Raw genomic sequence first — 117,288 nt, 5'->3', positions numbered from 1 at the left:
CGCTCGCTCTCTCTGCCTCTCTCCTTCGCTCCTCTCTGGTTAAGACCCCAGCAGATACAGGCAGCATTTAGGCATCATGTGCTAATAAAATCCAGGGAATACTTAATAATTCAAGACATGTCAACATTATTTCATCGTCAAATAAAGAGCGAGCTCCAGAGAAAAGAGGCAGTGTGAAGGGCCCGGGCGCCTCCGGGGCAGGGAGCCGCGCTGCGCCCTCTCTCCCCAGCCCCGGCTCCCAAGTGCTGCCGGAGCCACTTGTTTGAATGGCTCGGGAGCTGCCGGAGCCGTGCCGTGCCGTGCCGTGCCGAACGGAACCGAGCCGCGCCGTGCGATGCCGCGCCGTTCCGTGCGATGCCCCGCCGTTCCGTGCGATGCCCAGCCGCGCCGCTCCGCGCCCTGCCGTGGCGATGCCGAGCCGTGCCGTGGCGATGCCGAGCCGTGCCGTGGCGAGCCGTGCCGTGCCGAGGCGGGCGGGGCACGGAGCCTGCCCCCCACCGCCACCGCCACCGCCGCCGCCGCCGCCGCCGCCGCCGCGCTCGCCGCCTCGCCCCGCCGTGCCCCGCCGGCCCGTACGCCCCGGGGCAGAGCGCGGCTCGGAGCGGAGCGGAGCGGCGCGGCTCGGCTCGGCTTGGCTCGGCGGGGGCGGGCAGCCTGCGGGCAGCTCGCCCGGCGGCCCCCTCCTGCTCGCCCGCCTGCGGACTCCTCCTGCCTCGCCGGCTCCCTGGCCGTTAACCGCCTCCCTGCCACGGCCCGCCGCGCCCGACACCCGTCGGTCCCGGTCCTGGTCCCGGACCCACCGAGACTCGACCGGCAAACTGCCGCCGGAGTGGTGCTGAAGACGGGGCGCCGGGGGCGTCCCCCCGCACACCCGCACACCCTCCGTGCTCCTCGGTGCACCGGAGCCAGGAGGGCGGCAGCACCGCCACCCGCCCCCCGTCTCCCCCTCCCCGCTCTTCCCCTGCACCCGAGGGGTGCTCCCCCATCTTCATTTCTGCCCCCCACCCCACTTTGTGCTGCAGGCGAGGCTCGGCGTTTCCCCACGGCAGTGCACAAGAAGTGGGGGTCACGGCGGGCTGTGTCGGAAAGGCTGAGCCGGGGTGACCCTCACCCTCTCCCGCCCTGCTGAGCCCCTGCCCCTCCTCGGGTCTGGCTCTGCTCCCTCCACGGCACGCTCGCGTCCGCCCCCGTGTACAGCCCCACGCAGGACCCAGCTCCCGTGGCAGCCGCTGCCCCACATGCAGCGGGGGAAGCAGGGTGCCCTCCCGCCCCATCCCACCCACAGCAGCAGGGTCCTGCTCATCGCTCAACGGGGTCAGAGCTGTATTGCGGTTATGGGTTCACCCCGTGGCACCAACCACAGAGCCACACGGCGCCTGCATCTGCCCGCTCCTTCTGCCAGCAAGCCATGGTCTCTCCCAGCCTCCTGCCTCAGTTTCCCCAGCTGGTGATGGAGGGTTAGCTCTGCTGGAAGGGCTGAGCTGGACCCCTCACCCACAAGCCAAGCAGCCTTCTGTGACCCTGCCTAGCGGCACAGCGGTGGGGGAAATATCAGCTCCCCGCCTCCAGAACAAGCCCAGCACCTGGTACACCCCCCACCCCCTCCTGCAAGAGACGTGGCTCTGCTGGGGAGGTGCGTGCCTGGCTGGGAAGCCGGGGTCCCCGGAGGACAAGTGATGAGACAGCCGCCCATGAGCTCGACAAGCGGCCTCGCCTCCCCCCCGGGGACTGCACCGCAGGTCAGCGTGACCTTCACTGTGCTGCCGATGCCAACGGCAAAGCTTTCCCCAGTCGTCCGGCAAGCGCGCACACACATCTTCAATCTTCCCATCGATCTGTGCATGGCACACATGTTCCTGCCTCTGTGCGGGTCAATACAGCATGATGGGCTGCCTCCGGCAGGGAGCACGCACAGCCCCCGCCGCCCGCTTCACCCTGCCCGGGGGATGCGCTGCACACGTGCCTGTCCCGCATCCCCAGCTCCGAGCGGCACGGCGAGGAGCGGGCTGGACAGGTGGCCCGAACACTGCTGCCACCACGGGTGGCCCCAGCCACACAGCCACAATCCCCAAGCTGCTTCCGCAGGGCTGCTTGGCCCTGCAGGGGATGCTCGGCCCTGCAAAGACTGTGGCCAGCAAGGGCCTGATCCTGTGGCCAGGAGGTTCTGCGGTGCAAGGCAATGGCTGGCACTGGGTCTTTGGTCTGCAGTGCCCGGTGCAGAGTCCCTGCCTGCGTCTTTCAGGGCGACAGTGGAGAGGGTCATGAGGACACCTGCCAAGCAGGTCCACCCCGTAAGCGCAGATCCTGAGGTACAGGGCAAACCAAGCCATGTGAGTGTGAAACCAGCAGGAGCCCAGTGACCTCTGTGTGCTGGACAGTCGTGGCACAGGAGCAGGACTGTCTCTCAGCTCCTTGCAACGGCCCTGGTGCCCACACTGTGGGGACCACAGACCCCTGCTCTCTCTGGGCATCTTCTGCTCCATTAGCAGCTGCCACCTGGGCTGGGGACACCTCTCATCACCCTCCCCACTGTGTGGCACTCTCCTGTGTGGCCGGAAACATGTGTCCTCTCCTCCCTCCTCTCCTGCCTCTCCTCCCCTGCTGTGCCCTGGTCCTGCGTGGCCACCCAGCGAGGGCGGGTGGGTGCTGGGGGCTCATCCCCTTGCAGGGTGACCCCAAGGAACAGGGCTGAAGTGCAGCCAGGCCAGGTTGGGATCAAGCTGTACCCAAATGAGTGGCAGCCAAGCCACAAGCCCCATCCCCAGCTGGGGCTGCAGGTCCCCTGCAAGCCACGGAGTGGGGAGAGCTGTGGCTTCATGGCCACCAGTACCCAGGGAGAGGGCACTCCGGGAGACACACTGGGCTGGAGGGGCAGGGAGTGGGGAAGCAGCACGGCTGGAGGGGAGGCAGCAGGGCAGAGGGACTGCTTTCTCCTGGGACCAGACAAGGCAGCGTACATGGCACCAGTTGGGAATGGCCACTCGGCAGCGTGTCTGAAGCCCACGGTTCTGTACTGGAGCCTCCCAACTGCGGCTGAGCACCGCACGCTCATGGGGGGCACGAGGCCACGATGAGTGACTCCATGGCATGCAGAGGGGCTCGTCCATCCCTCTGCCTGGCCACGGGCAGCTGCACTGTCCGCCCGCTGGCGGTCCCACATCCAGCCCTTGGGTTTGATGCTAACAGCCGGGAGAAGCCTGTTGCCCCGGGACTCCAGAGTGCCAAATTCACTAGCCACCGTGCAAGCAAGCCAACAGGATGGGAGACCCGGAAGATTGGGAATTGGGGGTCCCCCCTGCTCGCCCCTGCAGCCCCCAGCCCGGGGGGGGATGCTGAGCAGCGGGGGCTTGGCACAGGGCCCACGCGCTACGCTCAGATGATGGAGGGGGGGACGAGCGGGGGGGGGGACGGGGACGGGGGAGGCTGCTGCGGGCGCCGGGGAAGACAGGACTGGAATTCGAAATGATGTTGACAAATTGGAGAAATGGCCTGAAAACAATCAGATACAATTCAAAAGGACAAGCGCCAAGAGCTGGGCCGGGGCGGGAAGCAAATCTGCCCCAGCGAGCGGAGGATGAGCTGCCGGAGGGCAGAGCAGAGCCCCGTCCCGGCAGCGGGCAGCAGGGTCGGCTTGTCTGAGTTTAACACCAACACCCAGGACAGTCCCGGGTGGATAAAAAAAGCGTGCAGAGGGTAGGACACCCCCAGGCAGGACGCACCGTGCAGGTGCGGTTATCTGTGCGTGCAGAAGCTGCATCTCCAGATGCCCGGCAGCCAGGCAGCTGCTTGGAAAAGCATCCGGGAGCTAGGAAAAAAACAGGAGGAGCCTCATTCATTTGGGATATGGGATCTGCCGGTTTAATACGGGATGTCTGGCTGCCCTGCAACTGCACGGAGCTCAGTGGAAAGGAGGACGTTGCTCAGGGCTGCGTGAGAAGGAGCATCATTCGCAAGGCTTGTGAAGCACTTGCTGGCGGCGAGGCCGCAGTGGGAGCCCTGTGCCTGGTCCGGGACCACATGTCAAGAAAAATCCAAACTAATTGGAAAGAGTAGAGAGGATGGCAATAAGAGAGAGCAGACTGGCTGGAGGCACTGGGGGTTTGGGTGAGAGCAGAGGAGGCTACAAGGCTGCATCCGTAGACAAAATAACCGCTGTGAGCACAGAAGGAGGGGGCATTCCAGAGCATCGGGGCCCTGACACACTGTAGAAGGCAGCAGAGGTTCGGTGGAGTCTCCACGTGGGAGAAGCTGGCTCACAGTCTGGAGGGGTGCTTAGTGGGATTGATCATGCCATGGTGCCCTCCAGCACCCTCGTGACGATTCATCCCCCCCTCTCCCCCCCCCCCCAAGACACAGACCCTGTCCGTTTCTATTCTTGGGCCGATCTGGATGAGGGTTTGGTTGTGATTTCCCCAACTTGCCACCAAGCTGATGGACTGCCTCTTTGCTGTACCAGCACCCCACCTCCCACCATGCGCCGGCACTGTGCCACTGCGGTGATCCCACCCTCCCGGCCATCCTGCGGGGCTGCAGCTCCTCAGCACGGGCACAGGGGATCAGCCCCAGGGAGTGAAGGGTGCTATGGCCGGGGCAGCCCAGGTGGGTGGGGGACACAGGTGATGGGATGCTTACAGCCCTGAATGGGCAGCTGGCACCTGCCCGAGGGGAGACCCCCAGCAGGCAGCCCCCACCTGATCCCCCACTGGTCCGAGCTGGCCGGGATGTGGATCCTGCTTTGCTGGGCGCTTCTGCCACCAGCCCAAACCCGCAAGCCGGCTGCAGCATCTTCCTCGCCAGCTCCACGTGCTCTGGAGCCGGCGCTGGCTGCAGCCCCGCGCCCAGAGGGAAGTGGATCTGGGGCGATCATTAATTTTGATCTAATTGAAGGAAACGTGACTGTGGAGCCCAGCTGGCCGAAGCGCTCGGCTCTGCCTCGCTCGGGTCGGATCCTCCGAGACCTTTGCAAACACATCGGCTTAAACAAGTGCAGCCTCCTCTTCTGGCCTCCCCAGCGCGCTGCTGGCGCCCGGCCGGCATGTCGGGCTCCACGGCAAGGGCGGTGAACGCCTCGGCTGTGGGGAGATGTGGGATGACAAGATGTCCACTCCAATTATGGGAGAGCAGGGCTGGGGAAGGTGTGATGAGCGTGTCGGGCATCACCGCCCGCTGCGGAGCCAGCCATGGGGCGGCCACGGGAGCGATAATGCTGTTTGCACCCCACTCACTGAAACCTCCGCACCGTCCTCCTGTGCCTGTGGGGAGCAGTGGCACTGGGAACGGTGGGAGGGAGCCATACGCACCAGGGCAGGGAGCGGAGACATTCCTACGAACACTGTTACCAGCTGCACTGGGATGGGGAAGAAGGTAGCTCCGGTGCCTCAGACCAGCCTCGATGGTGGCACTGGACCCCTGGGCAGGCGGTGGCTGGGCTGGACTGGGCTCCCCCTGCATGCAGGGAGCTGCTCCCCGGTTTAGCCCACGGTGGCAGGTGACACATCTGCCAGAGCCGGCAGATGCATCAACGATGCAGCACCCCATTAACGCACTGACCCCATTTACGTAAACTACCCCCATTAAACACAATACCTTATTAAATGCTTTACCCCAACTAAGTGCAATACCTTAATTAACGCAACACCCCAATTAAGGACAACACTCCCATTCAATTTATTCCTTCATTAAGCGCAAAACCTCAATTAGAAAGTCTCTTTTGTAAGCTGTGCGCACGAGCTCGCACAAGGTGCCCTGGACACCTTTTGCTGTTGCCAGAAAAACATCGCTGGGTTTATACGGCTTTTGGGGTCCTGCCTCCAGGAATTTAAGGGGTGGGTTTCAGTAGGATCTGGGTGTAGGAGTATCTACTACGGCTGAGATGTCGTCCTGTGTCAGTGCCAGATTGGATCCCATGGACTCTCAATGGGATAACGGGTCAAATCCCAGCCAGGTTCACAGGAGAAAAGGGTTCTGTGCTGGGTCCAGGTTGATTCCATGGAATATAATCCCGGGATGTCGCTGAGACCTTGCTGGTTGTCCTCCTTATTTCCTCCACCCAGAGATGGTCAGCCGTGCCCCCATCCTAGCCAGCCCCTGCCCCTGTGCCCGGGGAGAGGCAGCTGCTCTGGGCCGCCCACTCGTGCACAGCAGTCCCTGCTCCTGGTCCTGCTACATCTGAGACACCCCATGTGCCACAGACCTGCACCACCCCGGCTCTGCCAGGCTGAAGGCAAGAGAAGCAACAGCGACCGGCTTTCCCTATCCGTGTTCTGCTCTGACCCCATCAATACAAACCACCCCCAAACTGAGCCAGCCACTTGGTCGCTCCACACAAACATCCCCACTGAAAGAAAACACATCTAAAAGCCTCCCAAACCCACGCAGAAGAGCAAAGCCAAGCCCCCTTCCCGGCAGGATGGAGGCACGTTTCGGCAGAGAGGATGTTCAGCATCCCCAGGAGGTTGCTCAGCCCAGCACCCTTCTCCAGGGCTCCAGGTCCAGCAGTGCTCGCTGGCCCGTGACCTGCAGGAGGTCAGGCTCTGCTAATGCTGCTCTCCAGTCCTGAGCGGGAGGAGCGGAGGAAATGGCCTCACCGCCCTCAGTGCATCCCCCACAGCTGGAAAGGCCGTTGCAGACGTGACCGGAGAGCGGCTGCGTGGCAGCGGGAGCTCCAGCTCTGAGCACGGGGCACTGGGGATGAGCACGGTCCCTCCTGCCCTCGTCGCTTTTAGGAAGGGGAAGGCATCCTGGGAGCCATTGCTGTGGTGTGCAGAGACAATCATTTGGTTTTATGGCCTTTTATTGCTGCATCTGGTTGATCCTTCCTGGTCTCTGCCATCTTGAGGAGGGCAGCCGGGCAGGCTGGCACGTGGCCGCGCCGTGCCGGGCAGCGCAGCGGCAGGGCACGTGCCTTGGGGTGCCACTGGGCTCGCACCACTAGCGAAAGCACCAGCACGGCGGGGAAACTGGGCTCAGCACCCTGCTGGGACGGTCCCCTGCTCTATCCCCACACAGCCCGCAGTGTGAGCCCCCCCCCGCCCCCCTCCACCACTTGTCACCTGCCTGGTGGTTTATAAAACTTTAAAGCTAATGGTGTAATAAACTCCAATAATGATATTGCAGCTGCACCGGGGCACCCTGGGATGAATACATTACAGGAGCTGCAGCAGTTTGGCAGGGAGGGCAGCGTCGGGGCTGGGACATGCTCCTGGGCCCTGCTGTGAGCAGGGCACCCCCCTGCTTCCCTCCCTCCCCAGTGACAACCGAGCAAAGGCTACTGGAGGGTGGGCAGCCCACCTTGGCCACTGTTCTCCCTGGTTGTAAGCCAGGCCAGGAGACCTCCAGGGGAAAAGGAGTTGGGGGAAGCATGGGTCCCTAAGGCAGCCTACCAGTAATTTCTGACTCATGGGGATGCTCGGATGGATGAACTGGGCTGAGCCTGGGGGACCACCCTGCTTCCAGCAGTGGGAGGCCCCCACGGCACTGGGCTCCTTGCTGGGGTGAGCTCTGGCCACCGAGCACCAGCCCAGTGTCCCTGTCCTGCCTCGACAGTGCCAGCCCCGGCGCACACCCGTCAGGGCTGGCGTGCCGGTGTGCACAGCTGCACGTGTGGGTAGGGGTGCTGCTGAACACAGCTGTACGGGCACAGCTGGGAGGGCATCTCATAGCCAAGGGGACATGCCCAGAGCTGTGTCACACCGGAGAGGCAGGGTGTAGCCTTGCTGTGACACACAGGGAGGATGAGAGCCTCATCCCACCCCAAACAGCCCTGATCCCACACCAGGGAGCAGGTGTCTCCTGTGCTGGCATGGGAGCAGAAGGGTGATGAAGGATGCCACAGGGCTGCCACTCTCTCAAAGAGGCAGGGAGCCCCTCACCAGGCTCTCTAGGCACCTCTGAATAGATGCAGCCCGCAAATAGCCCCAGTGCAGGGCACGGGTAATGCCGGCAACCCAGCAAAACCCGCACGGGGCAGTGGGGCTGGTACCCACCCACCACAGCTCCTCCATCCCAGCCCTGGCCCTGATGGATACAAGGAGCCGGAGGGAGCGTGCCCAGCCAGCGCAGCGTGCGGATCCGCTCTCCATGCTCTGAGAGACGTGGTTCAGCTGCTTCCTCACACTCGGCTGTGCCTGCAAGCCCTGTCCTGTCCCGTCCTCTGCGGCCACCGGCACCCGGTGCCCGGGCAGTGCCCTGCGGCTCTTCCTGGCCCTGGACCGCTCCTCCTGCCCCATCTGCAGCGCTTGGCCCAGGCAGCTCCTGCCTCCCGCTTGTCTTTCCTAAAAACAACAGAGCCATAAACCGCCAGCAGAGCTGCCTCAGCGCAGCAATAGGGCTGAGGTTTTAAATGCACCCAAGTCAGGAGATTGGAAGTTATGGGTCCCTGAGCAGCCGTAGCTCAGCCGCATGGTGCCCATGATGGCCCAGTGCGTGCACAGCCTCCGCGCCGCGGGCAAGGGGCAGAGTTACCGTTACCATGGGAACCATCGCTCCCCTTTTCCTGACATCTGTGTGATTAAAACCTCGACCTTAATGCCACGGCCCCAACAACCGCCTGTGTGGCAGGGGCACCCTGCCTGCCCCCCCCCCCAGGCTGCCGGGCAAAGGGGCTGAGAGCCAAGACCTGGGCTGTCCCTGCCCCTCGGTGGCTGGTGGAGATGCCACGTCTCGACCGGGTCTGCAGGGAGGGAGTGAGAATTGAGAGGAGGCCACTGGGAAGTGCCGATGCCAGCTCCACATCCCAGCTCCCGGGGCTGGGATCCAGCCCCATGTTGGCTCCTGGAGTCAAAGCACGCCGTGGGCACGGTGCACAGCTGGCTGCTGAGCACACCGCATCCATCAGCCCCACCACGGGCCGCGAGCGCTGACGGCACGGCAGGTACCGCCTGCTGCGGAGCACGTGGCTAACAGCAAACACGCCGCGTGCGCTGTGCCAGGCGCTGCAGAGCCGGGTGCCCTCCTCGCCCCGTGTGCTGCAAACCCCGGGCGCGCTGCTGGCACCAAGTGCGGAGCACGCTGCAAACGCCAAACACCTCACCGGGCTTCATCCCTGAGCGTGCTGCGAATAGGGAAAGCATCCGACCGCCGAGCATCCTGGAAGCGTTGACCCCAAACACAACGCGTGCAGGCACCGAGCGCCAGCTCCTGGCAAACAGGTGGCTGACGCCGAGCACTGAGGGCAGCGACGGTGCCATGGGCGTCGAAAACTGCGCCGTGAACACGGGACGCACGTCAGGCTGTGAGCGCTGAGCGCGCTGCAGAGCGAGCCTCGGCAGGGAAACCACAGGCTGATGGCACTGCTAATGTGAGAGTCGGCACTAGCAGTGTGCACCGAGCACGCTGCAACTCTGAAGCGAGCCGGCACCTGGCACCGAGCACAGGCTAAACAGCAGAAGCACCACTAACGCTGTGCCACAAGCTCTGTAAATAGCAAAAGCGTCAGGAAGCCTGTACCGACCGCACCGTGGGCTGCGAGTGCAACGCACGCAGCAAGCGAGCAGCGCGTCCGGCACCGGGGGCTGGATGCAGGGCAAGCAGCAGGCACGCACGCCGCTGAGCCCACGGCGAGCACCGCACACGGCGCTGGCACCGAGCAGCGGCCGCAGTGCCAGAAGTCTGCTGCGAACACTGATCACACCACGGGGACCGAAACACTGAGCACGCCGCAGCGAGGAGGCCGGCGCCAGCACTGACTACGCCGCAAATGCCAAATCTGACAGGCACCGGGCACACCTTGACTATGAAAGGTTGCCTGCGGAGATCGCCGAGCACTAGGCAAACACGAAACCACAGCGGACACCAAATGCTGAAGGCGGTGCAAACACCAGCGGCGGCGGGTCCCACACCCCACGCGCACCGCGTGTGCCGAGCACTGCCGACACTGATGGCGAGCGCTGTGCAAATAACAACGATGCCACAGGTATTAAGTGCTGAGCACTCTGCAATTATCAAGCAAACCGTGGGCATCAAGAGCTGCGCGCACCACGACCGCAAACACACTGCAGGCACCAATTTGACAAATACACTCCTGATGACAAGCGCGTGGCTGGTGCTGAGCGCGCCGAAAAGAGCTGTGCGAGTGTGGGTACAGACTGCCGCTGGCTACTGTGTACACCAAACCCGGCATGGGCACTGGGGATGCTGCATACATCGGCTTGGGCATTGTGTGTATTGCAAATAACCAATACAGCATAGACGCTGAACGCCAAACCACGCTGAGCACGCTGCCGGGGGGATGAAGGCAGCCCTGCCTGCAGGCTGCCGGCTCCAGGGCTCCCCCACCCCAGGGTGCGTGGGGTCCCGCCTGTCTCTCGGGGAGCGACAGCCGTGCAGGAGGGCTGGTGGTGCGACGCGTGCCGGTGTGCTCAGGGCCTGTTATTTCATTTTCACTTGTCCCATCCCATTAGCACAGCTGTCTGCCACCAGAGAAGGGAAAATTGATGCTAAACGGGATATCAATTTATCATGGAGTGTGTCACCCGCCGCACGGCTCTGCCAGCCGAGCAGCAGAGACGCGCTGCACCAGCCAAGCAGCACCTGTAATTAACAGCTCGTCAGCCTCCCCCACGCACAGCAGCCTGGGCACCAGCCGGCGGGTGCGGCGCGGGGAATCCCAGCTGCAGTGCCACCCTCCGCCCCCAGCCGGGACCCCGGCATCATCCCTGCCAGGGGGGCCGCGTGTGCCCACCTCCCACCCCGCTGCCAGGGATGGAGGCAGCCGGCGGGTCGCAGGCGGGCGCGCTGGGGTTACCAGCCCACGGGATGCTTGGGGAGAGAGAGGTTTGTCCCCTGTCCCAGCACCACCTCAGCCGTGTCCCCCCCTCACTGCTGAGGTGTCCCGGCACGAGGCAGAGCCGTAACTCACGGGGTGACGGTGCCCGGTGAGTAACGAGCCGGCAGCCCAGCTCCCAGGCGTGAGTTACAGCCGCTGCCTGCGCTCAGTGAGACATCAATCCCAGTGGGCAGCCGGGATAGAAACGTAGCGTTCAGCGTGCCGGGAAGGGGCCGCAGGACGGGCCATCAATCCTGAGCAGCGGGGTGGGATGCCGGCACAGGTAGGGTGCGGGCATGGATGGAAGGCACCCGCAGGGGACACCTCTGCCCGTGTCCCCATGTCCAGCCCCAGTCCCCCTGGGTGCCCCCAGCCCCAGGGTGAGTGCAGGCTGTCATGCCTAGACCACGCTGCCCGGCTGTGGGGCCACAGCAGGAGGGACGTGTCAGGTGATGCTTCTCCCAACCCCGGGGATGCCAGTGGTCATTCTCTGGGAAAGGCAGGAGCAGGAAGGAGGGAAGGGGTCACCGGGACAGACTGGCACAGAGCCTGGATCAGGGTCCCAACCCGGTGCTGGCAAAATCTCCGAGGGGTTTTGCACAAGCAAGCTCTCCATCCCTGCTGCGGTCAGGCACTGCCACCCCCAGTCCCGCGGCCGCCGTGCCCGGGCTGTGCGGCATCGTCGCGGCAGGCAGCCGGCGGGAGGGAGCGGGACGAGCAGGGCGGCCAGCAGAGCCGAGACTGTTTGTTGCTTTGATGTTAAACACCCAGAGATGAAATGCGTGCCCCGGGGCTGGGTCCCTCGCAGCCAGCCGGCCGGCCAGCCTCTGGCTGCGGAGCCGTGCCAGCGCTGGGGCCGATAATTGGATGCATGTTTCTTCCAATGAGTTTGTATCATTTTTATGTAAATTTGACATTTTCCTGATGTTCTGTAATGTGCACAAAGCAAGTGCCGCTCCTGCCGTCGGCAAAGCCTATTTCCTTCCTGTCTGAAGTGCTGTGTTGATTTAAGGGCCTGCTAATACGCGCAGCCAGGCCCCCCTCCTCACCCCCCCCTCGTGCACACGCACGTGCCCACACGTGGCTCACCGCCTCCGATCTCTCTCCGTCAGCCAGGCGTGCCGCTCCCGGGTGCCCAACCCCTTGTCCGACCCAGGGATGTGGCCATCCTGCACCGGCACGGCATGGAGCTGCGCTGCCTGAGACAGCAGAGCACCTTCTTTCTCCATCTCGCATGCCACCGAATCCCCGCTGGCACCACTGGACACGTCTCGGCTGTTTGGCTCATCCTGGAGGAGGTGAAGAGGTGCCTCCGTGCCTGGCACGGGGCAGGGGGACCACTGGCAACCCCCTGCGGGGCTCTTTCATCTTCTGGAGGAAGGCAGGAGGAGATGACAACCCTGGAGGCAGCGGGACAGGAAAGCAGACGGCAACCAAGGGGCACCTTTCTGGCAGCGCGGAGAGATGCTGCTAATTAGCCGTGTGCCCAGGGCTGCAGGGGACGGTGCAGGGGGAGCTTTGAATTCTACCACTCCAAGAGCTGCCAGGATGGATGTGCCTAAGCATCCTGGACCACTCCTGGGCAGAGGGGTCTGTGTGTCCCGGGGGCAAAGGCAACCCGGCTCCCGTGTCCCCCAGCTTCTCGCGCCACACAATTTTCCCGGGCTCCGTCTGCGGCGCAGGCGAGTGGGTTTCAAAGGCAGCGCTGCTATTTAAAGCCCTTATTGTTCGCGTCCTTGACACCGGCAGCTACATCCTGCTGTCGTTCGATGCGAGCGCATCCTGGCCCGGCCAGCCAGAGGAAGGCAGCTAATGAAGAGCAAGTGCAAAGACGCCTCTTCTTTGTCCTGATCACAAAGCGGTTTCCCAAACAGTCCCCCTCCACCCTGCGCAGGGCGGCTATTTATAGCTCCCGCCTTCCCCAGGGCACGCTGGGAGTTTCCTCCAGACGGCGATGCCCTGGGATCCCTTCAATGGGATGCAGGGATAAAAGGTCTCCGGCCCCGCCACCTTGGGAGCTGCTCGCAAAGATGTCCCATCCCTGCGTGCTCCCCTTGCAGGGGCAGCTACGGGGGCAGCCGGGTCAGCCAGGGCCAGGGAGAGGGTGGGCTCCCCCCGGGGTCATCTCCTTACCCAACCCAGGCAGCCGGCAGCCCTGGGGGAGCGTCTCCATCTGGGCAGCATCGCTGCCTCTCTCCTCTTCCTCCCTGCAGGCGGGCACACATCTGCCACCGCCGCTCCCCTGACCTCCTCGGTCACAGGGCTGCTCAGCTGCGGGATGCAGCGGAGGGCTGGGTGCCCCAGCCCAGCCCCCTGCGCCCCGGGGCTACCTGCCTGCTGGCCCCCCGATGGCAGCGGGCATCCGCTGTGCCCCCGTGCCAGGCGCTGCTCTCTCCAGCGAGAGGCTTTGACAGGAAATTAAAGATTAATGTTCCCCGCGGCACCTGCGCCGGCGGCGCCCATGGTGCCGAGGACGTGCCCAGCATGGCAACCTGGGCTGGGGGGGGCTGGGGCAGGGGTTCCAGGGGCATGTGGGCAGGGAGCAGGGGGGGGGCTGCTTGGGAGGTAGGGGTGGGGATGAGGAGGGAAGGGACATGTGCCCTGGGCACCGAGCCACCGTCACTGCATCGGGCATCCAGAGCCAGGCAGGGAAATGCCACCCCACAGGCATGGCAGCACCGGGGCTGGAGGGGCTAGAGAGGTGGCTGCGGTGGGGAGCGGGTCTCGAAGCTCTACATGGAGCCCTCAGCCCCTTCCCTGCCGCCTTCAGCACGGGGGCCGGCATGGTTGGGGAGCCACCAGTCCCTGGAGGGGACACCCCGCGCCAGGCCAGGGGACGCCAGCGCCTGGCTAACTGGCCGCCTGGCACGGCGAGCAGAGGCGTGCAGCTGAGCAGGCAGCGTGATGGCAGGCGCGTTCCCTCCCTCCCTCCCGCCGGGAGGGGATTAAGCTCAGCCCGGCTGCGGCTGGCAGCGGCTATGCCCACATGGCTGTGCCGGCGGCTGCAGCTGCCGCCTCGGCTCCCGGCGCAGCTGGGTGCTCCCTGCCTGCTGCACCCCACCGCCCGCTCCCGTGTGTCCCCCTCCGCCCTGCTCCCAGGGCACAGGGCTGTGCCAGACCCTCCTGTGCCCTGCGCCATCTCCCGTGGGCACGTGTTGAGCCCCACGTGGGTGGTGGCACCCGTTTCCCCACTGGGCACACACCCGCTGTGACCACGGGTCTTTCCTCTGGCTCTCCGGGAGCACTGGGCACCTTGGTGTGCGGGGCTGTGGTTTTGTGAAATATGGCCCCTATAAATCCCGCCGGGTGCAAGCCGTAATTCTCAATATATTTTCAAATATAGTTCAATTATTTTTCCCATATATCATGGGGAAATTGCATTGGCGAGTGGCGGCGCTAAGCAGGGAGCGCGTGGCGGGGCGGCGTTAATAGGATTGTGCATGGTATTATGCATGAGGTCGTTCAGGACGCAGTGGGGAACCTCGCGTGCTCCAGAGAGACGGGAAGGAATAAATCAGGCTATTAGCCCAGCACCTTGCTCAGGTCTGCAGGGGATTAATCTCTGCAGCGTGTGGGGATCCCAGCCGGGCTGCCTCCCCGGGCTCCTCCCCGGAGCTCCGTCCTGCTCCTTGCCCACCTCTGCCCAAAGCATCGTGGAGCGGAGGCAGCACCGAATGTGCCAGGGTCACCAACATGGGTGTGACATGGCACAAAGGAGCGGGCATCCCGGGACTGCGCTCAGGACAGACCCTGTGCCTGGTGGTGAGGCTGATGGAGCACCCTGGGAAAGCCCTGAGTGCCTCAGGACCTTCTCTGGAAAAGCCTCATCCTTGGCTTGAGCTTGCAGAAGGGTTGAGGATGACTGTCCCCAGCCCCACAGCCCTTGTTCCCGCGGCTTTGTACCCAGTGCCACACTGTGGATGGACACGGCAGAGCTGGCTGTCACCCGCTGCCCCGGCTGCACGGGGAGCCCTCGCTGCATCTCGCCATGCGGCAGACGCTCGGCCAGCCGTACCTGGGGAGCAGCCGCAGCCTTCAGGACGGGCGCGTGTAATCAGCCGGGACAGTCACATTTCCTTCAGTTCTCCATGAATATTTATGCAATTTGCGCAGAGCCGCCGGAGCCGAGCTGCTCAGCCGGAGGGGAGATGGCAGCCTGGCCCCCCCAAGCTCCCCTCCCAAGTCCCGTGGGACCTCCCCAGGGCTGGTCCCGCTCGGCCGTGCCACGGCACACACCTCTGCACCGCAGCCAGCAGACAGCGTGACCGGGAGCAAGTGTCCTGGGAGCAGCGACCTTGGGGATGGACACACAGGAGGACAGAGTGTCCGAGGTGGGACTGGGCACTGCTGTGATGGGTTTGCAGTGGGGACATCTGCACCAGCTATTTATGGCACTAAAAGCAGGTCCCGGACGCTGGGTTCGTGGCTTGCTGGCTGGGCGGCAGCTAGAGGGTGCCTGTCCCCTGCCCGCTTGCCTGGGACAGCCCGTCAGCCCCCGCACCGCCTGGGCTGGTGCCAACAGAGATGGAGCCCAGCAGGCAAGCAGCGGGAGGACTTGGTTGCCTCTCTCTAGGATGTCTCTCTTTGGGGGCAACCAGAATTACTCCAGGACCCGCCACTGTGGGCTTGTGCCTGCAAGGGAGGGGGTAAGGGACATGACTGCTGTGGGCTGCAGACCCCTCCCCGGAGGTCTGCAGGATCCCCAGGGCTCCTTTGCAGAGGTTGGGCAGCCGTGCTGCCTCCATGGGCAGGAGCAGGCAGGATGCTCGCTCCCCTTGCCCAGGGCTTGACCCACTCAGGGCAACGAAGATGTTCCTGGCGCTTGGCAAGATGCTGCTCGCCCCTGGTTGGGTCCCTGGGGCGCTCCCCGGCCCCACAGTGGGTGTCCCACAGTGGGCAGGCGGTGAAGGATCCATTGGGTGAGGGCATGGGTGCTCCCTGGCAGCAATGGGGCTGGCGATGCCGGAGCAAGCAGTGAGTGCAGGTGAGGTTTACAGTATTGGGAAAAACAAATTATTAATCATGAGAGCAGCCCCAGCCGGGCTGTCAGGGCCGCATGGGCTCATGAATATTCAGCATCGGGCTGAGCACTAAATCTCATTTAAATGTCAGGGACCATTAGGCAGACAGGGAGGGGGCTGGGATGGCAGCTCCCCCGCTCTGTGCCAAGCCCAGCGCCAGCCGGACAGTCTGGGGCCAGGGTGCTGGCACCCCTCTGTCACAGCTGGGCAGAGACCACCCTGGTGCTCTGGGTGTCCCTAACCCAGTGCCTGGGTGCTGCTTGGGGGCAAGCTGAGACCCCCAGGCACCTCTGCCCACCCCGCACGTCTTCTGATTGCTGATGGGTGCTGAAAACCCACACTGAGCACCCTACAGACCCAGACATCCCCAGCCACGTGCCCTGCTCCCCCCAGGCAGGGGAACAAATCCTTCAGGATCATCTGCCCAGGCAGGCTCAGCCCGGCAGGACGCACATGCTCCTCCGGCTCCCGGCGTCCCGGCCAACCCTTCTTATTCCTCAAGGCACTCACAGGAACAGTCCCGCATCCTTCCCTGGGCGCAAGGCTGGTGGGTGCCAGAGGGGTGCCAGGACGGGTTCCCAGAAGGACCAAGGCCATGCTGGGGAGCTGTGGGCAGCACACCCAGGACCCTGCACGCTTGGCATCCTCCTTTGGAGCACACCACGGGGCCCATTCCCTGGCGGTGCCTGGGCACCAGCCCTTTCCATCCCAAGCGCCCTCTCCTCTTGAGCCTCTCGCCTACACCCAACTGTCCACCGTGCTCAGGGCGGTGGCTCCCGGTGGTGCCCACAGTGGTGGCAGCGGCAGCAGACAGTGTCAGACAGCCGGAGGGAGCTAGGCACGCCAGGGCACTGCCTCCCCGTGCTGGCACTCACACTCTCTCCAGCTCAGCAGGGGCCTGGCAATTACACGGATACGTTTAAGCTCTTAATCCGACTGAAGATTATTCCAAGGTCGGGGCGCGAGGCAGGTCCCCACACGCTGCCAGGCTGCGACGCGTCCCTGCTGCCATCTGCCGGGACAGGCCAGCTGAGGGGACGCTGGCACCCCGGCGCACAGCGGGTCTCCCCGTGCCTGGGCCACCAGCATCCTTCCACCCACGGCATGGCCATAGCCACAAGCCTGCTGGCATCTCCTGAAGGCTTGAGCCAGGCCTGGGGGACCCTGCCTGCAGCCTTTCCCAGGTGCCGGTGCCGACCCATGGAACCTTCCCTGGTTCTCCCACCTCCCAGCCCCATCAGTTCCCTGTGGTTGCCCCACACTTCTCCATGGGAAGCGTGATGCACAGCCTGAGCCATCCAGAGGGATGAGGAAGACTTTTGAAGAGGACACTCTCTCCAGCAGGGCATAGAGGACATCTTGGACTTGCCATGGATGTGGCCAGGGGTCCAGGGCAGCTGCATGCCCATCCAGGACAACATCGAAGCAGAGGAATGTCTTTGCCAGGGTCTGAGGGACCCTGGTGACCAAAGAGGTGGCTCACAAGCTCTAAAACTTTTATCATCACTGGCACTGGTGGGTGATGGTCTAAGAGCAGTGAGTGGCTCAAAGATGGGGGAAATCAACCTGTGGGCAGGTCTGAAGCCCACTGGAGAGCAGGTCCATTAACCACAGCAGCTCATCTCCTGGGCCATGCTGGTGTGTCCTCCAGGCACCTCCAGGCGAGCACGGGTGCTTTACGGGGCCATTGCCCCTGCTGAGTTGTGTGTGACTAAAAGGACGGAAGGTGCTCTCAAGAGATGGAAGAAGCGCTCGGGCTGGGGGGTGGCACCCGGGATTCCCCCTCCTGTCTTCTGCATCGCTCATTGGAAATCGTCACCCGCTCCCCGGCACAGCCGAGGTCCTGCCCTGCCCGCTGCTGACAGCCGACGGAGCCCTGCAGGACCTGGCATTTCCTCCCTGGGAAGATGTGTAAGTGCTGCAATCCATCACTGTCCTGTCTCCCGCAGCCGGTTATCCGGGCTGGGGGCCGGAGCTCTGCGGGGGGGCAGGGGGGGGATCTGATGTTACCAGCCAGAGGGAGCAGAGCTCCCCAAAGCTGCTCCCAGGGGATGGTGAGATGGTGGTGCACGCCGGACCACCTGCACCATCCCGCTGTCTGGGACCACGCTGCACCAATTGCTCCCAGGACCAGCGCCAGGTTCACCTCACCGGGCAGGGGCAGAGCCCCAGGGCAGCACCACGCCTGCTCTTCACCCCCAGAGTCCTACCGCATCCCCCAGTCCCCTCGGAAAGACACTTCTCCAGCCCGCCACTCGCTCCCTCCTGCTGTGGGATATGATGGGGCACCAGTGCTGGGTCTCCCGCTTTCCCCTCACCCAGCTCCCTGGCAGCGCCGCCATCCCGCACACCAGCACGCAGACACACCAGCCTCCGCACCCCATCCCACTACCCCGCCGTACCCCCCCGTCCCCTCACACCCCACCAAGCCCCTGCGGCACTGCCTGCACCCCCCCAAGCCCCTGCGTCTCCTCCCGCTACTGGTTGGGAAGGTAAAAAAAAAAAATTAAAAAAAAAAAATTAATGATTATTAGGAAGAGCTAAAGCGGAATTGCAAATGTTATTTCTCCAGTAGATGGATGATAGCGGGGTGGATGATAGATAGCTGGATGGATGGATCTCTCTCCCTCCAAGCTGTAACCCCCTTCCAATCGCTCCCTCCGGAGCGCTGCTGTCACCTTGTCTCTGCTCAGAAGGGCTTTTACTGGCTCACTGGGGGATGCACGAGAACAGGTTATTAATACATGGAGAGGGGGATGGAATCCATTTGACTCGAAAATAGCTGAGAAACTGAACTGCACTTTTAAAATCTGCTTTTAATCAGAAGGAAAAGAAGAGAAGTTTGAACAATTAAGGAGTAATGAAGAGCTTCAGAAAAAAAAAAAAAAAAGCCCTCTCTGAAGATTAGCTAAGATTTTTACAGCACTTGGAGAATTTAAAGAGCTATGCTGGTATCGAGCAAAACGATACAAATATTCCCTGTGAAAATCGCAGGCGGTGGGACCGACGGCGAGTGCCGGAGCCTGGATGTCCACAGGCAGGCACAGCGCCGGCTCGCTCTGCGCAAGTGATGCTGTGCTGCCTGCACGCCGGGGCAGGCAAAAGGCTGGCAGCAGCGGGGCTCACCCCTCAGCCCCTGCCCTCTTGGATCTGGGTTTTGGGAGGCTGGGGATGCCCATGGGGGCATGGGCAGGGACCGCTGATGGCACATCCCTGGAGGAGAGCGCACGGAAAAGCCTCCCTTAGGTGTTCCCATGGCATACCCATGGGAGAGGCAGCCCCGATGGCAGCATCCCCCGCCCCGAGCTGACCCCCGGCCCCCGCCACACGGGGAAGCCCGAAGGTCGGCCCCGGTCCATCCCCGGCGTGCCGGCGGTGCTCCCCACCGGTATACCTGCCAGGGGCCCGTCACCGGGAGGGGAGCGCGGGGGCTGCACAGCCGCGCACAGCAGCAGCTGGGTAATTTTCATGCTAAGTGAAAAGTAAAGTGCACAGACTCTTTATTAGAGCGAGCACGGTGCGGGGAACAATGAAGGCAGTGATGATCGTTAACTTTCTAATCGGAGGAGAAAAGTCCTCAATGCAATTTTTATGGTAATAACATCGACACTAAAGATAATTGCTCCCCGCGTCGCGCTTAGCGCCGGGAAACTGTTTGGGAAAAAAACATTAATTTGCAGGAACTGAGCCAAAGTTTCCTTAAGGCAGCTGTTCCCTATGCCACCCTGCCCCCAGCCCGGGCTGGCACTGCCCGCTGGCCGACCCCCCCCCCACCGCCGGCACATCTCATCCCTCCTGCCGGCCAGTCTGGGTTTGCACCGTACTGGTGCTGGCCGGTGGCACAGGGCTCTCCCAGCATCGATCCCTGGGGCTCAGCTCAGCAGGAGATACCGGAGGCGGTGGCAGCCCACCGCTGCGGTGGTGGAAGAGGGCCAGGAACATTTCGGGCGACGTGATGGAGCAGCCGTCGTGCTGCGGCAAAGGGGGACGGGCAGGGCTGCCCCGCGTGCCGGGACCGCCGCTGGCAGGGAGGGATGGGAGCTTGCACTCCCCGGGGAATAATAAGTGCAGGAGAAATTACAGCCAGGTGACATTTTAACGAGCCGGCGTCCTGCGTGGCATTAATATTCCAGGGGCTGCAATTCCCTGGCGGGCGTTTGAGAGATGAAAAAAAAAAAAAAAAATCCCAGCCCAGTAAAATCAAATAAATAAATCTCTGCCTAAGCGTGGCGTCTCCCCCGCCCCCGGCACGGAGCGGGCGGCACGCGGTGTGATTTCCCCTGTGATCCCCTGCCGCCGAGCAAGCAATCGGCTCGTCTTTGAGCGCGGCGGCAGGATGATTTATCCCGACTCCCGGCGCCCCGGCTGGGGCGAGAGCGCGGGGCCAGGGATGATGCATTGGGCAGGAGCAGAGGTGGCGGCGGGGGGAAGGCGGGAGAGCGGGGCGCGCGCGCAGGCCACCGCTCAATCCTAAATTAATTTTAATATTTGACAAATCAAATCTACTTAGGTGAGCCATGGGCCATGCGAGGGAGATTTATGAGGGTTTGGGGCTGTCGGCTGCGCGTGTAGCCCATGTTCGCCGCTGCCCGGCGGGGCTCCGGCACTCACGGCATCGCTAATTCCCCCCTCCCCGGGGGCAGGGATACAGCCGGCCTGTCCAAGAGGTGTGACAGCAGCAAGAAAAATGTCCTGGCCTCTAAGTCCTGGCTTATTAGGCTGGCAGGAGTGATGGGCCCTTTGCCTGCCCCAGATCTGAGCCCGCTGGCACATCACCGGGCATGGCTGGAGGTGGTACCCACTGCCCGGGGATGTCCCTGGGAATCCAGCTGAACTGGGGAACGGCAGCCGGTTCCAGCACACTGGGGACTGCTCTGGTCCCTGCGGGGCTGGAGCAGTTTCCCACGGGCTGGGGGCAATTATAAACCTGCGGGCTGAGGAGCTGGAGGTGGTGCGAGGGATGCGCAGAGCTGTTTCCCCCCCCGCCCCCCGTAGGGTCATTTCAGTCCCAGCTCCACCACCAGCCCGCAGATTCATGGGCCCCGGGAGGTGACAGGAAACCTGATGGGTTTTAAGACAGCAACATGCCCTGAATCTGCAAGGTGCCTGAGCAGGCGAGGCAGGGAAACCGAAATGTTTACAGGCTCAGGGGACGCGGCGACTGCGGAGCAGGGAAGGCAGGCTGAGCTGCCAGGGACGAGCCGGCCGTGCCGGGGGGAGACTGCTGGCATCCCTGATGTGCCATTGGAAATCCCTTCCTCGGCATCAGCATCTCTTCTGATAAAAAAAAAAAAAAATCCCAGCCCAGTAAAATCAAATAAATAAATCTCTGCCTAAGCATAGCGTCTCCCCCACCCCCCATTCATCAGAAGCTCTGTGGGAATGGCAGGTGGGATTCAGGGAAGCCCAGTGCCCCCCGTGACCCGCTCCTGTGGCAAAGCCCCGGCGTGGGGGGGCTCCCCTGGGCTGCAGAGGTCTCTCAAGGTGATGCTGGAGAAGGGTCTTCAACGCTTTCTGCCCTGGTGCCCCTCACTCCTGCCCATGGGTGAGGACCAGCCTGTACTTTTTCCTTCTTGCTGACTCCTTTATTTGGCAGAGCCAAGTTTGCTGTGCCTGAGTGCTCGGGCAGAGAGACCGGGGCTGCCCTCTGCCAGCCCTTCCCTGGATGGTGCTACTACAGGGACACGGCACAGAGCTCTGTGCTGGAGACAAACTGCGTATCTGGCTGCAACCTCAAGCTGGGGTATCTTGAGGGACCTACAGCACACCCCTGTCTCAAGGGACCTACAGCGCCCCATGGCTGCGGCAGGTCAGGCAGCCTTTCCAACTCCTCCAGCAGCCAAGAGGCAAGCAGTGTGTGAAGCTCGGGCCAGCCTAGAGACCCGGCTGGCTCTGCTGCCTGCCCTGCCTATGCCTCCCCCAGCTCCTGCTCTGCCAATGGCAGAGCCCTCTGTCTGCGCCAGACGTGCCGGAGAAGAGCCAAGAGCCACAGGAGGGATGTGAGATACGGCAGAGACATCCTGTCCACAGGGATCACACGCAAGCCTATGCCCAACAATTCTTACAGTATAAAACAGAGACCTCAAAGGTCTCAAAGGACTTTAAGAAATGTCTACAAGTTGCCTGGGCCAGCGGGGACCGGCTGTGAGAGATGATTGATGTAAGGAGAAGGCAGTTTCCAGCCCCTGCCTGCCCCTGTGCTTGGCCAGGCTCCTGGCTGGGTGCTGGGACCAGCCACTGCATCCCAGCATGTCCCTGCAGAGTGGGATGCAGCAGGACAGACTGTGGGCTATGCCTCTGGGGCTGTGAGCCCACGGCAGCATTTCATCCCAGACAGCTGCACACAGTTCCTGGTGGCTGTCTCCAGCCCGTCTCCAGCCCATCTCCAGCCCTACGGGTGACCCATCGCCAGCAGAGGCAAACCCCTCTGGCCCCGGTGACACACGGTCCATGGGAAGGTGGAGCGACTGGCTTGTGGGCACTGTGTTACGGCTGCAGCTCTCGGCAGAAGCGTATGCTCTCGTAAAATATCTACATTTGGATGCAGAGATTTCCAGGGATCCGAGAACGCTGTGCCGATAATTAAACATCTGCTATGCATTTGTCTGTCTTCCTGCCATGACGGCGCTCCAGCCCTCGCTCTCCCCTCCCTGTCACCCGGCGAGCACTCTGGACCAGAGTGGCATCCCCTGCCCACCGCTCTGCCCCAGCCCGGAGGCACAGCATCCTGAGCCGTGGGTGCCGGGAGAAAGAGGGCAACTCCGGGCACCCCTCGGAGCAAACAGCATCTTCACCGCCTGCACCCGCAGCCATCACGGGGCTGCGAAGCTGACAGTCTGCCCTGTGGCTCGCACCAGCCCAAGCAGTTTCACTGAGCCCCACCGTGCATTGCCTGGCAGTGCTTGACCACGCATGGTCCCCTGGGCTGAGCGAGTAGCTGCCACCGCCATCCTGCAACCAGGAGAGCATCAAAACAACCTCCAAATTGATCTCTGAGACTCTTCTGCAAGCCCCAGTCACGTCCTGCGAGGAGCAAGCGTCCGCTCTAGTTACTGTCTCCTAGGAGAGCACCGAGGGCTTCAGGCTGTCACAGGAGGAGCAGACCCAAACATGACATCTCCATGGAGCCGGGGGTACAGCAGGCAGGGCCACAGCGCCACCGAGCAGATGGCACTGGGGCCTGGATCAATGGGACCCGGCCAGGACCTGCGGGGGCTCTAACAACTCCCACAGGGCTGGGCTGGCGGTGGGATGAGCTGGGGACAGGGGTGGGTCCCTTCCCCAGCTGTGGTCCCCCCAGCCCCAGATGTGCCTGCACCCCTGCCCAAGCACCCAGCGGGGCTGAGCCGAGGCAGCCGCACGCTGCCCGCGGGGATGGCCCCGAGGGGATGCACCGTGCCCACGTTGCACTCCCTGCCTGGCCGCTGGCAGCGAGCTTGGTCACCTTCGGTGCCATGCCACTTGGGCACTGCCAGCGGCCGCGATGACACCTCTGCTCTGGGTCCCACCGCCTGGTGGGGTGCCAGCATCCCTGGGGACAGCACCCTGCCAGGGTGGGGGGACGGGAAGCTGGGGTGAGCGCAAGGATGGGGGAGGCTCCTGGCGTCCACTGCAGAGCCCTGGGTGCACGCCAGAACGCCCCGGCCACCCGTCCCCATTCACCAGGGCCACCTTTCGGGTCAGCAAGGCAGCCACATCCCTTGTCCCCTGCCTGCTCCCTGCCCTAGCCTCCCGGCCCCCACGCTGTTTGTCACACCTGTCACCATGGCAAGGGAGAGAGATTAGCCGTAGACCCTCCGCTCCAGCCCCAAGCCATTGATTCATATTCATGAGACTTCAAAGCATCTCGCCTAGCTCCCCTGCACCAAACCTAATCCTCTGCTGCAGCACCGTGCCAGCAGCCCTGGCTCGCAAGCACGGGGAAGGCAGCTGGCAGCCCCAGTGCCCTCCTGCCCTGGCCAGTGGTGGCCACGCACCCACTCACCCGCTGCTCCTGCTCCCCTCCGGCAAGCCCGGCCCAGGATCTTGGGGGGATGCTCTGTGCCGTGGGGGGTGCTGCCATAGGAACCAGGAAAAAGCAGGGGTTAGCAGCACGGAGGTGATGGTTTGTGTGTCCTCACCTGCACCCATCTGTCCCCATGCTCCTCCAGAGGAGAGAGCTGTGCCCGCAGCACCCTGCCCGCACTGCCAGCCCAGCAGCATCCCTGCATGGATCCCAGTGATACCGCCAACAGCCCTTTGTAGGGGCTAATTGGTGCCAGCACCCCACGCAACCCCCCCCCCCCCCTCCCGCGTCCCCGCCACAATCAGCAGCCAGCAGGCATCAGGCAGGGGCTATTCAGGGGCGGTCGGGCGTGCAAGAGCACGGCCTCTCCGGGCAGCCTGCCTGCTCCCGCCAGGGATGGATCCTGCAGCACCGACGCGACGGAGAAGTGGCGGGGAAGGTGCAGGAAGCCACGGCGTTTGGAGGTGCAGGCAGGACCAAAGCGAGTCCCTACCCTCAGCCTGCCCCTGCAGATCAGCGGGGCAGAGGATGGAAGGGAGAGGCACCCAGGGGCGCCCTCCCATCACCCCGCTACCGTGTGGGTGCAGGCAGGGCTGTGGACCCCCTGCAAGCGCTAGTGTTAGCCGGGCCACCTCCGCATCCAGCTCATCTGCTCCATGGCAGGACCACGCTGGGCTCAAACACAGCTGGCACCACACGGAGAGCTGACAGCACCGTGCCGGTGCTGGTGCTGGGAAGATGCTGGGTCGGCACAGGGGTCCGGGTGGCGGGCGGGTGGGCGGATGGGCAGCAGGTCCCCCATGGAGCCATCTCCTCCAGATGGCGAAGGCCATTAGAGCCGCTCTCGCGCGCACGGAGCCATAAAGTTTATGGGCCTCATCATTTAGCTGTAATGGAAATAGTTAAATCTGTCTCTGTTTAAGCAAACTCTGCCCTCGCGGGAGCGCTTGGCACAGGCAGGCGGGGGGGACTCTGGCGGGCGGCGGGCGCCTTTGCTTGCCACCCGCTGCCGGGAGAGCCGGGTCACGCAGCCCTGGTACACCCACCCGGCACCTGGGACGTCCCCGTCTTGCCAGGATGGGGACAGACATGTGGCACCAGCGTGGGGGCTCTCCCTGCACTGTTGTCCCCAGTGCCTCAGTTTCCCCTCGGTGCAGGGAAGGTGTGAGTCACATTTAGGGCGACCAGGCAGGATTTGGGACAATGCAAATTCCCCGCCAGCAGGAGCCAAGAGGCGATGTGCAGGCAGGCGGGCAGAGAGCGCAGGGGGCTGTGGGCAGGATGACACCTGCCTCCTTCAGGCAGGGCACCTCCAGCTGTGTAGGGCCTGGGATCACAGCCTGGAGCCCACTGGAGCCCGTTGCAGGGGGCAGAAGAGGACATGATGCCTTGAAAGCCACCGCTCATCCCTCACCACACACTCAGAGGAGCTGGGTATGCGGGCAGCAGGGGGAATGATCCCAGAACAGCCCAGGCTGTCTCCAGCTCCTGAAGCAGGATGGGAGCAGGGAGCAGGGGGAGAGCAGCACCCCGCTGTGCCTTGCAGCACCCCTCAGCCCTGGCCTGGTGGGCTGCCAGCTTGTTTATGGAGGGCCAGTTTGTCCCCATCGTCACATGGAGCAGATGGGGGTGCTGAACCCAAAGCAGTAGGATGGGCTGGTGGTGCCTGCCCCACACGCAGGATCTCAGCTCAGCACCCTGTGCAACCTCCCCATGGCCCCACATCTCACCCAGGATGAGGTGAGACCCTGGGGCTGCCCCCACCACTGGTGCGGGTCTCCCTACCCATGCCTAGACATGGTGGTGGTGGGAGGTGGGAGCTACCGCCTCCCCAGCATGCAAAGCATGATTAATTACAGAGTAAGTCATTAATATTCACAGCTAATTAAAGATCCTTATCATGAATAATGGAGCTCACTCTCCAAATTATGGGACAAGGATGGAGGGCGGGGGGAAAAAGACCTGTGGGGAGAAGGGGCTGCAGAAGGGCAAAGCTCTGGGGCACGGGCACGAGGGGGAGCGGAGGTACCGTCCATGCGGGGTGCCAGGGTCTGTCAGCGCCCTGGTCAGGGATGCAGTGATGGGCAGGAGCCGGGGCAGCGGGCAGCAGGGCAGGCATGGGATCCGGTCACGCTGGAGCAGGGGCCAGGCAGCCCCAGGGGCTCCCGGCACCCCTGCCCATGGGTCTCTAACCTGCCACCCCAGCATACGAGGGACCCCTTGGTGCTGGCCTGGCTTTGAACGTCTCCCCATGGAGCAGGGGGTGTCTTAACCCGGCTGGCACGCAGCCCCCGAGCCAAGCTAATCCCAGCATAGGGCTTGGATGGGGCTGCCCGGTCCCCGGGGAGCAGGTAGGAGGGGAGGGCACCGGCACTTTGCCTGAGCTCCTGTTATACAAATGAAAGGTTTTTAGTGGGAAAGACTCCGGGAGAGTAATACATCTCCCATATTGATCGCAGGCCAGGGACCAAGGCACGGCTTAAACAGTAATTGATTTCTAGCCGCCGAGATGTGTTGGGGAGCATTGATTTAACAGCACTGCAGACACACTGCTACTAATCTGATTAAAGTATTTAGCAGAAATGTTATTCTTTAAAAAAAAACAGAGAGAGGTGATGGTGCTGCCTGGGGCCGGGGGGCCGAGGTAGAGCGGTGGAGTGGGGGCAGCCTAGCACTCCACCCGGGGGCGCCTGGGGACGGCTGTGCCCCTGCACCCCAAAGAGGGTGCCGCTGCCCCAGGACACGTCTCCGGCCAGCTGTGCTCACAGCCGTTCCTGCCGGAGCTGCCAAGGACACGTGTGAGCCCGGCAGTACATGGCCGAGGCAGGGCCAAGGACACGTGCCGGGAGCGTGGGTGACACGTGGGCGCGTGGGTGACACGTGGGCGAGTGCCCAGCCAGCCGCCTTGCCAGGGTGGCCACCAGCTGCTCTGGGGACAGAGCACATTGCGGGAGGAGGTGGAGGCAGCCCACAGAGGTGATCCCAGCCGGAGGCACACTCGGCTGGCGCAGCGGGCACGTGGCCCACACCGGTGCCACCACAGCCAGGGAAGTGCAGGACCTGAGGTCTGGTGGCACCCGCAGCCCCAAGCCCCTGCTCCCCGCAGCCTCCCAAGGCAGGCAGGAGATGCTGAGCCAGGGGACCACGGGCACTGCTGGCACCCCGGCCATGCAGCGTCCCAGTGCGCACCCCTTCCCCACCTTGTGCCCTGCTGTGGTCGGTCAGGCTGTTGTGGGGAGGTCTCACATGTCATTCCCTCCTGTCCCTGTCTGCCCCAGCACCGACAGTGGGGACGGATGGTGCATTGGTGGGGATGGGACTCCCCCACACCATTCCCAGCCCCCCTCCCCCCTAGAGAAGCACCAGCTGAGCAGGTGGAGGGGTTCCTGCTGCTCCCCATCACCCACATCGGCCCAGTTAATTAACAGGCGATATCAAACAAATAAATTATTCCTGCTTACTATTGATTCTAATTTACCGGCCCCTGGAGAGCCCAGGCTCGTTTATCCCACCTGTCACCCCTGCTCAGCAGCTGCACTAACATCTGCCCCGCTACCTTCACCTCTCCCCCTCCTCCACCTTTGAGACAGATCTGGGCATGGCCATGAGGTCCACGCTGCCCCACGCTGCCCCATGCCGCCCCACACCGCCCCACACCGCTGCCCGTCATCCCCTGGGATGCAGCTGCAGCCCGGTCTGCCTCTTCTCCCAGGGATGGCAGATGCCCCAGTGCCGGCAGCACAGAGAGGGAGCATGGCTGCCCATCCCTGTGGCACCCCTTGCCTCCCTGGGGATAAGCTTCATCTAGGGATGCCCTGGCCCCCCCAGCCCTTTCTGCTCCCCAGCGCCACCAGAAAGGAGGGTACCAGTTTTCTCTGCCCAAGCCCAGCCCCAGCTCCCCATGGGCAGCCGGGCCCCCAGCCCAGGCCATGCCCAGCAGGACAGCAGCCGGATTTCCCTGCTGTCCCGGAGAGAGGCCACCACTGCCCACACACCGGCCTTTGATGTCTGCCTCATCTGCGGGAGGCTGATCAAAGCCTGAGCCCCTCCCAGCTCCCGCCCCTATGGATGCTGGATCAATAAATCAATCCCGGCTCAGCTGCTGACTGCACAGCCCTTTGCTCCTGAGCAGGTTTGGTTGGGAGATCCCGGGGAGCACCGGGTCCTGGCATCCACCCCTGCCTGCTTCGGGGACTCAGCCCATGGCTGGTGCCACACTGGGCTGATGATGTCACCCACACCAGCCCAGGCTCTTGGGCACAATGGCAGCAACCACTAGCCCTTGGCAGCCAGCGCTGTCTCCTGCTTTGGGTCTGGGCAGCGCCCAGTGATGGGTCCTGGTCCTCCCCTGGCCAGGGGACCGCTGCCCAGCATTGCCTGCTGGCAGGAGCCCCTGAGCTCGCGTGCAGCAGTGCAAGCGGCAGCACGTGTGCTCTCCTCTGGGCACAGGGACATTGGGTGGCTTAGCCGGGGGATGCTCCGGGCAGCAGCCTGCCAGCACAGAGCTGGCCGTGAGCTGGATGCGGCCAGAGCAGCCCTGGCCTCACCTTAACCCCAGCAAGCGACCAGCCACGCCGTACTGGGGCAGCTGGAGGCTGGCCGGGGCCATGGGATGGGGTTGCCTGCATAGCCTGCCTGCTGCTCCACATGCTGGTGCTTTCCAGAACTGGCTGAGCTGGAATTCCTCAGGTTGGACAGATGACATTGATCCCAGCCAGATGCCAGCGGCACGCTGTTTGCCATGTGCCCTTGGTCCGAGCCCGCCTGGAGGGTTTGGTGCTCAGATAAATGTCAGCCAGCATCTGGATTGGGAAGGGACACGCAGAGCACTGGAGTCACTCTTGGGGACATTTTCAAGCCCCCAGTGCTGTCTGTCCGTCCCCAAGCCCTTGGACGCTCCCCATGCAGCTCTTCCCTTGCAGAGTGCCGAGCATCCATACCCCCGCTGCTGTGCCGAGGGGTGGGTGAGGAAGAGCAGCCAATGCTGCCAAGCCACCAAGGTGACCAGGGCCAAGGGAGGGCTGGCAGGTGACTCACCCCCTCTGCATGATTCATCCCAGACAGCTGGCAGGAGCAGCCGGAGAGCCGGGCTGGGATGTCTCGCCTGGAGCCAGCCCATCACCCCGGCCACCAGCCCTTGCCTGAATCCACATGCCCACTCCCATGAAGTTGCTCCCCATGAAGGCAGCCCCAGCCATACCTGTGCCCCGGAGCCGCCAGCCTTCCCCACCACGGACCCACCACCCACCCTGTGGAGGCTGTGGGGTGCCCGGCGAGAGGTGGGAGGCTGCAGTTCCCGGCTGTGCTTGGCACGGTCCCATGGCGTCGCGCGGCCGGCCGGGCGGGCGCGTGTGGGAGGAGCAGCTGGCAGCGCCGCAGCCGGGAGATAAGCTCCCTTCTCATCCTCATTGCGGGTGACGGGAGCGAGATTTATGGCTCCGAGCTGCGATTTGTGCGCAGCTCCAGCGCATGGTATTGATCACTCCTGGTCGCTCCCGCTGCTGCTCCCTCACCTCCCAGCCCCTCCTGCCTGTTAACTCTTCCAGACCTGGGGACCCCCCGGGACTGGGCACCCCTCTGTGCCGCAGCAGCTGGGGCAACAAGGAGCACCCCAGGTCCAGGCTGGTTGGGATGCCAGGACCCATCTCTCAGAAAAGCAGGATTTTCCCCGGCCAGGGCTCAGAACAGAGGCAGTTTGGCTGGGCTGGCAGCGGGGAGCATCCCTTGGAAAGGAGAGGGGCCACGGGGGTGGGGGGGCACTGGAGGAGCCAAGGGGACAGGGGTGGCGGGCAGTGATAAGGGGACAGCACGGAGGGGATGGGGCACGGTGCCAGGGATTAATGCTGCATGTACAGGGATGGCAACAAAGGGATGGTGACCAGGGGACAGGGTGTGATGGCCACGGGCAGTGCCAAGGGTGCGTGGGCCGCACCGGGCAGCCCCGGGGCCAGCCGAGGGGTTGGCACTGAGGGGATGGGACAGGGGGCAGCCGAGGGGGGACGGGGACTGCAGGTGGCTCTGCAGCAGCAGCAGCAGGAAACGATGTGTGAAATGAAGAGTTCCTGCCCAGTGCCCAGAGGGAGCGTGCAGCATACTGAGCAGGGGGCTGGGGCCGAGGAGGGGGCTGCACAGCCAAGAGGGTCCCCATGTTGGGGTCCCCATGTTGGGGACCCTGACGGGGGGGGGGGGGGGGAGCGTTTCGCAGCGTGGGACTGTGCCTCTCCTGGAGGGGAGGCAGGAGGGGGGGTCTTGGCATGGGAGCGTGGGGTGGCTGCCGTGGGGCTGGGGGTTGTGGGGGGCACAGCCCTGCTAGACCAAGCCCTCCCTGTCCGTGCCCCCCCCACACACACACCCCGAGATGCCCTAGCCCCGTGTACCCGCATCCCCTCCCTGCTTGCTGGTTTCCCGCTGCTCCGCGGAGATAATTAAATCCGCTATTTCGGCAGGTTCCGCGTCCCCTGCCAGGCAGATCCGCAATCAGCGTCAAGAGGGCTGGGGGCTCCCTCACCTGCCTGCCCCCCCTCCATCCTCCCCACTGCCGTGTCACCTCTGCGCTGGGGGCACCTTGCCTGGCCCTGCCACCTCTGCCTGCCGCCGCTCCCTGCCCGCCGGTGTCACCTGACTGCCTGCACCCTTGGGGACAATCCTGGGTGCTTGCGGGACGGGTGGCACGCTCCTGTGTCGGGCATGTCTCACCTGCCAGCTCCAGGCTTGCAGCCCCATGCTGGCTCCTCTGGAGAGGTCACCCCCATCCCCAAAGCCAGTCTGGCTGGGGGTGGCACAGACCCCGAGCACGGGCAGGAACAGCTCCCCCATCCTCAGCTCCCCATCCATCCTCGCTTTCCAGGGAGACTTTAAATAATTCACGGAGGTGAGCTCCAGCACAGATGCTCCCGCAGGCAGCTGGGTGCGAGCAGCCAGGCAGCGGCTGGGTGGCAGAGATAGCAGCACCGTCCCCGTCGGCTGCCCAGGACCTGCTGGCACCTGCCAGCTGGGAAGAAAGGGCCTGGGCTCAGTGTTCATGGAGGAAAAGCACTGAGAGCATCATCCTGAGACAGCTCAGCAGAGGCAGGAGGTGAGCAGGGTGCCCGGGGAGCCCCCGCACCGTGCTGCCCCCCATGCCCAGCCCCGCGCCCTGCCCCCCAGCCCAGCCAGCTCTCGCCCCCACCCTCTCTTCTGCCCCCAGTTTCCCATGCCAGATCCCAGATTGATTCCTGAGAAAGCCTGTTGTTGAGTTGGCAGCTCTGGCTGTAAATTTGGATCAATAATTTAAGAGGGTAAAACTATTCATAGAACATTAAAATATCCGCTCTGGTCTGAGGAGTGAAGGTGGGAGTGAAGGTGAAGGTGCCTGGATGACCTGCACAGCCACCTCCTGGACCTGCCAAAAGCCCCGGTGCTACCGGTGCCGGCGCGGTGGGGAGACTGGCAAGCATTGCTGTAACTAATGGCTGTCCGTACCCAGAGAGGGGAGGGCAGCATCCATCAGGGTGTGGGGTTATTGATGGACTCCAAGGCTGCTATTACCCGCCAGCCCTGCTATTACACACACCATCACTCAGCGTGTGGCCGTGGCCACCACGCCGGCCCCTCGGCAGCGCCTTGGACTGCACCAGCCAGAAACCCCACTGGAAAGAGGTATAATTACACAAGACGGCGCCCAACGGGGGTGTTTTGGCCGCAGCCCCATTACCTGTGCTGCTGGCTACACATTGCACCGACACTGTTCAGTGCTGCCTGGGTCATCCTCCATGTCCCGTGTCCCCAGCCCCACAGCGAGCCAACAGCGGGCAAACCTCGTGGCTCATCCCCGCTCCATCCCGGCACCTTTTCCATTCATCCTCCGCAGCCAGTCCAGCCTGGCTGAGCCGCGGGCGGGAGGCAACCCCTGCCAGCCTGGGAGGGGGGAGCTTTCCTTCCCCACCCGCAGGTGATGCTCTCCGGAGCTGCTGCGCTGTGATGCCGAGAGCCCTGCTGCAGCCCCACTCATTTCGGGAGGATTAGTCCGTGATCCCCCGCTGCCCAGCCCCGGGGAGGGCGGCTCCAGGAGAGACAGGGAAGGTGAATTTCAGGGAGATTAACCCCGCTCCCCAGCGGGATGGGAAATGGAGGTACATCTGCTCATCCGAATGGAAGGAACAGCCGCCCCGTGGGGGAGCAGATAAAAATAGGCTGACATTTACCTGCCAGCCCTGAGCAGGGCGGGTGGAGGGCACCATGGCCAAGCCGTGCCCGCTGAGGGATGCAGGCATCTGCTCGAGTGCCAGGCACTCACCACCTGCTGTCCTGCTCAGGCTGTGGGGACAGCATGCGGCATGCAGCGGTGCATGCAGTGGAGCAGCTGTGTGCCTGCAGGGCAGTGCCCGGAGTCCCACCGAGGCAGGGGTGCGTGGCATTGATGCCAGGGTGATGGGACGGACAGTCATGTGCACCGGGACTGTGGCGTGCTCAGGGATGCCTGTACGTGGAGGTGAGCAGCAAGGTGGCTGGCAGCGAGGTGGGCAGCCATGGCATGGGCAGGGGGATGAGCTCAGGACAGGGCTGGTGCCTGAGCCTGGAGCCTGCCTGGGGACCCATTCCTCCCAGGGGGATGGTGGTGATGAGAACAGGCAGGGCTAGGATCCCTGGGAGAGGTGTCCTCATAGGTGTGTAAGAAAGGTAAAGGAAACCCCTCTTTGCCCACCTGGGTGCCCTTCCCTGCAGCCAGCAGAAAGAAGCATCTTCACCTGCCTGAAGCCCTGCAGCCCCGGCTGCTGGGAAGGGCTGGCGGCATGCTCCGACCTGCTCAGGAGCCAGAGGATGCCACAGTGGCTGCTCCCACCTCTCCATCTGCCCCCAGCAGCCCTTGTCCTCAAATGCACCATGGACCAGAGGTGAGCATCCTTCTACGATGGCATTAACATTTCCCTTCAGTGCTGGCAGCTCTTCCTTGGGATGACACTTGCCTCTTCACAGCCATCTCCGAACAGCACAGGCGAGCTGTCCCGCAGCCCCAGAGGTCAGGACGCCTCCTCCGGCATCGCTAGCTTGGCATCCCACCACTGAGCAGACGATGGCCTCGCTGCGTGCCCAGCGGCTCAGGGTGCCTGCCCAAGCCGAGGCACAGCAGCCTGGCCTGCAGCCAGTCACCCAGGTCCCCAGGGCTGAAGTAGTGCCGCTGGCACTCCTTTCCCTGTGGCACAGCAGCAGCCAGCCCTCACCTGGCCTGGGGCACCCAGCCTGGCCCCAGCGAGCCTGAGCCCAAGCCCTCGCCACCAAGAAGGCAGCGCAGGGCTGCGAGTGGGAAGGGTTAACAGCTGCGAGAGCAGAGCCTCCCCTTCCTCCCCCTGCTGCCGTGTTTTACAGGCCGGAGCTATTACCAGGAAATGTTCCCATCAGCACCATTGATCCCCTTGTTTACAGCCCTGTAATCCTCAGCTGTTGACTCAGGAGCAAAGAGGAGAGGAGGGAGGAGGTGGCCATCTCTTGGCTGTCACTTTTGCCCTGCCTGCAACCCCGAGCATCGCCTTTGCCCTGCCTGCATCCCTGCGCAATGCCCGCCTGGCCCCAGCGCACCGGGGTGACACGCACCCAAGCCCTGTAGCAGTTGGCTGGGCACTGGGGTCTCTGCAGCCGGTGGGGAGACGATGGAGGCTGGCATGATCCCAGCTGTGGCAGTGGCCACGGCCCTGCATGAGCTGGCCCGCGCAGGCGGCTGCGGGTCCCCCATCGCCGGCAGCGCTCTCCCGGCGCACGGCTGTGCCCCCCGCCAGCTGCCTGACACCTGGTCGCAGGGTCCCGCACCACAGCCCTGCTTTGTTCTCATTAGTGCGACGAACGGAGCCGTCACGCTAAATTAGGGACCCACCCAACTCACAGCTCTGCATCTGCCCACCAGCAGTGGCTGCCAGCCCGGAGAGCCCAGCACGGCAGCGGTGGGCACTCGCTGGGTGCCCCAGGGAGGCTACGGGCAGGGATAGGCAGCCAGCGGCACGGCGGGGATGGGGTGCCGGCTCCCGGCGTGGGGCACTGTCCTGGCACAGCCCTGCCTGTCCCTGCCCCTGTGCATCCGCTCTCCCCACCCCAGCGGGGCAAAGGTGGCTCCTGGGACCCCGGCGCCAGGGATGCAGCTCGCCCTCACCCTTGGACGAGCTGGGATCATGCAAACCTGCGCCGAGCATCTAAGGCAAGGGCGCTTGGATGGCATCCATCACCGGGACTTTCATGAGCTTTTGTAACTCTTCCGGCTCCGATAGCACTTGAGCTCGGCCACCTCCCTGTGCTGGTGCTCGCAGGCATATCCCCATGCTGGTTGGGTGGGCAGGATTGTGCCCCCCTCTCCTCCCTCACACCCCTGCCTGGATGCAGCCCATCCCCTGACCCCTGCTCTGCTCAGATGGGATATGCTTTGCTCCCTTCCAAAGCCCTGCAGGCAGCGATTCGCATTCCCTCTCTCCGCAACCCCTTGGGACCCTGGCTCTCCCCCAGAGCCCGCAGGAGGGGTGAGGAGCCAGGCTTCCCAGTCAGGCTGGAGGAAGGCTGCAGGTCGCAGCCTGCCTCTGCTGGAGCTGAGCCAGGCTGGGCGAGTGCCGGGGATGGATTCCCCTACCCATCCTTTCCCTGCACCTCTCAGCGTGGCTTCACGGCACAAGCCCTGCCGGAGCATCCCCAGCCCAGCACATCCCGGCTCTGCCCCGGCCCCGACAAACCCCACGTCAAAGCAGGCAGATTTACAGCCTGCAAAAACTGACCCCTGGCAGCTTTCCTTTTCCCCAATCCCTGGTCACGGCGGGGGGTGAGGACCCCCTGGTCCACACCCCAGCAGTGCCCCGTGCTGTGGGTGCTGGCACAGGGGCTGTGCCCAGCCCTCCCTGTCCGTCCCCCCCCACCTGCCACTGGGCACTCACCGTCTGGAAGTCACTGCCGTTGCACTCCTCATTGCCAAACGTGCAGCGGACAAGCATCTCGCCCAGGTCCAGCTGATGGCCCACGCGCCCATAAAACTCCTCCAGGTCGAAGGGACGGCTCTTCTCCTCCTCCTCCTCACTCAGGGCCAGCGTCCCCAGCAGACCCTCCAGCCTGCTCCCCTCCACGCTCTCCTGCACCAGTGGCCGGCCAGCCCCGTCCAGGAGCCCCAGCATCTCCCCTGCCCAGTACAGGTCGTGGCCAGAGAGCTGTGAGAAGCGGGCAGGGTTGAAGTTGCAGAGCGTGATGGCGGGGAAGGTCTTGTTGCGTGCCGCCTCCTCCTCCAGCTGGGTGCTGTGGGGGTACTGGAAGTACAAACCCACGCACTTGGCGTAGGCATGGATGAGGAAGGCCAGCGAGCCCAGGAAGGCCAGCAGCCACAGCAGGTTGCGGGTGGTGTAGCGCCGGTGCCGGAAGATGTGCTGGATGCCATGGAGACTGGAGCGGCTGGCAAACTCCTCCAGGCTCCACGGGCGCTGCTGAGGAGCCGGGGCATCATGCGCCGGGTGCCTGGAGGGACAGCCCCCCATGGCAAGGGCTACCGAGGGCTGGGGGGTACCCCAGGGATGTGGGGGAGTCCTCCGGGCTTCCTCTAGCCACATGCTGCCACCCGGCTCTGCCTCTCCCCGCCGAGCCCAGGGCACTGGAGGAGGCTCGAGAAGCGGATGGCTGGCGCGGTGATGGGCGGAAGGCGGCGTGCACCAGTGCTGGAGTGGGACCGGTGCGGTGTGGGGCTGCCCGCCCCTGGCTCCAAGCTGAGACCACAGCCGTACTTAGCGTTCGCCGCATCCTGCCGGAACTGGAGCCAGATGCTGAAACGTCCTGGAAAGCTCTGGGCACTCACCGCCTGTCCCCCGGGGGTGCGGGCAATTAGCTGGAGTCCTGCTTGCTTCCACCATCTCAGTGCACTTAGTGTGGGCTCCCCAGGGAGGGAGAGGTGGGTAAACTCCTCACATCCCCCTGCCAGGGAATGTAGGAGCCGCCTGGGCAGGGCTGCGCTGGCGCCAGGCTCAGGAGAGGTGTGTGGGCAGGCGTGAATTCGGGGGCACTGGTTCTTTGGCCACAGGGAAGTGGAGGGTCCCCAAGCTCTGCACCAGCCTTTCAGGAGCACAGCTCTGAGACATCGGGCTGGCCAAGTGTCACTCTTGTCACAGCTCCAGCACCCTTGGGCTCAAGCACCTCCTCCAGGCTCCCCAAAAGCTGCGAGGGCTCAGGCTCCCACGAGCACAAGGTGAGGATGGGGGGTGGCAGGGTACTCCGAGGGTAGTGACACAGACCCCAGGAGAGTGCTGGGTGCTGGTACCACCTGCATGTCACCGCAGGGATGCTGCCAGCTCTCCAATGTGGTGCTACCTCAAGGCTGGGAGCTCTGGCGTGGCACTGGGATCGGCATGGCTCAGCATCCCTCACCCTTGACGTGTGCAGGATGAGGCCAGCAACATAGCTGAGGAAAACAGTTGCTTGTGAGCACCGAGAAGCACCTGTGTGCCCAAAAGCTTATCTCCCGTTCTGAACCATCTCAGTTGGTCTAGTCAAAGATGTTGCCTTTCCCTACCAGGCTCGCCACGCACGCCTGGGCAGATCCCGCAGCGCTGTTTCTCTGGCAGTGGGAGCAGAGCAGAGATGCAGAGCAGAGCCGCATCCGTGGGGCTGTGGGAGGACAGGTTGGGATCAGGGAAGCTGGGAAGGGGGGCTACATTCCCCCACCCTGCTCCCCACACCGGGCGCAGGAACCTTCCAGGAGGGAAGATGGGGAAACCAGAGGCGAGGACGCCCGGGCACAGGGAGGAGGTGGTGCCCATGCCCAGCAGGGCTGGAGGGAAGCAAGAGGGCTGGGCTCTCTCCTACGGATGCTGGGACATGGCTGGGGATCCAGCGGGGCCCCAGAGTGGAGCAAAAGGCACTGCAAGGCCCCATGGTGGCTACAGCCACGGGCCAGCGACGCTGGCCCTGCCCAGCTGCGCTCCCCTGGCCTGTGCTCCCCAGCACAGCTCTAAATCCATTAGCTTTGCATAATTAGATTTTTCTCAATTACCAGATTATGATAATTAACAGCTCATTTGTAGGAGGCAGTGCCTAATCCTGGCATCGTGCTTGGCTCGGCGCCAGCCCGGCTCCGGAGGCTGCCGGCACTGGGACAGCAAGTGGCAGAGCAAACACCGGTGCCGGGGAGCCCTGCCAGGGGGACAGGGGGCCTCAGGGATGCTCCCGGGACCCCCAAAAATCTCTCCACCACTGGGGACCTGGACCTCTCCTGCACTGCCTGACCAACACCCCAGAGGGGTCGGTGCCCAAAAATCGGGGGGAGTGAGAGCCCATGGAGGGACACCATCCACCGGCGAGGGGACTTAGCAGGGCTTTAGAAGTGGCCCAGGCGCCCACGCAGATCAGGAGATGCAGAAAACATCCTGGGCCGTCTCCTCCTGCAAGCAGCCACCAAGGGAAACCACAGGAGAGGTTAGCATCGTGGGCTGGGCTGGCGCGGCTGCAGTCATTAAGGGGCTTGTTAATGAACTTTCCTAGTCAATAATGTTGCCGAGGAAGGACAGGAGAGCAGGGTAGCGGGAGGCAGCCGCCAGTAAGGTACCAATCTTCATCACAAGAAGGCAGGGCAGTCCAGGCAATTACTGCCCATCAACTGAGCTTCATCCCTACTAAAATAATAGAACAAATATTAAGAGAAAAATGCTTCTGAGGACCTCGAGGGCAGGAGAACGGGGAGCAATAAAGATGTGCTCGGAGCTCACACAGAATAAATCTGCCCAGTCCGACTTGATTGCCTTTTTTGGGTAAAATTGCTAAATGAATCGATGGAGAGGAGACAAGAGGTGTGATATATCAGGCTTTTATTAAAGCATTTGATATAGCATCTCAGGGAATTAGTTCCAGTTGGCGGGGACAGCCGTACCCTTCCTTGGCTGGGTGCAGCCGAGGAGGCGAGGGTGATGGGGCGGCCCCAGGGGCGCAAGGGGAGCATGGTGGCATCCTGTGACACCGGTGTATGCACCGCCAGCGGGGGCAGACCCTCTTCTCCCACCCCAAGTGAACATGCCGCAGCTCCCGCTCCGTGACCTAGCTCCTGGGGCAGCTGTGCTGGGACAAGCTGGATGTGCACCTGGACAAGCTGGATGCAGCTTCATGCCTGGTCCCCATAGGGCAGTGCCCATAGCCAGCCCGGTGCTCCCACTGCGCCCGTTCAGGGCCACCACTTCCGTGTGCCCAGGGCCACCCTGCAGCTTCAGGGCCCTTCTGCTCCTGCCACGGGCTCTGCCTGCAGAGCTCCGGTTGGGAAGCGGCATCGAGCGTGGGCAGCGGTCATGCCCAGCCAGGCACGACTGGCTTGGGATGTCGCAAGCTGTTCCTTTGCGTCTCCTTTGCACAGCATTTCTGATCTTCTGCCATGAGCGTCTCCAGGCGGGGGGATCTGGTCCCGCCTCTCTGCCCAGCATGGGCGGCAATTTCGGCTCATACAGGCAATAAATCAGCCTGCTTGCCCGGAGGTGGCTGCGCGGCCCCTGCTGCTTCACCTCCAATTTCCCAGTCTTAAATTACCCCGGGGCTGCCTGAGAGCCGCCTGGTCTTGTGCCGCTTGTCCGAACTTCCCCCCCAGCTCCGTTTCTGTCACCAGATTTTGCCAAAGCGTCCCTGTGCCCAGGAGCGGCATCTCCCAGCGCCGGCTCCCCACGGGCGGCACTGCCGGGGAGCGGAGCTGTGCCAGCCCCGGCTGCCGCGACGCCGCAGGGAGCCGGACGAGCCCCGGCGAGGCGGCTTCGCTCAACCGCAACGGCATTTGCTCCTCGGCCAGATCAGCACCGGGTCAGAGGTCCCAGGCCAAATTTCCACATGTTTTTTCTCAGCGGGGGAGCAGCCCAGAGCGTGGGTTTTGCTGGAAACCACCTGGAGAGTTTCTCCTTGAAAACAGTTTCTCCCCACGGGGTTCCTTTGATGCGCACACCGGGAGCACCACACGCAGCAGGTACAGACTCCCTGCTGGAGCCTCCTTTCCCCTCACCGAGGAGTCCCTTTTGCTGTCCCCTTCGGCCCCCACAGCCCCCTCTCCTCTCCCGGCGGTGCCAAGGAGCCAGGCGGGCTGGAGGTGCCGGAGGCGATGGCAGGCTCTCTCATGGCAACAGCCCTGCCATGGGGCAGCGAGCGAGGGACTCCTTCTGCCGCCAGCACCCACAAAGGGATGGGGTCCCCAGGAGCCGTGAGACGCCGGGGGAAAGCTGGTGGAGAAGGGGCTCACAAAAAGGCACATCTCGCCCCGGCGCCCGGCCAGCCCAGCCAGTAAGAAAGGCACTAAATATCCCTGAGACCGTTCAGACATCCCAAGTGGGCGTGATGAGCAAAGCACCAGTGGTTGGGGAGCTGAGCAGAGAGAAAAGGTCTGTGTTTTTGTGGCATCAGCAGATCCCCCCGCCCTCCACTTTTGGGGTGTCAGAGGAAGCTATTAAACGAGGCGTGTCCACAATGGTCCCAGCAGCAGCTTCTCCCGTTCCCCCGGTCTCCCCTCTCCCCACAGCCTGGCTCCTTCCCACAACAGCCTCTTTCCAGCTCGTTGCGCTGGTGCTAATCCCCTAATCTGTGCAAAGCAACAATTTCCTTCGGTGGCACAGCGGCTGGTTTGAGATCTGCATCCCTCCTCCCCCGAAAGCCAGCTCCCTTATCAGCAGCAGGTATCAGGTGAGCCAGGCACCATCTACTGTCGATAAACCCATGTTTTATTCTGCCCTCTCTCCATTTATCTCCGAGCCCGTAATTATCCCTCATCTTGCAACGTGTTGTGCTGCCTTGTGCGCTGAGGAGCGGAGAGGATGCGCGCTTTGCTGGGCAGCCCTGGACCACAGCTTCCCGCCCGGAGGGGTTCAAGGAGCCAGTGGGGCAATGTTGAGGGACAAATCCTGCCCACCACGCTGGCTGCGGATCTGTCGTCCCTCCTCTCTCCGCACCCGGGCCGCGTTCCCTTTAATCTCGCACAGCGGCGGAGATGGATTTTCTCCCTGTGAGCCAGATGTGTTGCACGGAGCATAAACACTCGCGACAGTTGTTGTGCTCCTTGGTGCGAAGGCATCAGATGTCTGCATTAAAACAAAGCTCTCCACTTAATTACTCAGGCTGATAATTCAGCGCGTGGAGGCGGCTCTGGCTGAGAGCAGAGGGCTGGATCACAGCTGGGACTGGAGAGCCTTGGAGTGCACATTAATCCCGGCTCTTGCAGCCCTGATTAACGGTGCTGGAATCCTGCCCGCCCTGCTCATTCCCAGGGGAAGGGTCCATCCCAGAACCCACTCCTTGTCCCACCGGAGCGGTCCCAGGCTGGTGCCTGAGGGGCTCTGCTGACCCCTCGCTGGGCCAAGGCGCCTCTTTCCTGGCATCTTTGGGGTGGCACCTTCTTCCTGGCATCTTTGGGGTGGGGTAGTGCAGGACGTGGGGACCATCGCTTGGAGGGTGCTGTGCTGCCCTGGAAACAACCATCCACTGCGTCTGGAGCCCAAGGGAGCTGCGCACAGGACAGGGAGGGCAGAGCCTCGGTGTCACCCCGTGCAAGGACCCGCTGCCAGATCATGGCTGGTGAGAACCGGAGCCAGCCCCGTGGCCAAGCTCAGAGCAGGACCAGGCAGACCACCGAAGGCTTTCTCCTTGGCACCCAAGCTGCCTGCTCCTGCTAACCTCCATTTCTCCTTCAGCGGACCAGTAAACACCTCCAGCAAATTTGCCTCGCTCCCCTCAGTCAGCACCAGAGCCCATGGCCCTGCCTGGGGGAGCCCCTCACTCAGCCATCAGGGCAGCATATGCCCTCTGACCGGGGGCGCCCACCCTGCTCTGCCAGTCTCTCCGGGGTGGGATGCTCCCTTGGACCCATCTCCTCTGCCCTCTCCCTCCAGCCTGGTCCCTCAGCCCAACTCCTACCCCCTTCCCTCTCCTTATCCCTCCCTGACCCCAGTGCCAGGGCATCCCTGCATCTGGGGCATCCCCTTCCCAGCAGAGCCCCCATCCCCGGGCACCCTGCGGGCTGGCGCTGCCGCAGATCTGCCTGTGGGGTCCTGTCTGTCCAGGGAGACTGATTTCCTCCAGTTCTGCTGCTGCCCTCTTATCTCTCCTCCCTGGGCTGCACACCTCACTCCATGGCCCAGGCAAGTGGGAGCGATAGACTCCATCCTGCCCGGGCTGAGCACCCAGGCTGGTGCTGGGCATGCAGGGCAGCCATGCCCCACACAGGCAGGCAGGCAGCTGTGGGCAGCAGCATCCCAGTGGGGCCCCAAGGGTTAAGTTGTCATGTATTCAGGGCCACGCGCCGGCCAGGAATTACACTTTTATCGGCACGCGGTGCTGCCGCCGCTTGAATTGGGACTGGGAACTCTATTTCCGAGCTCACCCAAATTATTCTCGAAGAGATAAAGCGCGGTGCAGAGCAGCGCCGGCGCTTCATTAACATTCCCTAGCCCATTCAGCTTTAAACGAAGATTGCCTGCCTCGGAAAATGATAAAATTGAACATGTGAAGCAGGGCATTATGTTCCATCAGCCGATATTATTTCCCACGCAGGGGCCGAGCGGAGACACAAACAGCTATTTATGCAGCGCCCGGCCAAGCTAGGGTGGCTTGGGAGGGGGGGGAGCAGGTAGAGGGGGGGGCAGGATGGGTGGCGAGTGCCCCTTACCTGTCCCTGGGCATGAGAAGGGCTGCCCGCCTGATGCCAGGGTGGCTCTGCTCTTCTGGGGGGTCCCAGGCTTGTGCCCAGGGTGTAGGATGGGTTCAGGAGCCGCAAACCTGCTCCGTGCATCGGGTGCAGGAAGGGGTTTAGGGGTGCGTGGGGTCCCCTGGGCAGCGCTGGCCCTGTCCTGCAAGGCTAGAGACATCACCATCTGCCACCCTGCCCCGAGGGATGTGCGTCCCCTGCCAGGGCTGAGCGAGCAGGGTGCTGGCTCTGTGTCCAGGATCGGGTCCCACATTCCAGGGCTGGGTGCCGGGCCAGCAGGCACTGGGGACCACCTGCAGCTGGGCAGTGTGTGCCTCCTCGGAGGTGAGCAGGCAGGGGAGGCTGAGCAGGCAGGGCAGGGCTGTGCAGGCAGGGGAGGCTGAGCAGGCAGGGAGAGCTGAGCAGGCAGGGGAGGGCTGAGCAGGCAGGGGAGGCTGAGCAGGCAGGGGAGGGCTGAGCAGGCAGGGAGGGCTGAGCAGGCAGGGGAGGCTGAGCAGGCAGGGGAGGCTGAGCAGGCAGGGGAGGGCTGAGCAGGCAGGGAGGGCTGAGCAGGCAGGCCCCCAGGGCTGCGATTGGATTTTGCTTGGCCGTGCTGAGCCTATCGATCCAGCAGTAATTAAAGTCACTCCAAAACCTGACTCATATTCAACCTTGGGAGGAAGGAGCTTCTCTGACAAACACCCTCTGCTCCCTGCTCGCCGGCACCGCATGGAGCTCAGCCCCGCTCGGGTGCTGCCAGCCTGTCCCAGCCCCCTGCCATGCTCTGTCCCCAAGAGGGGGACCCTGCCCGGGGGCTACCTGGGACCCAGGGCAGCAGCACCCCATCAGGCAGCGTCCCGGCTGGTGTCCCCAGCACCGCCACAGCTCCACAGTGACCCTGATGAGGTTCAGCCCTTGAGGTGGGATCTGTGCCACCTGGACCCTATAGCCCAGGGTAAAGAAAATAGCCCAGGCTATTTTCTCACCAAGCACCTCAGACACGTTCCTAGGATGTGGGGGTGCTCCCCCATGCCCCTCGCTTGTCACTGCCTTGGACCTGCGTGGTACCGGTGCAGCTGAACATGCAGCCACCTCCGAGAGGGGTGCTGGGGGGGACCCACTGCCATGTGCCCATGGGGTGAAAAAAAAACCCTTCTCTAGGTCAGGGGCAGGCGCGGGGGCTGCGAGTGTGTGTGTGTCTGTGTGTGCGCAGGGACTTGCGCGCCCAGCCCTGCCACCAGCCCCGCTGCTATTCCCGGTATTCGCAGCAGGTCGGGACAGGCACCGAGGTGGGGGAGCTGCCGTTCACTGCCCCGCCACCCCACCCCCCCCAAACACACCCGGAGCCCCCGCGGGAACGCAGGGCCACCAGGACCTGGGGACTGCGGGGCAGGGAGGGGATCCCGGGGGCTGCGCCGGGAACCCCCGGGCAGGGGACCCCCGGGAGGCAGAGCAACCCCGCAGCGGCGGGCAGCGGCTGGGCTTTGAGGCGGGGAGGTGGCTCCATCTGCAGGACACAGCCCCGGCTGGGAGTCCCGGTGTTGGGGGGACCCCCACCGCCCCAAGCAGACGACGGGTCCCCGCCGCCCCCGCCCGCCGCCAGCCGCTTAGCATGCGGGGCACAGCCGGTGAGGGGACAGCGGACAAGGACACTGGCTCCTCCGGCTCCCGGGAAGCGATGCCAGCAGCCAGCTCCCTCCCGCACCCCTGCATCCCCCAGCGTACCCCGCTCCCGGTGCTTCCCCCCGACGCCCCTACAGCCCCAGCGCACCCCGCACCCTCTGCGCCTGCACCCCTCGAGGGCTTTCATCTCGCACCCCCGGTGCCTGGCCACCCCACCCCCAAAGGTGACCCACACACCCCCCCAGCATCCCTCATGCTGCCCCGGGCTCTTGGCCCGCACCCCGGGGCACCCCACGCCCAAGGCTCCCGGGAGGGCTCCCCCGCGCCGGCAGCCGTCGGGGCGGTGGACCGGGCCCCGGGGGCGGTGGGAGGTGGAGGCGGAGCCGGGCCGGGCTCCACCCCGGACCCCGGCCCACATAGGCCGGCCGGGAGGGCCCCTCGCCCCTGGAGCCTGCGCCGTCCCGGGGGCGCACGGCGGACCCCGGCGGCCGGGGAAGAGCGCGCGGCCGGAGCTGCGGAGGAGGAAGAGGACGGGGGGGGTCCCGGGAAGGGGCGGTCGTGCTACCTCCCTGCGGGTGGTCCCGCCCCGTCCCGGGATGCTGCGGCAGTGCTGCGGGCAGCTCCTGGCCCGGCTGGAGCGGGCGCTGCAGCTGCTGGAGCTCAGCGGCAGCGTGGAGGAAGGTGGGTGCGAGCAGCCCCTCGGTCTGGAGCATCTCGGGACCACCGGCTCTGCTGCCAGCGGGGTCTGGGGGAGGTGGTGGCCGGCCCCTTTCCCCACCATCACCCCCCCATCCCGGCTGGCCACCTGCTTGTGTTGCCCACAGACTACATCCAGATCGCCCAGTGCTTCGAGGCGACACGCCAGAGATGCTGCCGCCTGGAGCAGGACGGGCAGCGGGCCCGCGAGCAACTGGCCCGTGTGGAGGCCGAGCGAGCAGCGCTGGAGGTGAAGCTCAAACATGCCCGCAACCAGGTGGAGGTGGAGATGAAGAAGCGGCACCGGGCAGAGGCTGAGCTGGAGAAACAGGTTTGGGGGGAGGGGGCTGGCAGCAGGGGTACCCCACGGGGCTGGCTGTAAGGGACCTCAGCCCGCTCACCGCTGCCCCATTTTGCTTGCAGGAGCGCAAACTTCAGCTGGTCTTTGAGTCCCTGATGCGGGAGCCGTGGGGCAGCGGGGAGCAGTGCTCTGTCCTCAGCGCCCTGGCTGGCCGGCGCTTAGGGGCGGCCCTGGTGTCAGGCAGGAGGTGAGCAGGGCTGGTGGTCCTTGCCTCAGCCCCTTGGCTAGCCCTGGGCTCGGCTGTGCCCCTCGCCCCCTCACCTCTGTGGGGCTCGAGGGGGCTGGCTGGGCACAGGGATGCTCAGGCTCTGCAGAGATGTCAGCTCAGGGCTCCCAGGAGGGAGTTGCTGGCCAGGGGGGCGAGTCGCCCCAACCGAGCTGACCCCCAGCTCACTCTGCAGGTCGTCTGCAGTGGACGAGTCGTGCCAGTCCCTTCTGTCCCACTCGGACATCAGCTACGACCGCACTGAGGATGATGTGGTAAGGAGCGACCTGCTGCGAGTCCCAAGGCTCACCCCGCTGTGGGGCAGCCCCTTTGCATGGCCGTAGTTAGGGGTGGGCTGCCCCGGGCTGCTGCCAGAGCATGGCTGCTGGGGGTGCCCCTGGCCCCATGCAGCCCTGCCAGCCCCCAGCTTCTTTTCTGCTTTTCAGGATGTTGATATGACAGTGGTGCGGACCCTGAAGCGCAAAGCCCAGGAGAGGCAGGTACGAGGGAAATACTGGGATGCAGTAGCCTGGGGGGGCTGGTGCTGAGGTGGGGTCTGTGTCCCTGTGTGGGTGAGCATCCCCCAGGTCTGCCCAGTTCTCCTGCACCGTGCCCCTGGGACTCTCTGCCCTCACAGGTCAGCAGCCCAGGCTGGGGTGCTGGCCCTGGGCTTTGCAGGATTGGGACACCCAGATGCTTCTCCATCCCAGCATGGGAGGCTGCAAGGAGCCTGGCAGGGGGGTTTAATTTATTGATGCTGGGCTGGGAGCGTCGTCTCTGAGCAAACCTCCTGCGATCAATAGAAACTCCATTACCCTCCACCGTGGCCCAGCCGGGCTCCTCAATAATTCATCCGCACGTGCGGGCATCCTAAACCCAGCTCCGCTCACACCTCTGCATTGCAGGCCTGGCCTGGCTTCCCCCAGCCCCAGGGCTGGCTCTGACCCAGCTGGGGGGCCTGGGTCCCCATGGTGCCTTGTGTGGGGCAGGCAATGCTGGGGGGCAGCGTGAGACCACGACCTTTCGTGGGGCTGAGACCATTTGGCTTGGGTGCTCTGGGGTGGGGGGTAGAGTCAGGGAAGGGGTCCCTGCTTACATTTCACCCCATCTGCTCTGTCCCCAGCGTGTGTCCCTGGCCCCTCAGATTGGCCCTGTGGTGGTGGCGAAGCGGCACCGGTCTTCTGTGGCACTCCACAACACCGTGAGTAGGGACACCAGTGTGCCCTGGGCAGTGACAGGGTGCATGGGCTGCCCTGGTGCCAGAAGGCAGCGCTGAAACCTTCAGTCCTGTGGGCCCGTGGGTGCTGTGGCATCTGGGTGTGCTCAGCTGTCCCCTCTGGGTGCCTGTGCCCTGCAGCCTGTATCCCCCTGGTCCCAGTGGGGACAGCATCCCTGGCTGTGCTGGACCAGTGCCCTGCAGCCTGTATCCCCCCATACCCATGGTGACAGCATCCCAGGCTGTGCAGGATCAGAGGGATGGGGAGTGGGCAGAGCAGAGCTCATGGGAAGATGTTAGAGATCTGTGGGGCTGCAGCCAAGCATGTTCTCACTGCCCTTTGTCTTGGCAGGTGAGTGTCCCCCCTGTGTCCTCTCCTGCCAAGGTCCCAGGCCCTGCCGGGAACCTCCTGCCTGCTGCTCTGGTGCCATGCCGCCGCTCTCGCCAGGGACATCGTGTCTCCACGCATGCAGGTCACTGGAGGGGCTGGGGAAGGGAGCTCATGGGTGGTGTGGGACCACCCTCAGGGTGCTGCCATCACGGGCGAGGGAGGGGATCTGCTGGGGGATGCTTGTCTCTACCATGAGGGTACTGGTGTTCTCTGGGCTTGCCAAATGCTACTGTCCCAGGGCAGTTGCAATGCTGCAGGGGCTTCCTGGGAGGTGGGAAGCATCCCAGCTGGGGTGGTTTGCCTTTTGAGGCCCCCCTCCACTGCCTTCTCCCTCTGCAGAGCTGACCACAGTGTGGGGCACCAAGGAGGATCCACGCTGCTGTGCTCCGGGGCAGGAGAGCCACACTGAGGGTGGCTCCACGGGGCAACCAGCGCCAGCCCCCTGCCCCTCGCCTCCACAGGGCCTCCCGCCGCTCCAGCACCAGTTCACCTCCAAAACGGTGCGTGCCCCAGCCTCTCTCCATCTTCTTGGCTGCTATGGAGAAGGGATGGAGGCCCAGGGAGTGGGGAGCAAAGTGCCACCCCACCCCATCCCAGCTCTGCCTGCACTGGGGGATGGATGGAGGTGGTGGGGGCTGGTTTTGGGGGGGGTGAAGGGGTGGTACTGGGTACCTGCAACAAGGGGAGCTCTCACTCTGCTCCCCCTCTCCAGGTGATCCGCCCTGAGCCGTGTGGCGTCTGCGGCTCCCGCATCCGCTTTGGGAAAGCTGCCTTCAAGTGCCGCCAGTGCCAGCTGCTGCTGCACCCCAAGTGCCGGGAGCAGTGCCCCAGCCCCTGCGTGCCCCGGCCTCGCCACCATGTCTGGCCTCGCGAGGTGAGGGGAGGGTCACAGAGGGGTGCTTGGGGGCAGCTCTGTGTCCCAGATAGTGGCTGCTGGGCTATCGGCCCCAAGATGCCGGGGCTTTGCCCGCCCTGGCTGCAGGGCTGGGTGGTGGGCACAGAGCAGGCTGGCTTTGTCCTCCCCAGGGCGTGCTGGCTGACTTTGCCCCCCCGACACCGCCCCTGGTACCCACGCTGGTGGTGCAGTGTGTGACTGAGGTGGAGAAGCGAGGCTTGAAGGAGGTAGGGTCCGGGGTGGTGGGGGTGGCGATGCCGTGGTCCCCGTGGGGCTGAGCCCCTCTCCCTGCGCCCCAGACAGGGCTGTACCGGGTGCCGGGCGCGGAGCAGCTGGTACGGGAGTGGAAGCGGAGGCTGCTGCGGGCTGGAGGTGTGCTGCCCGCCCTCGGCAGTGTGGCTGACATCCATGTGGTGTGTGGGGTGCTCAAGGACTTTCTGCGGGGGCTCAAGGAGCCACTGGTCACCTTCAGCCTCCACCCTGCCTTCCTGCGGGCTGCCGGTGAGCAGGGGTCCCAAGGTGGGGGGGAGGGGGGGGGAAGGGGCTGTTTCTCCCCTAACACTGCTCCCTGGTGCCACCACAGACATCCCTGATGATGCCACCTGTGGCACAGCCCTGCGCCATGTGGTGAGCAAGCTTCCCCCAGCCAACAGGGACACCCTGGCCTTCCTCATGCTGCACCTGCTCAGGTGAGAGGCTCATCCCAGCACGGATGGGTCTGTCCCCATGTCCCGGCTCTCTGACCCTTGCCCAAGCTCCATGCCCCACGCCCCACAGCAGGGAAACTGGGCTGAGGATGAGGGTCCCCTTGGTGGGGGCAGCCTGCTCACACCATCCCGTTGCCCCTTGCAGAGTGTCACAGAGCCCCGACTGCAAGATGGATGTCCTCAACCTGTCCCGTGTGTTTGGTCCCACGCTGGTGGGACACAGCACGGCCAACCCCACACCATTCACCATCATGGAGGACACACCACGGCAGTGCAAGGTGAAGGATCCCCCGAGGTGTGGGCTGTGCCCAGGGCACTGCCAGCAGCCCCATCTTCCATTCCTCTCTGCCCAGGTGGTGGCTCGGCTCCTCTCGCTGCCACCCGACTTCTGGAGAGGCTTCTTGGGGACAGAGCAGGAGAACCTGGTGCCAATGGCAGCCCCAGCAGCTGAATGCGGTGAGGCACAGGAGCCCCGGTCCCCTCTCTCTGCCCTTGCCCAGTGGCTGCTGAAAGGTCCTGGGTGCTTGTGGCTGAGCTGGGGTGCAATAGCCATCCCCCACTCTGTCCTGCAGAGCCGTTCTTCCGCCCCCTCATCTCCATGGAGCCCAAGCCAGGCCAGCTGAGCCCAGCTGGCGCCTGCTGCCTCCCCAGCACCCTGCGGAGCTGCGTGGGCACAGCCACTGAGCCCCCGTGAGTGCTGCTGGGGGTGGGTGGGTGGGTGGGGGGCCCAGGGGAGCTCGCTTTGCACCCCTGACTCATCTCTCCCCCACGCAGGCAGGGGCAGACCCCGAGGAAGGTGGGCCGGTTCTTTCCTTCTCTGGTGTAGCCTATGGCAGCGGCTCCCAGGGGACCCAGAGCTGGCACTGGAGGAGGAGCGAAGCCTGCAGGACCAGGCAGGTGGCTGGTGGTGCTGAGCTCCCAAGCCCTGCTCTGCTTCCCTGGGGGATTGGAGAGCAGGGCTGGATGTGCCCAGCTGCGGCGGCGGGGACGGCGCCCCACCACTGTACATAGGGCCTGGTTTGTATTAAACGCGTTTGCAGCAAAACAAAGCGTGGCTGTGGCTGCTGTCTGTCCCTCCCCGCTTGCTGCCAGGGTTTGGGTCTCACTGGAGTGGTGGAAGCCTGGCTGGGCAGCAGACAAGAGCTGTATTGGCAGCCAGGGTGAGCAGTGCTCCCCAAAACCCCTGCTTTTGCTGGGCAGGGAGGGCAGGCAGAGCCCTCTCCCACTCCAGCGATAGCCCTCCTCTCCCTGCTCTGGAGCCCAGGATGCGGGAGGGCCCCTCTTTCAGCCCAGATGTTGGCCTCAAGTAATCGGAGCTGCTGCAGCTCAGGGCAGGACAACCTTAAAGCGTTTCCAGACTTCCTGGCACCTCAGCGGAGGCCCCTTTAACTCCTTCCTTTCCTCCAGCCCCGGCGCAGGAGCTGCAAAGCCCAAGCAGGGCTGGGATGCACAGTCCTCTTCCCTCCAAGAGGGGGAGAAGCTGGATGAGGCTGTAATGGAGCAAAGGACCCAGGATAGGGCTTGTCCCTCAGATAACTCTGCACAAGGGACAGCTGCTACCAGGGGAGCTTGGGGAAAAGGGGCATTACACAACAGGGCTGATAACTGCCATGTCCAGCAGCTGAGAAAGCAGCCAGGCCAGATGTGGGACAAGAGAAAAAAATTCATGTACGATCCTGAAAGCAAGTACTTTGGCTCAGTTTCCCCCAGCGCAGGGGTGTTCACTAGCGGGCACGGAAATTAGCACATCCAAGGCAGAGGCAAAACTGAAGGAGTTTAATGTGCTTAAAGCCAGGGAACAGCTAATCCCCGCCCAGGACCACCGGAGAACTGGCACAGGAAGGCACAGAGCTGGGAGCAAGGATTTACTGCAAATCCATCGAGCTGGGGTGGTACTGGATGGATGGAGAATCCCTAAAGCAATGCCTCGCTGAAGGTGAGAGGCGTGATGGGGCTCTTGGGGGAGTGCAGGGCTTTAGCACAGAGCTCCAAAACCAGAGAAGACAGGGAGGTAAGCAGATAAAGGGTGGTGTTGGTTACCATAGGCAGACCGTGCCAGCACCAGCAGAGACCTGCCTCCGACAAAAACAGGTTTTTTTGAGACGGAGCATGGCGGTGGATCTCTGCCACCAGCACACATGTTAAGTTGATTGCTGTGGTGCCCCATGGACGTGGCTGGTGCAAGGGGAGACATGCAGTGAGCTCCGCCCCCCCCAGCTACACCCATGGTGGTGCGGAGGAGGCTGTTGGCCCACCGGGGTGGCAGGGGATCGCTGCTGCCATCACCCTGAGCCCTGCCTAGGCAGCCTGTGCATGTCTCGGCCTGACCAGAGCAGGCTCAGCAGGGCTGGCAGCTCTCCTGGCTCATACTGAGCCCTTGGGGGCAGAGGTGGAGCTGGGGAAAAGGGTGCTTTTGCAGCTCCCTCTGGGGCCAGCAGCCTCCCTGTCCAACCCAGACCTTTTGTGGCAGTGCCCTTAGGACAGCCCGGTGCCACTGTTTTCCCAGCAGTAGGCGGGAGTCCAGCTCGGGCTGTTGCAATCACACTGTTGAAATTGGGATCCTCGCAACCTGCTCCTGCAGGGTGGGTTGCGTAGACGGGAAAAGTATGTTCAAAGCTCCCCAGCTTCTGAGATGGGCCAAGACCTTCCAGGGAGTTGCAGACAGCAACTTTTGCAGAGCAGGGAGAGCTTGGTGAGGGGTGGTAAGACTGTGATGGTAGTGCCCTTTGTTGGAGAAACACTCAAAAGTTCAGGACCTGAGATGTTGCAGGCAGCGAGTGCTCCCTGCACAGCCTCAGCCCAGGGCTCCCTGCACAGGCACGCAGCCTTGTGCCAGGGCCATGTGCTGTCCCCAAAGCCTTCACCCTGCCTCAGGGCTGGTCCCTGGGCTGCAAGAGAAGCAGCACGCAAGGCTGATGCTCACCAGCTTTAATGTCTGTCTGCAGTAGGTATTAGGCGCTTGCAGGGCTCCTAGCCTGCACCGACCCTTCTGGGGGTGCCGAGAACCTCCCAGGAGGTGAAGCCCCAGCATGGGCTCTTGCTGTGGGGCACAGCAGGGAGAGGGGGGCTGGCAGTGCACCCCCCCCTCCAACCCAACAAGCAGCTGACTCACAGGATAATCTGGTTCTTGTAGCTGCGGCTCAGTTCCTTGTGAGGAAGGACAATGGAGTTGAGAATAACGACCTCAGCGGGGATGGTGACGCTGCACCCTACGGGGAGAATGTGAGTGGGTTAGCTGGAGGGGAGAGATTCTGTTCCACTGCACTGGGCTGGGGCAGCTGGGAGCGAGTGGGCCATACCCAGGATTGTGATGGATGGCGTGAGGCGCCCGTCCCGGAAGAGGGTCTCACTGTCGATCTTGGCATAGGGATCGTTGGGGTTGGGGTCACTGGGAGTTCCTTCAACCCGGGCCCAGCGCCCAATGGTGCTATCCCAGCCCACGATGGTATTGAGGACACAGGTGTGGTCCTGCAGTGAAGGAGAGCAGGATGAAGGGTGCTGCTGCCTCCCTGCAAGGGGCTGGGGTTGACACCCACACCCTCGGGCAAACCCTACTTACGTGAAGCGAGGCACCATGCAGGACGATGGACTCGCGCACACGCACACCAGCTCCCACTGTCACCCCCTCTCCAATGGAGACGTTGGGGCCCAGCTGTGAGGACACAGGGAGGCGGTGAGGTTGAGGACAATGACACCCCCGAGCATCGCCCTGCTGCAGGGCTCCCCAGACCTGCACTCACCACTGCAGTGCTGTCAATGGAGGCTGTTGGGTGGATATAAACATTCCCTGCAACACAAGGCAGTTGCATCATGGGAGGCAGCTCACAGGAGCACTGGCCTCTTGGATAAGGGGAGGTCATGCCCATGGGTCCCACTGCCTCCTCAGTTCTCCCCTGTCCCATGCAGGGCAGCCCCCAAGGCGGCAGGGGGTGTCAGAGGGGTACCTCGGATAATAGGGCCTCCAGGTTTGTTCTGGGCCAGCCTCTCCGGGTGGCTTTTGCTGTACTGGTTCAGGTAAAGGCGGCTGGCATAGATAGCAGAGCTGGGGGAGGAAAGGCAAATGATTGCTATTAACTTTCTCTGGCACTACAGGGGGTAGAGAAAGGTCTGAATTTAGCACCCAACCCCAGGGCCCTGCCTGGGCACTGTCCTCTCCCAGCTCCGGTACAGACTGCTCCATGACTTTGCTGCGCCCCAGCCCTTACCCAGCCGATTTGATCTGGCTCCAGAATCCATCAGTTTTGTAGACATAGAGTTTGCCGCTCCCAGCCAGCGCTGTGAAAACGTCCTGCTCTAGACGGATCACTTCTGCACGCTGCCAACCGTTGGAGCTCTCCTCTCTGCAATCAAGAAGCCCATTAGACACTCACCCCAGTCACAGCCTCAGCCAAGGACCCCAGCAGATACCCTCCCCAGATCTGGGAGCTCCAGTGATCCTGGACTCCTTCCTAGCCATGCATTTCTCCCCAAAGGCAGGGACAGCCCCAGCTGCCAGGCTAGGCCTGCCCAGTCCCCCTGAGCCCCAGAGCAGCCAGAGGGATGGGGCTCTGCCAGCTGAAACAAGCTCTCAGCCAGAAGGTGATGGTGCAAGAGCCCCACCCAGTCCAGGTAGGTGTATGAGTGACGGATCCTGCCCCTGCTCCACAGCCCTGCACAGCTGGGTTTTCACTTGGCAGAAGTGAAACCATAGCTGGGTGGTGACAGAGATGCCAGGTGACAGGCTGGCTGGTGTAGAAAGCTGGAAGGGTGACCGTAGCATTCCCAGGTGAAAGGCTCGCTCAGCCCCTTGGAGCTGGATGAGGATGGGGTGGGAGGAGGCCAGGAGAGGAGCAGAGGACAGAATAGCCTTGCAGAGCAGCCTGGAGCAGGGAGGAAAGCATGCGATAGTGCTAGGGGCGATCCAGCCCAGAAAGCAGCCAGTGCAGACACAGAGGGAGACTTACCCAAGGTAAGGACAGCTGGTGTGGGACCAGGAAACAAGTGAGTGATGGCAGAGGAGGAGAGAAGATAGAGAAAGAATGGAGGATGAGTGTACCGCTGCAGCCCTGGGAAGCAGTGGGGTGGGAGGGACACAGGGCAGAGAGAAGTACTCACAGCACTAGCTCCTGCTGGTTCCTCTGGAAGACCTCGCCAATGTGCTGGAAGATGGCAGGTGTGAACAGGTAGATGCCACAGTTGATGATCTCGCTGACAAATGTGCTGGGCTTCTCCACGTAGTGCTGGACCTGGAGGCGACGGAAGAGTCTTAAGTCCCGGGGTGCAGCCCCCATGCCTGGTGTCACACCCTCTGTGGCACACTGGGAACACACGCCCATGCGGTCAACACAGCACCCACTGCCCATGCTGTGCCCGGCTCTCAGAGGCCCTCCAGTACCTCCTGCGTGTCTGCGTTTGCCACAATACAGCCATAATTCAGCGCCTGTGTCCTGTTGGCCTGCAGAACAAGGATGTGTTAGCAACAGTGGAGCAGTGGGTATGCAGACACAGAGCACGTAAGACCCGGAGCTCACACCCAGGGACCCATCCACTTCAGGAGCCACTGGTTTCTAGACAAGCCCACAGCAGAGCATCACTGCTCCTTTGCTCCCCAGCACTGCCACTCACTGTGGTACCCAGAATGACAAAGCTGTGCGCGTCCCCGTGCTGCTGCCGGAACTCCAGCATCTCCTGCAAGGGGAACTCTGAGCACACGTCTGCATTGAGGACAAAGAAGGCCTCAGCACCACCGGACAGGATCTGGTCTCGGAAGTGATAGATGCCACCACCTGTGCCCAGTGCCGCATACTCCTGGAGATACCTGTGAGCCAAATAGGGAAAAGCAAGGGCTTAGGGGAGTGGGTGTCCGGTGGCACCACCTGGCAGCAGGGCAGGGAAGGGCTGGCAGGGGCTGGAAAGACATAATCCTGCCATGTAATGATGGGGCTCACATGGGTGTTGGCTGTGGGAAGGAGGCAGTGGTGGCTTGGAGCTGTGCTGGAGAGGCATTGTTGGAGTGGGAACGAGCCAGGACAGGGCCCAGGGCAAGGGAGATGTGGCAGAAATAACGTGGGGGGCCACCTGTCCCCATCTACCCAGGGACAGGACCCGTCTGCCCAATGCCTGGGTGCTGTCACCCCGGGGGGGGGGGGGGAGGCGGGGGGGAGCCGAGCGGGGCTGTGCCACCACCATGGGTACCCGGGGGGGAGGAAGGGGGGACGGGAGGGCTCCTGCCCACCTGATGGGGATCTTGAACTCCTGCTGTGCCGACACCAGGAAGCGGCTGAGGGCTTCGTGGGGCTGGTAGAAGCCCATCAGCAGGATCTCCTTCATGCCGGGCACCTGGGGAGAGAGGGAGGGGACAGAATGGAGTGGGCGGCCCCTTGCCCTGACCCCCCGGCCCCGGTTCCGCCCCCCCCCCGTCCGGCCCAGGCCATCCCCGTACCTTGGCGCAGGCCTCGATGTGGTGCTGCACCATGGGCACCCCGGCCACGGGGAAGAGCGGCTTGGGCACCTCGAAGGACAGCGGCCGGAACCGGGTCCCTGCGGAGCGGAGACGGGTGGAGGGGAATGGGGGGTTATCACCGGCGGGGCCCGGTGCAGGCAGGACGCCCCGCGGGCCCGGCGCACTTACCCTTCTGCGGGCCCCCGATGAGGATCACCGCCTTCAGCGGCATGGCGGCTCCGCTCCGCTCCGGCGGCCGCCGCCGCTGCTCCCGCCGCTTCCGCACACGTGGCTGCGACACGTCAGCGCGCCGGAGCGCCGCCGTCACCGCGCCGGGCGGCGGCTGCCGGGGGCGACCGACCGCCAGGGGGCGACGCAACAGGCGGGGAGGGGGTGCGCATGCGCGTGTGCGAGGGGCGGGCCGCGGGCGTGCGTGTAGAAGGGGCTGGCTTTGCACGTGGGCGTGCAAGGGCGCGGCGCAGCGTAGCGTGTGCAAAGGGTGGGCTGTGCACGTGAGTGTGCAAGGTCAGAGTGGTGCGTGTGCAAGGGCGTGGTGCTGTGTGTGCAAAGGGCTGGAGCTGCACGTGCAGGGGAGCAGTGGTGTGTGTGCAAGAGGCAGGCCTTGCACATGCGTGCGCACGGGAACAGCAATGCTTGTGCAAGGGGTGGGCTTTGCACAGGAGTGTGCAGTGGCGCAGCAGTGCACGTGCAAAGGGCTGGCTTTGCATGTGCAAGGCCAGAGTGGTGCGTGTGCAAGGGCAGAGTGGTGCGTGTGCAAGGGTGTGGCAGTGTATGTGCAAATGGCTGGCTGTGCACATGGAGGGGAGGAGCATTGTGTGTGCAAGAGGCTGGGTTTGCACGTGATTGTGCAAGGGCATAGCAGTGCATGTGCAGCAAGTAGGTTGTGCACATGCAAGGGTGTGGTGGTGCGTGTGTAAAGGGCTGGCTTTTCATGTGCAAGGGAGCAGCGGTGCATGTGCAAGGGGTGGGCTTTGCACATGTGTGTGCAATGGAGCAGCAGTGCGTGTGCAAGGGCCAGGCTGTGCATGTGCGAGGGTGTCGTGGTGTGTGTGCAACAGGCTGGCTTTGCACGTGTGCGTGCAAGGGAGCAGTGGTGCCTGTGCAGGTGCAAGGGCACAGTGGTGTGCGTGTGCCTGAACGTGTAAAGGGTCCGCCGAGCGATGGCCCCTGCGTGCAAAGGGGACGAGTGCGGCAGTGTCAGGGTGAGCGTGCGAGGGAGCCACAACTGCCACCCGTGTGCGTGTGCCCCGGTGCGGGCAGGCACGAGCGTGCCCCCCCATGTGTGCATGCACCAGGGTGCCCGCAGCAGCCCCCACCGGCCCGGCCTCATATGGCCACCGGGTATTTATAGCCGGGGGGGGGGGGGGGGGGGCGGACACCGCCACTGGCCACCCCTCACCTGTGGCGGCCGGGCCACCCCGCCGTGCCACCGGGCCACTGCCGTGCCACTGGCCCCTCCGGCACCCGGTATTTTGGCTCCACAACGCCAGAGCTTCACAACGTTCCTGGCTCCTTCCCCGAGTTTCTGACACCCTTCCCAGCCCGGACCCGCCTGGAAGCCTTCCCGGCTCCTGGTCCCTGGATTTCGGGTAGCATCCGGGCGGGGGGTGGGGGCTGCTCTGCCCCCCCCCCGTCCCCCCTCCAGTGAGGCACGGAGACGGGACGGGGCTGCTCAGGGTCTTTATTGCTGCTCTGGCACGTTGCTCGCTCCAAACCACGGGGACATTGGCAACTCCGGAGCCCGGCAGAGAGGAGGGGACAGGGATGGGGACAGGGACGGGGCTCCCAAAGTCAATAAATAAAGCCCTATCGCTACAGCAGCATTTGGAAGGTGGGTGCCCACCCGCTGCCCCTGTCCCCCCCACCCAGTGCACCCTGGCCACGCCGGACCATCCTGCCACCAGCCGGGGAGGGGACATGGGGCTCAGCGAGGCACCGGGGAGGGGGGATGTCGGGTGGGATGTGGCGTGGGAGGTTCGGGGGGGGGGGTCTAGGGACTTGTGGGCTGGCAGCGGGGCGCAGGGCGAGGACCGGAGCCGGGCAGGCAGAGCGTGAGCAGCGTGGGCCTGAGCAGGCGCAGGAGGTGTGCGTGGCACGTGGGTGCCCCCCTGCAAAAGGGGAGGTGGGGGGGGGTGCCGGCCAGCCCACCCCCCTCCCCCCCACCCAACCCCGACACAGACCCGGTAAAGGCACCGGCGTCGGTCCTGGGGCCACAAACCCGCTTGCCAGGACCGGGGCTGGGAGGAGTGGCAGGCGGGGGGCTGGCGGCCCCCCGCTCCCAGCCGTGAGGACCGGGGCTGTGCCTGCTGGCTGCGGGGGGGGGGGCGCGGGGGGGAGGGGGCTGCGAGCGGGACCCTCTCTGCAGGAACCCCCTGGAGCAGCCTCAGTCCTCGGGCGCCGGCGTGCAAACCTGGGGGGAGTGCAGGGACCCCCGCGCCGTGGCCGGGGGCAGCTGCAGGCTGCGGCATAAGGCACACGGCTGACGGGACCTGCATCGGCAGGGCTGGCCCCGGCGTGCTGGTGGCTCTCCTGCTCCCCCCTGGGCCCCCCCAGTCCCCATCCCGTCCTTCCCCTGACCCTCTGCCATATTCTCCGTTTCTCCCAGTAAGGCTTCCCTGCTGCCTGCCCGCTGCTGGACCCCATCGCCAGGCCAGCTGGGGCAGCACCTCTTCATTTCCTCGGCACCACCAAAACGATGCCGGCCGCCAGCATCCCCGGCAGTGGTGTGTGAGGTCCGTGGGCTCGTCCCAGCTCCTCCTCGGCCACCCAGTCCTGCGGCCCCTGGAATGTTCCTCTGGCTCCTCGGCCCCTTGTGGCCGTGGCCGAGGTGTTGGCTACTGCGGCCCCGGTGGCTGGCCGCCCTGGTAGGAGCGGAGTAAGACCTTGTGCTTGGTGACGGCCTCGCTGCGGCGCCGCTGGTGCTCCACCAGGAACTCCTTGAGACGGTTGGTGGTGAAGGTCAGGGTCTGGCGGCGCAGCTTCATCAGGTAGGCATCCTGGAGCCAGGCGTTGGCAAAGCAGTCCTTCACTGTGGGGCGGCTCCTGGGGCAGGGGCGGCACCGAGTCAGGGGCTGCGGGGTGTCTCCACCATCGCACCCCCCACCCAGCCACCGCCTCTGCCCTGCAAGATCCAGGAGATCCCAACCCTCTCCAGGAGCAGGGATGGACCCCAGGGTCCCACTGATGATGTCTTGAAGTTCCCTGTGGGGCAGGGAAGCTGTCTGCCTGGCCCAGTCATGGGCGCAGTCCAGGGCCACTTGTCCTTTCTGGCTGGGCTGGGGACTCACCAGGGGTGGACGGCAAGGACCTTTCGGATGAAGAGGGCAGCGCTCTGTGAGACGTTGGGGTACAGCTTGAAGGCATCAAAGCGTCCTGCCAGGATACGGTTCTCTGTCTCGATGGGGTCCAGTTCAAAGAACGGCGACCGTCCGCTGAGCCTGAAAGGGTGGAGAGGGTGGCATGGGCTGGGGGACACCAGTGGGAGGGCACCCAGGACCCCCTACCCACCCATAGCTGCCCAGGGTCTCAATCCCCACGTCCAGCTGGGAAGAGTCTGCAGGGCTACAGCATCCCCCAGCCTACAACCAGCCTGGTGTCCCCCATGGCACCAAAACCTGGGTGGAGCTGACTATACCTCAGGACACTTGTCCCCCACAGCCCCATCTCTTACATGATGTAGGTGAGGACGCCAACACCCCAGACATCTGCTGCGGAGCCCACTGGGTCACCCTTCACCACCTCCGGCGCTGCGTACAGGGGAGCAGAGCTGTCATATGCACTAGGGGGCCCAGCCCCAGCACCCCCAGCACCACCACCATCCCCAGTACCTCCAGCACCCACAGCATCCCCAGCACCCACAGAATTCACAGCACCAAAGCACCCCACCATTACACCCTCCTGCACTCCTCCTTGATGCCCCAACACCCTGACAGAGCCCAGTGCCTCCAGGAACAACCCAAATGCACCCAAACTCTCCCATTGAACCCAGAAACCCTACAGAAACCCTCAGAACCTCCACAGCACCCCAAAGACCCCTCAACTTCTCCAAGGACAGCTCACCTCCTCCCCAGTCCCAAGTCCCCCAGTGCACAGGCATACTTCAGGCACACACATGCCCCGTCCCCACCCCCATGCCACCGCACCCCTGGTGCCCCACTCACACATGAACTCCAGGGTGCCGACGCGCCGCCCCAGCTGCCTCAGCACGAGGGGGTTGTAGGTCTGGGCGCTGCCAAAATCGATGATCTTGAGGGCGTTCATGCCCGAGACGACGACATTGTCTGGTTTGATGTCGAGGTGCACAATGCGGCGGCCGTGCAGGTACTCGAGGCCCTGCAGGAGCTGCAGCACGTAGCTCACCACGTCGTCCTCCGAGTAGCGAAACCTGGGGGGCAAGTGGCATCAGCGGGTGGCCCCACACCGGCAGCAGTTGCCAGCAGCCCCATGCCCATCCGTACCTGTCCACGATGCTGTAGAGGATCTCCTTGCCGGCGCAGTTTTCGCAGATGAGCACCAGGTAGCGGGGAGTGATGTACGCCTCGTGCAGGGCCATGATGCGCTCGTGGTGCAGCGCCTTGAGGATCTCGTACTCCTGCAGCACGCTCTGCTTCCTCTCCGCCTCGTAAGGCACGATCTTGGCCATGAAATGCTTCCCTGTGGCGTTCTCCTTGCACAATCGGATCACCCCGAAGCGGCCCCTGCGGCACAGGGTGGCCATGTGGGCTGCTGGGGAGGGGGGGGACACCGCCAGTGGAACATCTTGTCCCACTGATACTCACCTTGCCTTCTCATCCAGGAAGGTGTAGGGCTTTTGGGGGACACCCTGCCGCAGTGCCGTGCTGTCCTTAGCCCCTGGGACCCCGGTCTCAGCCGGGGGCTCCTTGGAGGATGGGGTGGTGGTGGGGGGCTCCTGTGCAGGGGGTGATGTGGGAGGCATGGAGACGAAGGAGGTGACCATGTAGGGGGGCATCTTCCGCGTGGGTGCAGCGTTGGAGGTGGGGGACAGCGTGGGGGCTGAACCAGGGGTGGTCGACACTGGGGAGGTGGGGGGCAACTTGGAAGGAGATGGAGCCCGGGGCGGGGGAGATGTGTCTGTGGGGGGTGTGGGGGAGCCCTGAGTGGGGGTGTCTGTGTGGGGCGAGGTGACAGTCCGAGGAGGGGTGAATATCAGCTCTGGGGGCACGCAGACAGTGATGTCAGGTGGGAGCTCAGGGTCTGGCCGTGGCCCCTCCTCCTGGGGTGCAGGGGGCTGGAGGACCCTGGGGGGGGCACCCGCCTGTGCTGCCCCATCTGCTTTCTGCACCGCTGCCTTGTGCTTGCGGGGTGGCGTGGTGGGGGGGGCCCCCGCAGCCGGTGGCTCCAGCTGCCCCACAGGCGTCTGGGTTGACCGGCTGGAAGCCACCTTCTCGGGGACAGGGACAGGAATGGTGATGTCCTTGGCTGGGGCAGCTCGGGCATCTGCGGGGAGCAAAGGGAGGTGTGAGTCAGGCAGGGAGCAGGGTGTGAGCGGTGCCCCGTTCCCCAAAGCCCTGAGGGGAGCATCCCCCAGGACTCAAGGACTCCCAGAGCATCCCAGAGGCCACAGCCCTACACCCAGCCCCAGAGCTGCCCCACGTCCCAGAGGACAGGGCTGGCTCACCTGCCGCCTCGAGGTGCACCTTCCCCGAGGGGTTGCTGTAGGGCCCCTGCCCAGCTTTGTTGACACAGGCCACCCGAAACTTGGCGGTGCTCCCAGGGGGCAGCTCCGTCACGTTGAAGTAGCAGTCGGTGATGCCAGTGCTGACGATCTTCCACTCATGCTCCCCTGCCAGCGTGGGGCAAGGTGAGGCGGGGGCAGACCAGGGGCAGTCTCTTGGCCCCCACCCCGACATAGGACCCCAGGGGACAGCAAGGACATTGGGCACTTTTGTCCTGGCTTGGTGTCCCCCGGTGACCCCATCTTTCCGTCTGCGGCTCCCGGGGGGCGGGAGACAGCTCCACGTACCATCCAGCCTGCGCTCCAGCGTGTAGGTGCAGGGGGCTTTGCTCTCTGCGGGCTTCCACAGCACCAGCACTGTGTTCTTGTACTTCTGGGGGATCTCCGGGGTGCCCGGCCGCCCAGGGAGACCTGCAAGGGGACAGACAGGGTGGGCTGGGTGCCCGGCCAGTGGCAGGGCAGAGCTGCTGCCCGGCGAGGGCAGCACAACATGTGGGTTCAGAGGTGCTGGAAGCGCCCGTGCAAAACCAGCCTGTCCCCTCTCAAAAGTGCCAGTCTCTTGCAGGTGTGGGGAGTGGAGATCAAATGACCTGCTCTGATGGGTCCCCAGCCCTGGGGTGCATGCCTGGCACGTTCTCTTTCCCCATGGGGCAGCACCTCTGTCCCCCAAGGCGTGTGTCCCCCCCCCCCCCCATCCTTACGTGCCACAGCCAGCGTGCAGGAGCTGATGGCCGTGCCCAGAGCATTGGCGGCTGCACACTCGTACAGCCCCGCGTCCTTCCTGGAGACCTTGGCGATGGTGAGCATCTGCCGGCCGTCCTTGCAGGAGACGACATTCAGCGCATTGTCCGGCTGCAGGGACCTCTTGTCTGCGGGGAGGGGAGCAGAGGAGACGGATGTTACAGTGTCATCCCCCCGCCCCCCCCAGGCATTCACCCACCGAGGCAGCGCGGGCAGCCCCCCCACCTTTCATCCAGAGGATCCTGGGGGTCGGGCTGCCAGCGGGCAGGCAGCAGAGGGTCAGCGCCTCCCCCTCCAGCAGCACCTGGTCCTTCAGCTTGATGTGGAAAACGGGGGGGAAATCTGGAAAGCAGAAGGGGGGGGGGGGGGGGTGTCAGGCTGGAGCAGTAATGGGCACCCCAATCCCATCCCGGGGCTGCACCTACCCGACTCACTGGGTGTGTGCGGCCGGCCGGCAGTGGGTCCCTCCTCCCGCAGCAGGCTGGAGGGGATGCTGGGCTGCGAGGCCACCTTCTCCTTCTTGCCCCGCGAGAGCCCCCAGCGCTCCCAGCGGGACCGCTTCTGGCTCTCACCCCCACCTGCGGGCACACGGGGTGGCTGAGAGCATGGCCGAGCTGGGGGGGCCATGCCCACCGCACCCAGGGCGGCTGGACCATGGGGTGCCGGTGGGACCCCCCCTCGCTGCTCACCTTTGGCAGAAGAGGAGGAGCGGGTGCTGCCCTCCGAGCGCAGGGACTCGGAGGAGGGCGCGGGTGCCGGTGGGGGCCCCGGCTGCAGGCTCTCCCCCTCGGAACTGGCACGGCGGAGGTCCCCGGGCCCCTCGCCCTCCGGCCGCTCGTCCGACAGGCTGCGCAGCCGCGCAGAGACCCGCTCCACCGTGGCACTGATCTTCCTCCGCACGGCTACCACCGGCGACTCGCTCTCCCCACCACCCCCCAGCTCCGACTTGAGGCTCTCCGAGTCCCTCCGTTCCTTGGAGTGGCCCATGGCCAGGCTCCAGGACAAACGGCGCCCGCCGGATGGGGTCTCACCACCTCCGTCCTCCCCCCTGTTCTTCTTCCTCTCGGCAGGAGGGGTCCGCTTGAGGAGCACAGACATCCTCCGGAGGAAGCCCCTGTCCTTCTCCACCTCGTGCAGGTCCTGCACAGACTTGGACTTGGCCACCAGCCCAGTGGGACGGTCCCTGCGCAGCTCCAGGGGCACACCGGCTGGCGTGGGACGGTAAATGCCATCGTCGGTGGCCGGGGGGCCAGCCAGGTGCCGGTCCTCAGAGCGGGAGCGGGTGAGGAGCTTCAGCCCCCGGGTGAGTGATGACTCCCGGCCCCGCTTGAACTTGGCCTCGAAGACCTCCTCCGAGTCGATGTCCTGGATGAGCAGGGAGCTGGAGGAGCCGGTGGGCTTCACCTCCCTCTTTGATGCCGGTGCCGGTGCTGGTGCGGGGGGCTCGGCAGGGGTGGTCGGTGGGGGCCGGGGGGGCCCCTCGGAGGCTGGCTCCCCACCTTGCACGGCTCCCATGGCTTGCATGACCTTGGCGTAGGAAGATGTTTTGGGAGCTTGGGTGCCAGGGACTGGGGGCTGCAATGGGGTGGGCACACCGGTCCTGCCAGCCCCCTCCCCACTGGCTCCAGTGGCCTTGGTGGGCATCTTTTCCTCCTGTCCCACGGCTGTGGGCTTCTTCGCCATGGTGGTGGTGGCCGTACTAGCACCGGGCTGGACATGCTCCTCAGGGGTGCGCCTCCTCCCCAGGGCAGCTGTGGTGGTGGGGGCTCGGGGGACAGCGGTCTCCACCACGGGGGGTGTCGGGGGGCCGGGGGCATCCGGCGCCGCTGGGGGCCGAGCATCAGAGAGGGCTGAGAGTGAGGGGGACTCCTTGAGCCGCTGGGCCTCCAGGTGGGCCACCGGAATCTCCAGGGGTGCACCAGAGCGGCGGTGCCGGACGACAGGTTCGGCGTCCCCATGGCTGAAGGAGCTGCTCTTCTGCAGCCGGCGCTCGGTGGGGAGGAGGCGTGGCGAGGTGGCCTCGCTGGAGGCTGCCCGCACCAGCCGCGGCACCGCCGGCGCCGGCGGCTCCAACCGGGACGGCCGCGGGACCTTCTTGTCAGGGCCGACCCCCAGGGTCTCCAGGAGGGGACCCCGCAGGCCGCTGACCTTGCCATCCCCGGGGCCGCCCCGCAGCAGCCGCTGGCGCATCAGCTCCAGGCGCTGTGCATGGTCGTCCTCCCCCCAGACCCCCTTCCGCCGTGGCAGCTCCATGGAGGCCGCCTTGGCCAGGACCCGGCGGGGGTCCCGGCCTGCCTCGGCCCCGTCCTCGGTTGCCAGGGGCTGGTGGAGCAGCAGGGCACTGTCGGCCGAGCCGCCCCTCTTCAGCTCTCCCCGTCGGGCGCTCCCCGGGGACTCCAGGCTGGAGCCCTTCCTCATGGCTTTGCGGGAGTACTCCGGACGCTTCTGGGCTTCAGGGGCTTCTTCATCGGAGGAGCCTGGTGCCTCTGCCTCCGCGCATGGCCGCCGCAGCCCGGTGCCCCTCGGCCGCTTCCCCAGGGCCACCCCGGGCTTTCCCACGCCCTGGCTCTGCCACTCCATGGCTGAGACGTCCCCTGCTGCCACCCCCTCCAGCCGCGGCCCCTCAGATGGCCCAATGGCCTCATCGTCTGTGGGGATCTCATTGAGCGACATGCGGGAGCCAGAGAACTCCACCTGGTGTGGCATGGGGATGAAGGGCAGCTCATCCAGGTCGTCCGAGTCCGAGGAGGATGACAGCGCTGGTGACTCCTTGAGGTGCCGGGGCACAGCGATGGAGAGGTGGTTGGATGTGTCCTCCAGCAGCTCCGGGATCGGCCGCAGCACCATGTTGCACTTGTAGCTGATCTGTGAGCGCTGCAGCCGGCAGAGAGGGCTGGATCAGGCCCAGGTAAGTGGCATGGCATCATCCTGCCCAGGGCACATCACCCCGTCCTGCCCAGGACATGTCACACTGTCCTGCCCAGCACACATCACCCCATCCTGCCCAGCACACAGCTCTGCCTGTCCCCCTCCTGCCCCAGCTCCTGCCATCACCTGCCATTTCCGACGGGAGAGGAAGAGCTTTAGGTGGTCGGTGCTGATGACTTTCCCCTTGGCCAGCGTCTGCAGGACGAGGGGACAGCAGTGTCCCACGGAGCCTACAGCAGGCTCAGGGGAACGCCGCTGCCACCAGGCACTGGGTGCTTGTCCAGGCTCACCTTGAACCAGGGATGCTCCAGGGTCTGCTCCGCAGTGGGTCTCCTGCGAACCAACACCACCAGGTGAGAATGGCCCAGGCTGAGGGGCTTTGGCCAGCTCAGGGGAGGGCAGGAGGGTCTGGCTGTCCGTGCTGCACCCCGGCAGGGCTGCACAGCCAGCCTGCCCTCGGGCACCCCGGTGCATGGGGGTCCCCACCCTCCGTCAAGCACAAGGCTTTCACCGGAGGGGTGGGGACCGGGGACCCCGCAGGACTCACAGCCTGTCATTGACCAGCACTTTGATGACGAAGCCCTTGGCTTCCCGGGTGAGCCCCTGGAACATCCTCTCCTCGAAGGCCACGTTGTAGTTGCGGATGTTCATCAGCGTCGTCTTGTCGTTCTCCCCCACAAAGGGGGAGATCCCCGTCAGGCTGCCAAGAAGGGGGACACTGTCATCGGGCCGGGGGGACATGGGGAACAGCATGGCAAGTATAGGGGTCTGAGGATGGGACCCTGGATCCCAGCCCCAATGCCATGGGGAGGGCAGAGGTAGGAGCAGCCAGGGAGGAGGCTGAGCCCGCAAGGAGCAATGTGCATGGCCGCAGCCCCAACACTGCAACCGGCAAGGGGACAGGAAGGGGGTCCATGCCGTGGGGGCCCACCAGGGCACTTACCAGAGGTAGGCGATGACCCCCACGGGCCTGCGGAGAGGACAGCATGGTTACTGCACAGCACAAGTCCTCCAAGGTGCCCAGTCCCTGTCGGCATAGCGGGGAGCCCACCATCCACCCCAGGGCCACCCTTACCAGATGTCGGTGACACTGGAGACAGGGCTCTGGTTGACGATCTCGGGGCCCACAAACTCAGGGGTGCCATACTTGCAGTACTGTGGCTCCTCAGGCGTCAGCTCCTGTGCGTTGCCAAAGTCGCAGATCCGGACCTGCTCGCTGCTCGAATCCGCCATCAAGAGGTTTTCTGGCTACAGGACAACGTGGGGCAGAGGGGAGCTTGGCAGGAGGCAGGGGCTCCCCCCAGGGAAGGGATGTCCCCCGTCAGCAGGACCGAGCCCCCAGCAGCACAGCGGGAGCCCGTCCGTGCGGGCGCAGGGCGGGAGGGGATGGGAGAGCCCCGCACTCACTTTGATGTCCAGGTGCAGGACGCTGTGCTGGTGCAGGTAGCAGATCCCCTCCAGGACCTGCCGCATGTAGGATCGGACCTGTGAGAGAGCAGAGAGAGGGTGGGCGCCCTGAACGTGGGTCAGCCCCACACTGGCTTCGTGCAGAGGAGGGCGCAAGCTGCAGCCCCCTTTGTAGCCTGATGCAATGAGCGTTGCACGTCCCTGGGCTGGGACAGACCCCGGTGCTCCCAGGCTCCCTGCTTCCCCCATCACCTTGCCCTCCTGGGGTTCACCCACCTCAGACTCGCACACCGAGGGCTTCCTTGCCATCCTGTCCAGCAGCTCTTCCTCAGCACAGCTGGGCCCCGGTCAAGGAGCACAGAAATGCCATAGAATCATAGAATCATAGAATCAGTGAGGTTGGAAGGGACCTTTAAGATCATCAAGTCCAACCATTAACCTACCCTGATAAAAACACCACCACTCCTAAACCATGTCCCTAAGCACCTCATCTACCCTTTTCTTAAACACCTCCAGGGATGGTGAATCCACCACCTCTCTGGGCAGCTTATTCCAATGTTTAATAACCCTTTCAGTGAAAAAATGCTTCCTAATATCCAATCTAAACCTGCCCTGACATAACTTGAACCCATTTCCTCTTGTCCTATCACTTGTCGCCAGGGAGAAGAGGTCAGCTCCCATCTCTCTAAAACCTCCTTTCAGGTAGTTGTAGAGGGTGATAAGGTCTCCCCTCAGCCTCCTCTTCTCCAGGCTAAACAACCCCAGATCCCTCAGTCGTTCCATGTCCCACCATGCCCTACACCCTGGGCACCCAGCCCCTCTGCACCCACTCTGCCCCCCTCATCCCCTGCACCGCGCGTTCCCGGAGCACCGCCTGGAGGATACAGCTCCATGACCATGATGACAGCGTTCTTCTTCTCAAAGGCATCATGGAAGAAGACGATGCGCTCGTGGTCCAGCTGTGAGAGGATGTGCAGCTCCCGACGTGCCGACTGCTTGGCCTTGGTCCTCCCAGGGATGAACTTGGCGGCAAAATCCAGCCGGCTGCTCTTCTCCGTCACCCTCCGCAGGTAGGAGAAAGCCCCCCTGCAATGCAGCGATGGGAGCAAGGAGGGATAAGAAGGTGGGGGAGCAGGAGAGCGGGAGACCTCCCCTTCCCTGAGCAGCTGGGGCAGGCACCCGCTCCGCAGGGAGCAGCCCGCTCCCCTGGCAGCCGCCCGCTCCCCTGGCAGCCCTCCAGGACCATCCACGGAGAGACCTCAGGCCTGGCTTTGCTCCAGCTGCCCTGGCTCCCCACCCTGAGCCGGCACCAGGGCATCTAACGATGGCTGAGAGCAGCCCCACCAGCACATCAGTATCTGATATACCATGGAGCTTCAGTCCCAAGAGACAAAACCCCAGGGTGCAGCCTGGCTCCAGCACCTCCATCCCTGTGGTCCCCAGAGCACCCTGTTGCCCACCATGCTGGTGGCCCCATACCTCCCGATCTCCTCATGCACGTCGTAGTAGTCGGTCAGGCGTCGTGCCTTGTGCAGAGCCTCCTCCTCCATGGTGGCATCGGCAGCGGGCTGGGCTGGGGGAAGAAAAGGCGCTGGCGGGGGGCAAGTCGGGCACCCAGGCTCTGCCCCCCAGGGCTGGGGGGCCGGCCAGCCGTACCTGCCCGCACCACCAGCTCTGCCTTGCAGGAGACCTCCCCGGCCAGGTTCTTGGCCGTGCACGTGTAGACACCGCTGTCAGACTCAGTGGTGCCCAGCACCACCAGTGAGCACTCGTTGTCCTCATACACGAAGCTCAGGTGGCTGCTCTCCTCCAGCAGATCCCCGTCCTAGGGGTGGCAGGGGTATCAGAGGGGTCCCATCCCATCCCTGAGCAGTTTCCACCACCTTTCCCCGTGGATGGGGGCATGGGATGCATCCTGCATCACCAGGGGTGAACACAACCCCAAAGCCCCAATGCAGTGACCCAGGTGATGCAGCAGCAGGTGTGGGTCTGGAGGGCTGTGTGTCAGGAAGGGGGTGAGGGGGTCCCAGCCCACCTTGTACCACATGATGTCCGGCAGCGGTTTCCCCTCCACCACCACGGCAAAGCGTGGTGTCTCCCCTTCCTGGACATCGATGTCCTCCATGATGGACTCAAAGCGTGGTGCCTCTGCCAAGAGATGGGGCGAGGAGCACCATGGGGCAGTGCCACCCCCCTGCCATTGGCACGGGGTGTAAGGCTGTGGGGCACTGCGAGGAAGTGCCAGCCCATGGTATAGGGACATGGAGCAACATGGGGCAGTGGACATGGGAGTGGGACACTACTGGGCAGACCACCAATGACATGTGCCTGCAGCACAGTGGGACAGTCACCCATTGGTGTGGGGCACCATGGGGCAGTGTCACTCACGGCACACGGGGATAGGGCACTGTGGGGTTGCATCTCCCAGTTACATACGGGTATGGGGTACTGAAGGGCAGTGCCACCCATGACACCACCATGGGGCATTGTGGAGGCGTCCCCTATGGCTCTTGGCAATAGGGCACAGGGAGGGGGGAGCGTGTGCCACCCCATTATACACAGGTATGGGACACCCTGCAGCAGTGCCACCCATGGCACACGGCTGAGGGACACCATGGGGCATTGCCATCCCATGCACACAGTCATGAAGCACATGGGACACTTCTACCCAAGTCAGATATGGGTATAGGACACCGAGCAGTGGTATCAATGGATGGTTCCTGTGTTTTCAGGCCCATGAGGCATTGCCACCCTATAGAGAAGCATCCTCATGACATACAAGTATGGAGCACTGAGGAGCAGTGCCATGCTATGGGGCAGTGCCCCCATGGCACATGGGCTTGGGACACCGTATGGCGATGCTACACCCCCCCCCCCCCCTCGCCCCCGACAGAAGGGCACGACCTCCCGGTGTGGGGGCACCTACCTGCGAGGCGGAGGCGGAGGGTGCAGCGGGCAGTGCCGTGGCGGTTGCTCACCTCGCAGACCAGTGGCCCCGCGGCCCCCCGGCCCACGCACAGCAGTCGCAGGCAGTGCTGGTCATCGTCCGGCATCGTCACCTCGCACATCCCCTCCTGCTCTCCCAGCACCTGCCCGCCCCTGCGGGCACACCAGTTGCCACATCACAGCCCCACAGGCAGCCCCAGCCCAACTGCCCCATCGATAGCCCCCACCCCACAGCCCCATGGCTACCTTCTGAACCACAGACATCCCCAGCCCTGGTTCCCACCCTGCAGCCCCCACAAATGGCTCTCACCCCATTGCTAGCTTTGCCTCCTGAATGGCTCTCAATGCTTAGCACTCCACGAACAGCACACCCCTCCCAAAAAAGCCTCCCGCATGCAGCTTTGCACAGCCCTGGGCATCACCCTTGGGTGCACTCCCAGTCCAGCCCCAGGAAAGGACTCCCCACCCACCACAGTCTGCACGAGGAGCTGGTGCAGGAGCCCCTTTTGCAAGCCATGGGGTGATGCTGAGCATGGGGCAGGCAACAGGCACAGCGCCATGTCCTACCTCTTCCAGGTGACGGTGGCCTCCACGTGGTTGATGGTGATGGTGATAGAGGCTGGCTGGCCCTCCACCACGTACACCACATCTGGCTTGTCCAGGATGACTGGGGCCTCTTCCAGGTAAGGACCTGCCACACACATTGTCACCATCACCTCTGGACCCCACGTCGCCCAGCCCTGGACAGTTTACCACCCCACCGGCAACAGAGAGCGCTCCACCCCCACCACCCATCCCTTCCCCACTGCCCCTCTCACCCCGGTCCAGGAGCTGCACGGGTCCCACAGGAGGGGAGGGCTTGCTGTTGGTCTTGGGGGTGGCAGTGATGACACGGAAGAGGTACTGGGCACCCTTGGTCAGCCCGTGCACCGTATAGGTGGTGTCCCGCACGCCGGCCACCAGCACTAGCCACTGCGTCGTGCCCAGGACTTGCATTTGCACCACGTAGGTCACCGAGTTGGGGTCTGCAGGGGGAAAGGGTCGGTAGAGCCCCCAGCATCGGCCTGGCTCAGGCACCCCGTCATGGCGTTGCCCACCCTCTGCCCAGCCCCGGCCCCCTCACCTATGGCGGTGTCCAGCCACTTGGGCTTGTTCCAGGCCAGCGTGATGGCTCTTCCGGTCACTGAGGCCACAGTGGGGGGTCCATCTGGAGGGGTTGGCACCACATCTGCATGGGGAGGTCGGCAGGAGTGTAAGCATGGCCAATGCCACAGCTCCTTGGGCATCTGTCTTACACCCTGGGAGACGTGGGCTGGAGGGGATGGATGGGGCCGGCGACCCTCACTGGTTCCCCCAGCAGGGGCTCAGCCTGGCAGCCCCTGTGGGGCTGGTGGTCCCAGCAAGTCCCATGTGGGACCTGGGGGTCCAGGCATGGTTCCTGACCCCACAAGGTGAGGACTGCACAGCTGACCCCACTTTTATTTTGGATTAGGGACCTCCTGAGGTCCCCTCCAACCTGAACTTCCCTGTGATCCTATCACCCTAGGACCTTGCCACAGGACCACCAACCCCCAGGCCCGGGGCACAGCCTGGCAGGGTGGCAGTGAGTGGTCACACATCCCCTGCTGGTGCCCACCGCTGCTTACCGGTGACATAGAGGTGTGCGTAGCATGTGGCCTTCCCCACTTTGTTGGCGATGACACTTTTATAGACACCAGCATGTGCGTGGCTGACGGCTGTGAACACCAGGCGATGGACATCCTTATCTGAGGGGGAACCAGGGGACACGGGTAAGACCCCACCAGCCAAGCGGCACAGAGCTCCCCTCCCTCCTCACGGGACGTGAAGGTCTGGGGGGTGATGCCTCCTCCCAGGGTGTCCCCCCTTCCTCCACCCTGGGTGGAGGGACCCCAAGGGGGCAGGGAGGTTGGCAGGGAGCCCTACACTGCATCATCTTGCGGTCCTCGGTGCTGTCGATGCGGGACCCGTTGTGGAACCAGGTGATGGAGGGGTAGGGCAGCCCAGCCACCTGGCACTCCAGCACGGCTTCCTTCGATTCCACCACATCCAGGTTGTGCAGCGGCTTCAGGAAATCGGGCATGGTGAAGCATTCTGCCTCTGTTTCCGCCTGCTCTGGCTCCTCTGGAATGGATGGCATCTTCTCCAGCTTGGAGCTGCAAGAGCCCACACACATTCATGGCAGGAATACAGTGCCCCCAGCCCAGCCCCAACCCCAGGCTTTTCACAAGCCCATTGTCCCCCAAATCCCAGAGACGGACCAAGCAGAGGGGATGCAGATCCTAGAGACCCCCGACTCTTACATCTGGGAAGCAGCAGACGGTCGCGGCTCCTCCACGTAGAGCTCAGCAGAGCACTCCAAGTGGCCATGGGCATTCCTGGCGGTCACTGTGTACTGTCCCTCGTCCTCACTGCCCACGTGTATAATGACCAGTGAGTGCAGCCCCCCATCCTGCTGAATACGTATGTTCTCCCCCTCCTGCACCGGCTGGCCTGCATGGAGACACACACCAGCATCAGCGTCAGCATCAGCTTCATCACCCCTCCCAGCCCCAGCCAGGCACGAGCCCTTGGGTGCAGCCCCCGAGGGGACAGGGAGAGGTCTCCTTGTAGGGCTCAGGGCAAGCTCTCTGGGCTTGTGGGTTACCGAAATGGGTCCAGGTGACCGCCGGGGGAGGAGTCCCGCTGATCATGCAGTCGAAACGCGCCGTCCGCCCTTCCACCACATCCACGTCCTCCAGTTTGCGGGTGAAGAGCGGCTGCACGGAGGGCTGCACCGTCAGCCGGGCGCTGCAGGTCAGCTCGTCTGCAAGGAGAGCGGGTAGGGGTGAGCCCCGCACAGCACGCGGGGTGCAGAGCAGGAGGCAGCCTGCGAACCCCCCCTTTGCAGCCCCAGCAGCCAACGTGGTCATAGCTGAGGGTACCCCACACCTGATGGGGGCTGAGCCCGGGTGTGCTGGGTGCAGGGCTCTGTCCCTGCACGGGACAGGGGGGCAAGTGTGTGCAAGGTCCCCATGCCCAGGGCTGGGGCTCTGCTGGCAGCGGGGTACCTCGTTTGTCCCCCCCACAGCAGTACAGATGCCAGCAGAAAGGTGGGGCAGGAGGATGCCCTGTCGTCCCCATAGGACAGGGGGTCACAACTAGCCTAGACCCTTGGGGATGGGGCGGTGACACCAAAGCAGGCAGCGCCAGCAGATGCAGCACCCAGGGGCAGCATGGGGACAGGCACAGGCTGGATGCTCCAGATGAGGGGGTTTGCAGCAGGGACAGCTTTGAATCATGGTGTCCCACCCCAGGCAGGGCTTGACACCATCCATACACAGGCACAGCCTCACCTCCCTGCACCCAAAACTGCTGCTGCCCTTAAATCCCTGGGGGCATACAGCCTGCTCCGTGGAGGGATGCACGGGCACCAGCGGCAGGGTGCCGAGAAAGCTGCTGCCCCCTGCACCCACCACAGCCTGGGTTGCAGCCGAGGGGCTGGAGAACGGGAGAGGCACCCTTGCCCCTGTCCTGCTGTGGGGGACAGAGGCTGTGTGCAGCATGCACAGGCAAAGGGGGGTGTCAGATCTATGGGACAGAGTCTGGGTCTCGCTGCTCTTCCTCAGCTGCCACCAGTGGTGGCTTGGTGGGAGAGGGCGGGTGGCCATGACCCCCTGCCACCGCCCGGGCCAGCAGAGACAGGTTGTCACTGGAGCTGGGTGCCTGATCCAGAAGGACAGGGACAGTTGGGCTCCAGGGCTTTGATCAGCCGGTGCAGCCAGAGCACGAATACATCTCTCATTTCTGGGAGCTGCACGCATGGTGGTGGAGGAGGTGAGTGGGATGCGACAGGGCTGCAGGGCTCAGGGTGCTGGAGCCCAAGGACTGATGCACACCAGGTTTCTGAGCTGGGGAAAGCTCCCCAGCTCCTGGGACCAGAAACCACTCCCTGTCCTCCTGTCACCCACCTCCAGCACTCACAGCTACATCCTGGGGGGACCCGAGCCCCGAAGTCGGGGATGGGGAAGTTGTCCACCCCCAGCACCCACTTAGGTCCAAGCGAGGACCACCCCCCACCCCGGGGAGCTGCGTGACCGCCACTTACCTTTAGCTGTGCTGAGCTTGCAGGTGTAGATCCCGCTGTCGTCCTCGTGCACGGAGGTGAGCAGCAGCTTGCACTTGCGCCCGTCAAAATGCATCTTGCATTTGAGCAGGGCGGGCTGGAGCAGCCGGCCCCGGGATAGCCAGTCCACGTCCATGTCTGGCGGGCCAGCCACCAGGCACTCAAAGAGTGCCAGCTCCCCCGCCCCGACCACCACGTCCTGCAGGGGAACCACGATGGCCAGGGACTGGCACTCGGGGCGAGCTGCCCGGGAAGGGGGGAAAGAGAGAGAGAAAGAAAGAGAGACGCGTCTCAGCAACTGAAAAGCAACCATGAGAGATGGCGGGGATGGAGGGCAACGTGCGGGACAGGGTTGCGGGGGGCATGCGGGGAGGGGGCCCGGTGCAGCGGGCAGGGGATGCAGCGGGAAAGGGTGGGAGAGGGGAAGGGGGGAGGGGGGTTGGCGAGATGTGGAAAGCAGAGCTGAGCCAGGGAGGGGGGCCGGGGGTGAGGGGAGGTGCCCGTGCCAGGAACACACCACACAGCGCTTTACCAAACAGATTTTATTAGAGCTACAAAAAAAAGGGTCACGGCCTCGCAGCCCGCCCTCCCCCCCACCAAGCCCACTCCCCGGGAGAAGAGACCCGGAGCTGGGGGTGCTCTGGGTGGACCCCGAGCCCTGGGGCTGCGAGGGATGTCTCACGGTGGCCGGGCGGGCGCCTGGGTGGCCGCCACGAAGCCAAAGGGGCCGATGCTCTCCCTCCCTGCTGCGGCTGGGGCAGGGTGCTCCCCCACGGGGGTCCCCAGGGTCTCCTGTCCCCCACACTCCAAGGTGACCATTGCAGAGCTGCCACCGCGCCACAGTCCCTTCCCTACAGCCCCAGCCGGCACGGCAGTGACCGTGGGCTCAGTTCCCTGCTCCCCTTCCCTGGGCAGCGAGGAGAGGCAGGACACGCAGACAGGGACAAACGGACGGAGCAAGAGACAAGACAGCATCGTACAGCCGCCCTGGCCCGGCTGAGGGGGTGCCTGGTGCTCCCCCACCGTTCCCCCCACCCCGCCTCGGTTACGCCTCCCCCGGCCATCCGGCGAGCCCCTGCCCGCAGTCGAGGGCCCGCGCGTCCCCCGCGGTGCATCCAGGACGAGGCGGCGGATGGAGCAGAAGGTAATAACACAAGGTGAGGTCCACTGCCTAAGAGGTGTCCAACTAAGAGCCCCGCGGCCGCGGCTCTGAGAGATGCACCCCCTTATCGTACTCCCCCTGCGTACAGACAAAAACCGCAGTCAGCAAGCGGAAGGGTTAGTGCAGCAGCAACGGGGGGGCCGGCACGCACGCACACACGCACGCACACACCAGCACCGGCACGAGGGGTGCGAGCGCACGCCAAGGCATGGAGCCACCCACCGAGCCCCCCAAGAGGGGCCGGGGCTTGGGCTGTCATCCCCGGCAGCCCAGCTCCTGCCAGCCGTGGGGCATGGGGCTGGCTCCCGCTCCCACCCCCGGTGCCGCCGCGCTTTGCCAGAGGCTGGGAGCGGGGTCCCGGCAGGGTAGAAGCAGTGCAGCCAAGGCCGGGGTGGGATGGACGCAGCCTGGGGGGCTCAGGCAGCCGTCAGCAGGGAGGGCTTGGGGGGAGCAGGGCACACACAGCAAAGGGCAAGAGGAGGGAGGCAGCATCACTTGTCCCTGCAGGCTCCTTTCCTGGCCTCGGTGGACAACAGGCAGAGCCTGGCTATCAGTCCTGAGCCCACCTGCCCCCCCCCCCCCCCCAAATTTGCACACATATATTGGGGTCCTAGGAGGACCACAGCCAGGCTGGGGAGGGGATGCTAAGGGAATAGGACTGGACAGCCCAGTCCCATGCATATGGGCTATCGCTGGAAATGGGCAGGGGGAAACCTCTCCAAGCTGCTCTGTGCCTGGCATGGCAGCTTGCAGACTGCCTGCGGCAGGGAGGGAGCTGTCAGCTCAGCAGGGCAGGGGGCCGTGTCCCCTGCAGGGCCACCAAGGGCAAAAGCCTTCCCTGCGTAGCCAGGGGCAGCACCCAGCCTCAGCAGAGGGTACATGAGGGGACAGGGGTGACATCGGGTGAAACTGGGCTGCGGGGAGCAGCGGGCTCTGGGTCAGGCCAGCAGGGGTCCTGGCACAACTGGCTGGTGGGACCGAGGGCCATGGGGCCACACATCTGGATGGGGCAGCAAGGCAGCATGCCTGTTGCTGCAGGGCCAGCCTCTGCGGGCAGCCCCAGGCACGCAGCTCCACTTTCCTGCTCCCGGCTTGCGCCTGCCTGTGCTGTGGCAGAGAAGGGCAGGCTGGCTCATCCCCTTCTCCTGCAGCACTGCCAAGGAGGGGTCTGCAGCAGCCCCTTCCCCACACAGCTCATGCATGGCACTGGAGCCAGCTGGCCCCTCGGGGCCAGGGGGGATGCACTCGGGGATCTTTACCTCTGACCTCCAGCTTGGCCTCGCACTGCTTGGTGCCGTACTCATTGACAGCCTTGCAGGTGTAGAAGCCGGTGTCAGTGCGCTCCGCCGCCAGGATGTGCAGCGTGAAGAGCCCCCGCACCCCCTCCGCCTCCTCCGTGTGATGCCGGCGGCCGTACTTCACCGGCTGCCGGTTCCTCAGCCTGCTCGGGACACAGGCAGAGCAGCACCGTCACGCCTGGCCCTGCACGCCCATTCTGTCTGTCCCCAAAAGACCCCTCTCCTTCACCCCCAGTCCTGCTCAGGACCAGAGCTCCAAACTGGCTATCCCCAAATGGGGAAGCCACTGTGCCTGTCCCCTCCTTCCCTGTCCAGCTGTGACCCAACGAGCACTGGGACTCACCAATAAATGATGGGCTTGGGCTCCCCACGGACACGGACGCTCATGCTGACATCCTGCCCCTCCAGCACCGACTGGTCCGACAGGGACACCTGGGGAAGCAGGGGTAAGGGAGCAGTGAGCACCCACCTGCACCCAAGGCCATGCATCCCCACCACCGCACCCAGGGCCACATGTTCCCCATCACGATGGTAGCCCTGGAGCACCAGGGGAGCTGCTGGGGCACCTCGTACACCCTAAATCAGGAGGTATGAAGGCCTGACCTGGCACCTCCTGGCACCAGGGACCACAGGGCTGTGGTCACAGGCCACTGCTCCCCCTCTGCCAGGTCTCAGGGGGGTTGTCAGCTCACCTCAAAGGTGGGGGCAGCCTTGAAGGTGCTCTCTGGGGAGCCGTGGGCAGCCCCATGCTCAGCTCTAGGCTGCAGCTTCATGGCTGGTCGGTGCTGGGGGGTGCCAGACTCGGGGAACTCTTCCAGGGGGCTCAGGTACTCTTCATCCGAGGTGATGGGGCTGGCCTGGCCGAGGGGGGGTGCCAAGTTCCCATGCCGCTCCACGGCGGGGGCTAGCATAGGAGAGGCCGGATAAGGAGCTGGCAGCAGCCAGAGCCAGGCAAGGGGGGTCAGGGCACCCCTCCCCACCACCCTGCACCCCAGGATGGACACCCATCCCACCACACATCCCAGCTCAGCCGCAGCCAGCAGCGAAGGGGTGCGGGGCCGCGCAGGGCTGGGGGAGGGAGTGAGAACCACTCCACGGGATGATAAGGGGACGCGATATCCCGCAAGGCGACAGCAGGGCTCAAGTGGCTCTTACGCAGCAGCCCTCGCTCCCATCCTTAAGCCACCCGAATTCCCGGGATGGCTGCCCCTGCCCCGAGCCGGCGAGGGCTGAAGGTGACATTGGCAGCTGCGCTCTCCCAGCAGCCCGGCCGGCCGCCTGCCCGCTCCCCGGGAAGGGGGGGTGAAGGGGTGGGGAACGGGCTCGCCTGCGTGGGGAGCCCACCCGGGACCGGGATGGGACGGGGGATTTGGGTGCGGGATGCGTGCGTGGACCGGGGGGTGCGGGTGGTGCGGGGTGGGGAGCGGCGTGGGGTGCTGGAGCCCGGCCGCCACACTGGGGGCGCTGGCCCCCCTCCAGCCCGGCTGCCGGAGCGCCCTCACCCCCCCCTCCCCTCCTCCTCCTCCTCCTCCTCCTCCTCCTCCTCCTCTGCTTACCGGGGGGAGGCGGGCGGGCTGCCCGGTGCAGGGCGAGGGCTGTGCCCCCCCGCGCCCCCGCGATGCCCACGGGCAGCCCCGGGGCGGACAGCCGGGGTGGGAGGTGGGGGTGCCCGACCCCCGGCTGCCCCCCGCCCGCCCTCCCGCATCCCCCCCCGTCGCCCCCCACACTCACCGGGGGGGGAGAGGCCCCGGCAGCCCCCGCCCGGAGCCGAGCCGAGCCGAGCCGGGTCGCACCGCCGAGCCGCCACTGGCGCTGCCGGGGCCGGTACGGCGGTACCGGGCGCTCCTCCAGCCCGCGGCGCCGCCGGCCCGCTGAGCCCTCCCCGCCCCAGCACCGCCCGGCCCCCGGGGCTGGGCCAGCAACGCGGGGGAGGGCCCGCCGCCGGGCCGGGGGCTGCCGGGCCCCTTCCCAGCCCCCCGCCGCTGTGCCCCCCGGCTGGCTCTGCCTGGCCGCTGCTGCCCCCGGGTGTACCACGGAGCGGGTGGGTTTTTTGGGTGCTATCAGTCCCCAGGGCGGCTCTGAGCCTCTGCACGCTCCCCAGGGACGCTCTCGGGATGGGGAGTGCCGTGGGGCTGTGCCGGGCTGGGTACCCCCTGTGGCTAGTGGGGTGGAGGATGGGCTTGGTAGCCCCCTGGCTAGCGGGGTGGAGGGTGGGCTGGATAGCCCCTGGCTAGCAGCTTGGTGGGCAGGCTGGGTATCCCCCCAGCTTATGGGGCAGGGGTATCCCCATGGCTAGCAGGTCAGAGGGCAGGCTTATCCCCATGATTTGCAGGTTGGAGGGCAGGCAGGGATATCCCCATGGTTTGCGGGTTGGAGGCAGGGGTACCCCCACAATTTACAGGTTGGAGGGCAGGTAGGGGTATCCCCATGGTTTGCAGGCTGGAAGGAGGGGTACCCCCACTGTTTTCAGGTTGGAGGGCAGGCTTGGGGTATGCCCCACGGCTAGTGGGGTGTAGGGCAGGCATGGGGGAGGCCAGACACTGGGCTCCTTGCTGGGCACAGGGGGATGCTCACAGCCTGACCCCGCTCCCCCCGCATGGCAGGATCCCTCCGTGCTTGCCGGGAGCACGTCATCTGCTTTGGTTCAGACAGAGCCTTGTAGGGTAAGGAAGCCGGTTTCTTCCCAGTGACAGCAGCGGCCGAGCTGGCAGCCAGCCTGCTGCGGCGCCGGCCCTCCCACCGCCGGCCACGCTCCCGCCACCCGGCCGCCGGCACTCACCGGGCCGCACGCTGAGGATGGCACTGCAGCAGGTCGCCCCCACCTCGTTGGCCGCGGTGACAGTGTAGAGGCCGGCGTCGGCTACCCGGGCACTCCTGACCAGCAGGGTATGACGCTCGCCCTCCGCCTTGATGGGCCGCGTCGTGCTGCTCCGCAGCGGGACCCCATCCTTCCTCCAGGACACTGCCGGCAGAAGCGAGGGTCACTGCTGGACAGGAGAGCCCAAGCTCCCCCGGAGGTCTGTGCGGGGTCCCAGGGAGGCCAGGAGCTCCCCTGCCCTGGGGACCCCTTTGCCATGGGGTTCTCCACAGCCCCTGACTGAGAGCAGGGCTGGTCCCTGTCTGATTCCTGGCATCCTCCTGCCCTCCAGTGGAGGCTGGAGGAGAGAATCAAAGCCGCTTGGTTTCTGCCTGGCTCTGTGGGCTGGTACCAGCTCTGGCTGCCCACCTGCCCCTGCCCACGTCCTGGCTACAGCGTGCCCAGAGCCCATCAGCCCTTAGCCGGGCACAGGGGCTCTGCCCCCGGGAAACCACCCGGGCTGTGTCAACAGCAGCCCAGAGCATCCCCTGTCCCTGCCCACCCAGTGCTCTGCAGCCCTTCTCCCACTCTCCAAAAATCCCAGCCCAGCCCAGACAGCTTGCCTGCACCCTGTCCTCTGCACCCTGCCCTGGCAGGCGGTGGCCAAGCTCTTCACTCCTGCCTGGGGGGGAGGCAGGGCGAAAGGGGTGTTCCCGAGGTGGGCACATCACCTCTCTGAGACATCCAGCTCAGGGCTGCGTGTCCCACCACGCACAGTTGGGGTAGCCCCAAGAGATGGCTCAGCGGGCGGGACATGGACATGCAGCAAGCCCCTCCGCCACGCTCGCGTCCCCAGGGTCCCTAGCCCCACGGTTGCTCACCTTCTGGCTGGGGGTTGGCTGTGACAATGCACTTGAGCAGCACCTCTGCCCCGACGGCCACTGCCATGTCCTGGATGGGGATCTCAAAGATGGGGGCTTCCAGGGGGTCTTCACCCGCTGAGACATAGGAGTCATCGGAGGACTCTGGGCAGGGAGAGATGGGTCCCGTGGCTGTCAGTGGGGTGGAGCGAGCAGGTCCCGTGCCACACTAGGATGTATGCAGGCAGAGCAGGGGTCCCACAACCCTCTGCCCATCCCTGCCAGCATGTGTCCCATACCCTCGTGGGGGCATTAGCAGGTCCCCGGGCTGTGCAGTGGAGGAAAGGGCTACATCAGGGGCCACCATGGCACAGTGCCTGCAGCGGGATGAAGCAGGGGACCATGGGGCAGGGAGCATACAGCCTGCTGTACATCCCTGTACAGCACAAGCGATGAGGGGTGTGGAAGGAGGAGGGTTGTGCAGCCCACTGCAGCCCCCACTCCAAGCTCCCTCCGGCCCCCCACAGGGTGCTGGCTGCTTTACCCCGCCACATCAGCATCAGCCTCCCAGCTCCCCCCCTTGCTCCCATGGTTCCAGCACATGGGCAAAGGTCCTGGGGCTGCGCCAGGAGCCTTGGGCATGTGGGCCTGGCACTGATCCGAACAGAGCAGAGCCTGGAAGGAGCTCCCAGCCCGGGTGCAGTCTGGTCTCATCCCGGTGTGCTGGGATGGGCAGGGCACCTCTCCCCTGGCCAAGCCACCACAGCATCCCCTGGGGACATTTGGGCTGCACGCCCTGCCTGGAGCATCAAGCACGGTCCAGCCAGGACAAGCTGCATCAGATGCCCTGTGCCCTGGGGGGCCGGACCAGCCCGGGGCTGGGTGCCAGAGGTCAGCACCCTGCGTCCTTCCCGCGCCAGGCAGGAGGGACAGAGATGTTAGCAAACCTCATGACCTCAAGGCCCAGCACACTGGTACCCAGGCTGGTCTGCTTTATAGCACTGGTTGGTGCCAGCATCCCCGACCTGTGGAGCTGTGTCCCCCTGTGCCATCCCCGTGCTCTATAGCGCAGCTGGGGCTCCCCACACCTCCCAGTGGCAGGCTGGGGGTCCCCCATCCCACTCAGGGGCTGGCTGGGCCAGCTCTGTGCCTGCAGGAGGACAGAAAGCCACGTTCCTACCTAACTCCGGAGAGGTGGGCCTGGCTCGGCGCCCCTTCCCCTTGCTCCGCGTGCTCCTGCTTTCTTGAGCCGTCCGGCCACTCTCTTTCTTCTCCGACACTTTCGTCTGCCTTCTCTCCACCTCCCTGCCCGCACCATGCTGCCCTGCCCAGCTCCTCTCCAGGCGAGCCTCCTGCTCCATCCCCGGCTTCGCCCAGGGCAGGAACCGCACCTCCGCAGGAGCCTCCGGCCGACGGTACAGCCCGTGGGGTACGGCCAGCCGGGCAGCCAGGGCTTCGTTCACGGCCCCGGGGCCACGGGCTCCACCAGCGGGGCCCCCGTCTGGGCACGAGCTGCCTTCGGTGGGACCCGCTTGCGAAAGGGCCACCCGTCCCTGGGGGGTGGCTTGCGCTAACGGCCACTGCTCCTTCTTCTTCACTTCCCCAATGCCTTCTTGCTGCGGACCCTTCCTTGCACCTACATTCTCCACCTCGGTGGGCTGACCGGCCACCGTGCCACCCCGTGCCGGGGCTTTCCTCCCACGCTGCCCCCCCGGCTCCGGCTCCCCATCGGGTCCCACCAGTGCCACGCTGGAAAGTGCCAGGTGCTGGATGACGTGCGTGTTCTCCGCCGGTGGGAAGGTCTTCGGCAGCGGTGCCTTGCGCCCACCGGTGCCCTGTGAGGAGGGGGTACGGGGGGTGGTGGGCTCGCCGGCTGCCGGGGGCGATGGTGCCGGGGACAGCCCGGCTTTGCACAGCTCCTGGGAGCGCCGCAGCTGCTGCTTGGAGACCGTCCGCTTGATGCGGGTCAGCTCCTCTGCAAACTTGTGCTCGATGGCGTAGACGCGGCCGGCGAACTTGCCCCGCTCGTCGAAGGAGGCGGCTTTCTGCCGGAAGGCCAAACGCCGGCACGCTGCCGTGCTGCCCGGCTCCCAGCGGCCGCCTTCCCGCACGTCCTCCCGCGAGCCGCCCGGCGTGCCAGCACGGCGTGAGCCGGAGCCGGGCTGGTCAAAGGAGCGTGTCTTGCGTAGGGGCAGGCAGGGATGTGCTGGGAAGGGGCTGTCCGCCTGCTCCAAGCTCCTCCGCCGCTCCTCGAAGTACTGCAGCCTCTCAAAGATCTTGGAGCCGGCACGCACCAGCTTGGGGGATGCCCGGACGGAGATGCGGCCGGAGGCGTCGCTCATGGGTGTTTGGGGACGGGACTCTTGCGTGCTGCCTTGCGAGTACCCCGAGGACTTGGGCTTCTTGATCTTCTCCTCGTACTCCTCGGCGACGGTGTCCTGGTACTCGGCTGGCACCGAGGACTTCTTGCGGGGGGTCACGGGTGTGAAGGAGGGGACGCCAGGGCCACGGGCAACAGGCTGGGACGTGGCGCCGGGGAGCAGTGGCAGGCACGGACCGGCACGGGGAGACGGCGAGCGGACGATGGGTGGCTTGGCGGTCAGTGGCAGGGCAGCGGGAGACCTCGGGGGCTCGGCACCGGGCTTTGGAGAGACAGGGCCGCTGTGGGGGTCATCTCTCCGGTAGCCCCCCTGGGGGATGCTGCTGCAAGGGGAGAGACAGAGGAGGGCGGTTCAGAGCCCACCCTCGCCTCCTGGCTGCGTCCCTGCTCCCAGCCCGCACCACGGTGCCCAATGGGGCACGGCAAGGGGGGCAGGCGGTCAGGGCAGCCCCGGGACTGGGAACCCTCGAGGGGCCCTGGCAAGTGAGTCTGGCCACCCCAAGACGACCAGGAGCTGTCTGGCTTGTGTGTGAGACACAGCGGCGTCTCCTTGCCCAGGGGTACCCATGTGGGACAGCGGGGTGATGCTGGGATACCCAGCAAGTCCCCTCCCCAGGGCTGTCATGCAGACAGGACCGGGGGGCTGTGGGTGCCCCAGTTGGCCGGGGTGTCCTGGTGTGCTGGGGCAGCGTGGCACAGGGCAGCTCTCCCGCAAGGTGGAAGGGGTCCCCGAGGCTACAAAGCCATCCCCCCGTGCACGTGCTGCTGCGGGTGCATCCCCCCACCCCGCTGCCCCCGGGGGGAGGGCTCGGCGATCACGGTGCAGAAATCATAAGGTGGAGATGAGGTTCTGGTGGAACAAGCAGCCTCGAACAAAAAAGGGGGCGGGATGGAGGTCGAAGGAGCAGGCCTGCGGGGACGGGAACTGAAGGCGGCAGGGAGGGAAGGGGGCTCTGAGCACGTCAGCAGGTCCTGGGGAGGTCCCTGGCCCCTGCTGCCACCCCTGCGCAGTGGGGACTGCGGGTGGCAGAGCCTTGCCAGCGGGTGTCCCAGGCTGCCACGTACCCCCCTGTCCCCATGCTCTGGGCTGTGAAGAGACCCCACAGCTGGGCAGGATGGGGGGACCCCCACAGCACAGCCTGCGGGTGGGATGCTGCAGCTCATGCAGCAGCGCAGGGATCATCCCCAGCCCCAACCTGGCCGCAGCAGAAAGGGGACCCTACTCCACGTCCCCCCAACCTCACCCAAGGACCTGAACCCCCCTCCCTGGCCCAGGTTGCTCCCACCTCCTCACCGGGAACAGGCTGCCTACCGCTCAGAGCCCCCGTTCCTCATCCAGGCATGGCGAAGGCAAAGAAAGCCCAGGCGGAGGGGAGGAGATGGCTCGGGGGGTTGGAAGGAGATGGCCCCAGCGCGATGTCCCCCTCCACGCGCTTTTCCCCCCTGGGCTACTTACACGTGGAGCGAGAGCGCCCGTCCTCGGTACAGGCTGAAGGCGCTGCCGTAGGGGTCGCTGGCCACCGAAAGGCTATCCTCCGACCCCCAGCTCGTGCCCACCAGATTAGCCCGTGATGCCCGCACCAGCGGCTCCACGCCCAGGTGCCGGACCTCGGCGCCGCGCGGGGTCGGCGCGTTTGCTTGCCTTGGGGTTCCCTGCGGCTGCTGCCAGGCAGCGGGGCGGAGGTAGGGTCCCCGTGCGGAGAGGTTGGCATCCGTCTCCTTCTCCACCACGGTCTGCTGGCTGCCCGACCAGCTGGAGCGCTCCTCCGCCTGCGACAGGGCCAGCACCGAGGTCGGCGTCGTGTTCATGGAGGCGTCCACGAGGGTGTCGGACCCACCTGGAAGGAGAGGGGTGAGCCGACACCGGGTGCCCGCAGGGATGAGCCTAGCACCCTGCTCGGAGAGGGATGAGCCACCATGGGGTGTCCCAAGCGGGCTGCCCCAAGCCCTCTCCCTTTTGCATAGGTGGACCACAGCTCCCCCTCCCCCCATGGCCCCGGAGACCCCCAAAGCTGGGCCAGCAAGAGCCCTTGCGGGGTGGCCATGCCCAGCAGCCGGTGCCAGGGCTCGGTGCCAGCCGGGTGTCCCCTGCTCACCCGTGGGGGTGCTGAAGGCCGTCTCATCCTGGAGCTCGCTGCGCTGCGTCACCTGGGGGTCGCTGGGCTCATCCTCGCCCGTCTCCGAGTCTGGGGAGGTGGGGAAGGGGGGAGGGGGGGGAAGGAGAGTAGGGGGTGAGGGGACATGGGGACAGCAGGCCAGGCTGGCGCTGCCCCTTGCAGATCCACTGGTTCCAGGGGCAGGAGAGCAGTGCCCAGGCAGCTCTGGGAGGAGGCAGCGCCAGGGCAAGGGGGCATGACTGTGACCTGCAGGGACAAGCTGCCGGCAGGGAAAGGCAGGACCAGGGGTGGGAAAGCCCAGCAGGGCAAGGGCAGGCAGGGGAGGGCAGGCAAAGCAGGCAGGAGCAGCGTTAGATGATGGGAGGAAGGAAAACAGTGCCGGTGGTGGGAATGCAGCTGGCGGAGGCGGGGTGAGGATGGGGATGCAGGACAGGGGGACAGCGGTGGCAATGGGGCAGGATGGCAGGCTGGGGCACAGGGCCTGCTCTGGGGACGGGGCTGGCATCAGGCAGGGGTCTTCCTACCGTAGCTTTGTTTCCTGCAGGAGCGGAAAACTTCGCTTCCATAGGGGCAGCAAGAGAGAGAGAGACATCAACACCCGGTTATCGGCCCGGCCTGCGGAGACGCGGGGGGGCAGCGGGGAGGGAACTTGTCCCCAGCATCTCCCCGCACTGCCATGAGGCGGGGACGTGCCGGGGCCAGCGCTTGGGTGGGCCATGCCATCTTGGAGAGCCTGGCACCCTGTGCCCGGCTTCAGGTCCAGGCATGGGACCAGGACTAGGTGTTTGCCCATCGCAGGACCCCACAAGGAGCACCCCATGACCTGCCTGGTCCCATGGCAGGGCCCAGGTGCCCACAGGGTGTGGGAACAGGTCTGGCTCCCCCAGACTTCCCCACCACGTCTCCACTCTGCACCCATGTTCACTGCACGCCGCTCCGGCGCTCGCTGCACACAGACCCTCCGTGCACACAGACTGTCCCACCTGCACAGTGCTCAGCACCATCCCCTCCACATGCCACGGCCACACGGACAGCCACCCCCTATCCCCGGAGCTGCCCCACAGGGTGGCCTCACCATTGCAGCATCTGCATATACCTGAGCTCCGCAGAGCACCACAGCTTGCGGCTGGACACACGCACCCCCCCAGCCAGTGCCCCAGCTGGGCACTCCTGGGGGTGCTGGGACACATGGACACGTGTGCCCATGTGCAAGCACCCTCCCTCTGTGCATCCCCTACCCCACCGGTGGCAACTGCTGCAGGATACGGCTGTGCCCCACAGCACGGTCCTGGTCAATAAAGCAGGGATGCTCAGGGTAGGGCATCAGCGAGAGCCTCCCCACAGGCAGGATGAGGCCAGGCCAGATTAGTGCCACCCTAACGTCCGGTCCCAGGAAAGCCGATCCCGTGCAGCCATGGAGAGTGAGCCTTTCCCCCCTGCCACGGCCCGAGCCCTCAACAAGCTGCCGCAACAAACCCCTGTGGCAAGGGACAGGTCCTCTGCCCCACAACTGCTCCCCTCCGCTGCATGCCGTGGCATGGTGGGGGGAACACGCTGCTCCCCTCCACCCAAAGCTGCCCCTCCTCAGCCTCATGCGCTGCCACCACAGTGGGCTCCCCAGTCCAGCCATGACAGCTCTGGAGGAACCGGAGCTGTGGGGCCAGGAGCTGCCCGTCCTCCTGGGGTACACTGGGAGCACCCCAGCTCACCAGGACCCTGTTTTGGGGCTGGCAAGCTGCAGCCCAGCCTTGCCCAGCCTCTGCTCGCTGCCCCCCCACGGCACGGCGGTGGGGCCGGACCCCATCCCGGCACGCTTGGGGTGGCGGGGGGAGCCGGGTCCTGGTAACTCAACGCACCATGCGTGAAGCGCCCGAAGCGCCGCGAGTGGCCGGTCTTCTGCAAAGGAAAAGAGAAGAGAGCGTTACCCACGGCACGGTGCCAGGCGCCTGCTCACATACGCACGCACACTGCTGGCATGGCACACCCGCACGCACGCACCCCATCACAGCACACGCGGCACCGCGCACACCCACAATCGCGTGCACGCACACACACAGGCACAGCACACTTGGTGCTGCTCACACCCTCCCGCTGGCGGGGCACACCCGGCACCGCTCGCACGCACACTCAGAGACACACACCCCCGGCTGCACACCCACGGGGTACACACAGGCACACACCCACAGGGTACCCACAGGCACACACCCCCACACTCGCAGCTGTGGACGGGTGTAGGTGGACACGTGTAGCACATGCCCAGCCGTGCACACACACACTCACACACACCTGTGTGCACGCACGTGTGCGCACACAGCCCCCCCCGTCCCAGTGATGACACTGCGCCCCAGCCCTGTGTCACCTCCCATGCCCAGGGGGTGACAACCGTGCGCCCCAGCCGTGTGCCACTTCCCGTGCCCGGGGGTGACAGCCCTGGGCAGTGTGGCTGCCCCAGCACTGCTGCCTGCAGCCAGCGCCGCCCGCAGCAAGGTCTTTGCCCAGGCGGGTGCCCAAATGCTCCACAGCCCCTTCAAAGCCACCGCCCACGCCAACATGGGGACTGGGCCAGCAAAGCGTCTTCCAGGCGCTGGCCCAGACACCGCCACGGGCACGGGCCCAGCGTGGGGACAGCATCCCCCATCCCCGGCGGAGGCCGTGCCAGCTGCGAGGGAGGCTGCCTGGCACAAGCGGCATGGGACCGGCCCGTCTGCACGGGGCTGGAGGTGTGGGGGCCACGCTCGCCCGTGCTGTCTGGGCAGGCAGGCAGGACCCGAGCGTGGGGCGGAGGCGCCGGGAGCTCCCTGCCAGCTCGGCTGCCCTCCGTGCCGCAGCCCAGCGCCCGGCACCCGCTTGCCAAGGGAGGGACCGGCCGAGGGCAACCCGCCTGCCAGGTCTGGCGAGCACTGACGCCGTCTCCCAGAGAAGCAGAGGGATGGGGTGATCTCCGAGGCAGGCAGGAGCGGGGATGCAGCGTGCAGACAGGCAGGGTTGGGTTGCCAGCACTGAGCATCCTTCCCAGCCAGTCTGGGTGACGGGGTCTCCCCAGGACACTGATGCCCTGTGCTCTGTCTCCCAGGCATGAAGCCCGGGGCTGGCCACCCAGCTTTCTTGAAACCCTTAGCTCTGCCAGGTCCTCCTGCCTCCCCACAGCTCCCAAGCAGGGTCACGGATGGATAGCCCCCGGGGACGGACAGCCCCCAGGGATGGACAAGCCAGCCTCTGGGGACAGCCAGCCAAGCATGGCCAGCCAGTTAGTTGCCCTTGGAAGGGCAGCAGGCTCATTTCATGTGCCTCAAAGCTGCTGCTGCTGCAGCAGCAGCCCCTGCTCGTGGGCAGCGCTTGGAGGCTCCTACCAGCCCCCTGCCCGCATGCGGTGCTGGCCGGAGGGCAGCGGCTGCACGAGACACATTTGTATTCAGGCTGAGCCAGGCTTCACCTCCCCTCCTCGGCTGACTCTGCTGGTTCTGGCTGGCAGCCTGTCTTCCAGGCCAGCAAAAGATAGATGAGTGATTAACTGCACCATCGGCGGATAATTCCCCCATTAAAAAATGAAAATGCAATTGAGTGCCATTATCGGGTGCTCTTGTGGCTTCCCCGGGGACCGGCGCCATCGGTTCCCCATCAAATATGGTGACTGCACCCAGCAGGCCTGGGCTGGGCTCCATCACCCAGAGCTATGGGGTCGCTGAGCCCCCTCCCCTCTGCCTCGCAACAGGTCCCTGCGGGATTGGGGCACCCTGCAGCCGAGACCCCCCTCAGGCACAGCACCCACCCGCATCTCTGCAGGGAGTGAGTGCTGGGTGATGCAGGGTCACCCCGAGCAAGGAGGCGGAAAGGGGGCAGCAACAGCTCGGGGCTCACTGTGGGGGTGGGCTGTGGGCGAAGGGGCCAGCCAGAGAGTCAGGGGGTGTGCTCCCTGCCTGGGATTTCATTTGCACCCTGGGAAAAGGGGTGGGGGAGCCCCAGGAGCCCGCTCTGTGCCCACCCAGGCCAAGGTGGGTAGAAGGGCTGGCTGGGATCAGCACCCAGCTTCAGCCCTGCTCCATGGGGCAGTTGGGTGAGACCTGGTGCTGCCTCCTACCCCCATGCCAGGCACAGACACCCCCCTGCCCGGGCTGGCATCCTGCCCTGGCCCTGGCACGGGGCTTCCCTAATCATGGCCATGGGGCCAAAGGGAGTCACAGGGGAGAAGGGGGTCCTGGGGCCACAGAGCACAGCCCATGGACCCTGCGACCACCTGGAATGTGGAGCCCAGCACCACAGGGCACTGGTGCCACTGGTGCAAGACAGGCAGGCAGGGAGCAGGAATGGCGTGAGGCAGGGAGGCAGTGGGTGGCTTGCCTGGTGCACAGGGACAGCTGCTGTGGGTGTGCTAATACCCCCCATGCTCAGCCAGCCCAGCAGGACACTGCCCCACCACACGGGCAAGCCACCGGGCTTGCTGCCCCCAAGGGCAGATGGAGCAACCAGGCAGTGCCATCCACCCTGCCCCGGAGGAACCCCTCCACCTGGCTGCCAGCATCCCTGGAGACCCATGTCCCTTGGCACATCCCACACCCCTAGGAAGGGGCTGCTAGTGACAGCCCCTCCCCAGCCCCTGCTGGGCCACCAGACAGGGTGACAGCGGGTGGGCTACATGCCTGCGCTGGGTGGAGCAGCGGGGTGGCCTTGTGCACCCCAGGGGAGCCGGGGGCGGGGGGCTTCCTGGAAGGATGCCCCCCATCCTCCACCCTCCCGCTGAGGCCAAGTGACGTCCTTGTTCCTTGCTCGGTGGCGGAGCGTGCGGTGGGGCCCGCGGAGGAGCCTTGCCTGTGCCAGGCATGCTCCTGACGCGGAGGGGATGACGCATGCAAAGCCTCGTCTCCAGCTCCGTGACCACCGGCAGCGGGGCTGGGGGGAGCCATGAAGCAGCATCCATTTGCTGCCCTGGTTCCGGAGAGCAGAGATGGGAGAGGGTGGCATGGGGGCAAGCCCCTGGTGGGGGTCCCAGCCCCGCTTCTGGCACAGGCGGTGCTGAGCACCTGCCTTCTGCCCATCCTGCCCGGGCTGGCGAGGACAGGCAGACAGCTGGCGGCTCTGCAAGCAGGGCTGGAGCTGGCGATGGGCGAAGCCCTGGGGAGCCCCGGGTGGCAGCAGCAGGGCCGGAGGAACACCCCCATCCCCATCCTCATCCCCATCCCTATCCCCATCCCGATGCACTCCCTCTCCCCAGCGCTGCCCCCTCCTCCCGGCACCCGCCGGCGCGGCAGCCCGGAGCCCTTACCTGGAAACGCTTCTTCACCCAGATCTTCTTCATGCTTCTGCAGAGCCCCGCTCGCCCGGTCACACCGGCTCAGGCCCGGCAGGACGCCAGCCCGCTCCCGGCGTGGTCCCCGCTGTCAGCACGCCGGGGGGGCAAGCGATGCTCCGAGCATCCTCCACCGCCGGCAGCCGGGGACGGCGGAGGGAGAGGAAGGGGCTCGCCAGGTTGGGCTCTCGGGAGGGCTGGAGCTGTGAGCATGAAGCATCACTGGAGTGCTCCTCCCTCCATCCTTCCCCCGCCTGCCTCCGCCTCCGCCTCCCCGCCAGCCCTGGCATACAGTGACAGCGGCGGGGGACAGGCAGGGTACAGGTGGCGGGGGGCGAGGGCAGCCACGGGGGACGGGAGGGGGTGCACACGTCCTCCCCCCCCGCTGGCTTTGGCTCCACGGCACTCAGGGGTCCGAGCCCCCTGCCCAGTGATGCAGCTGTACCGCTGTCCCCTGTCATCAATCCATCCTGCCCCACTGCCTGGGGCAGGGGCTGCTCTTGCCCCCCATGCTCAGCACCGTGGGGTGCAGTCCACCACTGCAGCTCCCACACGCACCCCGACGGGGACAAGAATAACACAACATGCCACGCCAGCGCTGCACGCAACTGCCCTCCTTGTGCTGCCCCCAAAGTGCCCCCAAACAGGGCAGCTCCACTGCCACAGCTGCCACAACCCCACACGCAGCAGCACAGAGGCAGTGTCCCATGGCACTGCCCAGCCAAGATCCAGGCTCACCAGCCTCTTCTCAGTCCCCCGCATCCTCCAGCCACCATCCATGCAGAAAGGTTCCCTCACCAAGGTATGGGTGTGGGTCCCAGCACTCCTGACCTGCCTGCACATGAGTGAGAGCTAGTATGGGCACAGTCCTTCACAGCAACCCCCCTGGCGCAGCACTGCCCATGCTACGGCACGAGACCCCTTGCAAACCACACAGCCTCCAGCCCCAGGCACCCAGTCCCCTAGGACAGACCTTGTACCCTGCCCCCCGGGTGCCTCAGGACCCAGGCTGGATGGCAGGGCTGGACCACTCAACCCTGGGCTAGCATCACTGCTTTGTGGCTGGTGGGGACACAAGCATGACCCAGGGAAGGGGGCTGTTGTCTCTGTCTGTGTTGCATGACACACACAAGACCTCCACTTGTCCTGGGATGAAGACTCACGGCACAGCTCAGGGCAGGACTGGATGCCCGGGACAGAGCTGCGATAGGGCTCCCAAGATGTGGGCAGAAGCTGTCAGTGAACACCCCTGGTCAGGGGTCATTAAGACCCATTAGTGCTCCCGGGGTGCTGGCGCATCCCCGGCACACCTGCCCCAGACGAGTGTCCCCAGCCCTGCCAGCCTGTCCCTGTTCTCTGGGTCACACTGCAAATAAGCCGGACGGGCAGTCCCAGTCCCACAGCCTCAGTGGGTCCTTTCCTGCCTGCCGTGCCCCCCACATCTCTCGGTGCCCTGGACCCCCAGCTCACCAAGCTGTTGAGCCCTGCAGCAACCATCAGCCCCCTTTCCAGGCTTTTGGAGAGGTTGCCAAGGTCCCACTCCCACCGGCTGTCCACGCTGCCCCCTCCCAGTGCAGAGCATCCATGGGGACGCTGCTGGAGGCCTCCCCACCCAGCGCTTGTCCCCATGCTGCTCACCTGTCCCCTGGGGGAGCTGGCTGTCCCATGCAGGGCAGCACACAGGCATCACGCTCCCCACGATGCTTGGCAGCTCCAGCAGCTTTTCTCTGCTTTCCCTCCCAGCCCGTGACTCCCAACGTGAGGCTTTTCATGGCTCCATAATAACTTGCAAATTACCCAGTACAAAAGGAGCTGTTTATACAACACTTCTGACAGTCCCACAATTCGAGTGATGCTGTGGAGTTTCCGTGGAGACCCTGCACGTCAGGCAAGTCCCACGAATGCCAGAGCTGGCACTAAAGGAATCTCCTGTCAGAGCCAGAGGACTCTGCTGCGCCCCCCAGCCCCGGATGGGGACAGAGATGGGTACACCTGAACCAGGGCTGGGTAAAAGGGTGGGCTGTGGGGCTCATGTCCACCAGGGTCCCTGCACCCAGGGTCTCCCTGCCAGGTGCTCTCACCCAGGCTGTGCATGCCTGTGGTCCTACCACAGACCTGCACAGCCTGTGCCTGTTTTTTTCACACTCAAGTGGGATAAAAGCCTTGTGAGGGATGCAGAGAAGGGGCACCAAGGCTTGGGCTTGGCACATGGTGGTGCCAGGGCAAGGGTGTTGCCACCTCAGCACCTGCAGGCATAGCCCCAGGGCTGGCCCCAAGGAGGGACCACATGTGCCTGGCCAAAATGCAGCCATTTGGGTATCCTCCGACTGCCGTGTCTGCTGCCACAGCTCCCAGCTGGCCAGGTACACAGCCCTTTCCTATGGCTGTGGCTCTGCCGCTTGGCCATCCCTCAGCAAAAGCCCCAGGAGTGGTTCTGGGCTGCCCCAGAGATGCTGCACCCTTGGGAGCAGCTGGGTGACCTCCAAGGGGCTGTGTCTGCTGCGGGACCCAAAAGTCCTTTCCAGAGGCAGCAGCACAAGCAAATCCCCCCCCAAGGGCAAAGCCAGAGTCCCTGCAGAAAAGTGCCTGGTGGGAGGTGACAGCAGCCTGCACCCAACGCAGCTCCTCTGCAGGACAGGGACAAGGGGCAGAGCCGGAGCAGGTGGCTCCATTGCCACCCAGCTCCATCTTCACCTGCCAGACACACACCAGCCCCGAGCAAAGCAGATAGCAAACACTTGCTCAAAATGCAGCATTAATTACGCTGCTGAGAGTGCTGCAGCTCCTCACACCTTGATTGGCCTCCCCAGCCCGGATCCTGCCCCAGCACCACAGCACTGGCTGGGCACCGGCCACCCGGCCCTGGCCATCAGTCCCCTTTGTCTCCATGCTTGAATAAGTTGATGGCGGTGGGTGTGCGCAGCCGTCTCAGGTAGGAAGAGGTCTGGGCATGAATCTTTCATGTGTTTGCACCTCCCAAAGCTGCCAGGGATGGTCTGCGGGAGATGGGGATGTGCTGGGAGCCTGGGGAGGTAGGGGACCACCCCCGGCCCTGTCTCTGGTGGGAAAGAAATGCAGTGGAATGGCCCCTGTCACCAGGCAGGGCAGCACGGCAGCAACTTTCTGGCCTTGGAGAAGAGCAATGCTCTGTGACCCCCCTCCCAAGTGTTAGGGACACCCCAGGTGCCCTCCCCAGCATCACCTCCACTTGCTGCCACTAGAAGGATGCCCGAGCACACTGTGCCTGCTGCAGGCAGAGGACACAGGGACGTAGGACAGCGATGTGACCTTGGCTCCGGGTGTCTGGGCACAGAACGGGGTGGCAGAAGGCATTTTGTCCCTGCCCTGCCAGCCCAGGCATCCCCCCTGCCTGGGGCTTAGGGGCTGCATGCAGAGGGCAAGGGGAGAAGCAGGCAGGAGTGCAGGCAGCAGGGTAGAAGCAGCCAGCCCCTTCCCGGTGTTGCCGTACCAGGGGACAAATCAGCAACCCGGTGTCGGGAGGCAGGAGGGGAGCAAGGAGCACTGAGCAGCTCCGGGAAGAGGAAGAGGCTGTCGCCCCATCACGCAACCCCATGCGGCGGTGCTATATTTACCCGCCCGCAGGCCCAGGTCTCAGCCTCTCGCCTGTAACACAAGCTCTACAGCCCGCCAGAATCCGAGGGGACGGCACATTCCTCAGCAAAAATAACCCCCCGTCAGCGGGCGAGAGGGCAGGGGTGGAGGTGACTGACTGGACAGCTGCACCCACCGCTCTGCTCACCGGGGAGCAGCCCTCCCGGTGCGCAGTGCCCCGGGACGGGGAGCTGGCACGCGTGGCCACCCCACCAGCCCCTTGCCCAGGTGGCTGGGGCAGAGCTGGGAGCCCGGGTCTCCAGCAGCTGCCCGCAGGATGGCCCCAGTGCCACCCCTGGTGACAGCTCCGTGGTGTGTGGCTGTGCTTGGGGACCGGTGGCTCCATGGCCAGTCCACCCACCAGCCCTGCGGGCATCCTGAGGGGCAGGTCCAGCCCCAGGAACCTGTCCCCATGCCAGCTGGGACAGGCACCCTGGGGTGGCACAGGCCAAGCAGCTCTGCAGAGGCAGTCCCTGCGCCGACCCCACAGTGGGACATGGCATCCTGAGCTCCTCCAAGATGCTGCTGTGCCCTGGGGCTGAGGGGACAGGCAGGGAGGATGGCACATGACAGCCAAGGACTGCAAGGGGAAACTGAGGCAGCCCCAAGAGTCCCACAGGAGGGAAGGAAATGACAAAAAGAGGATTTAGGTCCTGTTCAGACCCCAAGCAGGGCTGGCAGGGGCTCCAGAGGGAAGGGGCAGTTGGCACTAAACATGGGCACAGCACTGCAAAGTAAGGGACTAAAATTAGGCACCGAGATAAACGGGTAGAGGAGCTGAGCCACCAGGAACACTATCAACGCAGCCATCCCCACCATTGCCATCGCTGAGCACCACCAGCCGCAAAAGCTTGCCCACACCGCCCCACTGTAACTCAGGGCTGGATGAGAAGGGGCTGTGCAAGGCCACCATGCACAGGCATCCCCTTGCCCCCTTCCCTGCCCCCAGATCCAGGCGGGTGCAGGCTGTTCCCTGGGCAGAGGAAAGGTTCCAAGGCGGTTTGATTGCTGAGTGCAGGTGGAGGCGAGCGGAGCGAGACCCTGAGCTGGGAGCCCAAGACGGAGACATCCAACCTTGAAACTAGAGGCAGCCCTGGCGGGGAAGATCAGGCGGCGCTGGCACGGCAAGGGAGGGCTGGGCTCTAAAAGGAGATTAGCTCAGGTTCTTAAGAGGTGATTTAATCCGGTTTATGGGGAAAAAATTTAGGAGATGCAGCCGAGAGGTGATACAGGTTTTAGCGAGCCTGGAGGAGCCACGGTGGGGACCGGGGCTGGTTGGAAGGATCTGGAGAGTCCCTGGATGGACCTGGGAAGCCCCTGGACCAGCCCAGTGCCAATGTGAGAGGGAAAAACGCACCTCACCTGGGCCCATGAGGCCAGGGCACGAGGGACAACCTGCACCAGGAGAGGGGCAGAGCAGTGGGATGCAGCAGGGACCACGGGACGTGGTGGTGGGGGGGGTGGGTGTATGCCCCTGGGAGGCCCTGAGTCCACCTGCCTGGCCAGCCCCATGTATGTACTCCCTGTTCCCCCTACTGGGCGCTGACGCACTGGGGGGACCCGGGAGAAGAGCAGGAGAAAATCATTAGTGGGGTGGAGAGACAGATTCAGGGCAAGGGATTAGAGGAGCTAAATCGGGCTTGTGTGAGCAAGGGGGAATGCTGAGCTGGTGCAGGAGAAGCTGCCGGGGCTGTGCGTGGAGCTGGGTGGCACAGAACCCCCCCACCCCACCAGCAGTGACCTGAGCCACCTTGGGGAGAGCCGGTGTCAGCCCTATGGAGAGCTGCAGCCTGGCCTGTGCACTAGGAAGAGAGGGCAGAGGACAGGGTCCTGTACCCACCAGAGATGGTGACCCAGCAGAGGAAATTAGAGCAAGGGCACCCCAGTACCTCCAGATATAAGGGGCCAGAACCCCGAGCCCAGAGGAAGAGCTTGTCCTGCACACATCCCCCTTGCCCGTTCAGCTGGCCAATGACCTGGACTGCAGAGCTGCCCAGGGAACAAGGACAAGTTGTCCCTGCCCATCGTGGGGACAGCACAGCCACCAGCAAGGACTTCCATAGTCCCTGGAGAGCAGAGTCTCGGCAGGGGGTGCGGGGAGCCCCAGAGCAGCCATGCTGGAGGCTGGCGAGCCACGGCAGCCGGCCTGGCAGGGTGTCAGGGCAGGCGGGTGCAGAGCGGTGGCACAGCTCCTCCATTTCACATGGTGATCCATCTCACCGCTTGGCTGCCGACACGGAGAAAATGGCCTCGGGGGAACAACATGCTGCGTGCCAGCACCCTGCAACAGGGGCCAGGTGATAGGGCTGGACCCCCCCCACCACATCCCACCACCTTCACAGCAGCACTCCTCTCCAATACCCATTGGGGGGACAGTGCTCCCTGGTCACTGCCACAGCACACCGCAGAGACTATTCTGCCCCAGGACAGAGACAAAGCCACACCAGGGGCCGCGTGGCTCCCCACCCATCCCAGTGCCCCAGAGCTTGTGTGGCTCCAGAGGCATCTCAGCCCCAGGGCTGGCTTTTTGGGTGGCTGCTCGCTCGATGGCGGTGCACGCACCAAGCGCCCTGCCGGGAGGAGCGCCCGGGGCAGGGTGACATTCACCCCATGCATTAGGCAATCCTGGCTGCTCTGTCCCTCCCTCAACTGCTCCAGAAAGGCGGCAGCAAGGGGCCGGTGGCTGGGAATCGGGAGCAGGGATGAGTGCGTCAGCACAATGGGAACAGGCACCTGGGGAAATCAGCCATCACCGTGCTGCTGGGCAGAGGCGGGGGGGGGCTGCGCCAGCGGTGCCATGGAGAGGTGCAGCTGCACACTGGGGTGCAAGAACAGGGTGAACCCCCCCACCATCAGCTCCTCTTCCTCCCCTCCAGGACAGGCTACTCCTGCCCCGTGGGGCAATACACATCTCCCACTCTCTCCATACACACGGCATCACGTGCAGTGCCATGGTCCCCAAAGGTGCGATGCACAGTGACCCCACACAGACCCACTGCGGGGCAGGACCCCTCTCGTGCACTTCTCTGCTCTCCCTGTCGTTCCCCCCCAGGCCCATGAGCAGCACATCCACCTTCCTCCAAACATCCTCCAGCCTCGTGGCTCACACAGAGGAACTCCTCCTCTTCCTCAAGTGCTCCCCTGCAGGACTGCAAAGGCTCCTGCTGCCTGTTCCCCCCAGCCCCCCCCCCCGCAAGGTGCAGCATCTCCAGCACGCCTCCCATGCTGCAAAAAAGTCCCACGTGGAGCTCCTTCTCCAGAGCCTGAGGGCTCAGCACCGCCTCCCTCGCTGTCCCTGCGCACACGCCACAGCTGGCATCTCAGAGCGGTGCCACCAGCCAGCACCACACGCTCCCCAACACCCAGGTCTGCAATGCCGCAGGGAGGTGGCATCCTGGGGCAGAGGGGACTGAGCCCCAAAGCTGCTTGGCCCCCAAGCAGGATGAGGCCCACCCATGCAAGGACCCACAGCCGCCCCCATACACGCTGGAGGAGCATGCCCAGCTTGCCACAGCTGGTGAGCAAAGGGACTGCCATAGGGCTCCGACCTCCACCCCTGCTATTTAACCATTAGCCAATTACCCTTTAACTAATTAACCATCAGGCCCCACCCACTGCAGGGTCCATCATCAGGCTCCACCCACTTGTCAGCCCCACCTCCTGCAGTGCTAAGCTCCTCCCCCCGGCCCCACCCCCGGAGGGCCCCAGTTCTCCCAGTGCAGCCCCAGTGCCAGGTACAGCAGTGATGGTGATGCCACGGGCAGCTCTGCCCGCGAGCAGCTGGTGCAACGGGGGTGGCTTGTGCAGGAGTACCGGGGATGGTGTCGGTGGCTGCGGAGGGTGGCATCACCAGTGCCACACACCCGAGCCGCATCTCTCTCTCTCTCTCTCTCTGTCTCTCTCCTCCTGCCCCGAGCAGGCTCAGCATCACATGCTCCGTGCCCGGCGCTGGCACCCTGCCTGGCCTGGCAGCCGGCGCTGCAGCCACATGCTCGCTCCAGGCCGGAGAGCCGCCCCGGTGCTGCCGGCACCGGGCACCCCAGCCTGCAGCAGGGCAGACACGGCAAAGCCCAGCCCTGGCTGGCCCCCGGGGGCATGCACCACGGCGGGAGCCAGCAAAGCACCGCAGCCACCCTTGGCAAACCCGTGCCCGCAGCCGTGCCAGCACAGCGGTAGCGGTGGCCATACCGCCCTTACCTTCCATGTCAATGATGGCCAGCACGGCGCTGGTCATGGCCTCTCCCCGCTCGTTCTCGGCGATGCAGGTGTACACGCCAGCATCCTCCTTCTTGCTGTCCCGGATCCAGAGGGTGCCATACTCCTCCTCGCGTGAGACCAGCAGCTCCTCGTTTCGGTACCAGCGGAGGCTGGGCTGGGGGTTGCCCACCGCCACCACCCGCAGCCGGATATCACAGCCGGTGCCGATCGCTGCGTTCTTCAGTTTCCGCACAAAAGCTGGTGCCGCCGGGCGAGCCGGGCTCTCCTCAGGTGCCCCCGGCTCCGCCGTGACCTTGGCGCGCTTCGGGGGGATGCCGGGGCTCGGCGGGGCCACCCGAGGGTCCCCGCTGGCCCTGCTCATGCCGCCGCGTACCTGCGCCCGGTGCATGGCCCACAGCTCCGCCGCCTGTGCTCGTGCCCCCCGCCGCCCCAAGCCGTGCCCCTCTTCTTCCCCCGCCTGCGGCCTGGGGGTGCTGGGCTCCTGCCAAGGGTGCCGGGGCAGAGGCGGCCCCCCGGTCCAGGTGCCGTCCGGTTCGGTGGCCCCCCCCTCTTCCCCTCCCCAGCCGGCCACAGCCCCGAAGGTCGCAGCGCCGTGGGCAAGCGAGGGGCTATTTTTAGGCGTGGGCTCGGGTTGCTGCTCGCCGAGCCACCGCTCACCGAGCGCCCGGCACGCCGCAGCACCCACACCCCATGCTCCGCTGCGACCCCGAGCCCGCCCCGCGCCTCGGCACCTGCTCCTCCGCCGGCCGGGGTGCGAGTCCCGCGGGTGCCGGCCGCTCGCCGAGCCCTCCTGGTGCTGGGGCCGTGGCGTCCCCCCCCTCACCCGTCCCCTTCCCGTCCCGTCCCGCGCGGCCCCCGGGCGAGCTGCGCTCCCTCTGCCCCCTCTCCCGAAGTGGCAGCTGCCTCTGATATGTCACATTCCTTGGCCGGGCTCCCCCTCTCCGCACCCGCCGCCCCGGCCCTGCGGCCCAGCTCCGCTTGCAAAGATAGATAGGGGCCAGCGCCTTTCCATATTAGCAGCGAGGCTCGGAAGGGGGGGTACGGGGGGGACCCAGCCTTCCTCCCCCCCTTCCCCTTCTCCGGCAGTGTCACCGGATCGGGACAGAGAGACCCTGGTGGCATGTGGAGGGAAAGGACACCGTCATGCTTCCTGCAACGCGAGACCCCGGGTAGGAGCCAGCCCCGTGGGGCCCCTTCGCCCCATCCCCAGCACAGGGTGGGCAGGAGAGGGGGGATCCCAGCTCACCCCAAATCCACCCTTTTGGGAGAATGCAAACATGGCAAAACCTCATTTCTCTTACCGAGCCCCTGCTCCTGGCCAACACGCCCCCACCCCACTTGCTCCGGTTTGGGGTGTTCCACGAGAGCTCCCACATGCTGCGCTCCAGGCAGCGAGCGACCAGGGACAGCCGGTGCCACACACTGCCTCGCCCCCCCCGGGCAAAGCAGGGTTTCCCCGGCTCCCCGTGTGATGGCACACGTCTCGGCACCTGGCCCTGGCCGCCCTCGCCGCGGGCTGTAAATCTGGTGAGCAGGAACGTGAGAGACACAGCACGCTGCTTCCCAGCTGCAAAACCAGCCCCGCTGGCTTTGGCACAGCCCGTTGCCAGCAGCCCAAAGGGTGCCGGCATCAGTGGAGCGTCACCAGCGAGGAGAAGGTCCTGGGATCCTGCCGGCTTGGGTGGCTGGGGCACGCTGGAGCAGGATGTCCTGCTAGACCCACAGCCGGGCTGCAGAGCAGCTGAGCAAGCCCCAGGGTCGCCGGGGGCTGGAGGAGAAGCTGCCACACTCCTGGAGGGACCTCTGCCCTGCCTGCGCTGCCCTGTGGGCAAGGGGCTGCTCTGTCCCCTGCCTGCCCGCCCCAGCCCCAGGGGCAGAGCCCTGGTCCTGCCAGCCTGGGACAAGCAGGGAGGGAGGTGTCGTTCCTCGCCAGGGCAGCCCTGGGGACCATACTCGATGTCACAGGGCCACCTGCTGGAGATAGCCCTTGAGGACCCCCCCCCCCGGCCCTGCAGCCAAACCTGGGGTTCCCCGTGCTAGCCTCTTCGTCAGGGACTCCCCCCATCCCCATCCCCACTGCTGGCAACAGCACCTGCCTTGTCCCTAAAACGGCTCCCCCTGCCAAGCCCACTGTCCCCCAAGGGCTCTGCTGCCTGGTGGGGAGGTATGGACCCTCTGACACCTCCAGGGGCAGAGCAACCCTGAATCTCTCTCCCCCGTGGGACACTTGACCCTGGGTTCCCCTGCTGCATCCCCCATCCATGCGGCAAAGGAACTGAAGCCAAGACCCCCACACCCCAACCACGGGGAAGGGGGCATGTGTGTTGGGGGGGACAGAGGGTGTAGGGGACAGGTTGAGGCTGGAGGTTGATCCTGGGGGTGGAGGCAGATGTGAGGTGGAGGGTCTGATGCCCATAGGGTGCCAAGGAGGTAGATTTGGGATGAGGGGGGCTCTGCTTACTGGTCAGTGGCAATGGGGGGGGGGCTTGGAGAGGTCCCGTGCAGGTGTGGGACTGGGACAGGACTGGCCCAGGTGAGGGCAGAAAGGGGGCAGCTGTGGGGCTGAGAGCCACCGGGCCATGGTGTGAGGTCCTGAGTGTATGGGGGCAGCAGGGGATGGTCACCCAGGGCCCCTCCAAACCTGCTCAGGGCTCAACTGTTGCAGCCCCTGGTGCCAGCAGAGCTCACCCACCTGGTATAACTGGGAAAACTGGTATAACTGGGAAACCCACCACCGTGGGCCACAAAATGCTCTGAGGCATTTTCAGTATGAGGGGGACATGCTTTGGGGGGACCCTGCAGCCTAGGGGAAAGATGGCTCAGGGTGGATGTAGGCCACCCCCTTCATCCACCCCAGCCCAGCCCTGGGGGCCCATGAGATGCCCCTCCGTGTGCCACCTCCCCACCACTCCATCCCATCCCTGCCCCAGAGATGCACTGTGAGGAAGGGGTGATGCTCCGCTGTTTATTTCAGCCGCCTGAAGAGTCATGTAGATGTGGTGGGGTGGGGGTGCAGTGGGGCGAGGGGTGGGGGTGCCTGCCCTGGCCCCCGGGCCTCTCTCCAGCTCCTCTCCTTCTCTCCCCCCTCTCTCCCACTCACTCACTCCTCCTCTCTCCTGTGTCCACCTACGGGTACCCTCTCGGCTCACCGAGCCTGGCCCCATGCAGCCTCCTGCTGCTGGGGGTCCCCATCACTGGGGGGGGGGGGGCGGGCACTGCCCTCCTCTGCCCCACGGGGCTGCCTCTCGGGCCGGGGGGGAGCACAGGGACCCGGTCCCCCCCATGCTGGGGGGGGACGACACGCAGGCTGGGAGCACCCTGGCTCCGAGCCAGGTGGAGAATGGGGGGCTTGGCCCCAGTCCCCGCTTCTCCCCATCCCCAGCATCACCGCCATCCATTCGGAGAAGTGCCAGCTCCGGGGAGGCCGGCGGTGCTGATGGTGAGGGGGACAGGACGGGTCCCTGCTCCCGCGAGATGAACCCCAAGCCCGTGCCCGGCGCGGGGAAGGGGCTGCGGGGGGATCCAGAACCTGCTGCTGGGACCATCCCAGCTCCGGGGAGCTGGCTCAGGCCACCACATGCTCCCCCCAGCCCCTCCTGCCTGTCCCCTCCCTCCCTCCTGCCGCCCCCCCCGGCCCGGGCCTGATCCTGATGCTGGCGTTGCCGCTGCGAAGCTGCATAAGCAGAGCGAGCCTTTCGAAGCTGAAGGAGAGAGCCCGGGGGCTGCAAGGGGTCCCGGAGGGGGCTGCGCAGGGGGAACCCCTCGGGTCGTGCCGGGGGAGCACCGGGGGGGCGAAGTGGGGGGCAGGAGGGGGGCTTGACGGCGGGACGGAGGCAGGGATGGAGGGTGCCGGTGGGCTGCCGGGGCAGCCTCCTCTACAGCACTTCATGCTGCTGCTGGGTCGCCTCGCTCACCACCTGCAAGGAGAGAGGCACCGTGAGATGCCATGCCATGCCGGCACTGGATACCCAAGCATGGGGGCAGGAGCCATGCTTGGTCCCCCCTGCCTCCCCGCTTACCCCCTGGTGTCTCCCTGTTCTCACCTCTCCATCACGGGTTTCAATGGTTTTGATCATCACGGTCTTTTTGGTGTGCACCTCGGAGCCACGCTGCTCTGGGCTGGTCTCTGCGGGTGGCAAGACACAGGGGATGGGACCGCAGGGATGTATGGCATGGGGGCACAGCAGTGGGGCTGAAGCCACTGGGGGACTTCAGGAGCCCTGGTTTCATCCCCCCTCCAACTTGAGGAAGCACCCAACCAAGTGTCCCCACCGCCACGTGTCCCTGACCTGCCAGCCCAGTTGCAGCCCCCCAAGAGAGAGATTTACCCCCACACTAAGGACGCCCAGGGACTTGTCCCAGGCCACCCTCCTCACAGGGTGATGCTCACCTCGGAAATTGAGTGCGGAGGCAAAGGTCTGGTGCATGGGGATGCTGATCCTGTGGGGATATGGAGAGGAGAGCTCAGCACAAGCCACCACCAGGCCTTGGGCAGCTGTTCATGGGGTGGGAGCCCCAAAAAACAGCTGACCCTGCTGGTCCCCCCACCTTGTCCTGCCCCGCTGACGCTCACCGGTTCTCCTCGCCCTCCAGCAGCTTGCGGTATGTGGCAATCTCCACGTCCAGAGCCATCTTGACATTTAGCAGGTCCTGGTACTCACGCAGGTGCCGGGCCATCTCGTCCTTCAGGTGCCGGATCTCCTCCTCCAGCCGGGCGATGGTGTCCTGGTACCCACCGGCCTCCCCTGCGAAGCGCTCCTCCATCTCCCGCATCTGGCGCATCAGCGAGTCGTTCTGGGAGGACAAGGGCGTTCAGCGAGGGGGGAGATCCAGAGGAGCCAGGGTTCACCTGGGGTGGGAGCTGAGGGTGCTGGGGGCATCCTAGAGGAGACCCTGGGAGAGCCGTGGTCAGCCCTGGGCTGGCTCCAGCTGATGTGGGGCTATAATGGGTGGCCAGCACCTTCTGTCTGCCCAGCACTGGACAGCAGGATCTGGCTGGGGGCAAGCTGGGCAGGACCTGGGCAACACCAGCACCCTCTGCCTGCATGCCCAGGATCCCTAGCAAAGCCATCCTAACCCAGCGGGAGGACATGGAGAGGTGCAGGAGCAGTGGACGGCTGCCCGGGGGTGGCACTGCTGGCTGGCTCCTGTGACCGTGACTGTTCTGGAGCGGGACTGTTGTGCCCTGTTTGTTTGCAACCACCTTCCCAGCCTGCAACCAGACACCCCGAGCCTTGCGCCCGCCTGCCTGGAGCCTCCCAGGCTGGGGCACCTTTTGCAATCTGCGCCTTGACTCCAGGGCTCTGCCAAAACACCTCGCAGAGGCCCAGATCGCCACTGGGGAAGGCACAGCACTGGGGGATGAGTCTCCCCATGGCAGCAACTCAGAGCACTAGGAAGAGCACCCCACCCCAGAGATGTTCCAGAGGTCCCCGAGCAGCCCTGGAGCAGCAGGTCCCTGCAGAGAAGCTGGGGGTCTCCCCAATGCTGCCCATGGCTCACCGTGCCCTTGAGGGCATCGATCTCGCAGGTGTAGGACTGGATCTGGTGCCGGTACTCCAGCATCTCCTGTTTTGCCTGCCGCAGCGCGTCGTTGTTCTTGTTGGCCGCCTGTGTCAGGTCAGACACCTGGGGAGAGACCAGGATCAGTGGGCACGGGCACTGGGATGGCCAGGACCTGCCACGCCAGGACCAGCCCAGAGCCCACCGCCTCCTGCACCTTGGACTTGTACCACTCCTCAGCCTCAGCGATGTTCTTGGCAGCGATGCTCTCGTACTGGGCACGGATGTCCCGCAGTGCAGCCGTCAGGTCAGGCTTGGAGATGTCCATCTCCACCTGGATGTGCTGCTCCTGCAGCTGAGCCTGCAGCTCCCGGATTTCCTGGGGAGACAAGGAGACACCTCATGGCACCTGCTCCATCTCCCGGCCCCATGGGTGCCTGCGGGAAAGAGGGCCACCCCCCAACTTACCTCTTCGTGCACCTTCTTGAGGAAGGCGATCTCCTCCTGCAGGGACTCGATGCGCCTTTCCAGGTCAATGCGTGCCAACGTGGCCGCGTCCACGTCCTGGGGGGACACGGAGAGCAAGAGTTAGCAGGAGGGGGGGAGGGGGGAGCACGGGGACCACGCACAGGGGCTGGAGGGTGCAAAGCTGTGCCCAGGGCTATGCCCTGGTGCTGGGGCCGGGCTGCCGGGGGGAGATGGGGTGGGAAGGGAGGTGGGGATCCCACACCCCACAGGGGGAACGGGTACTCACAGCTCTGAAAGCAGCCAGGTTGTTCTCAGCCTCCTCCTTCAGCTGGATCTCCTCTTGCAGCCTGTGGGCAAAGAGAGGAGGTCAGGGGCACGCAGAGGGAGCCCTGTCCCCCATCAGCGACGTGTCCCCCCCCGAGCTGTCCCCGAGCACAGCGTGGCCCAGTGGGAAGACATCGGATTGTCCTGCATTCCCGGCGGGCGGCGGGAGAGCTGGCAAGGGGCCAGGGGCTCTTCCTCCCATTCCCTATTATAGTCAACGCCGGAGAGAGCACAAAGGCATGAGGTCAGCTCAGTGCCACATGCGCTGCCCCGGCCCTTATAGGGGAGAGTGGCCGGCAGCCGGGGGGACAGAGTGCAGGGTCCGGCATGGGGAGGGGGGGCAAGGGATAGCCACCGGCTGAGCCATCCCGGGGAGAGAAAGAGGACAGGCGGGTCTCAGCGATGCTGTGGGAGGTGGGTACAGAGGGGACAGCGCTGAGATGTGAGCCCAAGGTCAGGGCTGGGGGGCCGGGCTGTGCCAGGGGAGGGGGCAGTGCCACAGGCTGCCGGTCAGGGGGAAGGCGGTGGGGAGGAGTCGGAGGTGCCCGGGCAATGCTGGCACACGGGGTGGAAAGAACTCGACACCTGTTTGTTCTGCGCCCTGCTCCTCCCCTGACATTCAGGGGTCCTCCGTGCCACCACCCACAGCCTCCCAGCATCAGGGGCTCTGCCCCACCAGGACCCCAGTGCTGGTCATCTGGAGCAGAGGCTGGGGTTGCGGGGGGAGGCAGCGGGCTGCGTCACCCCCAGGAGATGGGGACTCGGCATCCCCAGGGCACAGGGGGCAGGAGGGAAGGTGCAGACCAGCATCAAAGCAAGTGGCTCCACCTGAGCATCCATCCCTGCTGCCAGGCGTCCCCACGCTGGTCAGTCCCTGGGGGTTCACTCAGCCCCGCCATCCCTGTGGCTATTCCCCCCTGGCCCCAGCCCCCTCCCTGGCACCAGCCAGGCCCACGGCATCCTTGGGGAATCCCTGCTGCTCCCGGGGCACCGTGGACACCCACGACAGGCCTGGAGCATCCCTGGCCTGCGGAAGTGCAGACGTTTCCTCCTCTCCCTCCTTCGCATCCGGAGCTGGTGGAGCACAACCCCCCTCCCCGGGTCATCCTCCCCCTCGCTTCCGCCTGCCTGCCTGGCTCTGTCTGTCTCTCTGTCTGTCCCGCAGGGCTCAGCTCACCCATGGGCTCACCAGCCCTTCCTGGTGTGAGCAGGGATGGGAATCCCAGGAGGGGAGGGCACTCCGAACCTCTAGCTCTGGGGGTCCTGGGGCATCACAGCTCGGCCACAGCCCCGCTGCAGGGGAGGGCATGAGGGACACTCCTGCCCGCTGGGTGCTGCCTGCGTGCCTGGCAAGGGCTGGCAGCGGCCATCCGGAGTGCCCTGCTGAGATGCCCAGGCTGTGAGCACCCCCCTCGCCCTGCCCCATCACTGCTGGGCCAGGTACCCCCCTGTGACCACCCCACACCATGGGTCGGGGAGCACCCAGCACTGGCATAGCGTGTTGCAGGTGCCCTTCGCTCTCCCAAACCTCACAGCTACCATGCCAGGACCTGGTACCCTGCAAAGTGCCCTGAAGGTGGGTGCAGGCAGCGAGAGGCACAGCCGGGGTGCTCTCCCACCCTGGGGAACAGGGCAAGGGGGACAGAGTAGTGGGGCCATGGTGGGTGCCAAGCGTGGGGCACAAGGACAGCAGTGAGCACCCAAGGGGCTGCCAGGGCAAGATCTGCCACCACCTGGCCCTAGGAATGGAGATGCATGGATGGATGTCCACAGGGACCTACTGTGGCCCCCCACTCACCTCTGCTTGAGCTTCTGCAGGTCATCGAGCAGGTTGTCACGCTCGACCTCGACACGGGCCCGCTGGCTGGTGAGTAGGTCCACCTGGCGCCGGAGCTCCCGCAGCTCTTCCTCGTACATCTCGGCCACGCGGGTGGGCTCCTTGCCCCGCAGGCGGTTCACCTCGGCCACCATGAGGGCATTCTGCTGCTCCAAGAAGCGCACCTTCTCGATGTAGTTGGCGAAGCGGTCATTGAGCTCCTGCAGCTCCACTTTCTCGTTGGTGCGGGTCTGGAGGAACTCCTGGTTCATGGCATCGGCCAGGCTGAAGTCCAGCAGCTCGCCGGCACCTTGGTAGGCACTTTGGTAGGAGCGCAGGGGCGTCACGCGGGTGGTGCGGAAGCTGGACAGGCTGGGGACGGCTGAGGTGCGGGACACCTGGTAGACGCGGGAGGTGACGGAGCTGCCGCTGCTGCCCTTGCCCCCGAAGGAGGCTCGAGAGAAGACCGGGGAGCCACCGCCGAAGGTGCGGCGGTAGGAAGAGACCCGCTGGCTGGAGGAGTAGGACTGGCTCATGGTGGCGGCGTGGGGCGGCGAGGCTGGAGCAGGGAGCAGGCGGTGGGGACTGGCGAGCGGCCGGCAGCTCGGAGAGGCGTCGGGAGGGGACCCGCGGCGCCGCTATTTGTATCCTGCTGACATCACCCGCCCCTCCTGCTGCCGGGCAGCTGGGGGATGCTGCTGCGGGGGGGTGGACGGCCGCCGGCCACCGCCCACCACCCCTCACCTGCCTGCACCACCAGGCCATGGAACCCCCAGCAGATGATGACAATGATGCTCGTGGACCCCCCGACACCCCCAGACTCCACCGGTGTATCAGCCACTCTGCCAGTGTATCAACCTCCCCCCCAGCCTCCACTGCACTGCCCCATCCCTGGGGGTGAGAGGGGAGGAAGGGGGGCAGACTGGTGGTGAAGCCCCCTAGCGAGGCCCAGACCCACATCGGGGCACAATGCCACCCACGGGGGGGGCCCGGACAGACAGACAGCCTGGGCTGACACTGGCGTGGGGGGAAAGAAGGGGACTCAGACATTCACACCATCACTTGAACCCCTTGAGCCAGACCGCATGCCCAGTGGCCACGGTCCCCAAATTGGCCTCGAACACCCCAAAATGTCCCTGATGATGCCCTGACCCACTCCACAGCAAGAGCACCAAGCTCAGCTCTCCATGTGGGGTCAGATTCCAGCTGTGTCCCCCCCTCCCCCAAAAGGGGGCAAGGGAGGGCCCTGGGGAGGGGGTGATATGGGGGGGACCCTTGTCCTGAGTGTGCTTGTGCTGACCCACCACCCAAACCCCCCTTTCTGATATGGGGGGGCTGAGTGCCAGCCCGGGGCTGGGCACTTTCAGGGTGCTGCTGAGTGACCCCGAGCAGGTGCTGGGTCCAGAGCGGTCCTGGTGACGGTGACGTCACCCCCCCAGGTCCTCGCTCCGGCACATTCCCGAAGCAGCAGGCACCCAACCAAAATAGCCTCCCAAGCTCATGCACGTGGGACATACGTGGTATTTATAGCCAGGGGAGGCACCCTGTTAACCCGTTTTGCTCCAGGCACGTGGAGACCACGGCTGGACGAGGACCATGCCTGGAGCAGCCCCAGACCCTCTCTGGTCCCCATCACCCTGAGAGCAGGACAAGGTCCCCAGGTCATCCCAGAGCACTGCAGGTTCTGCCCTGTCTCCTCAGCCTCTCCCTTAGCTTGGCAGTACTTTGGGGAGCAGAAAGCCCAGCCCAGCTCCCCAAATCTTCTCAGAACGGGGAATACCCCAGCTCACCCCAGGACCTCCACCACAGCTTCCCACCTCCTGGACAGGTGGTGGGCCAGGACAGGGACCCTCAGGGCCATGCACAAACCCGTGCCAGCTAAAGAGGACATCCTGAGGGAGGGGAGCTGTGCTGGGGGAACCCCTCAGGGGGTTGCCCCTTGCCTGGGCAGCACCCGCCTCCTCCCTAGGCCCCAGCCACCCCCAGGCACTCCTGGTGACCCCCAGCTGTGCCCAAGCCAGGCTGTTTTGGCTGACATCAGCTGGCACAGCCCCAGGGAGGCCCTGGCAGAGGGGACCACTGTGCCACCAGGTACAGGGTAACTCAGAAGCAGGAGAAACTCTCAACCTTGCCCGGCCCCGTGCCCCCTGACCCCCCACCCCAGCTGCAACGCGGATGCTGAGCAGTGCCAAGGCTCGCCCGTGGCAGCACCGCCACAGCAAAGGCTTGAGCTTGGGTCACGGCAGCATCCTCAACTGCCCTGGCTCCGGGAGGCACTCCTGCCTGCCTGCTCCCTTGCCACCTGGGGGGACCACCAAACTTCTGGGCCCCACAGCCATGCAGGTGGGCAGAGGCTCCATGCCTCGCATCCCTTCTTGCCCTCCTCCCCAAGCCCCCCCCATCCTCCGAGCCCCTCCTGGCCGCCTAGTTGCAGCGTAATGCGTAATGCGGCGGCTTCTCAGAGGCTGCACGCTGCCTGGTGGAGCCTGCCTTTAAAAGGGAAGGTATTTCCAGATGGGTCTGTTTCATCCCAGCACAGGGAAAAGGGGGAGGATGGAAGGAAGGGGGGGGCTCGTGGGGTGTTGGGGAGGGGGGGAGAAGATGGAAAAACAGACAGCATCCTTCCTCCTCCTGGCCCTGCTCTGAGACCACCCTGCGCATCCCTGAGCCCCGCACGTGTGCCTTGCTCGCCCCGTGAGTGTCAGCGGGGTGGCACGCCAGCCCTTGGCTGGGGTGCAGAGGGGGCAGGTGGGTCCCCACACTGGCCCGGGGGTCCCCAGGGGTCTGGGCTGGCACAGTGCGAGCTGTACTGTCCAGCCGTCCCTTCCTGTGACCCCATCCCACTGCCCTGCCAGCTGGGGGATGTGGGGACGATGGGCCCCCCAGGGTGGTGTGTACAGTGGTGCTCAGCACCCTACCCTGGTGCTTCAGGTTGGGTGATGCAAAGCCCACCCCAGGCCTGGAGAGCCCTTGTCTCCATCCCTATCCCACAGAGCAGTTCGGGGGTGTGCAGGATTGGGGTGTCCCAAGAAGGGGAAATGTGCTCTTGGGCACTGCTGCTAGGAGGGGAAGCAGCTCAGAGGGGTTAACCAGGAGCATCCTTCTGACCCCACTCTAGGACAAACTGTTTTAAGTGGCCTTTCCTTGGCTGCTGTGACAGCCTTCCGGGATGGCTCCGTGCAGGCAGGGGCCCCACGGCTGGCAGAGGGCGGACAGACGTCTCAAACTTTCCACAGCCTCTTAGGAAAGTCCCCTCTGCAAGCAGGACCTGGCGGCATGAGAAGCAGGGGATGAAGAGCAGGACCTGGGGACACTGCCCAGAGTCCCATCCCAGGGACATGGCCCCAGGCACTCCACGCCAGCTGAATCCTCAAGGGCTGCGAAAAGCGGAGAGCAGCGGAGCAGGAGTGCAGCGTTGGGAGACAGCGGGAGGGATGCTGCCTCCCACCCTGCTCAGCCCTGTTCAGCCTCTCCATGGCTCCATCCCAGGCCGGGCTGACCCAGACTGGCGGAGCCTGGGAAGTGGCCCCTGAGCCCCCGCACTGGCCCGGCCCCAGTTCTCTCCGGGCCCTAAGATGAAGCTGCTGCCGGGAAGGCATTGGGAGCTGGAATGTCAAACAACTCCCTCCGGTCATGACATCTCCGTGAGTGAAGCCAGCTGCATCCTGCAGCCGCCCCTCCTCCCCGGCCCTCCCTCCCTCCTGCTCCCCCAGGATTTAAGCCGCACGGGGAGCCGGGGCACAGCATCCCCGGGCTGTGGGCATCTCGGGGCTTGGAGCTGGGCAGGCTGCGGGGATGGGTTGCTGGCCTCTCCTCGACCCCATACCCTGCTGCCAGGGCCCCTGTGCCCCCCTTACGCCTGGCCCTGGCTCAGGGGTGAGCTGAGGGATGGGAATGAAGTAGCGAGGGTGTCCATCCCCCTCCTTCCTGGCCCCTGGCCGTCTCCCTCCATCCCTCTCCTTTTACAGCCATGAGCCTCCCAGGCGCCTTTACCCTAAGAGGGAAGGACCGTGCGGCCCATTCCCCAGCGCTGACGGACCCAGGGCGCGTGCTATTGTCTAAATAGGAGATGGTTCTTCACTGCCTGGACCGCAGCCCAGCCCGGCCCACTGGGGTCCCAGGAGCTGGTGGGTGCCCCTCAGGCTGCAGCCCCCCACCCACTGCTCACCCTATCTGCTCCCATGCCATCACCCACTCCAGGACTGAGGGTGGGCAGCATGGGCACACACGGTCCCCACCCCTGTGTCCCCAGGTGATGGGGATGCTGGGGATGATGGCCTGTCTCCAAGTGGCACAGGAATGCTGGGGATGCTTGGCTGACCCCACGGCATGTGTGGATGCTGGGGGTGTCCAGCTATCTCCCGTAGCCTGTATGGTTGCTGGGAGATGTTTTCTTGCCTCCTTGGGTCTATGTAAGTCCTCGGGGTGACTTGTTGCCCCCATGGTCCATGAAGATGCTGGGGGAGACCTGTTGCCCCCAGTGCTGTGTAGATGCTGGAGGAGACCAGCTACCTCCATGGCTATGCAGATGCTGGAGGCATATGTCTGCCCCCGTCACTCATTCCCAGCTAGCCCTGTGATCTGTGGGGATGCTAGGGGTGTTCACGTGTCCCCTCAGTCCCTGGTCAGGTTGGGGACACTCCCCCTGTGCCCATGGGGGTGCCCAGCTGCCTTTGCGGGCCACATGGGTGTAGGGATGACTGGCCACCCTCGTGGTCCATGAGGATGCTGGGGTGTTTGTCTGCCCTCCCGCAGGCCTCGATAGCATCACCCATGCCAGTGAGATGAGGTAGCGGTTACCCGCTACATCACTGGCGGCTCATGTAAGGCACGGTGGCCATTTGCTCAGCCTCCAGCAATGCCCAGGCAGTGATTTCACTTTCCCATGCTCAGACACGTGGGCCGGGATGGGGGGGATGGCCTCGATGGGTGCCATCCCTGTCCTCATCCTGGCAGGGCGGGCAGTCAGGGGGGGTCCAGGCAGCCTGGCAGGCAGCAGGAGAAGGGGGCGGCACTTCCTTGGAGCTCCGGCTTTGTTTACAGGCTCTGTCCTGGGCCATCTCTCCATTAACCCCTTCCAGCAGGGCTCAGCTCCGGCTGCCCGTCCACAGAGCCACCCAGCATCCCAGGGAACGCTTCCCGGAGCAAAGCCTGTACGGCACCCCCACTCTGAGCTGCCAGGGGATGTGGGAAGGGGCATGGTGTCCTGTCCCCACTGGTCCTGCCCCTGCCAGGCACCCCTGTTCACAGGCGTGAGCCCAGCAGCGGGGTGAAAGCACCCCGAGGAGGAGCTGGCGCCGGTTCTGGGGGGGGCTGCCTGGGGCTCCCTGCTGCGCTGAGGGGTCCGTGGGGCAGAGAGGGATGGGGACAGGAGCAGTGCCTTCCCAGGAGCGCCGTGACAGGGTGGGGGGCGGCTGCGGCAGGTGCTTGTGCAGCCCCTGGCATCCAGCCAGGGGTGAGTCAGAGCCCACCCGGAAATAGCCGGCGGGAGCTTTTTCTGGAAGCCCCCGCTGCTCCGGGAATAGCTGCGGCATGCCAAGGCGCTGCCCTTTGCTCGCGCCTGCCGAGTTGGGCAAGGGCCACACCAGGCCCTGCCACTCACCCCCTGATCCGGCCACCCCAGATCTGGGCATCCCCCTCTCCTGCACCCACCCACCCACCCTTTCCCCCTGGGACATATCTGCCCCTGGCACCCACATCCTCTGGGCATCCACCCGTTCCAGGCAGCCGCCGGCTTGGGGGATCGTGGAATCCGGGCACCCACACTGAAATGACCCCACACGTCCCCCAGGCATGGCACGGGGACCACCAGGCAGCACCCGCCCCTGAGTTGGGTGCCGGCAGCAGTTGGGGGGTGACGCCAACAGGAGGAGCAGGGGGACGGCTGCCTGGCACCCATGTCCCTTCGGCAAGAGGGTGTAGGGCAGGGGGTCCACGTGGTCCAGCTCCACGCCAGGGTGCTGGGTGCCTGCTCTCAGCTTCATCCTGTCTTGGTGGGGCTCCTGCCCTGTGTTTTGCTGTGGTGGCTGTGGTTGACATGGAGACCCTCCAGCTGTCTGCTTGCGGGGTGCCAGGCAGTGGGGGTGCTTTTCCCCCTTTGAGGGGGGGGGAGGCAGGTGCTGGGGGCTGGGAGCATAAATCCAGGGCTGTCGAGAGCTCCCAGCATAGCAGGTCCTGGGGTCAGGGGCAGCAGGACCGCCAGTTTCCAGTCCCCAGAACACGGACGGAGTCTCCAGCTAACAGGGTGCCCACATTGGTGACTCAGGAGCTGGGAATCCAGCTGGCACGTGTGCCCCGTGCACTGCTCATAGGCTGCCACATCCCTCCTAAGACCACATACCCATTGTTGGGAAGACACAGGATCCTGCTGGGAAATGATGCATGAGCACTGATGGAAACCCAAAACCCCACTGCCGCACCCAGCCCATGCAGAGGACCCAGCCAAGGGTAGGAGCCACTCCAATCCCTGCAAGGAAAAGGGGTCCCATCCCCGAGATGTGCCCAGGCTGTGCCCCCACTGGGGCTGGCAGGCAGCTGGGGTCCACCCCGCCACCGTGCCAACTCCCAGCACCGTTGTGCAGTGCTGTCACTCAGGGACACTGGTCCCCAACATGGCACCGAGGGCTTGTGCCTTGTTTTCTGTGAAGGCTGGGCAGTGCCAAGGCAGGGGAGCAGCAGCAATGAGGGATCTGCAGCTTGGCTCACCCCAGTGGCTACCCCAAAGACACCCAACCTCTGGGAAGCATGTGCGTTCCCCTAAGCACTGGCACCCCTGGACAACTGCAGGCCAAGCCCTGTTTTGGGGCAGTCCCTACTCACCCAGTGCTCAGAATTGGGGCACCCTAGGGCAGCACTGGGTGACCATCCCTGGGGAGCCCACCCCAGCCCCTTAGCTCCTATTCCCGACCCTCCCAGCTGTGCTCAGCTTCCACCCACCCAGTCCCCATCTCTGCCCTGGCTTTGGCAGGTGCTGGGTTTGCCTGGCCCCAGACCAGGGTGCAGGGTACGGGTTGTGGGGTACAGGGTGCCTGGTGTGGAATGCATGGCGTGGGGTGTACGGTGTGGGATGTAGGGTCCAAGGTGCAAGGTGTGAATTTGCAGGGTGCAGGGTGTGGATTGTGGGATGCGGGGCGCAGGGTGCAGGTGTGTGAAGTGTAGGGTGAAGGGTGCAGGGTGCAGTGTGTGGATTGTGGAGTGCCTGGTGCGGAAGGCATGGTGTGCAGTTCATGGTTCGGGATGCAGGGTGCAAGGTGCGGGGTGTGGGTTTGCAGTGTGTGGGGTGTGGGTGGTGGGGTGCAGGTTGTGGGGTGTGGGGTGGATTTGCAGGGTGCAGATTGTGGGATGCGGGGTGCAGGGTGCGGGTGTGTGAGATGTAGGGTGAAGGATGCGGGGTGCAGCATGTGGATTGTGGGGTGCAGGGTGCAGGGTGTGGAATGCACGGTGTGCAGTTCATGGTTCGGGATGCAGGGTGCAAGGTGCGTGGTGTGGGTTTGCAGTGTGCGGGGTGTGGATGGTGGGGTGCAGGGTATGGAATGTGGGGTGTGATGTGTAGGGTGAGGGGTGCGGGGTGCAGGGTGCAGCGTGTGGATTGCAGGGTGCAGGGTGTGGAATACACGGTGTGCAGTTCATGGTTTGGGATGCAGGGTGCAAGGTGCAGGGCGTGGGTTTGCAGGGTGCAGGATGCAGGGTGTGGACGGTGGGGTGCAGGGTGCGGGGTGCGGGGTGCAGGGTGCGGGATGCAGGGTGCAGGGTGTGGGGTGCGAGGGGTAGGGTGCAAGGTGCACGGTGCAGGGTGTGGGGTTGCAGGGTGCAGGGTGTGCACTGTGGGGTGCGGGGTGCAGGGTGCATATATATATAGGGTGCAGAGTGCGGGGTGGGCACTCTCGGGCCGCCCGAGCGCGTTCCTCCGCGCCAGCAGGGGGCGCTGCGGGGCGCGGCGGCGGCGGGGCGCGGCGGCGGCGGCCATGCAGGTACCGGGCGGGCGCGGGGAAGAGGGTCGGGCCTTACCCGGGGCTTGACGGGGGTGGGGGTGAGGATGGTACGGGTGCTTCCCGGTAACGGCGGTGCCCCCGCAGGCGGCGGCGCAGGGCTCGAAGCAGGCCGCGCAGGCGGCGGCGCAGGAGTTGGTGAAGTTCGTGAACCGCAGCCCTTCGCCCTACCACGGTGAGGAGCCGCCCGGCCCCTTGCCCTTCCCTTCCCCGCTGCGCTCGGTGCGGCCCCCCTCTTGACGGCTCTTCCTTTCCCCCCCCCTCCCCGGCAGTGGTGGCCGAATGCCGCAGCCGGCTGCTGCAGGCCGGCTTCCAGGAGCTGAAGGAGACGGAGCACTGGGAGGTGCGGCCGGCGCAGAAGGTGGGCCCGGCCGGTGGCGGGGGGGGGGCGGGGGGGGAGAGGCGGCAGGGCGGCCCTCACCCCTGCCCCTCTCTGCCCCCAGTACTTCGTCACCAGGAACTACTCCACCCTCATCGCCTTCGCCGTCGGCGGCCAGTTCCAGCCCGGGAATGGGTTCAGCCTGCTGGGGGCCCACACCGACAGCCCCTGCCTCAGGGTAAGGGCACTTCCCTGGTGCCTTCCAGTTTCACGCCACCAGCTCCAGGGAGTCGACCCTGACTCCCCCTGTGCCCCACAGCACCGTTCCTCTTTCCCTGCACCTCCCAGAGCATCACCCACGCTGACCCCCTGTGTTGCTCCACCTGCTGTTGTCCCCTTTGTGTCCCCTGTCCCACAAAGCACCACACAGCACCCTGCGCTGACAGGATCGGTGACGAGACTCCAGGCATGCTCTGCCCAGTCCCTACCAGTTACCCAGTCCGTGGGGCTTTGTAGTGACACCTCTGCTCTCACCCAGGTGAAGCGGCGCTCAAAGCGGGGGCAGGTAGGAATGGTGCAGGTCGGTGTGGAGACCTATGGAGGGGGCATCTGGAACACCTGGTTCGACCGTGACCTCACCGTGGCCGGGAGGGTGATCATAAAGGTGAGTGTGATTTGGGACAGGCACAACAGGCTAGCTGTGCGCCCCTGGTGCTGTGTCCGTGACTCCCACCCAGAATGGGACCTACTACAGCCCTGCAGGCCTGTCCCCAGCAGTCCTCCTTGTGTTTCAGGACCCAGCCACGGGGCGCCTGGAGCAGCGCCTGGTACGTGTGGAGCGGCCCGTCCTCCGCATTCCCCACCTGGCCATTCATCTGCAGCGCAGCATCAATGAGAACTTTGGGCCCAACACCGAGCACCACCTGTAAGGCCTGGCTTGGCCCCGACCCCTGGCCAGCCCTCGGGAGGGCTGGGACCCAGCTGGAGCAGTGCCCAGCCTCAGCTCTCACCCTCTGGCAGCTGCCTAGCACAGTGGGGAGGTTCTGCAATGGCTTTTCTTAACCCCACAGAATCCTCCCAGGAGTTGCTTCCAAGCTTGGGACTTGGGAAAGGACACTGTGGTGTCCTGAGGTGGCACAACAGATCTGTGCTTCAAATGTGTGTCCTTGCTCCATTTGGCATGGCAATTGCTCCCTGGAGGAGCAAGGCAGGCGCCCCAGGAAGGGTTGGGTGTGTGTTACCCAAGCAGGAGAGGTGGGAGCTAATGGCACTGTCTCTCCACAGGGTTCCCATTCTGGCCACTGCTGTGCAGGAGGAGCTGGAAAAGGAGGTGCTTATGGAGGCCACACCTTGCAATGCTTCAGCCCAGGTGAGCTATGTGCCAAGGACTAGCAGGGGCATTTGCTAGAACCTCATACTTGTCACCTTTGATTTCCTGTCCTCGGGGACCTGCCAGCAGGTTCCCTTTCTCCCCATGGACTGCTGGTAACCGTGCAGACTGCCCCAGAGCTGGATGCACGACACATCTGCTTGGCCATCTCTCCATTCCTGCCCTGTTCTGCAGCCACTGTGTAGAAGGGGGTGCAGCCCCCATAAAGCTGTCAGTCTCCCTGGAGACGCAGGGCAGGGAGGGGGGATTGCACAGCACCCTGCGAATGGCCTTGCTGTCCTGTGTGAGGTGAAGGCTTGAACACAGGACATGTTAGTAGCAGGGAGGGCTGTGCCAACATGGGTGGGATGTGGGATGGCTCTGCCAGGGGGAACAGGGAGTTTCTGCAGCCATCCACTGCCTGCCCTGCCCGCAGCTCTGCTTTCTTCTCAGGCAGAACGGCACAGCCCTGTCCTGCTTTCCCTGCTCTGCCCCCAGCTGGGGGTGAAACCAGAGCAGATTGTGGAGCTGGAACTATGCCTGGCAGATACACAGCCAGCGGTGAGTAAGGGCAGGAGCCTCCCTCTGCCTGCATGCAGCCTGCGGGCTGGCACTGCACGGGTTTTACCTGGCACGCTTCCACTGCCTGGGGCGTGCCAGGGCTGGGAGCTGAGCAGAATGAGAGGAAGCAGCTCCTGAGGGGTAGAGATGAGAGGACTGGGATGGGGACCCAATGGCAGGTACTTTTTGGTGACACAAGGGCATGGCTCTCTGCCTGCAGACGCTCGGTGGTGCCTTCGATGAGTTCATCTTCTCCCCACGCCTGGACAACCTGCACAGCTGCTACTGCGCCCTGCAGGTGAGTGGGACAGGGAAAGGAGCCTGGGGTCGCAGCATGGCCCCTGTGAGCCCCAGCTTGGCTTAGCGGTGCTGTGTTCCTATGGGGTGGGTCTGACTTGTTGGAGGATCTGGGGTTGGATGGGAGCTGCTCCCCCCTTTGCTGGGTGTGTGAGGTTCCCAGCAGCTCCCAGGGGTGACTCTTCCTCTCGCTGGGCAGTGTGTGTGCCTACAGTTCCCTTCCTCGGTGCTTTGGGCTCTCCTGGGGAAATTTCTGCTGGCTCAGTGCTGAGCTTCCTGCGGGATGGGGGTGGTACTCAAGCTGGTGTCCTTTCTTCTCTAACCCTGCAGGCCTTGATTGACTCATGCGCGACACCCTCCTCCCTCTCCCAAGAGCCCAACGTGCGCCTCATCGCGCTCTACGACAACGAGGAGGTGAGCGAGCAGCACAGCCGTGGGGTGGCTGGCACATGGAGGGGCTCCATGTTCTTTGCTCTCCTCCGACCATGCCTAGCAGGAGATAGATCCCAAGCCCCAGCGGGGGAAGGGGGGCTTTGCTTACCCCCATATGGAGCATGGTTCAGGCAGGGGGTGGGAAGCACTGGTGTGGTTTGAAGTGGCTCTGCTGGCCACTGTCTCTCTCTGTCTCTCTCAGGGGAGACCCCTGTCTCTCAGCTGGCCCCTGGGGTGCTGGGGGATTGCACCACGTGGGTCATGCTGATGGTGGTCCTTGGCAGGTAGGATCAGAGAGTGCACAGGGCGCAGAGTCCTTGCTGACGGAGCTGGTGCTACGCCGGATCTCGGCATCACCGCAAAACCTGACAGCCTTTGAGGAGGCCGTGGCCAAGTCCTATATGATCAGCGCTGATATGGCCCATGCTGTGCACCCTAACTACGTGTGAGTAGTGCCGGAGGCCGGGGCAGCCTGCCCTGCCGGCTGGGGGGGGGTGTCCCTGTCATTCCCCAGGGAGTACAGACAGGACAGTCTTTGTTGTGGCAGGCAGGGAGGGCTGTAGCATGAAACTCCTGCTTCTGTTTTACAGGGACAAGCATGAGGAGAATCATCGGCCGGCCTTCCACAAGGTGAGGGCAGCCCTCTGCTTTGGGCTGGGATGGGTGCTGTCTGTCTGTCCTGCAGCACTGTGAAACACCCAGCTGCTCCCTGGAGCACAGTCCTGGGGTGCAACTCAACAGCGCTCAAATGGGAGACGTTTGTCCTGCAGCACGATTTGGAAGAGCCACATATTTGGTGTCCCACACTTGGGACCACAGCCTTGGCCCTGGAGCCCTTCCCTGCTCTGAGCTGGGGCTGTCCCCATGGCAGGGCTGTCCCCATCCCCACAGATCATCCAGGGAGGGGAGAATGGACTGATGGGTTGGGGTGGGATGGCATTGCCTGGGCATGGGCATTTCCAGAGCCACCGACTATCTCTGGTGCCAATTGTGGGCTCGCGGTGCTTTCCCTTGTGCAGGGCCCTGTCATCAAAGTGAACAGCAACCAGCGCTACGCCTCCACGGCTGTCACCGAGGCAGTCATCCGGGACATTGCCGCTCGCGTGGGTGTCCCTCTGCAGGTGAGCAGGGCTGGGTGAGCCTTCCATGAATGCTACCAGCTTGGGCTGCAGCCCTGATGCTGTGTTCAGGAGGGGGGACCTATGCCAGACCCCCACCCCTCAGTTACTGTGTCCAACCCCACCAGGGTCTGCGCTCTCTGGGGCTCCAGCTCCAGGGCTGCCTCGGGGAAGCAGGCTGGGGAACAGGAGGGGAGGGCCTGGCCTGAGCACGTCCCATCTCTGGGGGATTTTGCACCCTGGCTCGGGGACGGTGCTGCTTCCCCATCCCAGGTTGCCTCCCTTCAGGTCTGGGGGCTGGTGGGGCAGCCTGGGGAGCTGCTGACGCTCTGTCCCCATGCAGGAGTTCATGGTGCGCAATGACACGCCCTGTGGCACCACCATCGGTCCCATCCTGGCCTCCCGCCTGGGGCTGCGTGTGCTGGACATCGGCTGCCCACAGCTGGCCATGCACTCCATCCGGGAGATGTGCTGCACCTCGGGGGTGCTCCAGAGCATCACCCTCTTCAAGGTGAGCCCCATGTCCCCTGTCCCGTGCCAAAGCCCCCTCCCTGCTGCTCCACATCCCCATGTCCCCATCCAGCCCCCGCATTGGTGCTGGGCCCATCCATCCCGCTGGTCTCCCCATCCCTCTGGAGCAGCGCAGGTACTGTCTGCTTCCGGAGGTGCCCCCTCGCATCCCAGCCTTCCCTGGTGACTGCCATCCCCAAATGGTTCCTATGGCAACCAGCGCTAGCCTTGAGTCAGTGATAGGTTACTATGGCGACGCGGTCCTGCTCTCTGTGAGTAGCTGCCTGCCGTGACGCCATGTGCGTAACCTGCCAGGGAGCCACTGCCTGTCCCCCCCGCTGCCTGTCCCCCCACCCCGCACCACCCTGCCCGGCCCACCCTGATGGTCTGTCTCCTTCCAGGGCTTCTTCGAGCTCCTGCCAGCAGTCAGCAGCAGCCTGGTGGTGGACTGAGCACAGCGGGGAAAGGAGCAGCTGTGCGTTCAGCCCTGGGGCCATTAAAGCATCTCTGTCTCACCAGCGAGTGGTCCATGAACATGGCTGGGGCTGGGGGGAAGACGTACCTGGGGACTTCCACGGCTCCCACCCATGCCCTCTGTCCTCTGGGGCCAGGACCTGCTCACCTGCCCACCGTGACCCCCTCCCTGTCATGGGGGGTACTGGGGGGCCCCTGGGAGGGCTGCGGGGACGATGTCCCTGTCCCCAGGGGAACAAGGGGAGGGCTGAGCCAGCCCCAGGCCCTGACAAGGTCCAGCCAGCCCCAGAGCTCCTGCGGGGGCCCTGCCCGCGGTGGGGGCGTTCCCCGCCCTCTCCCCTCCTGCCCTTCCCTGGGTGGTGCCGCTGGGTGGGGGTGTGAGGGTGTGGCCCAGCTCTTGCTGCTCATTGGGCTCTTCTTAGGGGCGTGGCCCGCGCGGGAGCCAGTGGGGCCGCAGGGCTGGGAAGGGGCAGGCGGTAATGGGCGGAGGCGCTGCTGGCGCGGTGGCACACCCCCTGGGGGGCGTGGCTTGCCTCCAGGGAGGCTGCGATTGGCGCGGCGCTCGGCCGTCTCCCCCCCCGGGGCGCGACGT

The 117,288-nt window shown here is 64.8% G+C and overlaps 5 protein-coding genes across 7 annotated transcripts; 2 read left to right on the top strand and 3 right to left on the bottom strand.

The window, feature by feature from the left end:
- Positions 1–43,633: 43,633 nt before the first annotated feature.
- On the top strand, positions 43,634–48,334 carry LOC309672156 (rac GTPase-activating protein 1-like; the record flags this gene model as incomplete). The annotated part of the gene is made up of 16 exons (XM_082483581.1): positions 43,634–43,718; positions 43,862–44,064; positions 44,157–44,281; positions 44,496–44,574; positions 44,746–44,799; positions 45,423–45,500; positions 45,868–45,988; positions 46,216–46,406; positions 46,619–46,780; positions 46,933–47,028; positions 47,101–47,302; positions 47,385–47,490; positions 47,654–47,786; positions 47,862–47,964; positions 48,081–48,198; positions 48,283–48,334. The coding sequence occupies 16 exons, from the start codon at positions 43,634–43,636 to the stop codon at positions 48,332–48,334; spliced, it is 1,908 nt and encodes a 635-aa protein (XP_082339707.1).
- Positions 48,335–50,424: 2,090 nt separating this feature from the next.
- GMPPA (GDP-mannose pyrophosphorylase A) lies at positions 50,425–54,202 on the bottom strand. 3 transcript variants are annotated; one of them, XM_082483481.1, is made up of 12 exons: positions 54,119–54,202; positions 53,930–54,027; positions 53,723–53,826; positions 53,113–53,305; positions 52,883–52,942; positions 52,603–52,733; positions 51,714–51,848; positions 51,453–51,550; positions 51,249–51,295; positions 51,068–51,160; positions 50,808–50,976; positions 50,425–50,717 (listed from the first exon to the last, which is right to left on the bottom strand). In XM_082483481.1, the coding sequence occupies exons 1-12, from the start codon at positions 54,159–54,161 to the stop codon at positions 50,617–50,619; spliced, it is 1,272 nt and encodes a 423-aa protein (XP_082339607.1). In that variant the 5' UTR covers positions 54,162–54,202; the 3' UTR covers positions 50,425–50,616. The 3 variants fall into 3 exon arrangements, with proteins under 3 accessions (XP_082339607.1, XP_082339608.1, XP_082339609.1); XM_082483482.1 differs by lacking the exon at positions 53,930–54,027 and having other exon boundaries at positions 54,119–54,122; XM_082483483.1 differs by lacking the exons at positions 53,113–53,305; positions 53,723–53,826; positions 53,930–54,027 and having other exon boundaries at positions 52,603–52,942; positions 54,119–54,196.
- A 1,737-nt stretch (positions 54,203–55,939) lies between these two features.
- Positions 55,940–96,060, bottom strand: SPEG (striated muscle enriched protein kinase). Its single transcript, XM_082483358.1, has 41 exons — positions 95,498–96,060; positions 82,384–82,473; positions 81,930–82,125; positions 79,088–80,610; positions 77,929–78,072; positions 77,030–77,212; positions 74,943–75,154; positions 74,594–74,682; positions 74,212–74,393; positions 71,773–72,033; positions 70,333–70,491; positions 69,989–70,178; positions 69,612–69,841; positions 69,314–69,433; positions 68,791–68,895; positions 68,486–68,692; positions 68,235–68,358; positions 67,648–67,820; positions 66,757–66,869; positions 66,378–66,546; positions 66,201–66,294; positions 65,607–65,807; positions 64,998–65,058; positions 64,722–64,799; positions 64,390–64,562; positions 64,258–64,284; positions 63,862–64,014; positions 63,605–63,647; positions 63,441–63,509; positions 61,076–63,260; positions 60,812–60,964; positions 60,612–60,728; positions 60,347–60,514; positions 59,934–60,056; positions 59,589–59,753; positions 58,729–59,407; positions 58,408–58,647; positions 58,111–58,334; positions 57,621–57,696; positions 57,238–57,387; positions 55,940–56,992 (listed from the first exon to the last, which is right to left on the bottom strand). The coding sequence occupies exons 1-41, from the start codon at positions 95,904–95,906 to the stop codon at positions 56,785–56,787; spliced, it is 10,266 nt and encodes a 3,421-aa protein (XP_082339484.1). The 5' UTR covers positions 95,907–96,060; the 3' UTR covers positions 55,940–56,784.
- A 2,409-nt stretch (positions 96,061–98,469) lies between these two features.
- On the bottom strand, positions 98,470–104,245 carry DES (desmin). The gene is made up of 9 exons (XM_082483208.1): positions 103,611–104,245; positions 101,775–101,835; positions 101,489–101,584; positions 101,238–101,399; positions 101,021–101,146; positions 100,092–100,312; positions 99,909–99,958; positions 99,562–99,644; positions 98,470–99,435 (listed from the first exon to the last, which is right to left on the bottom strand). The coding sequence occupies exons 1-9, from the start codon at positions 104,162–104,164 to the stop codon at positions 99,394–99,396; spliced, it is 1,395 nt and encodes a 464-aa protein (XP_082339334.1). The 5' UTR covers positions 104,165–104,245; the 3' UTR covers positions 98,470–99,393.
- Positions 104,246–111,580: 7,335 nt separating this feature from the next.
- Positions 111,581–116,740, top strand: DNPEP (aspartyl aminopeptidase). Its single transcript, XM_082484438.1, has 15 exons — positions 111,581–111,598; positions 111,704–111,791; positions 111,889–111,977; positions 112,060–112,173; positions 112,474–112,599; positions 112,730–112,860; positions 113,220–113,304; positions 113,758–113,865; positions 114,086–114,163; positions 114,493–114,576; positions 114,879–115,039; positions 115,185–115,224; positions 115,614–115,715; positions 116,056–116,223; positions 116,624–116,740. Exons 1-15 carry the CDS (start codon positions 111,593–111,595, stop codon positions 116,672–116,674), a joined length of 1,431 nt encoding a protein of 476 aa, XP_082340564.1. The 5' UTR covers positions 111,581–111,592; the 3' UTR covers positions 116,675–116,740.
- The last annotated feature ends 548 nt before the right edge of the window (positions 116,741–117,288 follow it).

The sequence above is a fragment of the Vanellus vanellus genome, assembly GCF_965231255.1.
Source record: "Vanellus vanellus genome assembly, chromosome: 5".
Taxonomy (NCBI): domain Eukaryota; kingdom Metazoa; phylum Chordata; class Aves; order Charadriiformes; family Charadriidae; genus Vanellus; species Vanellus vanellus.
Note: the sequence above shows the minus strand (reverse complement) of the source record. Positions and strands in the feature narration are given on the sequence as shown.

What these genes read in the sequence shown, in the direction of transcription:
- DNPEP (XM_082484438.1), top strand. An exon ending in CTTGCAATGCTTCAGCCCAG is followed by an intron (nt 113,305 to 113,757) that starts GTGAGCTATGTG and finishes CTTTCTTCTCAG; the next exon opens with GCAGAACGGCACAGCCCTGT. An exon ending in GCTGCTACTGCGCCCTGCAG is followed by an intron (nt 114,164 to 114,492) that starts GTGAGTGGGACA and finishes CTAACCCTGCAG; the next exon opens with GCCTTGATTGACTCATGCGC.
- SPEG (XM_082483358.1), bottom strand. Translation starts at nt 95,906, where the DNA reads ATGCACCGGGCGCAGGTACGCGGCGGCATGAGCAGGGCCAGCGGGGAC. An exon ending in GGCCTTCAGCACCCCCACGG is followed by an intron (nt 82,126 to 82,383) that starts GTGAGCAGGGGA and finishes CTCTCCTTCCAG; the next exon opens with GTGGGTCCGACACCCTCGTG. An exon ending in GGGGTCATCGCCTACCTCTG is followed by an intron (nt 64,015 to 64,257) that starts GTAAGTGCCCTG and finishes CCTTCTTGGCAG; the next exon opens with CCTGACGGGGATCTCCCCCT.
- GMPPA (XM_082483481.1), bottom strand. Translation starts at nt 54,161, where the DNA reads ATGCCGCTGAAGGCGGTGATCCTCATCGGGGGCCCGCAGAAGG. An exon ending in TTGTCATTCTGGGTACCACA is followed by an intron (nt 52,943 to 53,112) that starts GTGAGTGGCAGT and finishes CTTGTTCTGCAG; the next exon opens with GCCAACAGGACACAGGCGCT. An exon ending in CAAACGCAGACACGCAGGAG is followed by an intron (nt 52,734 to 52,882) that starts GTACTGGAGGGC and finishes CGTCGCCTCCAG; the next exon opens with GTCCAGCACTACGTGGAGAA.
- DES (XM_082483208.1), bottom strand. Translation starts at nt 104,164, where the DNA reads ATGAGCCAGTCCTACTCCTCCAGCCAGCGGGTCTCTTCCTACCGCCGC. An exon ending in ACCTGGCTGCTTTCAGAGCT is followed by an intron (nt 101,585 to 101,774) that starts GTGAGTACCCGT and finishes GTGTCCCCCCAG; the next exon opens with GACGTGGACGCGGCCACGTT. An exon ending in TCAAGAAGGTGCACGAAGAG is followed by an intron (nt 101,400 to 101,488) that starts GTAAGTTGGGGG and finishes TTGTCTCCCCAG; the next exon opens with GAAATCCGGGAGCTGCAGGC.